The following is a 144179-nucleotide window of genomic DNA, read 5'->3' on the forward strand; positions in this document are numbered from 1 at the left end:
TGGGTACCGATCCAACTCCTGAATCTTGCACTAGTAACAGAGCGTTAAAGGAATAAACTATACCAGACGGTTTATACCTCTCCGATGCTAGAGTAAGATACTAATATACAAATGGATTGAGTAACAGTGTAAGGAAAGAAGTTATTACCCTAGAAAAGGTGGTTGTGTTGATCTTTAATACTTGAGCATGGGGAAAGTGTTTCCCCTTCATTCGATGTGGGACGCAGGTTGTCCCTTTGTAGTTATTAGCTTTCTGGTATGTTCTTAGGCGGACTATGCTGGCCAAGTCTGGGGTTATTGGCGTCCGAGGTGTTGCCTCCGATGAGCATCATCATGGTGGGTTGTGGACTCGGCCCATGGCATGGTACTTGGGTCTTCCTACGGGCCCTAGCTAATAGTGCCAAACCTTAGTGGTATTTATCCATCAGTATGTATGAGTCCCCCAAGTTCCCATTCAAGATGTTTCTTGGGTGGGGACTTGACAATTTAAGGTGCAAGGTTTGGCACTATTGTGCCCGTAGGCAGTCCCCCAAGTTCTCGATCAAGAGATGTCTTGATCGGGTTGCTTTGTAGGTAGCTACTCTACAGCGCACCCAACATAACCCGGTGGGGTTGGATGAGGGCTTGAGCCTCTAGTACCCGTTGGGGTCCATGAGAGGGCTTGAGCCTTTAGTACCGTTTGGGGTTGGATGAGGGCTTGAGCCTCTGGTACCCGTTGGGGTTGGATGAGGGCTTGAGCCTCTGGTACCCGTTGGGGTACCTGGCGTGCCAATGTTTCTGGTGGCTTTCTTCAGGTACCCCACGCAGAATGTTATACTGCTCTTGGTACTGATCCAACTCCTGAATCCTGTACTAGTAACACAGTGTTAGAGGAATAAACCGTACCAGACGATTTATACCTCTCCGATGCTAGAGTAAGATACTAATATACAAATGGATTGAGTAACAGTGTAAGGAAAGGAGTTATTACCCTAGAAAAGGTGGTTATGTTGATCTTTAATACTCGAGCATGGGGAAAGTGTTTCCCCTCTATTTGATGTGGGACGCAGGTTATCCCTTTGTAGTTATCAGCTTTCTGGTGTGTACTTGGGCTGACTGTGCTGGCCAAGTCCGGGGTTATTGGGGTTCGAGGTGTTGCCTCCGATGAGCACCATCATGGTGGGTTGTGGACCCGGCCTATGGCATGGTACTTGGGTCTTCCTACAGGCCCTAGCTGATAGTGCCAAACCTTAGTGGTATTTATCCATTAGTATGTACAAGTCCCCAAGTTCCCGTTCAACATGTTTCTTGGGGGGGGGGGGGGGGGGGGGGGGACTTGATAATTTAAGGCACAAGGTTTGGCACTATTGTGCCCGTAGGCAGTCCCCCAAGTTCGCAGTCAAGAGATGTCTTGATCGGGTTGCTTTGTAGGTAGCTACTCTACAGCGCACCCAACATAACCCGGTGGGGTTGGATGAGGGCTTAAGTCTCTGGTACTCGTTGGGGTCCATGAGAGGGCTTGAGCCTCTAGTACCATTTGGGGTTGGATGAGGGCTTGAGCCTCTGGTACCCGTTGGGGTTGGATGAGGGCTTGAGCCTTTGGTACCCGTTGGGGTACAATTTCCCCTACCTAGCGCTCCAATGTTTCTGGTGGCTTTCTTCGAGTACCCCATGCAGAATGCTATACCGCTTTGGGTACCGATCCAACTCTTGAATCATGTACTAGTAACACAGCGTTAGAGGAATAAACTGTACCAGACGGGTTATACATCTTCGATGCTAGAGTAAGATACTAATATACAAATGGATTGAGTAACAGTGAATGAGTTATTGCCCTAGAAAAGGTGGTTATGTTGATCTTTAATACTCGAGCATAGGGAAAGTGTTTCCCCTCTATTCGATGTGGGACGCAAGTTGTCCCTTTGTAGTTATCAGTTTTCTGGTGTGTACTTGGGCGGACTGTGCTGGCCAAGTCCGGGGTTATTGGCGTCCAAGGTGTTGCCTCCGATGAGCTTCATCATGGTGGGTTGTGGACCCGGCCCATGGCATGGTACTTGGGTCTTCCTACGACCTCTAGCTGATAGTGCCAAACCTTAGTGGTATTTATCCTTCAGTATGTACAGACTTCGTCCCAATCTAAAGTCACACATCATCGTTCCAGAAAAGCCCTAGACCACCTGCTTGCCAAACATTAAGGACTGCCTCAGCATGCACAAACCCTAACGATGGACGAAGGTTCTCAAACTGCCCTTCCCTACTAATCTTTGTCTCATAAAGAAACACAATATGTGGACGATTTTGGGAACACAGATCCTTCAAGGCTCTAAGGATTGCATCATTACCAATCCCCCTGCAATTCCAGCTAAGCAGATCTACATCCATGGTTGCTGAGTTTTGCTTTCTAACCCTAGAAAGTACTCATAGCGCAAGAGTGACTAGGTTTGTTTTTTATTCTTTTTCCTTTTAGTTTGGTCTACCCATGTTACTAGCCTAGCCTCTTGAGCTAATCTACAATTGTACGAAGCTGGTTTACTATTATAAAAAGTTAATCTACATTAATATATCCATACATTAATATACTCTATAAATTTCGAGTTTTCGACTAAATAGTCTCCATTGGCAATATGGCCGCCCCATGTTTTCCACTCCTATAGCTTAAAGGAAAGGCAACCCAATACAACAATGACGTCAATATTAGGGAATTGGAATTTTCCTTCGGAATACTATGTAAACAATTTTGAAAAACTGAAAAGAAAAAGAAAAAATAGCAACGGTTGAAGGTTTTTCCTTTACTGTAACACAAGCACACGGGTGATCGGGTCATCGGCTTTGAATCATGCAGAGACCTCAAAACCCTCTCTTCCCCTAAAGACTTCACCTGTGTTTACCCAAATTTGGGTACAGCAATTATCCATTTGATTCCCCGTTTTAGGTTATTTAGGCAGCTTTTTGTAGCAAAATGAAACATTTTGTTTTGCAAAACGACGTCGTCCTGGTTTCTGATTCTAACCCTCTTTAATTTCTTCCGGGCTTCAGGCTCTTCTTCCCATCACTCTGAACCCTAACAAGTCTTTCAAAAAGCCTAGTGAGGCATTTACCGCACACACAGTTCGTTCCTTTTCCAAGGTTAAAGGACTCGTTTTGCTCCGCACTTTTCGGAGGAGAAGTTTCGTTTTAGAAGAAAGAGTAAACCGCTTCAGTTTCCAGGTTCTGTCCGGCGACATGTCTTCAGGACGTCGTCGTCGGACGGGTAGGTAGTTTCTCGCAGTCCACCGGTGAAGGACCACTGTGGAGTTTAGGCCTAGACAAGCACGAGCGTTGGTGGAGATATCTCAGTCTGCCACCGAGGAACAATCTGCAATCGCTGGTGTCAAGGAGCCTGGGGATGGCCGGAACTGTCAATCGAGGAGGCACTCCGGCGGTATCCAGAAATCCACCGCGGTACAACAACAGTTGATGATGGTTCGTGGATCTAGCAATGGTGCTCTGGCTATGGTGGCGGTTCGGTGGCTTGGTTCTTGCCTCGATCTGGCAATACTTCTTGCCTTGATCTGGCCGGGCCGACGACGATCGGTGGATTGCTCCATCGACATCAATGGCGATCTGGTGGGTTGGTTCGGTGATGTGCTGGTTACTGTGCGGCCATTCCGACCGGGTAAGGTTGTCAGTCATGGACAACTTGGTTCTTGGGCCTGGCGTTATGATTTGGCGGCCGACATATTCCACGCAGGTGTGGTCCGGCTACTGGTGCTCAATGTGGATCGCAGGCATGGTTGGTCGACGATGGTGGTGGTACGTGTCCGACAGCATGCAGGGAAGGATGGAAGGGCAGTTGTGTCGTGGGCCTTTGCTCTGTTGATGGGCTTTTCCTGGTGGGCTTGTGATACGTTATTATTATTAGTAGTTTGTTTAAAGTTTAAGTGTATCTTCTGTACAATAAATCCCTACCACCTATTGGTAGGGACATGTGGGCGATGTCCAGGTTTGCATACTCTGTATGCCTTGTCTGCCCTAGTGAGGCGGCGGATCATGCATAGGTTGCAACCTCCTGGTGGCTGGATGAAACGACGTGTCGTCGGTTTTATTCCCGATCGGCAGCATATTGGGAAAGCTACTACTTTATTGGTACTATGGCACTGTTTTAACTTTCCGATATGCCACTGTTATTGTAAAGAAAATAGAGTAGTCGGTATGACACTCTTTGCTATTAGATGCATGTTTGAATACATTATTGTTGTAGAGACTCCTGTTATTATTCGGGAGGTTCTCTTGAGTTATATTGTAATCAGGGGTTTAGGCTTCTTGTCCCCCTCATATATTCATCCGTTTCATTAGTAAAGGCCTGAGGGCAGCAACATAGCCCTTATTTCAAAAAAAAAAAAAAAAAAACAAGTCTTTCGCAACCACAGTACTTTCACCACTTCATTTCAACCTTCGCGCTGATTTTCACCTAAATGGATTTCTAGGCTTCTTTCATTCTCGTTTAATTAAGGATTAGATTCAGTTTACCCCCCTGAGGTTTGGGGGTAATTTCATGTTAGTCCCTGTCCTTTCAATTTAATCAGTTTACCCCTCAAGCTTGTCAATTCTCCTTAACCGTGTCCATTACATCCAATCTGACTTTTGAGGGCTAAAATGGTCATTTCAAGACAAAAAAAAACCTAAAAAAAAAAGGAATTTTTTTATTTGTTATTTTTTTAATATTTTTTTCTTCTGTTTTTATTTTTTTTATTTTTATTTTTTCTGTTTTATCTTTTTTTTAATTTTTTTCTTCTGTTTTTCATTTTTTATTTATTTATTTATTTTTTATTTAATTTTTCTTGTTCATTATATTAACAAAATGTAATGTAATGTAAAGCAACTAAAAAAATGAAAATAAATTAATAAAAGTGTAACCAAATAAATGGGAATGTCAAGTGTTAGGGAGGTTCCTTCACCCAAATTCTATGTATCGGAAGCTAATCTAATGTAGATGTAAATCCCTACTTTAGCGGTAGTTGTATCCAAGGTGGTTCAAGGCTCAAGGACCTAAATTCCCTTTCATGGTATTCCTACTCCGGTTCAAGGGCCGTAGGAACTCACTTGGCATGAATTAGAGCCGGTTCAAGGGTCTCTAATTCACATCAAGAGGCGTAGAGATTGAGGAATTAGACTACTAAGCGACCCGCCCGCGCAATCACGCAACGAGTGTAAATCACCATGCTTATAACCCCTCGAATACAAAATTGAAGGTTTCTAGCTTAGAAATTAAAGGGGGTCAAGCCTCTAACTCCGTCCTAGACATGCTCAAAATACACACCGTAGAGTTGACTAGGCTCCTAGACATGTATTTTAACCCAACAAAAATATATATAAGCATCCATCATATGAAAATTGCATCATTACATTAAATTAAAGAATTAAATTCAGTTTACCCCCCCTGAGGTTCAGGGGTAACTTCATGTTAGTCCTTGTCCTTTCAATTTAATCAGTTTACCCCCCGAGCTGTTCAATTTTCTTCAACCGTGTCCAATGTCTCATTCTCCGTCCAATTCTTCTGTTAAGTGATGACGTGGCAGGATACAAAATTGTGAAATTTCTATAATACCCCTTGTCAAACCTAAATGAAAAAAAGAAAAAACTAATATTTATTTTCAATTTTCTCAATATAAAGTAGGCCTGGGCACGGGACGAGCCCGTTTGGTATTTCACTGGGCCCGGGACCGAGACCGAACAGTTCGGGCCGGGCCCATATTGAGTTTTCAACATCCAGGGACCGGAAAGGCCCGGACCGTTAACAAACGGGCCGGTTCTTCAGGCTTTTCGGGCCCAACTATGAATTTCTGGAAAAACTATGAATTTCTGCTAACTTTCTGGAAAAACTATGAATTTCTACTAACAATCACATTCAACTTAAGCCATCACACTTTTGCTAACAAATCACACTTCTACTAACAATCACATTCAACTTAAGCCATCACAATCACATTCAACTTAACAAATCACACTGCCAACCAACTTAACAATTGATAACAAATCACAAATCCTTGGTATCAACAGCACACTGCCAACCAACAAATAACAATTGATAACAAATCACAAATCACACTGCCTTGGTATCAACAACACACTGCCAACCAACAAATCACAATCACATTCAACTTAACAAATCACACTACCAACCAACATCAGAACCAAACAAACTCCAAACATAACAAATGTTCCATTGTTTCGATTTTTACTTCTTTTCGTTCTGAAAAATGGATGTCCGTGTGAAGTTTTTAATATACGGATCATCATATCACGACCTGGGTGTCCCAAACGGTCATGCCAAAGCCTATATGTGTCAGAATCCCATAAATCATCTCTCATAACATGATTGGATTCAATTATTTGAATAGTGATTGCATACAACCCACTAGATCGACACATAAGTTCCTCTAATACTCGTATATGTCCGTAGTCATTAGAGGTGATGCAAAGGAACTCTTGTCCATTCTCACAATGTGTTTCCACATGAAAACCATTGGCTCTTATATCTTTGAAGCTCAATAGGGTTCTTCCTGCCCTAGGAGCGTAGAGAGCTTCAGTGACATTAATGATTGTGCCATGTGGCAACCACATGAAAACCATTGGCTCTTATATCTTTGAAGCTCAATAGGGTTCTTCCTGCCCTAGGAGCATAGAGAGCTTCAGTGACATTAATGATTATGTCATGTGGCAACAAGAATTGAGCTGGTCCTTGACCATGAATCAATTTAGATGACCCTGCCATCGTAGTCACTGAAGATCGAGTATGCGTCATCTAAAGAAATAACTGCCTATTTTGAAGTATGGTGTGCGTAGTAGCACTATCCACTAGGCATTCTAGCTCTCTGAGAAACATACTTGAATGAATAAAGTTAAAATCAAAATCGACACTTTATTTCAATGAAAGCCAATGATTACGTCAAAGTTTCTAAATTTAATCCAAAAAGGATAATCAAGCTTAGACAAGTAGTAGTTACTCAATTCATTTGGTAATTCCAATCTAGTTGTGACCAGGTAAGGTAAGGCGAGATTTTGGTAGAGCGTTGCTCACTTTTAAAACCGTTCTCTCAGTTCAAACCTTTCCTAGACATCACAATTACTCTTGAGTACGCCTTGTGAGAAAGAGTTATAACCACTATCATTGTTGATAGTTTCCAAATTTTTGGATTTGGATTGAAACCAATGACGTTTATATGGTCAAATTTTTATGCTTACGAACGCTCTTAGTCGTAGCCTACGAACTCTCTTAGTTCGTAAAAATCGATGCTCACGGACGCTCTTTGTCCGAAGATCACGAACGCTCTTAGTTCGTATATAGCATGAATCCCCACGATTCCGCTTTTAGTAAATCGAACCCACGTTACTGAAAGGTGGGATGTAGAAGAAGGGATTTTGTAAGTCCCCGAAGAAAAATAAAAATAAATTTAAATTTCAACAATGGGAACAACTTACTAGTGGAAACTAACTCATGAATTTCAGAATTTGAAATTCTCAATACACGTGCGTGTTGATGCAGGCGTGTAGAGTTGCAGGCGTGCTATCGATCCTGGGTTGGGATTGCAGATGCTGCTTCAATCCTAAGCTACGATTGAAGTGGATGTTCGATCCTAACCTGGGATTGTAACTTGTTTACAATCATGGTCGTGGCTAATGGCTCGGCGGTGCTAGGCTTGTGCACTAATGGGATGAGGCCGAAGGTGTGGCCGGTAGGTTGCTTTGCAGGCCGATGGAGCTATAAAGGAAGCTGGGATGCAGACGCTGCAAGGGCAGCAATGCAGAGCTGCAAGCGCACTGGCGCACAGGCTGTCAGGAAGCGCAAGAGGGCGTAGCGCTGGGCCCGCAGGTGCTGCAGGAGCAGCAGGGTAACGAAATGGGGCTGCAGGCGCACGAGCGCGCAGGCAAGTAGCACGAAGCGCAGGAAAGTGTAGAGCTGGGCGCGCGAGGAGCAGGCTGCAGCGAAGGCTTGGCTAGCTCGTGCTAGGGGCTGCTGGGGCAGAAGGCACGCAGGTACGCAGAAAATTGCAGGCAAGTAATTGCAGCAGATTTCGGTGAAAAGAACTTTTGGGTTTTTGGTTTTTGTTTTTGTGGTTAGAACTCGTGCTGATAATGTGTTTAAGGAAGAGAGAATTTGAGAGAGATTGATGAGAGAATTGTGTCTACATTATTGATAATAGGAGCCCTATATATAGGGATTACAAAGTATATGTTCTAATGTTACAAGGAAAACTAATCCGAGTAGGACTAGGAATTCTAGAACCTTTACTCCTATTATAACCATGAAACTATTCCTAGTTTGATAAGCCACACTAAGTCAATTTTCCTTCAATACAAATAAGCCAAGACTATTTGACTGAGATTAACGTGGTGCTAAGACTAGGACCCACAAATCAAATTAACGCAATACTTTGCCAAACCCATAAGCTAATGTATTGCGGCCTGTAATTCCTCTTCCTCGCGTAATAGTCTTCGTCCAAAAGAATCTCCAACTCTTGCCTCGAAACCTCTATCACGTCTACCTCATTCCACGCCCTCTTGATGAACTCCCTAGTCTCATCACGCGACTTCCACAATAGCAATTTCAAATTCAGATCGAAAAACACAAGACCCCCAAGGAGCAACGAATCCTCGGCGAACTCTTTCATCGTCTCCTTCCATGTTTCTCCCTCCGAAACTCTGGTCTCTAAGGAGCTGCGGCGTCACCGGAGGTTCAGGACTCTGGATCTAGAACGATTCGTGTTACGAGCCGGTAGATCGGTGGAGATAGAGCTTGCCGAACACGTGGAGAGTGGTGACGAAGCCGATGAAGCAGATGGCTCATGACAAGGATGACGGTGAGCGTGATCTTCAAGCCTGGAGAGTCATCGATGTAGAACCTCAGCATGTTTTTTCCAACATCAAAGCCGTCGCCGCCGTCCATGCCTCAGGAGTTGGAGCCACCTCCACGAAGACGACGTCACTGGGGATCTCAGAGCCATTGTTGAATGACTTGAATCATATACTCTCGCAAGCGTACGAATCGTGTCAAGATAGGGAAGTATTAAGCCCAAAATTATCGTACCACGAGGATTAGTGGCTAACCCACAATCCTTGGGTAGTCGGAACTAAAGTCACTAAGCAAATAAAGGAAAATAAAACAAAATAAAAAATGCTAATCTAAGGCTCCAAGCCTTAATTAGAAATGTTTGGCTTTAGCTTGCACCAAAAGCCTAATTCAGGGCCTAGTGGTGAATATACACCACTAAGCGACCCGCCCGCGCAATCATGCAACGGGTGTAAATCACTATGCTTATAACCCCTCGAATACGAAATTGAAGGTTTCTAGCTTAGGAATTAGAGGGTGTCCGTCCTAGACATACTCAAAATACACATCCTATAGTTGACTAGGCTCGTAGACATGCATTTCAACCCAACAATAATTGATATAAGCATCCATCATATGAAAATTGCATCATTGCATTAAATTAAACATCTTTTACACAAAATTTGAATTAGGGCACCCTAACCCCCAACAAAGAAATTACTCACAACCCATAATCATAGACATCAAAGTTACAAAATTCAAATAGAAAAGAGTAGAGAAGTGTAGGAGAAAACAAGGATAGTCACAAATAGCTAAAAAAAACTAGCATGACTAGCCTTGAATTATAACTCCCACAATTACCCAAATATTGAATCTTGTAGAGGTTGAGCCCCTTGATGGATCTTTGAAGTTTTGTGTGAGTAGTCCTTCAAATCTCAAAATAAAATAGAAAGAAAAGAGGAAAAATGGAGGGGGAGAATAGGAGAGTGAGAGTGAGAGCCCCTTGATGGATCTTTGAAGTTTTGTGTGAGTAGTCCTTCAAATCTCAAAATAAAATAGAAAGAAAAGAGGAAAAATGGAGGGGAAGAATAGGAGAGTGAGAGTGAGAGTGAGAGCAGCCCAAAGGCTGCCCCCAAAATGAATGCGATGCTGTTACTTGAGAGAGCAGAATAGGGTCGTGGTCTCTGCTTTTAAATAGAGAAGAAGGAATAACTCTATCCAAACTGTGTCATTTTGGTCGAAGAGAAAAAGGACAAGGATTGTGATCAGCGTGGAAACGTGGTCTAGGTTAATTAGAAAACAATTGTATGTGCAGCACCACATGATGGATAATTGCATATGCCGTGTGTCAAGGTTGGATTGGTAACAAACCTATTAAATCAATCTGCACGTGCATACTTGCACTAATTAACCTAAGGTTAGGTTAATTAAGCTAGGCAATTAAATCAATGTTGACCAGAGTTGACTGTCGACAATTTCGTCTCCTTGTCGAAAACTCCAATTTGCTCCACTTTCGCACGATTTCTTCCAAAATCCACAACTCCTCTTATTTACTACAAAATAAATAAAAATGAATTAATTACATAATAATTGACTTGAGGCTTAACTTATTTTCAGTATTTTAGATACAATTACATGCATAGAAATGCGTCGAATCATTGAACAATACGAACAGAGAGAGAGAGTCTGTGAAAGTTGGAGAGAGAGAATGGCATGCTTTGTAATTTTGTAATTAAACTGAGCCTAAAAATGATATTTTGTCTTTAAATGGGTTAGTGAGAATAAAAATTTATTGCTGGGGTAAGTGAGTTGATTTTGGCTCATTTTGGTGCTTTGGTTCAAAACTCCAAAATAATAATTTGAACTTGTACGTGATGTCAATATAATCATGTATGGGAGGGTTTATATTGGCCAAGTTACGCTCCCCGTGGGTATTCTTTCACCTTCAATTATAAGAATTTCAGTCCCTATGTTTGCTAATCTTTTGGTTGTGGCCCAAACCACTAACCTAGTCAAAAGGCATACATAAATCCAATGTTGGTGACAGGGCACCAACATTCTCCATGTTAGGAACAAAACTATAAATTTAACATATTAGGGAAACTAATGAGTACACATTACAATATCTGCTCCCATCGTGGCCTCAGGGCCGGCCCTGTGAGTTTAGAGGCTCAAGGCAGGAAAAAATTTGAGGCCCCAAAATAAATGCTCAAACATTACAAAAGAAAATAATATCCCAATTTCAAAGTATCACTGAAATATGACTCGTCTTGCATTTTTAGATGCAAAGGTACTAATCAAATTTACATAATCAAGTTTTCCAACAATATCTTTTTCAATAGATATCATAGCCAAACCACTCAATCTCTCTTGTGACATAGTAGACCGAAGGTAAGATTTGATCAATTTCAACTTTGAAAAACTTCTTTCTGCAGAGGCAACTGTGACTGGTATAGTTAGCAAAATCCTATAAGCAATCCAAGCATTTGGATAACAGCCATCAACTTCTTTTATGTAATTCAACACATCAATAGCTCTTTTTGTTTCATTGGGTAAATCTTCACTCAACATTCGTAAGTCATGATATAGATCATCTTCATTAAGATCAGAAATCTCGCCATGCTTCAATAAATTTGTTAGGTTAGCACAAAAACTCTTCAAACTATCTCTATCTGCAGACCTTAACTTGTCCAAATCAAACAAAAGCCCAAAATTCTCTTCAAAAGTCTTAAATTGCTCAAACCTGGTTTAGAAAAAGAAGAAGAAGATGAAGTTCAATAAACTATATAAACATGTCTCACCCAAAACAACGGCTTCTCTGCTTGGATTCTCTTTGCTATAATCTGCTTAGATATCATTAAGTTGGATAAATCAAGTGGTAGGTACAGAGTTGTTCAATTTGAAGAAACTCACAGCTATGATCTTGTAATACAAGAGTGTGCTCACAGTTACTTGGTCAGTGACATGGTCAGTTACGTGACCAGTTACATGACCAGTTACAGTTACTTGGTCAGTGACATGGTCAGTTACTTGACCAGTTACATGACCAGTTACAGTTACTTGGTCAGTGACATGGTCAGTTACATGGTCAGTTACGTGACCAGTTACATGACCAGTTACTTGGTCAGTGACATGGTCAGTTACATGACCAGTTACTTGGTCAGTTACTTGGTCAGTGACATGGTCAGTTACGTGACCAGTTACATGACCAGTTACTTGGTCAGTGACATGGTCAATTACGTGACCAGTTACATGACCAGTTACTTGGTCAGTGACATGGTCAGTTACATGGTCAGTTACGTGACCAATTACATGACCAGTTACAGTTACATGGTCAGTTACGTGACCAATTACATGATCATCAGCTTGCTCAAAACATCATGCTCATTAACTGATTATATTAAATTTGAATGAAATTGTGCTAACCTGGTTTTGAATGAGGAAATAGCTTGATCAACTATGTAGAGGAAATAATTGACTTTAAAGGATTCTGCAGCTGATTGTGTCACCGCTTCGCTAGAGCTTTCACCAAATTGTCTCTTTTTGTGAATTGTCCGTTTTTCCATGAATACCGGTTCAATCCCCATCTCACTTGCAATCTCTTTAGCTTCAATCAAGGACTCCTCAAATCCAGTTTCTCTAAACTTTTGAAGAAATGAAAGAAGACGTTCCAATTCTTTGATGGCAGTATCAACATGCATATCTTCAGTTTGCAGAACTTTGCTGACATTGTTAATAGCATGTAACAATTCATACCATATAATCATACCGAACAAGAACTTAAAATTCTGAAGATTATATGTTGCTAAAGTCTCAGCATCACTTTTTGTCTTGACATCTTCTTTACCATTCACCAAGTGAATCAAAGCTTCTCTTATTTCAACAATTGAATGATTTGAACCCCTAAAGAATATCATATAGAAAGCCTCAGGCATATAGCAAATTTTCAACAGAGAATAAATGAAACAGAGACGAAAGTTGAAACATGCATAACTGATAACTCTAAAATCCCTAAAAACAAAGATGAAACAAAATCATTGTTCATTGTTCTGCAATATATTAAATAGTTCACAAGTCTTAAATTTTCAATAAATGTTATAAATCATGATTTCATAATTACATGTTTCAAACCAAAATTGAAAAGGAATGGAATACAAGAGGCCAAGAGCATCAAAAACACAAATAGAGAACGAAAAAACCAAAATTTCTTCAAAATCGAAAATAAAAACCTTCAAAGATCTTACCTTTTTGCGTTTTTGGAAGATAAAACCAACTCTTCAGTCTCTTGAATTTACTTTTTCATCTGATCCTCTCAATCACAATTGGATTTTCGATAGCCACCGAGGAAACCTTCTGAGATGTTCAATCATAATTGGATTTTTGTCTTGGATTGAGAAAGAGCTTCAAAAACTTGAACTTAGAAAGAGGAAAATCATCTCCTCTCTACTGCTTTGCGTCTCAATCTGATGGAACTATGGAAGTATTGAAAACATAGGGTCATGTTGCGTGTACGAAGACACAAAGTGGTTTAGATTGATTCTTTTTTTTTTTTTTTTTTTTCTGCAGGCCTACATAATAAAATTTTTTGAGGCCCCTAAAATATGAGGCCCTAGGCTTGGGCCTGCTTCGCCTAGCCTCAGGGCCGGCACTGCGTGGCCTACACCAGTTCTTAGACTCCCACAGCATCACCATAGAAGAAAAGGAAATAAGATCACCCTCATTTAGAGAACGCTCAGTTCTAGTTCCCAACTAGTGCGTCCGCCTGCATGATGCTGCAGGTTTCTTTTTTTCCTGTATTTTATTGTATTGAGCACATAATTGAACCGTGTTATTATTTTAGAAAGATCTTTCTTCACAAACACCCACTGAATTGTACAGAAAGGTTTGAAGATGATCAAATAACAAAACATTTACTCAGAAGCTTGAGCACTATACAAAACATTTACTTCTCCAAAGCGTGAGCACTCTACAAAACATTCAACAAAGAACGGAAGATCAAGCACAGAGCTCTTTACTGGAATTCAGAGATAGCAATAAGAGTAATAACCATCTACGCATTTTATTATTCTATCTGTTTAAGAATAAAGGATTTGAGAGAAATTATGTGTTCCTATTATTGATAGGAGCCCTATATATAGGGATTACAAAGTACATTCCGAATGGGACTAGGAATTCTAGAACCTTCTCTCCTATTACAATTATAGAACGAAACCTAGTTTGACAAGGCACACTAAACGTCAACATCCCTCAACACTCCCCCTTGTGCCGGTCAAACTTGTTGATGACGCTTCAATTGTTGCCTCGTTAAAAACCTTGCTCAAGTAATAAAAACCCTGAGGGACAAAAACAACCTCGAGGAGGAGAAAAAGAGTACAACACGTCCTTCACTCTTCGAGATCAACATGTAGACATCATTCCCCCCTGATGTCGACATCTCCCCTTGATTGCTACAATCATGGGAGTTCGGATAACTTTCTCAATCCGATGCTCTTCACATGCTTCTCGATGGTGGGTTTAGGTAACAACTTAGTAAATAAGTCCGCTACATTATCCTCTGATCGGATTTGATTCACCTCAATCTTTAGAAGTGATTATTGTTGCTGATTATAAAAGAACTTATGTGATATATGCTTGGTGTTGTCGCCCTTGATGAAACCTACTTTCATTTGTTCAATACAAGCTGCATTGTCTTCATAAATGCATGTAGGTTCATCTGTGGTAGACTTCAAACCACAAGTTCCTCGAATATTTCTAATTATGGATCTTAGTCATTTGCATTCACGCACAGCTTCATGTAGAGCAATAATCTCTGCATGATTCGAGGAAGTAGCAACAAAAGGTCTACGTTGTAGACCTTTAAGATATCACAGTGCTTCCCATGGTAAAGACATAATCCATTTGGGAGCGACCTTTGTGAGGGTCAGAGAGATACCTTGCATCAACAAAACCCATCAAAACATTACTGTCATTTTGATGGAGGAGGGTAGGAGAACGCCGGCCACCATGAGCGGGGGGCGGCAGTGACATGGTTGGCGGCTATATCATGGACGGCGGCGTTTTTCCTTATAGAGTCTGATCCCTAACTTTCGTCTTTTCTTTTCTCTCTATAGGGATAAAACAAACCCATATCAATCATACTTTTTAAGTATCGAAAGATTGTCTTACCTTTTAAGTATCGAAAGATTGTCTTTACACCAATCAAATGGCGGTGTGTTGGCGCAGAGCTATGTCTAGCTAACAAGTTCACTTCAAATGAGATGTTCGGTCTTATGCATTGAGCTAAGTACAATAATGCACCTATTGCACTTAGGTACGGCACTTCGGCCTCTAACAAGTCTTCGTCTTGATCCTTTGGATGAAATGGATCTTTTCCAGGCTCAAGACTATGGCCAATCATGTAAGTACTCACTGGCTTTGCTTTATCTTCATTAAAGTGGCTTAGTAATTTCTGAGTATATGCTGACTGATGGATCATAATCCCATCACTACGGTGCTCGAGTTCTAATCCGAGATAAAATCATGCTTTTCCAAGATCTTTCATCTCAAATTCGGATTTCAAATACTTAGCAGTTTCCTTTAACACATCTAGAGTTCCAATCATGTTCATGTCATCAACATAAACCGTTACAATTGCAAATCCGGAACTTGTCCTTATAATGAACACGCATGCATGGGTATATTTATTGTTGACATATCCCTTCCCAATCAAATAGTCACTTAGACGGTCATACCACATCCATCTGGATTGTTTCAATTCATATAGTGAGTGTTTGAATCTTATCGAAAACGTGCTCTGTGGTTTAGAGTCACTTGATTTGGATAATTGAATTCCATCCGGAATCTTCATATATATCTTTGAATGTAGATCCCCATAGAGATATGCTGTAACCACATCTATAAGCTGCATGTCAAGTTTTTTGGAAACTATCAAACTGACAAGGTAGCGGAACGTTATTACGTCCATTACGGGAGAATATGTCTCCTTGTACGTAGTCGATTCCACGGCGTTGTGAGAAACCTCACACCACAAGGCGGGATTTATATCTAACAACCTCATTTTTCTCATTACACTTTCTAACAAAGACTCATTTATGGTGAACAGGCTTTATACTTGGGGGTGTCAGCATTATAGGCCCAAATACCTGTCTCTTTGTTAGTGAATCCAATTCAGCCGGGATCACATCTTTCCATTTAGGCCAATCCACTCTTCGTTGACATTCTTCAACATAGCGAGGTTCGATATCATCATGTTCTATAATTCCTTGAGTAATAGAATATGCGAAGACATCATCAAGGATAATAGAATCTCTATTCAACGTCTCATGCACACTAGTGTAATTCATGGAGATCTCTCTATTCTTTGGAATTGGTTTTGACACTGGAGTGTCCCCTATTGATGTCTCTTGGACATAACCATAATCTGGAATATTTTCATGAGACGGATTATTTATATCGATGATTAATGGATCTTTTTGTGCTAAACTCGCTTTTTTTCTCCGGCCAGAATCCATCAAACCTTTGGGCCTCCAACGCTCCTTGTAGGGAGCCCGACCTAAGCCACAACACCACCATCATTGTGGGCGGTGGCGCCGTGCCCAATGGCTCTAGGGATTTTAGGGACATCAATCCTTACAGGTACGTTTTCAGCAGGTATGTGTGATCTCATCACTTTAGCGATATCAGTAAATGCATCAGGCATCGAATCTGCTACGTTATGAAGATCGAGTATTCTCCACATTTCAATTTCAGATTGTGTGGTTTGGGGATCAAGATGAGACAAAGTGGGGACAGACCACAACAATCTGATCACAGCAAGGAGTTCTCACCATCTTTCTCTATTTTTCTTAATTTCTCAGTGTCTCTCTTGCTCTCTCAGCTCTGAGCTTTGAGTTGTACTTGTAGAGGTACTCCTCGCTGAAGTTGAACCCCTTGGTTAATGTATCATTCCCCAAAACACGTTTCACGAACATAAATTATTAAGATATTACACTACATGGATTATTTTTCTTTTGGGATCACTATCGGATTACTGTACTTGCACTGAAATAAAACCAAGAAGACCTATAATATGCTTCAAGATGCATGGGTCCCTTCTCCACGAATAAAACTAAGAAGATTCAATGAGAGTCACCAAGGTTTTATGTGAACTCTTTTGGATGCAAGCAGCTACAAGGAAACCTCCATCCATTGATCCAGTGCTAGCAGTTTCCACGTACTTGGCGGCTCATGACACACAGCATCATTACCATGTGATTGTTGTAAAATGAGAAAATACATAATTCTTCATTGATAATAAGACCCTTTATATAGAGACAAGAGTACAAAGATTATAAGAAATCTAAATCTAATATTATAAGAAATTCTATTCAAAATATGGGTAGGAAATCTTTAACTAAATATACTTTCCCATTTACATAAAGATTTTCATTCCTGTTTGGACCAGTCATACCAAAACTAGATTAACTGCAACACTCTTCGTGACGTCCAATAGTGACGTCATGTAATGCCGATGGTGTTATTTACGTTGCCCCGTTAAAAACCTTACCGAGTAACAAATTAAAGTCTTTTGAGATAAAAATAACCTCAGTCAAAGGGAAAAAAAGTACAACAGGCCTCACATTTCAAGAATACCATTTGTATGAATCATTTTGTTTACGATTGAAATGCAGCAATTTGAAGCATAGTAGGAGGAATATTTGATTTTCTATTTTTGTAATAGTCACCTCTTAGAACTTGACACGTGTTCATTGCCAGCTTGCAGCTTGTTGCACCTGGTATTTAAAGTCAATGACTTGGTAAGTGACATTTGATTAACAGTGACTTAGCTATTGACTTGTGATCAACATCGGACATGACCAGTGACAACAAATTTGACATCTAGTTCTACAATTAGCACATGTCTCATAGAACAACAACATACCTTCAACTTTTCCAAGCTATTGTAATTAAGCCATTTCTGGTTCAGGTTCTTCAACTTCCATTTTCTCATGCCATGTTCTTCTTGCCCCATTCCAGTTATTGACATGCACGGGACATTGTGAGACCAAAGTTGTTGTGCAGTGTAGACCAAAGGCTAAAACTGTAGAGGACACTGTGAGGATCATAACATGATATGATTAACATGATGCTAATCACCAACTTTGCAGCTTCACTAGGATACAACACAAAATTATTCAACAGAATTTGACGACTACCACATTACATGATCGAGTTGATCTATGTCCTACCACTAAATTCTACAAAATTATCATTATATAACATGAGGGGACATTTGTTCATTAAATTTGATCCATCATAAGCTTCTATAAGAAATACAAAACTCCTTGCACATTTAATAGATATGTAAGATATACCAAGATGCTTTACCAAATATTGAAACAACAATTTAGAAGGTAAGATGTCATCCCCTTCTGCATAGTCAAAATGAGTAGCACATGAAGACTGACATACCGCCACCATTTGCTTCCTTGCTTTAGTGTTAGCAGTGTCAAACCTCCTTGCATTCAAATTGTTCAAATTGGCATTTGGCATTTATTGTAAAACCCCAAACCCGGATTAAATGAAAGAATCAATAAAATAAAAAAATAAAAATAAAAATCAATCCAAATCAAATTCTTCCATTGAGTTTCTTCTTAATATTATCTTTATTTATTAAACGTCAATTGAAAATGAAACAAAAGCACATGATTTACAAGATCGATAGCTAATCGTCATTCGCTCTTACCGCTATCTTCAATTGATCGCTGTCGGTGGTTGCAAGGACAAGAAAGGACTTGAAGCAGAGAATCACTTCACAAATCTAGCCGAATCCATCATCAAGCCACCAAAATCTTTGGTCTGGTGATATTGAGATGTCATGTGCCAACGAGCCGAGAAGAAGAGTGTTCTCCGGAAAGATCCAGAGTACCTTCTCCCCCCTCCTCCCAATCTGGTATTTACTAATGAAATCAAATGAAGGATCAGATCAAGCGGTGTAAGAATGAAGGGCCCTCATTGCGACATCTCAAATTTCTTTTAACAATATTTTTTTTTCTTTTTCTTTCAACCCCCAAATTATATCTCATAAATATTAATTTGGGTATCTGAAAAATTATAAGATGTAAAAGTAAAATGGAATTGGAATTGGTCTACTCATTTTATTTCATAGTCCCTTTATATAGGGAGAGAATTACAACGGAAATATCAATTACAATGATGACATTAAATGCTGATTGATCCTTAATCTTTGCTGATTGATGGTAATCAATAATTCCTTGATTCCCTCTCCGTCAGTCACTTTGACGAAGACACATAATGTGTTTTTCCTTTAACACGCCCCTTATGCCAAGTCAAAGATGAAATGGTGCATGAGTTGTTGCCTCACTAAAAACCTTGCCAAGTAACAATAAAAATCTTGTGGGACAAAAAAAAAAAACATCTTGGTAGAAGGAAAAGAGCGCAATGCACGTTTTACATTTGAGGATGACATGTGTGTGTTAAACTCCCCCTGACGTCTACACCTCCCCCTGATCCTTACATTAATCAAGGGAGCTTGGAAAGTCTTCACATTCCTATGCTTTTCACATGTTTCTCAAATATGGCCTTAGGCAATGATTTGGTGAACAAATCTGCCACATTCTCCTCAGACCTTGCTTGATTCACTTGAATCTTGAAGAGGGCCTGTTGTTGCTGATTGTAGAAAAACTTTGGCAATATGTGTTTTGTAATATCACCCTTGATATATCCTAGCTTCATCTGTTCGATGCAAGCTGCATTATCTTCATAAATGGAAGTAGGCTCGTCAGTGGTAGAACTCAAACCACTAATCCCTTGAATATGTGTAATGATAGCTCTTAACCATACACACTCACGAACAGTCTCATATAGAGCAATGATCTCTAAGTGGTTCGAGGAGGTAGCCACAAGGGTTTGCTTGGTTGATCTCCAAGATATCGCCGTGTTCCCAATGGTCAATACATAACCAGTTTGGGAACGACCTTTATGTAGGTCAGAGAGGTACCTAGCATCAGCAAAACCAACCAAAACTTCAATTGGCATTTTGGTGTAGTGAGTAGCGCTTTCGCCATCAACATTTCCTTTAGGGATTGCAGTTCCATCTGCAGTCCCTCTTGTCTCTCTATAGGGAAAGAACAGTCCCAAGTCAATGGTTCCTTTTAGGTATCGGAAGATGTTCTTGATACTATTCTAGTGACACTGAGCTAAATTTAGCTAACAAGTTCACTGAGAATGCAATGTCTCGTCGAGTACATTGGGCTAAGTACAATAATGTGTCTATTGCACTTGGATAGGGAATTTCAGCTCCCAACACCTCTTCATCATCTTCCTTTGGACGAAATGGATCTTTCCTTGCATCCAAACTTTGACCGATCATGGGAGTGCTAGCAGGATGCACTTTGTCCATGTTAAATCGCCTGAGCATCTTTTGGACTACGCAGACTGGTGGATTAGTATTCCACAAACTCGGTGTTCTAGTTCAAGGCCTAGACATAATCAAGTTTTCCCAAGATCCTTCATCCCAAATTCGAATTTCAAGTAGCTCGCGGTTTCTTTTATTTCATCAAGAGTACCTATTACGTTCATATCATCGACATATACTGCTACAATTGCAAATCCGGAACTTGTTTTCTTTATGAATACGCAGGGGCATAATTCATCATTTTTATGTCCCTTCCCAATCAAGTAGTCACTTAGATAGGTATACCATATCCACTCGGATTGTTTCAATCCTTAAAGTGAGCGTTTCAACCTAATTGCAAACGCACTCCGTGGTTTAGAGTCACTTGACTTGGGTAATGTAAGGCCATGAGGCACTTTCATATATATCTCTGAATCAAGATCCCCATAGAGATATGCAGTAACCACATCCATGAGCTGCATTTCCAGTCCTTTGGAAACTACCAAGCTAACTAAGTAGCAGAACGTTATAACATCCATTACGGGAGAGTATGTCTCCTCGTAGTCAATTCCAGGGCGTTATGAGAAACCTTGCGCCACAAGGCGAGCCTTGTTCCTCAAAACTTCATTCTTCTCATTACGCTTTCTGACAAAACCCATTTATGTCCTACAGGCTTCACACTTGGTGGGGTTAGCACTACCTGACCAAATACCTATCTCTTTGTCAGAGAATCTAGTTCTGCCTGGATTGCTTCTTTCCATTTAGGCCAATCTGCTTTTTGTTGACATTTTGCAACAGAGCGTGGTTAGATATCATCGTGCTTTATAATTTCTTGAGCAATAGTGTATGCAAATTCATCATCAATGTGTATGGAAGATCTTTCTATCAACTCATACGCACTCTCATAATCCATTGAGATTTCTTTGTTTTCTGGAATCATTTCAAACATCGGAGAGTCCTCTAGTATTGATTCATGGACATAACTATAATCAGAGACAATCTCATGAGAGGGATTCTCTACATTGATGATTAATGGGTCGGTTTGTGCCTTACTCTCCCTTTTCGTCCTTGGGTGATTGTCAATCGAACCAAGTTGCCTCCCCCTCTTCCTTTGGGGAGCCACGGCCTCAACCACACCTCCACTAAGTGTGGTTGCAGTGCCTCTATCTGCAGTACCGTGCTCCTTGTTGGGGACTTCTAACCTTGCATGCACATTTGCAGCTGGTATATGTGATCTCGTCACTTTTGTGATATCATTAAACATATCAGGCATCGAATCTGCTACGTTATGAAGATCGATTATTCTTTTTACTTCACTTTCACATTGTGAAGTGCGGGGATCAAAATGAGACAGAGTGGGGACAAACCACGACAATTCCTGTCGTTCCCTTGGAAAATCTTTTTTCCGATCTCCCCCTAACGACGGGAAGACTGTCTCATCAAAGTGACAGTTTGCAAATCTAGCGGTAAAGAGATCGCCTGTCAAGGGTTCCAAGTAGTAGATAATTGTTGGGGATTCGTATCCAACATAAATACTTAATCGTCTCTGAGGACCCATTTTAGTGCGCTGTGGGGGCGCAATAGGCACATATACTGCGCAACCAAATATGTGTAAGTGTGAAATGTCAGGCTCATATCCGGTTACCAACTGGTACGCAGAAAATTGTTGGCCAGTAGTAGGTCTGAAACTAATAAGTAAAACTGCGTGCAATATTGCATAACCCCAGGTAGATATAGGCAGGTTGGTGTGCATAACCAGTGCCCTAGCCACCATCTGTAGCCTTTGGATGGTGGCTTCTGTGACACCATTTTGTGTATGCACATGGAGTACAGGATGTTTTACATTGATCCCCATAGACATGCAATAATCATCAAATGCTTTTAATGTAAACTCTCCAGCGTTATCAAGCCTTATAGACTTGATAGGGTGATCAGGGTGGTGAGCCCTTAAACGTATAATCTGTGCTAGGAGTTTTGCATATGCAGCATTTCTTGTGGACAATAAAGCGACATGTGACTAGCGTGTCGAAGCATCCACCAGAACCATAAAGTACTTGAATGGTCCGCATTTTGGATGGATAGGTCCAAAAATATCTCTTGTATTCTTTGTAAGAATGGAATGTTCTGTTTTGTGTCTTTAGCATAGGAAGGTCTCGATCCTATTTTGCTAAAGAGCAGGCTTTATAAAATGAGTGATGTGTCTTTGAAATAGTCAATGAGGCATAATGGGAGGCAGGTAGTGCTTCTAGTACTTAAGAAGGCAGTGGCTGCATTTGAGCAGTACTAGGACCGACACCTTGCAGTGTGGCGGATTTTTCTCCCATTTTATTTTTCACTTGAAAGAAGTGATGTCCGTGTGAGTTCTTTAAAATACAGATCATCAAGTCACGACCAGGGTGCCCTAGGCAGTCATGCCAAAGCTTGTATGAGTCAATGTCCCACATTTCATTGTTGGTGACAGCATATGATTCAATGATCCGAATCGTAGTGAGGTACAGTCCACTAGATTGACTCACAAGTTTCTCTAAAATGTGTTTCCTTCCACATTCATTAGAGGTAAGATAAAGGTATTCAGTTCCATTCTCACAGTGTGTTTCTACATGATAACCGTTGGCACAAATATCTTTGAAACTTAACAAGGTTCGATTAGCTCTTGGTTCATATAGAGCGTCTGTGACTTTAAATGTTGTGCCATTAGGCAGCAAAAATTTGGCAGTTCCTTGCCCTTTTATTACTTGTGGTGATCCAATCATCATAGTCACAGAAGAGTTATAGGCTATTAATTCAATGAATAATTGCCTATTCCTTAATATGATGTGGGTAGTCCCACTATCAACTAAGCACTCAAGTTCTCCTTGATTCATTCCTACAAATAAATGGGAGGTATTGTTAATTAATTTGAAAATATATCTCATATTTTTTAGAGTATTTCTATTTGCGTAGAATGGTATTCTTTTCATTCTAATAATTTTTTTCTAGATGTATTGCTTTACATCTTTATAGTGCTATTTCGAACCATGTAAATCTGTGTAGTAAATAAAAGTCGAACGAATTCATTGCTTCAGAATAAAATATGAAATTTATTAATAAGCCTACGATAATCAAATCAAGGTCTTGTTCAGAAATCTAATTTATCAACTCTTTCTTGTTTGACTGAAGGGTTCTTCGGTGCCCTTTGCACCTTGTTTCCATGACCACTAGGGTCAGAACCACCATCTCTGCGCCATACATTGGGAGGGCCTCCACGGCCCATACCACAACCCCCACGTCCCTTGCCACGTGGTGCATTGTTGCCACGTGGGTAGGGATCAGCACGTCCAACCCCTTTTGCATTGGGGTTCTTTCCACCTTTCACTTTGCCATAATTAGCCTCGGAAATTTTCTTTGTCCCAACAGGCCTGGCATAGTTTTTCAAAAGAACCTCATTATGCCTCTTAGCCACTTCCAGTAGGTTGATCAGCTTATTGAAGATTGTGATTCTTTTGTTGTCATACTCCAACCTATACTGGTTCACTAGTATAAGTGCTGAAGTAAGTGGAAAGAGTCTTCTGGATCATATCATCTTCTGTGAGTTCTTTTCAATAGAAATTTAGACGTGCCTTTAGGTGCAACATGTCCTTGTTGAAGTCATTGACCCTTTTGTAGTCAAGTAAGTGGATTTCATTCCACTGAACGGTCAGTTCTGGGAGTAAGGTGTCATGAATGTTCCCAAAATGTCCCTTAAGGGCATCCCATAGTTCTTTGGGTGTCTTCAACTAAATTTACTCCCAGCGTAGGCTAGGATCAATATGTCGCCTCAAAAACATTAAGGCATTTGCTTTCACCTTGTCAGACGGTCCATCGTCTTTGGGGTCAGTGAGAGTTTTAATGGTGGCAGTGTAGTCTTTTCCACAAAGGCAGTTTCTATATCGGAAACCCAACGATGGTACTCAAGTCCTTCTGAGTCCAAAATGTCAAATTCAGGTCGAGTTGGATCAGCCATCTACATAAACAAGAGGGAAGAAATAAATTACGCAGTCATAAAGACATCCACGTGAATTATTTTCCGAAAATATGAATTAGATTTCAAGACCAAGATTCGTAATCGTCACATTTTTTTATCGATGCTATGTGAAAATGTTTTATCACTGTAAGTGTGTATGTATAATGCGCATGAATTTTCATTATCATGGCAAAACGGAATTTATATGTTGCATTCTAAAAATAACCATAGCACATGTAATAATAAATAAAACATAGCATATATATAAATAAAGTACACAGCATGCTCAAAATTCACAAATATACACCAAAATATATGTTACTCATAATAATAGAAATAATATATCATGCGTAAAAAATATAAACAATAGCATAATATAAAGGCATGCTTAGGAATAATTATATAAACGTAAAATAAAAATCACAAAATATGCTCAAAATTTCATAACTAATATATAAAAATATATAAACAATATATATTTAAGCATGCTTAAAGATAATCATATAAAGCATAAATAACCTGGCATGCTTTAAAAGGATCAAAATTATCTAACTAAACATGCTCAAAAGTTCTAATTATAAACAATTAAATATAGAATATGCTTTTATTCAAAAAATATAGAATATGCTTAAAAAAATATAAACATAAATAAAATTCACATGCTTTAAAATCATAAAATAAAGTAAATAAATAAAACATACTTGGTTTTGAGAAAATAAAACAATCCTAGCGCACGCACGTGTTGATGCAGGCATGCGTAGCGATGTTTTTGGACTTGAGAAAAACTAGGCCGCTTCCTCTCTCTTTTCAGCAATGGGCCACAGGGCCTGTTTCCTTTTTTTTTTCGTTTTTTTTTCTTTCTGGGAAGCAGGGCCTTTTTTTTTTTTTTTTTGAATTGGGCCGGGTTAGCTCACTGGGCCGCTTCCTCTCTCTTTTTAGCAATGGGCCACAGGGCCTTGTTGTTTTTTTTTTTTTTTTTTTCTAGGCCGCAGGGCCTGTTTCCTTTTTTTTTCTTTTGGGCCGCAGGGCTTGTTTTTTTTTTTTTTTTTTTTTTTTTCTGAATTGGGATGGCTCTTTTCTTTGGGCCGGGTCAGCTCTTTTTTCTTTTGCCTCTTTTTTTCTTTTCTTTCCTCTCTGCTTCTTCTTTTCTCTCTTCTTCTTCGCATCTTCTCCTTCTGGTTTTCTGGTTTTTTTTTTTTTTTTTATACAGATGGTGGCTACGAGGCTAGGCAGCCACTAGGATCTGCAGCAGGTGAAGGGTAGGGGCCGTGTGTGCTACTGCAGGGCTGTTGGGCAGAGTAGACGCGAGAGGGATCGAGGCAGCAGTTAGGCGGGATCTGCCCAGCGCTGGGTTGCTGCTGCAGATCGGGTTAGGCTGAGGCGCGCTGGGCTGAGGAGAGGGGGCTGAGGCGCTGGGATGGCAGGCTGCAGGTGGGGAGCCGCGAAGTATAGTTGTTTTGGAGGCCCGTGTGGGCTGGCGGCAGAAGGACGAAGAAATATGTTTTTTTTTTTTAGGGTAAGAAGAAAGAAACTTAGAAAACTAAGATTTCTTGGCTATTGGCTCTGAAGTAAAATGGAATTGGAATTGGTCTACTCATTTCATTTCATAATCCCTTTATATAGGGAGAGAATTACAACGGAAATATCAATTACAATGATGACATTAAATACTGATTGATCCGTAATATTTGCTGATTGATGGTAATCGCTAATTACTTGATTCCCTCTCCGTCAGTCATTTTGACGAAGGCACATAATGTGTTTTTCCTTTAACATAAGACAATTTACACAGATTTATTGTGAAAAAAAAAAATCTCATCACAATCACTTTTAAAAGCTCTCTCTCTCTCTCTCTCTCAAACCTTGCGACAGAAAACCATAAAACAAATTTCACCCCGTCTGGCAGAGCGTTGCTGTAGTGGTGTTGTCGTCGGACGGGTTCCTTTTTTCTTGGCCTTCTGGTGGCGCAGTTGTGCTAGGGGTATAGGTTTCAGTCTGGCAATGCAAGGATCCAAATCGGATTGATTTGGTTGGGATTTCCTCAACAAGGAAGATGGAGGCATGGCTGATCAAGGATCGACTTCTGTTGATTGGAGGGCTGTTTGGCGGCGGGGAGGTGTGACCATCAGTGGCTTGGTTCTGATGGTGATGGTTCGAGCTTGGCGAGAGAATTGGGTATCAGGTTGGGCTCAATTGTTATGGTTGTAGGAGTTTCTTTCTGGGTTTGTTGGGTAGTGGCTGCAAGTAGTAGGTTGGTGGTGGTTGACTGTGATCTAGTCAGGTCGTGGTCACAAGATAGTGAGTGGAGCGTCAAACCTTCCTTGAAATCGTTGTTGGGGAGGCAGCGGCGGATACTCATAGTGGTGAATAGGTCGACTATGAAGTGGCTTCATGACGGTGGGGTGGTGGCATTGGTGAGTCTACCATTGTGGGGCCCACCGTTCTGCCGGATTGGCAAAGAATAGGGATGCATACCACTACGCTAGAGGACTGAGCTATTATTTCTGGCTTTGTTGCGCTTTTGCTTGGTGTTTTTGGTGTTTAATCTTTTTTCTTTGCGTTTAGTGTTTGGATCTGTTTGTCAGATCTCAAATAAGTCCATACTCTCTCGAGTTAAGGTTGTCGTCATGGATTTCGACGAATGGTTGAATTTGGGTAGTTGGGTTGTTGCTAATAGTACCCAGTCTTCTACCAGCTTAGGGCGGTGCATTTCATTATCAACCTGTGTTGAGGTTTCTGGGAGATCCTAGGATGTCCCACCTAATAGTTTTCTATTGTGGTCAGATCCTGTCCTAGTCATTGCTACTTATTTTGGTCAATTTAGCTTGACCAGCTTCTTAATTTGGCATTCGTCGTTGGATCCATTGACATGTCAGTCTCTCCTCTTTAGAGTGAGGATATGTAGTGTGAGGCTAGATTTATTTGTCTTTAGTTATAATCACTTGTTGGGTGCTGTGATGGTGATGTAATTGCAATTTATTTGAATGAAGTTTCTATTGATAAAAAAAACTAATCGAAGTTGTAACTAAACGTTCCCTTCTCTCTCTCGACCTTTGCGATTGACAGCTAGGGTTTAGCCTAGTTGAAGTAGTGTTGGTGTCCTGAAGACGACGGTTTGATCTGTATGTTTTGGTTTCCCTTACTATTGTTAGTGTGGGATTTATTAGTACAAGGACTGTTATCAATAGAGCAAGTGATCAACGGGTTTGGAAGAAAACTCACTCTCACAGAGTTGGAGTCGGCGGAGGTCGTCCTCCCTTAGAAATAGCAGAAGCAAATGCCGAAACGATTCTTCCTTGTGGGGGAATTGATGACTGTCAAGCAATATAGGGTTGACTCTCTAATTAACACCCTGAGGGGATTATGGATCTCAAATGCGTCGACTCCCTTAGACCAATCTTGAATGGTTGTCTGTCAACTAGAAAGGAGTTGGAGGTTGTTGTTCTCCTTTTCTTCTGAATCAGATATCAAATGGGTTGTCACAAGGGAGCTGTGGTCCTTTGAACAAGCTCTCTTTGCGGTGGCGGTGATGGACAGTATCGTGGATCCCTTGAAAGTATCTTTGAAAACACAATACTTTTAACTCAGGATAAAGGGAATTCCTCCCCTTTACATGGATGAGGACACTGATCAGGGTATAGGAGAAGCTGTTGGCTCCTATGTACGAACTGGTAAGGATAAGTATGGTAGCTGTTTGGGGAGATTTCTGAGTGTCCGAGCCGAAATTAACATTGAACAATCGCTGAGCAAGGGAGTCATTGTCCCTCGTGCGGCTTGGTCGAGTAATAATCTTTTTAAGCCGGAGTATGAACGACTTCCACATTTCTGTCTCTACTGTGGCCTTCTCTCGCATACTAGGTTCAGCTGCCCACGTAGGGCTTTTGGTGAAATTACTGAGCCACGATATGATGTCCTTCTCAATGCTAAAAAGAAGGAGGCCTGGTTAGCAAGACAGAAGCGTGAACTAGAGGAGGTAGCCTCCATGTCTCAAGGTGGTTGGACTAGAATTGGTCTCCATCCGACGAAGGTCTCTGGTTGGAGAATGACTGCTTCCCAGAGCTTCCTACTAGTACGTTCAAGAGGTGAGTGGGAGGAAGATTTGGGTCATCCAGGTATTGCCTCTGAAAATGATATGGATATTGAGGTAGAAGGTATGGCTCCCTATGGCTTCGGTGGTCTAGAATTCAAACGGAGGAGGCTGATGAAGCGATGGGAGAAAGCGGCGGCCAGTGATGGTGGTTTGATAGAGGTACCCATTATGGAATGTTCGATGTTAAGGGAAGCATTTATTCCTGACACGTTGATTACGCAGTCTGCATGCTAAACCCGCCCCAGATTGATTGGACCACTAATTCTGGATAGTAATTTATTGGATGCTAAGTCAACGGAGTCTCAAGCCAAGACCACGGCTATTGATAACCAGCAAGCTGTTGATGGGCCCGGGGAAGCATCAAGGGATGAGCTGTTGGGCTTTGTGGGAAGTGTGGCCTAGAATAAGAAGGCTAAGTTGGGCTCCGCTGGAGTCAAAAAGGGGCCACTTTGTCTCCTAAAGTGATTAGGCCAACTGATAAGAAAAAGAAGAAGTCATGTGTGCAGGTCGGTAAGAAGGGTTTGTTGTGCGTACAAGAAGTCTAGCTCTTCTGGTCGTAAACTATATGTGACTCCTAGACGTACTCTACAATGTTCTTCTGTGATGGGTCTGGATTCGACCAATCACGAGCAATGAATGCTCTCTGTTGAAATTGCTAAGGGCTTGGGAAACCTTGGACAGTTGAAGGACTAAAAGGGCTGGTATCCCTAATTCCTTCCAGTTTAATTTTCTTGTCTGAAACTCGGTGTACTGTTGATGAGATGGTTGAGATTAGTATTAAAATTGGCTGACATAATGCTTTTATGGTACCTTGTAGAGGAAAGGTAAGGGTGTATCTAGGTTTCGGGGTCTGTGCCTCATGTGGAATGAGGAGCTTCCGGTTTCGTTAACTATGTGGATATACTTGTTGGGGCTGCTACTGACCTGAAAAATGGAGGTTTACGGGCATTTACGGTCAACCTTAATTGGAAGATACACATAAAACTTGGGTGCTACTCAATACCCTACGGCTCCAATGTACCATGTCTTGGGTCGGGGGTGAGGGGGGACGAGATTTTAATGAGATATTATTGCAGCAAGAGAATGAGGGTGGTCCTTTAAGGCCTAGCAGACAACTGGGTGGCTTCTGAGATGTGGTAGAGTTGTTCTTCTTAAAGGATATTGTTTTTACTAGTTCTAGATTTACGTGGAGAGGTAAACGCGGTGGAGAAGAGATAAAGTTGTACCGGTTCTTGGCGGTTCAGATTCGAGGAACTCTAGTTGCGTGAAGAAGAGTGTGGTAGGATGGTTGAGCTAGGCTGGAGACAAAATATAGGCTCTGATCCTTTCGCTGTGGTCTGCAATAAAATCAAGAAGACCAGACAGGTGCTTTTTCAATTTAGTGAGGTGCGTTTTGAGTCGTTGAGGAAGGATATTGTGACTATTAGAAAGCGATTGGCTTTATTGTATGCAGTAGCGGATCCAGGATGAAATTGGGTGGACTGATACGAGTCATGCTTATAAGATTTTTTTTTTTTTTTGTCAATAATGATTCCAAGAAGGGATTAAATTTTAGAAGCAATACTAAATGGAGAATGTTGTAACTAAAAAAATGGAAGAACAAAATGACGAAAAAGTAAAAAAAAAAAAAAAAAAAAAAAAAAAAGGGGGGCAAGATCTACTTTTAAGAGAAGTGTTCAAGTAAATCTTTATTTTGTGTCTATCCCAAACTCTAGGTTACTTGACCTAGTGGTAATAGGGTTTAATTAGAAGGATCTAGATATTCCTATTCAATGTATGATTATCTTTCCTTATATGATTCAGATTCTATGCATTGTAATCCTCTATATAAAGATGCCTCTATTATTAATGAGAATACATAGCAATTTTCTCTCAATTTCTGATTCCGTAAAACAAGAAGTTTTGAATAAAATAAGAGGGAGCCTCTAGTTTTTAAGAGAATGTTGTCACAAAAGAAGTAAAAAAAAAAAAAAAGAGCTTTTTACCAATAACTACAAATAATCACATATATTTACCAAGAGTAGGCTCCGTTTTCTGGAATTCCGTGTGGTCAAAAATACTAACGGGCTGTTAGTCCATGTAAACCTGATGAGTGAAAGAGTGCTCAAAGTTTAAACAAATTACCCGACATGCCATTAACACCAATATTAGCCATTTCTCCCAAATCAAAACAGTCCCAAAATCAAAATCCTCTCTAGATAGATAAATCTAGGGCTCCGACGAAGCTAGGCGGTGAAGCAACCGGAGAAGCTACAAGACGAAGCTAGGGGGAGAAGCGAGGTGGCGAAGCTAAGGGGAGAAGCGAGGTGGCGAAGCTAGCTGGAGAAGCGAGGCGACGAAGCGATCGAAGAAGCTAGGCGGTGAAGCTAGGAGGCAAAGCGATTGGAGAAGTGAGGCAGAGAAGCGATGCAGTGAAGCTAGGTAGAGAAGCAAGGCAGTAAAGAGATCAAAGAAGCGAGACGGTGAAGATAGGCGGCGAAGCTAGATGGAGAAGCTATTTTGTGGTCTTGGTCTATAAAACTACCGGCAAGGAACGCGGCGAAGCTAGGGTTTGTTCTCAGCCTGCAAATCCACCGAAGACCTAGTTCATTATCAATTAAGATGAGTTGCTAGGCAGCAAAACTTGATGTTATGTGACCGATGATGAATTGTATGGGCTTACTGAGAGTCAATACCATTAAAATGCATGCAATATGTACAATCTATGATTATTGAGAGTCAGTAGAATTAAAATACTGCAATATGTGAGATCTATGATTATATGGACCCTATAAAGATCATTAACTTTAGTTTCTGAGGGTCAGTAGCTTTAGTTTCTGAGATTTGCTTGTTCTGATAGAAAATGATGAGTTTTCTGACTCAATAGTACAAAATAAATTGTATAAGCTTTAGTTTCTGAGGGTCAGTAGCCTTAGCTTCATGATTTCACTACACTATGTTTATTGTCCTCAAACTTGTGTTAGAAGAATAGCTATTGGTTCTGGTTTTCATAATTGAGTGTTTCAAATTGGTATGATGATGTTGTTAGAGCTTTGTAAAATAGAGAGGCTGATTCATTCTATTTTTTTGTGATCTTCATAATTGACATGCTCTGTTGGAGGATGTTGTTGTAAGTCAGTATGGTGTTACTTAGATAGGTCTTAAAATGTTTGGATACATAATGGTGCCGAATTGTATTGAATTTATGTTCCATAATGATTACTTTATTAACATGTCAAGATCATTCTTTGAGTGACATCTTTAAGTTTCTGATATGCAATGATGACATATGTGCATTTCTATATGTGATGGTTTATTTAAGATGTTTGATATTGTGAATGGTGTAACTGAAGTTAGAGAACCATGTGTATTGCTATTGAGGGTCAGTCACCCTATGTGTATTGCAACCTCATTTGATGTTTATTTATGAGGATCAATAGCTTTAGCTTCATGAGGTATTCAACTCAATTCTATTATCGATTCAATTGAGCATGCATTTTTAAACAGGTTTCTTAGCTTTACTTTATGGGAAGGTCATTGCAATTGTGTCTACCTATAGGCTCTATGGATATTTGATCTTATTATTACTATTAGTATTGCTCTGTGAATATTTTCCTAATCAAACTAAGGGTCAATACACTACTGAGGGTTAGTAAACTACTGAGGGCCAGTACCCATATATTTGCATTTCTCATAATATACAGATTAATCGCAATGGCAAAGAGGAAGGTTGCTGCAATAGACCAAGAGGATGTACCGACTGGAACATAGAAGATAAGAGCATAGAGACTGGATTACATACAGTATAAATGTAATCTACAAGCATTCTGGAGTTCTTGTTTTCTACTAAGTTTATTGAGGGTCCGTGGCTTTATACTATGAGATGTGCTTGTTAATTTCTTCTAATGGAACTTGATGAATGGTCAGTAACTTTATCATTTATGGAAATTGATGAGACTTGATTTCCAATTTCTTTATTTTTGTGGATGTGAGATACTTATCTTATACTATTTGGATCAGTAGCTGTTTTTTAAGATTAATCCGTGCTATTAGTGTGCTATTATCATTTAATAATGACATGATTCTTGTTTAATCCAGGAATTGAGGCTATGAAATTGACAAAAGGAACAAAACACAGCCTGACAAAATTGAGGCCCATTTATCTTGAACTAAGAAGAGACAAAAGGATACTGAAAAAAGTGTTTGGCTACAATTACAAGTGTATTTTTGTAAAATACTATTTGACAAACTAACTTGAAGAGAAACGGAGATAGCTAGCTTGCAACGTTTAATTGATTGACCACATGGATAAAAACAAAACACGGCCTGCGCAAGGCAATTTTTTTCAAAAACAAAACGCAGCCTGCGAAAGGCAATTTTGTTCAAAATATGTATCGAATGGTAATTTGCTAAAAAAAAAAAGGAAGGATAAAATGGGAAAAGGACCAAAAAAGAAAGGAAAAAAAAAACAGGAACAGAAGAAGGAAAAGGGAGAAGAATTGGAGAAACATCAAAGAAAACAAGAATGGGGTTGAGGGGACTCGAACCTAGGTTGGTGCTTGAGAAAGAGCAAAACAACCCAAGAGCCACAAGTTTGCCAACTGAACCAAAGCCAAAATCCTGAAGCTCTAGTGCACTTACATTATCTAAAATATTCCAAGAATTTTGGGTTGGGCTGTAGCCCAAGTAGCCCTTCATTTGGTTACGCCACTGATTCTATGATGCCTCACTCTCATCACCTCCTGACAATGTTCGTGTGGAGTTAAAGGCACAACTTGATGAGATGCTAAAGAAGGAACATGATATTTGGAGGCAAAGAGCGAAGATTTTCTGGTTTAAAGACGGGGATTTGAATACGTGCTTCTTTCAACGAGCACATATCTACAACTAGTATTTCCATTTTTGTTACAAGTTATACCAAATTCATCAGCTTTGCCGTTCGGCTAGCTCATCTCACTGAAATAACTTCAGATGAAGTGGTTTCACTGGTTTGGCAGATAAATTTGTCAAACAATGAGTTCAATTTGGAAGGTGGTGACTGTTGACGCTGAAGTTGTAATTGCTTCTGGTTTCACTATGAAGTTTACAGGGGTCAGTCTAGTATGGGATCCCAAACTTATCGACGAAAATAAAATAGAGTGCGAGTCATCACTTAGTCCTGCCTCGTCATTTGATAATGACTTATTTGATGATGACTCATTTGATGAGGACCGATCTTCAGAAAGATTGAGGTTTACGATGCAGGAGCAACGGCCCATCCATGGAAGGTAAATTTGTCAAACAATGAGTTCAATTTGGAAGGTGGTGACCCTATTGAGGTTGAAGTTGTAATATTCACCATGAAGAATACAGGGATAGGTCTAGTATGAGATCCCAAACTTCTCAATGAAAATGAGATAGTGTGAGTCTATCCCATTTGAATTTCAGTCATCACTTGGTTCTGCCTCTCATTTGATCATGACTTATCTGATGAGGATCGACCTTCAGAAAGGTTGAGGTTTGTGATGCTGGAGCAATAGCCCATGAGTCTGCAAATACACCAGCTCAGGAGAGGCTCAAGCTCACAAGCAAAACCCAAAGTCAAATGTCCCAATCTTTGCAGTTGTTAGTGGTAGTTTTCTAGGGTTCTTCCTTAAGATACAGAATACAAGATGATTAGCTGATTGGTACATGCTCTTGTATTAATGGAGCCACATTTTGATGAAATTCACATCCTCCCCAACCAAAAGGCCCATGTCATAGTTTGGAGGGTTTGGAAGACCAGAAAAATTAGCATGTCCGATAATGAATTGTTATGATGCTGTGATTGAAATGGCCAGTTACGCATTGGTTTTACTTCTCTATCATGTGGAAATTTCAAGATAAACAATCTATGCATAAATTTTTTCCTGCAATTTGAGATAGCTAGAAACTCATTCCTTGTGGGCATTCTGTTCAGATAGAAGTGTAATTAAGTGTAGGAAACTTTGTTTCTATGCACTAAATTCCAATGAGTTTCAAGTTCCTTTTGTAATCTACCACTGGATGTTGTTACGGTTCTTTAGAATTGAGCAGACTTCATAAAAAAAAGAAGAAAATATCATAATTGGGCAGAAGTTAATTATTTTTGATCTCATTCTTAGAAAAGTGGTAAACTTGGTCCGGTAAGATTAAATTGAGGATTCACCAAGCTGAACTGTAAAATGATGTCCATGATGTCTATGAAGCTTAGTTGATTTCTCTTGGTGTCACTACAATTATACTCCCATTGGCTTTGCTTAAAGAAGTGGCTACATTCTAAGTTCTGTGCTTTTGGTTATTAGGAACAAAAAGCCGCCATTTACCATTCTAATTGCAATTACCATTCCAAGCTTATATTTTGTTTCATGATCATTAAATCTTCAAATGGATCAAATATTTGAAAGTCAAGCTCTGAGTTAGACTTCCATTAAGGGAAGTCTAAACCCTAGAGTACTTCTAGTAAAGTTGGGAGACAGACAAAGGATGACAGCTGGAGTGTAACAGTTTACGTGAGGATATGAGAATATATTATAGCTCAAATCATCTATGCCAATTTTTATTTTGTTATTCACGCTGAATCCATTGTCAGTAAATATGGTGCGGTTAAAATAGCATCACAATTTAACCCTGCAAAATGTAGTTGTCAGTATAGGATAAGGATCGTTCAGTCTGGGGATTGTAGGGTACACCTAAACAAAAAAGTCAATTTAAATTAGTAATTAATAAAACAAGTATTAACAAGTATTTATCTACAAATTTACACAAGAAACAACCATAAAGAGGGGGGTTTTAACTTTTGGTTTCTAAGTTCCTACGAAATAAAACAAAAAGATAAATATATACATGTGATCGACTTCTTCACACTCAAATCAGAATTTCAAACCATATCAACATGCATTGAATTATTTCAACCTAAACAACCTAAAATCGTGCCAACACTAAATATCAGAAATGAATTCGAAGTACAAGTCTGAAGAGATCGAGTACCACTTTAATTCTTCTTTAATCTCCTAAGTTAGGAAAAGTCCATGACTTAAAATATTTCATATAAAACATCACGTTAATACTGAAGAGCATCCGTCAACATTAAATATGAATCGTTAACTGCAATTAGAATTATGAATCCAAACATGTATGCATCCATAAGAAGTTACAAACGCACAAACATGTAGCATATAATCTCGACCATTGTACATAGCCTTTACCAATTCAATTTAGGCCCTAAAACGATTAGGTGAATCAGAACACAAATTTGGCTTTATTAACCTGCAGATTAACATAGTTATTCAACCAAAATCATATGCTTAAAGATATAAAGGATGGCACAAAATCAGATTATAAAGATATCATAAAAAACTCAAGAACATAAAGAAACAAATCTGAAAATTACTAACATAAACTCATTCTCAACAAAAATCCAATTCCAATAATAAAGCTCATAAACGAAATCTGAAATTCAATACTAAAGAGTACGAAAACAGAAATAAGGGCCATGGATTACACTTTTTGATCTTCAAGGAAGCTTGGAGAACGTCAAGAGAACACAAGGCTTGGCCTTCAAGAACACGAAAAGCCTTGGAGAAGTCCTAAAGCTCTTCACGATGAAAGGCTTTTTCTGAATATTTGGAGAGGGTTTTGGAGAGAAGAGAGCTAAGCTAATGAACAAAATTTTGTATGAAGAAGTGATGATTTTGGAGTAGAGAATGGCTGCTATTTATAGTGGAATTCTCATCTCTTGTGATGCAATCATGGCCAATCATCTTGAGGTGATTTCTCCTCCAAATTTGCTTGATTTTCTCATGACAAAGTCTTGATTTTTCTGATCTATTTTCCCCTTAATGACTCATTGTATATTCTTTGAATAGTGACCAGATACATCCCTTATTCCTCTCCTTTAAATTGCACTAATATCTTCTTCCAATTGTGCACATAATGAACTCCTACAATCAAGAAAAATCAGATTTTAATTGGTGTCTATAATCAATAGGAAATAAGATAATCAAGAATAAATATTGATTATAAACACTCTCTTTTATCTCCTTGAATTCTTCCTGATTTTTCCTTTAAGTTTTCCTTGAATACATCACTCAAGAGTTCTTAATGGGATGGACTCTTTTTAAAATAAGAAAATCAGAAATTAGAAAGTTTAAAAGAAGAAAGTTTCCTAAAACAAAATAGGAAATATTTCCTAAAATGAAAGAGGAAAGTTTCTAAAATAACTCATCCTTCATTTACTCTCATTTATGCTCTTTTTCGCTTGTTTTCTCCATTTCAGTCCTTGAAGTACCTAAAAACATAAACTATGTTATAATTATTAATTTTAAGAGAATAACTAAGCAAAATGAGGGAAAATACATAATTAAAATGTCACACTTTGTGCTCTTATCAAAATATTGTAGAAATCCAATGTGAGTATGGGTTTGAAATCTCTCCCCCACCCCCAACAAATGTGATCATCATTCTTTTTTTCATGAAAATTCAGTAGTTAAGGGCTTGGGGGATCGAGACATTTTTTTTTTGGCAATGGCTTGGAAGAGACTTTGGTGGGTGCATATAAATCCTGGATGTGCCATGAGCTTCATTACCCAAAAGTCCAATCTGAACTCTCCTGCAGTAAGGGAAACTTTTAATATATCAGATGACAATATTTGCTTCATTCATGAATCGGCATCTCAAGCATGACTGTGGCTCTCAAATTAATTGTTATCCAAGCAAGCCAATAGGATTGTATAGCAAGTAGGTGCTGGACGCCTGGACTCGTTTGTCCTAAACTTGAATTTTTTTTTTTATATGAATGAAGCAAATTACAAACAAAGAATTTTCATCTTTCACTCCCGGACTGTGACGAGTCATAATCAAAAAATTACATATTGTTAGCGTGAGTCAATGTATCCTATTTAGAATATTCTTATTCTATTAGGAATGTACTTATTGTATGCAATTAGGAATGTAATTATCCCTTTAATTGTAATTAGCACTTACCTAGTTAGTATATGTAACCTTAGTATATAAATACCTCCTTGTGAGAAGAATAAAATTATCTCATCATTCTCTCAAATACATTCTCATTCTCAAGTTGGTATTAGAGCAAAGATCCATATTGGACTTTGTCTCTTTGTTCTCTCATTGCTCTCAATTTAATTTCTCTTAAATTTTCTTCTATCCAGTAATTAGGATTCGTTTGTCTGTGTTCTTGTGATTGAGAGTATTCAAACCTTTAAACCTAGAATTTGGGTTTTAGGGTTTTTTTTTCCTTCAAGCCTCTACTGTTCGTTTTTTCGGCCTACCCAATTTCATCTTTTTATTCCGCTGTGCTCTGTTACTGCAATGGGAGGACAAGGGTCAGGCAAGGATAATGATGTCGCTATTCAAAAGGTGGAAGTATCTCTGAATCAAGACTCCTCTGGGGGTTTTGGTGGTGCTTAGTTGAATGGCACCAATTGCCGTACTTGGAGGAAGATGATGACTGCCCATCTGTGTGGGCTTGACAAGATGAGATATGTGAATGGCACAATTGAAGTACCAGATGAGAAGGACCTAGGGTTCGGAAAGTGGAGAACTCAAATGGGTCTGTGATGTCCATCTTCTACAAATCAATGACCGATGAGGTAGTTCAATTGATCATTGGATGTGAGACAGCTGCTGAGATATGGAAGACTTTGAAAGAGTTGTATCTCAATGATTCTGACTTTGCTCAGATTCATGAACTCCACACCAAGGCATTCAAGAAGACTCAAAATGGACAACGTGTATCCCTTTATTTTGCTGCTTTGAAGAACATCTGGTTGGAGATTGATCAGAGGCGCCCCAATAAGATGAAGAATGCTGATGATATCAAGCTGCACAATGAGGAGAAAGATTTGTTGCGGGTGCATATATTTTTGAATGGACTTGATTCCAAGCATGCTAGTGCCAAAGGTGAGTTGTTAAGGCTTGCTACTCCTCCTTCCCTTGATGGAGCCTTTGCTTATATTCGCAAGGATGAGGCTCAACTAGAGAGTGCTAAGGCAATTCATTCTGAATTGTCTAGTCTCACAGTTCAGACTAATCCTACACCACCTAAATATGTGCCACCACATACTCAACAGTTGCATCCTTAGTCTAGCTTTACATCACCTACTGGCAATCGTCCTTTCTGCAACTACTGCAAACAGGTAGGGCACATTAAAGCTAAATGTCGCAAGCTAAATGGATATCCTGCATCTTGGGGAAAACCAGCACCTAATCATTAAGGACGTACTCATTTAGTCCAAAATCCTGATTACTATGGTGTGGAGGAGCGAGATCACACAACTGTTGCTGGTAATCCTTCTGTATCCATGGTTGGACGTGGTAAGATTGGTGTTGCACATATTTCTGATTTTGTTGGGGAAGATACCTGGATCATTGATTCTGGAGCATCGGACCATATGACTTATGATAAATCCTATTTTACTCACTTGTCACCACCACCTGTGTCTAAAGTTACCAATGCAAATGGTGAAGCCTTTCCTGTGTTGGGAACTGGTTCAGTTAGACTTATAGCTACATTAGAGCTCCACAATCTCTTATATGTTCCTGCTTTATCTCACCACTTGATATCTGTACCACAATTAAATGCTGAAGCTAAGTGCTCTGTGACCCTTTTTCCTATGTATGTTGTGTTTCAGGATTTTCTTACCAGGGAGACTATTGGTCGGGGAGATCTGAGGGGGAGGTTGTTCCATCTGGACCAGATGTATGCAGGGGAGAAACCAGGGAAGATGGCCCCAGTCGTTTTGATTTCGAGTTCTGAGCAGTTGAGTGAGCTGTGGTTATGGCATCGTCGCTTAGAACATCCTTCATTTAGTAACATGAAAAAGTCTATGCTTTCTTTGTTTTTGGGCATTAATGATTCTTCTCTTAGATGTGAAACTTGTGTCTTGGCCAAGAGCCATCGTGTCAGTTATCCTTTAAGTATTTCCATTAAAAGTACTACCCCTTTTGAGTTGATTCATTCAGATGTTTGGGGACCTTCCCGTGATCTTACTCCTACTGGCATGTGTTGGTTTGTTTTATTTATTGATGATTGTACTCGAGTTTCCTAGGTGGTTTTACTTAAGTCTAAATCTGCTGTCTTCTCAGCTTTCCAAGCCTTTCAAGCCATGATTCAAACTCAATATAATGGTCAAATTAAGGTCTTTCATTCAGATTATAGGGGGGAGTACATGAGTCATGAGTTTCAAGATTATCTCTAGGCACAAGGCATTGTCCACCAAACAACTTGCCCACAAACACCTGAGCAAAATGGCGTGTCTGAGCGTAAAAACTGTCATCTCCTGGATGTTGCCCGCTCCATCCTCTTTAGTGCCCATATGCCCAAGTACTTGTGGGGAGAAGCTATTCTAACTGCTTCTCATCTTATCAATCGTATGCCTTCTAGTGTCCTTCAGGGCCAAATCCCATTTGAGGTACTCTCCACACATGTCTCCTTTCCTTCTTTTCATAATCTATCTGCTAGAGTCTTTGGGTGTGCAACCTTTGTTCATGTTCCCAAGAACCAACGATCTAAGTTGGAGGCTCGTGCCTTAAAATGTGTCTTTGTCGGGTATGGGACTCATCAGAAAAGGTATAAGTGTTTTCATCCTCCCACAAAAAAGCTTTATGTTACTATGGATGTTACTTTCTTCGAGGATGCCTGCTATTTTTCTCCCACCGACACTTCTCTTCAGGGGGTGAAGTTTAGCTATTTTGAAGAGATGGTCAGTGGAAGCCAAGATGATGAAAAAGATGAAGAACATGATGAAAAAGTTGAAGAACGATCGGTCATTCCAATTGTTCCTGAAGAACGGTTGGTAGTTCCTGAAGAACAGTTAAGCGTTCCTCTCATTCCTGAAGAACGTTCGAACGTTCCTATCATTCCTAAAGAACGGTCGAGCATTCCTCTCGTTCCTGAAGCCATTCCTATACCTCCTGAAGAACGGTCAAGTGTTCCTGTCGTTCCTAAAGAACGAGTTAACGTTCCTTTCGTTCCTTTTGATCAATCGAATGAAGAGGTTTCTATAGCAACTCCCCTTTCTCCATTACCCCACTCCGACCAAGGTTCCCAAGGTTTTGAAGATCATTCTGAGGTAAATCTTGAACATGTGTCTAATCCTCTTAATGTTGTTAATCAAGATGAAGGGTCTGAACCTACCAAATACACTTTGCCTAATCGAGTCAATCGTGGTAAACCTTCAAAAAGATATGAACCTACCATTAGTGCCAAGCCAAAGTATCCCGTTGCCAACTATGTGTCAACCCATAGGTTATCTAAGTCATATGAATCTTTTGTGCACCAGATATCTGCTGTATCTATTCCTAACAAAGTGCTGGATGCTTTGAGAGATCCCAAGTGGTCTAAGGCAATGGAGGAAGAGATGGAAGCATTGCAGAAGAATAATGCATGGGAGTTAGTACCACTTCCAAGTGGAAAGAAGACTGTGGGGTGTAGATAGATTTATACAGTGAAACACAATACAGATGGTTCAATTAATAGATGCAAGGCAAGATTGGTGGCCAAGGGGTTCACACAGACTTATGGTGTGGACTATGATGAGATGTTTGCCCCTATACAATACCATTAGGGTGCTATTGTCTTTGGCTGCAAATCTAGATTGGCCACTTTGGCAGTTTGATGTGAAGAATCCATTCCTTCATGGGGATTTAGCTGAAGAAGTTTACATGAGCCTTCCTCCTAGATATGAAACTACTGCAAATATTGATGTGGTTTGCATATTGAAAAAGTCCTTGTATGGTTTGAAGCAATCACCTCGTGCATGGTTTGAGAGGTTTACTCAATCAATGCGCCGCTTTGGTTATAAACAAAGCAACTCAGATCACACTCTTTTTCTCAAGCGTCAGAAGGGTAAGATAATTGTGTTAATAATCTATGTGGATGATATGGTGATTACAGGTGATGATAGTGATGCGATTGGAAGACTACAACACCAATTGGCTTCTGAGTTTGAGATGAAAGATCTTGGAGACCTAAAGTATTTTCTGGGCATTGAGGTAGCAAGGGGGAGGAGTGGAATCTTCTTATGCCAATGGAAGTATGTTCTGGACCTTCTGACTGAAATAGGTTTGTTAGATTGCAGACCGATTGACACACCTATTGAGCAAAATCACAAGTTTCTACAGATAGGGCTAGATATCAAAGATTGGTTGGAAAATTAATTTACTTGTCTCATACCAGACCAGATGTAGCATATGAAGTCAGTGTAGTGAGTCAGTTCATGCACAATCCAAGTGAGCCTCATATGGATGCCGTTGTGAGAATTTTAAGGTACTTAAAGACTGCACCAGGGAAAGGTCTGATGTTTTCTAAACATAATCACCTGGAGGTGAGTGGCTTTACTGATGCAGATTGGGCTGGCTGTATTACTGACCGGAGATCTACTTTAGGGTACTTTACATTTGTAGGAGGAAAGTTGGTTACTTGGAGAAGTAAGAAGCAAAATGTGGTAGCAAGGTCTAGTGCTGAAGCAGAGTATAGAGGGATGGCGCATGGAGTTTGTGAGCTACTATGGCTGCGTAATTTATTGCGTGACTTAGGGTTCAAACCTAAGCAAGTCATGAAGTTATACTGTGATAATAAGGCAGCAATCGATATATCACAGAATCCGGTACAACGTGATCGTACCAAGCATGTGGAAATTGATAGGCACTTTATTAAGGAGAAGCTAGACGCGAAGTTGATTGACTTTCTATTTGTTCCAACTGAAGAGCAATTAGCAGATGTGTTGACTAAAGGAGTTTCCACCAAGGTGCTCCATGACTCACTTGACAAGTTGGGCATCCGTGACTTGTATGCTCCAACTTGAGGGGGAGTGTTAGCGTGAGTCAATGTATCCTATTTAGAATATTCTTATTCTATTAGGAATGTACTTATTGTATGCAATTAGGAATGTAATTATCCCCTTAATTGTAATTAGCACTTACCTAGTTAGTATATGTAACCTTAGTATATAAATACCTCCTTGTGAGAAGAATAAAATTATCTCATCATTCTCTCAAATACATTCTTATTCTCAAGTAACCTTAGAAAATTACACACATATATATATAGATATATAGAGTCCGGTTCTGAAGAGGACGCCCGCACTTCGCTAAAGTGCGGACGTCGACGCAGCTGAGGCGTTCCAGGCGGCGACGGCGGAGCGCGGCTTGCAGGAGAGAGGCCGGAGGCATCCAGAATGGTTCTGGGCAGCGTTTGAGGTCGGAGGAGGTCGCGGTTGCAGGTTTTCTGCAGCGAGCTGCAACCCCGTCACCGACGACTCCACCAACTGCAGACCTCTCAATTCGACCCCTGCCGTCCGTCCACCAAGTCCAGCCGCTCAGTCGAACCCCGAGCCGAGCTGCAACAGCAACGTCCGCACTTTACCAACAGTGCAGACGTCCTCTTCAGAATATTTTCATATATATATATATATATATATATATATATATATATATACAGATCCAATCCAGAGCGGAGCTCCGCTTTGAAATTAACGTGTGAAGTTCGAGTTTTCAGTCACTTTTCGGTCGCATAACCACATCTCAACCGTTCAGTTTTTAGGTACTACTGTATAGATCATCTCTGCAAATTTTCAGCCAAATTGATGATCATTAAGGCATCTAACTCGTTTAAACCAATGGAAGGACTGAATCTGTCAACCTGAACCGTACTAGCTTTAAGGCACTTATCAATGCCTTAACGATCATCATTTTGGCTGAAAATTTTCAGAGACGATCTATACACTAGTACCTAAAAACTAAACAGTCAAGGTGTGGATATGCGACCGAAAAGTGACTGAAAACTCGAACTTCACACGTTAATTTTCAAAGCGGAGCTCCGCTCTGGATAAGATCTGTGTATATATATATATATATATATATATATATATATATATTCGATGATTACATATCTATATCTATATCTATATTATTATTAAGAAAAGAGAGTTTGTTAGCCAAAATCTAAAATTTTGACAGAACTGATTCTAGAAGATTAATAAACTTTAAGAATTAATTAAATCACAAGGATAATTAAGACATTTACAAAATATATTTTTATTAAAAATTAAAAAAAAAAACACACAACCCACTTTTCTCTCTCCCATTTTCTTTTCTCTACAATACCAACTCTTTTCTTTTTGGGAGCTTCTATTCATACCTCTAAATTTGGCATTTGGACCTCCCTACTTAATAGACCTCCAACTTACTTTTACAAATAACCAATTTGCTATCTACATCTCTGTAATTTTCCTATAATGCCCATCATCCAATATCAAAATCAATAAAAAAATCTCTCTTTTTTTTTAGATTCTATTCATACTTTCAAAAATCAGTAGTTGGATCTCCTTCAGTTTTTGAAGATTTGGAATTGTAGCAAATTTTTTATTTTTTTTGGAAGTTCATCCTCCATATATGAGTAACAGAGGTTCTAGCATTTTTTTTCAATGAATTGTCGACTCTTGGTTAGCGTAGGCAATAATACCATGCATGTTTGCTCATCATCTCGTATAAATATGTTTTTCAAGTATTATTTTCATTGCATATAGGTGTCGTTGTCCCTAAACTGATTCTCTCCTACTTGTTTCCATAGCAGCTTTAAATGAACATGCATGGTTCTTTTGTTTTAGATATGTATGAGATAGTGAAGGAAATTACAATAATCAACCATGAGTCTAGTGCATTCTCCATAGATTTATATCAAATGATCGAATTTTTCATCATATCTATACAATAGTTCCACATAAAATTGCTTTACACTGATGATGTGCAGGAAGATCTTGTGGACAACTACCCATTGCTGCATTTGTCATATAAACGTGCTGGAGTACTGCTTTTTGACACCGCTCATTCACATATTTGATTGCATTCAGAATGAGTAGGGCTTCATCAACTGAGGTGTCTTTGTATTTTCCATTCTCTCCTTTTATTTAATTTTTTTTATAGCATAGTGATAGATCTTGTAAATTGTTAGCTATGTGAGCAAGGAAGTCTATCACGTTACGAAGACAAAGTCAAATTCAGAAAATATTGACTTCAACATTGAATAACATTTGGCAATATATATTTTAGGGTTTACATTGGAGGAGAAAATTTTTCCCAAGTTGAAGACTATTACTGTTCATAGAGATAAGAAGAGATTTTTTTTTTTTCCTTATTTGTGTCTTTATTGGTAATTTGACATAAGTTGACAAAGTCAACTATTACTTGGAAAAAGTGAGAGGTCTAAATAACAATTTTGGAGGTATGAATAGAAGCTCCCTTTCTTTTTTATTTTCTGAAAAAAAAAAAAATAATAACTTGCACATGCAGAGCATGTGTGGAGAAATGCTAGTTATTATTAAGAAAAGAGAGCATGCTCTCCAAAACTGAAATTTTTTTACCAATTTAACTTTTATATATTAAAAAAACTATGAAATATAATTAATTAATAGAGTTATTTTTTCAAATTGTAAAATAGAAAACAAAATAAGCTAACTGGGTTTCTCAACCACCTTACATAGATACTTTGTGAGGATGCTCTTTCTGAACCACCTCGGATTTGGTGGTTCATTGTTTTTTCTTTGTTTGCTTTTCCTGTTTGTACTTCATTAAATGAATTACCTTTGTTAAAAAAAAAAAAAAAAGGTTTTAGGGAATGCAATTTCTGAATCTCTTCTTGCATTTTGGATGAGATTATACTATATACTAAAGGAGTGTTTTCCTTATGAATAGTGGATTGGCAATTTTGCCCTTTCATGTTTAACATAATTACACAGTCCACCTGTTGATCTGCTGAGCCGCCACCTAATTACGGACTTCTCGCGTCTTCGTTTATTTGCAGCGCAGAAACAAATAGAGGCTGTGCATGTAGAAACAGCCAGAGATTGATAGAGAAAGAGAGATTATTTGCTTCGGGGAGAGAGAGAGAGAGAGAGAGAGAGAGAGAGAGAGAGAGATGTGTTGGTTTCGGTTGTTTGCTTGATTTGTGCAGAAAGAGTAGATATTTCTGTAGCTTTTCATAATTGAAGGAGGACGCACACAGTATTAAAACAAATTGATTGAGGTATGAGTTTTAGAACTGGGTATTTGGTGCATGATAGCCAATAGCCATCGTGTTTCTCATTCCTCTTTTTGGCCATCGTGTATTTCTCATTCCTCTGTCTGGTTTTGGAGGTACATTGTTGCTTTTGATCGGTGGTGTACATATCATTTGGGTTACCTCTAGAGAAGCTACATAGGTTCGTCAGTACTTCGTTTTTGAGTTTAAGCTTGGCTTCAATGATTGTTAAGCTCTTTTGGGTGACATTTGATTTGCATGAAATGCTTATGGTTTAGAAGGGCTCGATTTTATAGAGTGATCTAAGTTTTGAGAATTTGTATTTGACTTGATTCTTGGTATTAACCAGTATTACCCTTAAAGCAATGAAAGGGAGCTTGATTGAATAATCAAAAGAATTAGAGGATTAAATGTAGAATCAGTTAAAGAGTTTCTAAAACTTAATGAATTGTCAAATTATTAAAATGGAATATGCAATAGTTTAGATGAATGGTATACGAAGGTGTATCTGACTGACAATGTTATTTGATTTTAGATTGTGGGAAAAAAAATTTTGAGGCACCAGAAAGTGTTCCATCCTCTTCTTCGTGTTCTTTGGTTTGTATATTCTGCTGCTTTCTGCACTTAGTCATTTTACTTATTATTTACATGATTACATCCCTTTAGCTTTAGAGTATTCAATCATGGGTAAGAAGTTCGAATTGAATTTCTATTTTCTGAGAGCACTGTATACAACTCTTTAGCAAGAAAGTAAATATATGTTGGTTTGACTGAGAGCTTTAGTTTTCTAAAAGTCTGCTGCTTAATAGATTAACCGTTTAAACTTAGGCATTTGGGATCATTCCACGAAAGTAAATGCAGCTTTACATGAAGAACATGACTTACATTGCTTCCATATTGGTCTGAAAGTCAATAGCTATTAGGGTAGTGTTTACAATGTCAGTTTGATATCTTACAGTATGGAGAGAACAATTTTGCTTTGTAATAGACTAGAGATTGAAGATTTCTCAGGGTTATTTCTTTTTTAAGTTAATGATACTTCCTTAATTTGATTGCAGCTTATCAATTTACAAGCATAAGCTAGAAACTTTGCAGAACCCTTTAAATGGCTTTCATGTTGTTTTGCAAGTTTGTGGTAGTTTTAGCTGGTTCTTTTAATTGGTTATGCTTAATTAACCCAACTGTTTGTCATTTGGGTTCATTAACCCAACTGTTTGTCATTTGGGTTCATTAATCCAGATTCTGCATCATTTGCTTGAGTTTGCTTAAATTGTTTTGTTGTAAAGCCTATTTAAACATCCTATCTGCATTCTGAGTCTAATGCTTTTCTGTTCCATTTAATTTGCTCTCTAAATGAAATCACAGGAACTGGGAAGTTTGGTTTCTCTAAAATGGCATTGGCTGAATCATACACTGAACAAATGGTTTTACTAGAGTTAGGTTATGAATATTGAGCCATCGTTGGGATACCTTCAGAGAAGTTTAAACATCTTATCATACATCTGCATTACTTTGGCGATCTGGTACTTATCATCTGCACTGCATTTGTTTTGAAGTTTATAATATTTCCAGGCAAGTTTTTCAAAGTAAAGAGACCAAGGTTAAAACACTACTGCAGATGATGCTTTACACTTGATCTCTGAACTTCAGGCAAGTTCAATGTTGACAAGCTATTAATTGATGCAATTTTCTTTGTATATCTTTTCACACTTTCCTCTTTATTGGTAGAAGAGAGCAAAACTATGAATTTTTCGAAGTTTTGTGACATTGTTAAAACACAATTGCATCCTTTCAAAAAAAAAAAAAAAAAAAGGACCACACTTGCATATGATGGTTTTTACACTTGATCTCTGAACTGCAGGTAAGTTCAATGTTGACATTGATTATACGCATTTATATGCGTGTAATTATATCTAAAACACTATAAATAAGCAATCTCCGTGTCAATTATTATGTAATTAATCTATTTTTATTCATTTTGGAGTAAATAATCGGAGTTGTGGAAACCGGACAAGAGGGTGCGAAAATGTGCAAATTGGAGTATTCTGACAAAATGATGAAAGTGTGGATGCAGTCAACCATAAGTCAAGGCGGTCAAGAAACGCAGAAGTGATTTGGAGAAAAGAAATAAAGAAAAAATATATAATAATAACAATTAGTTTTAATTAACCATTGGTTTTAATTAACCAATGATTAAGCAAAGCTAATGACCTGCACGTTGGCTTCATTGAAAGAGGTTGAAGATCAAATGTTTTTGGTGACAAATGGCAGCACTACAATTAAACATGCATGGTGGTTTAATTATGCAAGGATGGGTACTTGGGCAGCCAACGTCATAGCAAAAACCCATTTCTCTTTCATTTCTTTTTCTCCCCGCACTGCAGCCCACTTTTTGGATTTCTCCTCTCCTCTTGTTGCACGTGCAACATTCCCCAGCTCTTGTTATCCACCCATTTTCCCTCTCATATATAACAACCCGACGATGACCTAATAGAGATATATATATTCCTACAGTAGTGGCCGCACACCCAGACGCCCAAGATCCCCTTCCTCTCAACGGACAGCAGCCGCACACCACCATAATTCCATCTCTTTCTCCACCATTTTTTTAAATCTCTTACCATTTTCACTCACCCATCATCTCACACTCTCTCCTCTTCCCTTCTTCATTTTTTTTAATTTCATCTTTTGGGATTGGACACTCAAGGCCTCAAGGGAATTATCATCAAGAGTACCACACTTTAATTTGGGTAGTTGGGTGAAGAAATTGCTTGATTCATACTAGCTCATAGCTAGAAGTGACAAAGCTAACTCTCCCCTCTCTTCCTTATTATCTATTTCATAATTTTTATATACTTTTGTTGATGAATTCTTGTATGGGTTGTGAGTAGTTTAATTTTGGGAGTTAGGGTTGTGAAGCCCTAACTCATCTTGTATAAATATTGATGCTTTAATTTTAATAAATGCAATTTTCATTGTGTATGCTTTAAATCCGAATTTATTGGTCCTTAGAAGCATGTTTCTAGGCTTTGTCACCCTTTGAAATTATGTTATGGGCAATTGTGATGAATAGATTGATAAATTGACAACTTATTGGTCTTGTTGCATCTAGGATTTAAGTGTGGTAACCATTAGCTAGCTTAATTGTAGCTAAGCTTGCTTGGGTCTCTATTATCTTGCACTCTAAGCCTCTAATTTTAGATATTGCGGCCTTAACCGGCGTAATGCCTAAGTTAGAGAGTTGATTGTGGCCCTAACCGGCATAATCGATACACCGAAAGGATAATTGGTTTAGTAGCCTTGACCGGTACTAAATACGGGACTTAACACATTTAGGAAATGCATGCATTTGTGAAATTGACATCGATATTTGCAAGAGAGTTAGTGTGAATCACCCGACACTCCCATGTTCCCATTAATTTGAAATCCGAATTTTAATTTCTTACTTGATAATTAGTCGTTTGCTTTTATTTTAGTTTGCATTTAATTTAGTTAATTCCCAATTCAAAACTTCCAAACAAAATTCTACCTTCCATTGTGCATAACTCATTTGGGCTACAAGTTAGTGGCTTTGATTAGGCTTAGTGTGAGCTAAGCCGAGCATTGTCGAGGCTTGGTGCCTTGTGAATATTTTATTTTACTTTATTTTATTTTTATTTTTACTTTTTCATTGTATGCTTTTGAGTCATTCTAGCGCCAATTACCTCGGTTAGGTCCAACACCTAATCCCCGAGGTACGATAATCAAGGTTTTAATACTTCCCTTACTTGACAACGATTCGTACGCTTGCGAAGAGTTTATGAACCAAGTCAGACATGCTTTTAACTGATGCAATTTTCTTTATATATATATATATATTGATTCTATTCAAAACTTTGCTCTTTGTGTGTTGATTACTGTATGTCCCTGTCCTGGAAATATACTAGCAGAAGCAAGGATTTTTGGGGGGTAAGGTTGGGTTTATATCTAGCCCAGTACATTTTTCATTCAGGGAAAAACCTATTTCAGAAACACATGAATTGTGGCATTTACTTAAAATGTCAATGATCATACAAGTCTTCCCTTCAGACAAAATTGTTGTGACATGTACATTTACAGATTAGATTTCAGAATATGAACTTTTGCTATGTTAGTTTTGAAGAGAACATGTTCATTTTCATTGTATTACTATCATTTATGGTAGCAAGAAGAAAACCAGAATAGGGGTTACTGTAATTTATGAATAGTAACTCCCTAAGGAATAGTGTGCTTCTAATCTCCAAACCGGTAAGAATAGCTTATGAACAATACTCCTCTTCGGAATAGTGTGCTTCTAATTCTAGACTTCTACTCTGACTGCTGTTTTTCTTCTTACCGTAGAAAGAAAGTTTCTTTTGAGTCTAATCTCCAAACCTGAGTAGCATGTTACAATCAATGAATCCACGGATCTTTTATTCGATAGTAAAGAGATCCAAATCTGTTTGTTGCAATATAAGGTCTGTAACTTTAGTGAGGATATGGTTATGTAAAGCTTTATCCATTTTATTTTTTGTAGGTTTTGGGATTTGCTTTGTTCATACCTAAGAAGATAAACAAACTGTAATTAACTACTTCTAGATTGTTTGTATATTTCCTTCTTTTTTATTTATTTTACATTTCTTGCTTCTTCTGCATAATCAACTTAACTGGGATTCTACATGTACAGTCTATGGATCTGCAGATGAGTCCACTTCCGTTGAAGATGCATTTGAGTCAGCCAGTGAATTAGATTAGTGCTAAACCCCCATTGTAGAAACTTGATATCACCTTCGTTAAAATACCATTCTTTCTCTTTACGAGCTTGATTAAAATAACAGTTGTTGTAATATGTAAAATTATTATTGTATTATATTATGTAGATCATGATTTGATGAAAAAAAAAAAATTAAACCCGCGGCATCGCGCGGGAGAATTTTCTAGTATGTTAGTAGATTGTGAGAGAAAAGGGAACTTTCACAGAATCTACACCCAACAGCTTCCAACTTGTCACCCAAGTGGGGAAAAAAGAAAAGAAAATTAAAAATAAAAGGCTTAATGGCCGAATTACCTCCTGACATTTTCTTCTATTGTCAATTTACACACTAACTTATCAATTTTGCCCAATAACACACTAAATTTTCCAAAATTTGCCGATTTCCACATTTCCGTTAACTTCTATCAAGTTCCACCGTTAAGTGTCATCATGTGCGAAACATGTGAGGGTATTTTGGTCATTTTTCTTTTTCATTTTATTTTTTGGTTTTTGTTTATCTAACCTAAATGTTGTTAATCTTTTATGTGGAAGAAGAAAAGACCTTCTCACCGTTTGCGTCAAAATACCTTCTCATATCCAACAACATTGCAATTCTCTCAAGATCCTCGTGCTTGACATAATCAAAGTTCAGCCAAAGTGAGTATTTGAGACAACCCACTACACATAAAATTCAAACCGCAAAGATATTGCGCGCACTGTGAATTTGAAATGGATATTACGAAAATGTCGTGTTAGTGGTGACATGATCACGTTGACTGCTATTTCTATTCATCTAATTTGTAATTTTGTTTCTTAGGTCAATTGTGGATGTCATGCAAACAAATGTAGGATTGAACAAGCATCTCAAAGTGATTTTGGAGTTACAAATGGTTCAACTAGAGTGCAAAATACTGTTGTTACCGGTAACATGAATTGGAAACCATAGGTTGGGAGATTAACTTGATTTTGTTTACTAGTTTGGTGGTCTAATTGTTATGGCGTTAATGACCAGTGTTTTAAGTTTTTGTTTAGACTAACTCAACTTGATTTATCAGATGCATTGGAATTTTTTGTTTTTTGTTTTGAGTTACAATGTATTGGATATTTTGAATGGAATGAAATGGAATTTAATAATGATTCAAAACGTTGGATGTAATACATATATATATATATGATGTGAGGTTAACGTGGGTAGACTTGTTTTATTAATATCTAGGTTTCTTTTTTAGCATTTAGGTATGCTTTTTCAATAATCATTCGACATAAAACGACTGTATGAGCTTATCAAATTGAATCATGCATGTATAAATCATTTTTTCCCATAACGAATAAAGATTCATGGATAGTGGATTTTTTTATTTTATTTTTTATATTTTTTTATTAGAAAGGAGAGTGGAATTTTGATCCCAAAAGAAAAACAGAAAAGAAAAAGAAAAAATAAAAATAAAAATGACCAAAATATCCTCATGTGTTTCGTGCATGATGACATTTAACGGTGAAACTTGACGGAAGTAAACAGAAATGTGAAAATTGGTAAACTTTGGAAAAGTTAGTGTGTTATTGAGTAAAATTAATAAGTTAATGTGTAAATTGACAATAGTAGAAAATGTCATGGGGTATTTCAGCCATTAAGTCAAAATAAAAAACGGAACTTTCGAAGAATATATGCTACCCAACAACTTCCAAATTATCTGTATCCAAAACGTGTCCAAATTGTCCCATTAAAAAAAAAAAAAGGGGCAGTTTTGCATTAATGAGGGTGAGGATTGTGAAGCAAGTCGTCATTTTTCAGTTCTCACTCACTCTGAAACACTAGAAATGGCTTCATCCTCCTCCTCTTCCACAAAGACATGGTGGATGTACGACGCGTTCTTGAGTTTCCGAGGCGGAGACACACGCAACAACTTCACGGACCTTTAGGGACCTTTAGGGATTCAGGACCTTTAGGGATTCCGAGGAACTAAGAAAAGGGGAGGATATATCACCCACATTGATCGGGGCAATCCAAGGGTCTAGGATCTCTCTCGTCGTCTTCTCAGAGAACTATGCGGGTTCGAGTTGGTGTCTTGACGAGCTGCTGCACATCATGGAGTGTCAAAAAACACTGGAGCAAAAGGTACTCCCAATATTCTATCACGTTGAGGCTTCTGATGTCAGGCATCAGAAGGGTAGTTTTGGCAAGGCATTTGAGAAACATGAAGCTCTAAATAGACGAACACAAGATGAGATATCCGGCTGGAGATCTGCTCTTCTACAAGCTGCAAATTTGTCTGGCTGGGAGGTCAAGACCGATCAGTATGTAATGTAGAATTACTTCTTTGCATCTTTTGGTTCATCTCTTTAGTCAATTTAGTTCGTGTATTTTCGATGTTAGGTAGTCAGTTTCCAGCAAGTTGAATTTTAGTCAAGGCTCATGCTAATTTTGAGACTCAAAAATTTACTCAACATTTCTTATAAGCGACACATAAACATGTAGAACTGGAAATGCCTTCCATGGCGCCAGGAAGTTAAAATGCTTTCTTTCGTTTGTTTAATACGTTTTCAGACTTGTATCAAATAAATAAGATAGTTTCTTAAAATGTAAATTCAGAATGGAAAGGTTGTAAGAAAACTGGTGTGCTGACCGTCTACACTAGGTTGTAAGAAAACTGCTTTACCCTTATTCTAATCTTGTTTTCTTTGGAAATCTACAATCACTATGAATAATCTATTAGTTCAGTTTGATTTTTCATGTTAGTTTATCTTCTGCATCTCCTCAACAGGCCTGAAGCAGAGTTTATCAAACGCATTGCTCATGAGATCAGTACACTGCTGAACAACACCTACTTACATGTAGCTATATACCCCGTTGGAATAGATTCTCGCATTGAAGATATCAGTAACTCTTTATGTGAAGGAGTAGATGATGATGTTCGCATGATTGGAATTTGGGGTATGGGTGGAAGTGGGAAAACTTCAGTTGCAAAAGCTATCTATAACAAATTTTATAGTAGCTTTGAAAGTAAAAGTTTCATTGGAAGTGTTAGGGAAACTGCAAAGGAGTCAAACGGTAAGATTACTTTACAAGAAAAACTTCTTTCTGATATCTTAAAACCAACCAAGGTGGAGGTAGGTGATGCTGATAGAGGGATCATTGTGATAAAAGAAAGACTAGGAAGCAAAAAGGTAGTTGTCATTGTTGATGATGTAGATGATCTGGACCAATTAACTGCATTAGCTATAAGGAGTGATTCATTTGGTCCAGGAAGTAGAATTATTATAACAACAAGAGATCGACATTTGCTAGAGCTACTTGAAGTGGATACAATACATCCGACTAGAGAAATGAATGAAGCAGAAGCTGTTGAGCTCTTTAGTTGGCATGCCTTCACAATCCATGTCTTGATTCAGGATTTTTGAAACTCACAAGGAGAGTGGTTACTTATTGTGGAGGCTTACCACTGGCTCTTGAAGTTTTAGGAGTTTTTTCTCTTTAAAGGGAGCATAAGCCATTGGGAAAGCACATTGACGAAGTTGGAAAAGTTTCCTGATGACAAAATTCATAAAATCCTCAAAATAAGCTTTGATGCACTTGCTGAGAACCAGAGGGACATATTCCTCCACATATCTTGTTTCTTCATAGAATGGACAAGTGCCATGTCATACAAATACTTGATGGCTGCGATCTTTTTGCAGATAACGGAATCAGTGTCCTCATTCAACGTTGCCTAGTAACTGTTAGTGAAAAAAACAAGCTCATGATGCATGACTTGCTTCGAGACATGGGCAGAGAAGTTGTCCGGGCAGAATCCCTTAAAGACCCTGAAGAACGTAGTAGACTGTGGTGTCAGGAAGATGTAATAAACGTATTGACAGAAAAATCTGTAAGTACTTTCCAACCAATACTTGTCTTTGCATCCTACATCATTATGGTGGTCGTATGAGTATAAATGCATTCATGACTTCCCATGCGCATTAGCGCATATATCAGTTTTCACATCCAAAGAAGCTTTGTCTTACTCAGTGCCTTTCTTAGCAGGGAACTAAAAAGATTCAAGGACTCGACCTAAATTTGCAAAGATCTGACAAAAAGAGGTTCAAAACAATAGCATTTAGAAAGATGAAGAGACTGAAATTGCTCCAACTTAACTATGTACAGCTTGATGGAGACTACAAATATCTTTCCAAACAGTTAACATGGCTCTGCTGGCGTGGATTCCCTGAAGTCATCATAAAGAAAGAATTTCTTAATAATCGAAACCTGGTGTCTATCGACCTGCAATCTTGTAAAACTTTGGGAGCATCCCAGGGTATGCTATAGCTCAACCAAACTCTTCAACATTCTCATTCTGGTATAATTAACATAACGTTCTACTTTTATTCTTTTTAAATTTTGATTTTTGTTTTCTTTTGTTCTTGTCTAACAGTTGCTTGAGAAGTTGAAGATTCTTAATCTGAGTCATTCGCATTATCTGACGCAATCACCAGACTTTTCAAATCTCCCAAATCTTGAGTATTTGATCGTCAAAGACTGTGTTAGTTTGCCAGAGATCGACAAATCTATTGGAAGTCTTCAAAAACTTGTCGTGGTAAATCTTAAAGACTGCATAATGCTTCAGGATCTTCCAGAGAGTTTTTATGAGTTGAAATCTATCTAAACTCTTGTTCTTTCTGGCTGTTCAGGATTTAAGAATTTGGGTGAGCACATTGGGGAGATGATATCACTGACAACTCTTGTTGTAAGTGCAACAGCCCTAAGTGAAATACCTGAAAGTATCTCTCAGCTCCCAAAGCTTGAGAAACTCAACGTCAGCAATTGTAGACAGCTTCAATTGTTGCCCAAAAGGCTGCCATTAAGTCTTCGATCCCTGTTTGCAGTAGGTTGTAGTGTATCAATTGACATGACATTTAATTGTGTTAAGAGAACAGATGAGCGTACAGAGTGGGAACAAGTTGATCATATAGTACCTATCTTGCCCCATATGGTATAGGGATAGACTGCACTGGAGACGATGACATTTGTATGCCTAGATATGATATTCCATAGTGTTTTGCGTATGTCAGAGAGAGTGATCAAGTCTTTTTTCAAGTGCCTCAACTTATTTGTAGCAATTTAAAAGCTTAGAGTGCAATGTTTTAAAACACGCGCGTCAGGCGCGCCTTAATGCCTATAAAGCGTGCGGCGCTGCTTAAGTTGCGTTTGTTTTGCAGATGAGGCGCAGAGGCGCCGAAGGTGGAGGAAGCGCGCGTCAAGGCGTTTTGGGCGCACGCCTGGAGAATTTTTTTCTTTTTTCCCCCTCACACGAAAACGACGTCGTTTTTTGTGTGTTGAGTGTTTAGATTCATTTAGGTCGCGTTTTGAACACCAGCCAAGCCCCAAATCACACTCAGCAGCCTCCTCCCCGACTCTGCACTCTCAAGAGCAGCCAATCCCAATCCCTTACTAGAAAAATTGATAACATCATGAAGAGCCCATAAGGTATGATCATTCTAACATCAACGTTACTTGTTTTCTGTAGATTGTAACTGTAAAACCACTCTTCTTTGCGAGCACAATGGCTAACTACCTCTACCACTAGCTCTCAGTTATTTGAGCACGGGGAAATAGCCTACCCGAAAGGTAATCAAATTCTTGTTCTTCATGTGCTCGGTGATCTCTTATCATAGCTCGTTTTGATGATTGATTGGTTTGGAAAAGTTTGTAAGCAATATTATGGAACTGATTGTAATATATATATATATATATATATATATATATATATATATATATGATTGTAATAAGAATGGGAAATTGATCCCTATTCCATAATTAGCCAGGTTATCTCTTACATTGGAACTGATTCTAAATGTCTTCTATGGATCAGTGGCCATGTGCTCGGTGATTTTCCTAAAACAGAACATGTTATGTGTATGGTATTTCTCTATCTTCTCGGGACTGGAGAGTAGTTTTTGTTTCTGGATCAACATCCGTATTTGCATTTGACATTATAGGAGGTTTTTTTTTTTCTTTGGCAAAGATTGTAGGATTTTCCTCCTATTTTTTCGATTGAGACCTTACTGTTAATGATTCCTTTTGTTTTATTCATGATTGGCATTGTCCTGCTCCCACTGTAAATTGATAATTTGATATAAGTTTTGAAATTCTGTAGGCACAATGAGTTCTACTACTAGTGGGACAAGTACAACAAAGAAAGATCATGCTTGGCGATGGACTAAATCAATTCTCGAGGACTTGAAGTACTTTTTGTGTGCATATGGTTTTAGTACTTGATTATTATGAATGGATGACAATTTACAATTTTTTTTTGTTACAATACATGTTCTATGTATAAGACTAGTTCTATACATAAATATAGTAAATTTATACGTAAGGCTTACGCCTTACGCCTCAAGGAAAGTGCCTTGCTAAGGCTCTCCCGGCTACGCCTCAGCCTTTTAAAGCATTGGCTTTGACCGTGTGGGTTTTTTGTTCTCCTTGTTTCGGCCGAGAACATGTACCGCCGAGTCGTAAGTCCATTTTTGTTACAACTTACTACTCATAGTAAGTTCTTTCGTTTTGTTGTCCGGACAGCTTATCCCACCGAATCAACTTCACGTGAAGTTATTTGGCAGGGAAATTTATCAAATAAGGAGCTCAGTTTGGAAGTTAGCGACTTTGTTGAGGTTCAATAATTGTGACTGGATTTGGTTTCAGGGTGATGAAAACAGGGGTCAATCTAGTGTGGGATCCTAAATTTGGCAATGAAAATACCATCCACTGTGAGCCTATTCCATATGATCATTTACTCAGTAATGCTAAATTGCTAAAGAAGCAGGATCAAGCCATGACTCATCTGATGAATACCAACCTGTTAAATTGGTAGTGAAGTGAACTACTGATACATCTAACATAGGCTATTGCTGAGAAAGAAGATTAGAGAAGCCCAAGGCTGTAGTTATTGCGAAAGTTCTAGGTCCAATAATACCCAATAATAATAATATTGTTTAAAGAAAACCAAAATTAGGAGAGAATTGAGTCGTACTTTCATTGATAATAGGGGCCTCTTTATATAAAGGATTATAAGACATAGAATCAGAGTTGTACAAGGAAAGATAATCGTACAATTAATCGGATATCTATGAATATCTTCGAGAATATCTCTAATTCGAAACTCTATTACAACTATGTTAAGTAACCTAGAGTTTGGGCCAGACACACATTCTGGATTTACTTGAGCATTCTCCCTTGTGTCGCCCAAACGTGGTGCTCCTGTTGTTGCCTCATTAAAAATCTTGCCAAGTAACAAAAACCCTGTGAGACAAAAATAATCTCGGTCTAAGGGGAAAAAGAGCACAACACACCCTTCACGTTTCGAGACCATACATGTCGACACCTCCCCCTGATGTCTGCATCTCTCCTTGATGACTACGGTCATTGGAGTTCGGATAACTTTCGCAAATGATGCTACCAACATGTTTCTTGAAAGTGGAATTTAGGCAATGACTTAGTGGGCAAGCCTGCCACACTGTCCTCAGATTGAACCTAGTTCACTTTGATCTTGAGGAGAGTCCGTTGTTGCTGATTATGCTTGGTGTTGTCACTTTTAATGTAGTCTTGCTTCATTTGTTCAAAACAAGCAGCATTATCCTAAATGCTCATAGGCTCATCTGTGGTAGACTTCAAACCACAATTGTTCGAACATGTGAAACTATGGATCCAATACATATACATTCATAAATTGCATTTTTCGAAGATATAGCGACTACGGTCTGTTCTGTAGACCTCCAAGGTATCACGGTCTTACCCATGGTGAACACTTAACCAGTTTGGGAACGACCTTTGTGTGGGTCAGAGAGATACCCAATATAAGCAAAACCTTCCAAAACACATGTCGTTTTGGAATGGGGATAGAGGACGCAGGCCAGTGTTGGCGGCGTTCCTGGTGTGTGATGGGTCTGAATCCATCATCTCTCTGTAGAGATAGAACAAGCCTATATCAATCGTACATCTCAAGTACCGAAGGATATCTTTTACACCAATCCAATGGCGTTGCGTTGGCACAAATCTATATCAAGCTAACAAGTTCACAACATATGAGATGTCCGGCTTTGCATTGAGCTAAGTACAATAATGCGCCTATTGTACTTAAGTAAGGTATTTTTGCCTCTAGCACATCTTCGTCATCATCCTTTGGACGGAGAGAAACTTTTTCAGGATCAAGATTACTGACGATCATGGGGGTGCTTGAAGGCTTGACCTTGTCAAAATGCCTAAGCATCTATCAACACAATGCTCAAGTTCCAAACCGAGACATAATCGTGTTCTCCCAAAATCTTTCATCTCAAAATCGGATTTTAAGTGTTCATCAGTTTCCCTTAACTCTTTAAGGGCTTCCAATGAAGATCATGTCCAACATGAACCGCGATAGAACCAGAAACTTGTTATGAAAACACATAGGCATATCCCTTCCCAATCAAGTAGTCACTTTAGTGAGCGTTTCAACCTCTTTGTAAGATGCGCTTCGTGGTCTAGAGCCATTTGACTTGGGTAAATGAAGTTCACCATGAACCTTCATGTATATTCCGTATCTAGATCCCCATAGAGATATGTAGTGACCACATTTGTAAGCTGCATGTTCAGTTATTTGGAAACTACCAAACTGACAGGGTAGTGAAGTGCAATGACATCCATTACGAGAAAATATGTCTCATCGTAGTCGATTCCAGGGCATTTTGTGAGAAGCTTTGAGCCATAAGGTGAGATTTCCATTTCTTTTTCTCATCATGCTTTCTAACGAAGACCCATTAGTCAATAGGTTTTATGTCAGGAAGTGTTGACATCATTGGCTCAAATACCTTCCTCTTCGTTAGAGAATCCAACTTAACCTAGATCGCATCTTTCCATCTAGGCCAAATTTCTCTACGTTGGCATTCATTTATCAACGGAGCGTGGTTCGATATCATCAGACTCAACAACTCATGCATGACTACATCATCAATTATGATGGAGTTTCTATCCTAGGTCTCATGTACAGTACTAGTGTAATTTTCATAGAGCTCTATATTCTTAGGAATGGGTTCTGATGTTGAGGCGTCCCCCAATGATAACCATAATCCAGAAGATTCTCATGAGATGGATTTTGAGTCTTGATGATCTAAGGATTGGGTTGTGCCAAAGTATCATTCGAACCCACGAGCCTCCCACGCATCCTAGCTGGGGTCATGGCCTATGACGCCAGAGTGCCACTCTCTTTAGCATTGGCGCCATGCCTACCTCTGTGTAGGGTGGCGCTACGTCCTCTCATAAGGACCTCCTTCCTTGCAGGCATGTTTGCAGCATATATGTGTGATCTCATCACTTTAACAGGGATCGAGATGAGACATAGTGGGGACAGACCACGACAATTCATGTCGTTCCTGCTGAACATCTGTGTTCTTATCTTCCCCTAACGATGGGAAGACTGTCTCATCAAAGTGACAACCTGCAAATCTAGCGGTAAGGAGATCGCCTAGCAAGGGCATTAAGTGGCGGACGATTTTTGGATTCTCGAATCCAACGTAGTTGCCCATTCGTCTGTAAGGACCTATCATAATGCTCTATGGCGGCGCAATTGGCACATAAATGGCACTCTCAAATATGCGTAAGTACAATACTTGTACCCAGTCACTAGATGTAACGCAGAGGTAGATTGAGTGGCAGTGGATCGTAGACGAATTAGCATAGCTGCATGCGAAATTGCATCACCCCAAGTGGATATAAGGAGATTGGTGCACTTTACCAATGTCCTGACGACCATCGTTGTCATTTCCGCTAGACCATTTGGGTGTGTACATGGGAATATGATGTCCAACATCAATCCCATTGCAATAACCATTGAAAGTCTTCGATGTAAACTCTCTAGCATTGCAAGTCCAATTGACTGAATATGATGATCCAGGGAGTGAGCCCGTTGTTATATGGTATGTGCTAGGAGTGTAGTATAAGCAGCATTTACAAGTGAACAATGGCACAACACGTGACCAGCGTGTTTGCTTGTCAACCAACATCATGAGATATTTAAACGTCCGCAAGTTGGTTGAACTAGTCTGCAGAATCCCTATGGATTCTATGTAAGAACAGAATGAGTATTTTCATATCTTTTGCATAGGACGGTCTTAGTCCTAATTTTCCTAAGGAACGGACTTTGTAAAACGAACGAGATGCCTTAGAATCAATGAATAAGGATTTTGGTTGGGCCTGTACGTTTGAAACACTATTTGAAGCAAAGTTGGTGATTGCAACATCACCTGGGGCATCATCACCATGATGTACACTAAGGACTATGCCAGCCCTAGGCTGGTGGTGGACGACGGCGGCTTCGGAGGCAGTGGTGGCGGTCACACTTTGTCCAGAAATCAACTTTTGATTCATGCTTCGTTTCGCTCGAAAGAAAGGATGTCCTTGTGAAGTCTTTAGTAGACGGATCATCATATCATGACCAGGATGACCTATCCTGTCGTGACAAAGCCGATATGTGTCTAAATCTAAGAGATCTTCTGTTATAACTTTATTGGATTTAATAGCTCGAATAGTGGCATAGAGTCTAATAGAGAGACACATAAACTTCTCTAAGATGCGCCTTTGTTCACAATCGTTAGAGGTATTGCAAAGGAACTCATTTTCGTTCTCTACATGTGTATTTGCATGAAATCCATTGGCTATTCGTAGGTGCAATTTGCCTTAGGAGCGTAGAGAGTTTCTGTGACAGTAATCAAGGTGTCATTTGGGAACTTGGGCTATTTCATGTCCTTGAATTAATACTGATGACCCAACCATCATAGTCACAAACTAATATGCTTAGAATCAAAATTGAGTCATAATGAAAAGAACTCAAACTTTTATTCATAAGCCAACAGAGTACATCATTGTCCTTAACCATTAGGAGAATCTAATCCAAATGCTAGCTAATGCAAAACAAAGGTAGTCATTTGACTTCTTTCAGTAACTCCAAAATAAATATGACCAGGTGAGTAGAGAGATGTCGGTGGAGCAAAGCTCGCTTAAGTACCACTTATCTCAAAACTTTCCTAGACATCACACTCATTTTGGAAGAGCCTATGTGAAGAAAAACTAAACCAATGGCATTTACTACAAAGTATGTGGCAATTGCCTATTATATCTCTTGAAAAAATAAAGACTTAAACAGAATTGGCGATCGATTGATCCCAGCCAAATTTGTAGTCTTCAACCCTTCACTCTAGATCATCTTCTTGATCTACTTGTTCCACATAGTGAGCTTCTCTTGCTTCATAATATGCTTTGTAGGCGGTGATAATTTCTTCATGAGCTCTACAAATGTGTGCCCAATGACTGGATACTCCACATCGAGAACATACATCTCTTTGCTCAGACTCCGTTGATTGAGGCGCTTTGAAAGCGTCATTTAGATGGCTCTTAGTGTTGGTGGCACCACCAACATGACCAGAGGCGTTGCCTCCCTCTCTCTTTCCACGTTGACCTCTTCGGTTCCGTGTTCGCATATTTTGGCGATTACCTTCTCAAGTAGAGCAATTATATGGACCAGAACGTCCAGATGTATCCCTAAGATTAGGGTTTCACTCTTGGCGCCCTCTCTTAGGGGTGCGACTATAATTGGATTCTGGAATATGCTCTGTTTCCACGGATCTCGAATTATAGTTCCTCACAAGAATGTTATCACGCTTTTCAGCGACATTCATAGCTCCAATGATCTCTTGTGATCCGTCCTGTAGTAACATCGATTCGATAGTTCTTACCAACCATCAATGCAGAGACAAGAAAGGTAGAGAGAGTCTTCTCAATCAACATCGCATCTGTGATCTCTTTACCATAGAATTCCATAAAGAATTCAATGCGAATTGCTTCCGAGTTGTAGTCAAGAACTGACTTGAAATCATAGAAGCGGAGGCTATGCCATCTCACTTCTAGGTCAGGAAGCAAGGAGTCACGGACTTTGTCAAATCTTTCTTTGAGTGAGACCCACAGCCTTCTGTGGTCTTCTTCATCCATACACTCATACTGGAGTGAATCATTCATATGACGAGTCATTAGGATGATAGTTTTCGCCTTATTTGCCTCTAAGGCTGCTTTATTTGCTTCCAAAGCTTAAGCTTGCTCAACAGTTAGCACGTCCTGGCTAGGCTCGAGAATCGTGTCCAAGATTCCATCGGCCTTGAGATGCTGGCGGACATCACGAATCCATCTGTGATATTCAGAGCCAATTGTTCCCAATGGAGCAAAGTCCAATTTGTTCAGGTTACTCATCCTGAAAGAGAACAAGAAAAAGGGTTAGTTTCGGAGCGGAAAAAGTTGCCATGAAAGCATATAAAATTTCTGAGCGTAGTCGCTTCCAAGAAATTCAATTCCAAAGGTATTGGATTAGATCGAAACAATGACATAAGTGGTCGATCATAAATTCTATACAAACTCTAAGTTTGGAGATATCAACAAGCTCGAAGCCTAGAATGAGCACGAACCCTCACAGTTCGGCTTAATTAGGTCTCCCCTATGATGAAGAAAGGGGGGTAGAGGAAGGGAGTTTGCAAGTCCCTGAGAAAAGGAAGAAAAACAATAAAAACGAGAACTTTTAGTAAAAAAATACCTCGAAATAGTGATCGAAAAGTCGCCGGAAAATCTCGCCGGAAAAGTTCTCGGAAATTTGGTCTAAAAAGTCTCCGGAAGTGGCAGGAAATCTGGGCGGAGGTCGCCGGAAAAGTCGTCGGCAGTGGCTGACCGGAGAGTTGACCAGAGGTGGACCTGAGGTTGACCTTTGGGCTGGGCTGCGTCAGTGCACTGCCGCCCTTTTTTTTTTTTTTTCTTTTTCTTATCTTTCTCCACCCAGGCCTGCTTCCTTTTTTGTTTTTTTTTTTTTTTGTTTTTTCTTCTTTCTCTTCTGGGCCGCAGGCCTGCATCCCTTTATTTCCTTTTTCTTTTCTTTTCTGCTAGGCCCGCCTCTCCCCTCTTTTCTTCTCTGGGCCTCTCCCTTTTTCTTTATGGGCCGCACACTTGCGCTGGGCTTGGTGCCGTGGCAGGGCAGGGAGGATGGAAGGCTGGCAGTTCACCAACTTGCAGTGGTTTTGCAGGCCGGTTCAGGAAGTTTCAGCCTGGTTTTGGCAGTAATTTCACCGGTTCCTAGCTTCTGGGTCTTGGATGCCTCTGGTAGTAGAAATTCATGGTAGAAGGCTGACTGGAAGATTGTGAACAGGTCAGGAGACCATAGTTATCTTCTTGTGGCAGGTTCGGGCATTTTCCGGCCGGTTCTGGAGGTGGCGCCGCCGGTTCCGGACTCCTAGGATTGAAGGCTTCAATATATGCTGCAGCGGTTGCTAGGGTTTGAAGGCTACGATTTTAGGTTTCAGGGTTAGGACTTCGTGCTGATAACGTGTCTAAGGAAAACCAAAATTGGGAGAGAATTAAGTCGTGCTTTCATTGATAATAGGGGTCTCTTTATATAGAGGATTACAAGACATAGAATCAGAGTTGTACAAGGAAAGATAATCGTACAATTAATCGGATATCTATGAATATCTCCGATAATATCTCTAATTCGAAACCCTATTACAACTAGGTTAAGTAACCTAGAGTTTGGGCCAAACACACATTCTGGATTTACTTGAACAAATATCTTATTAAAAAAAAAAACATTAATAATAGGGTGCGGTTATTTCCACCCTACCAACTACTTTGCTCACCCTACATTCTCTTTTCATCCTATATATATTTTTCTAATTATAAGTTTACTTTATTCATCCATTTGCAGTATCCAAAATACCCTTGTGTCTATTGTCACCCACTAACTATTTTGTTCACCCTACATTCTCTTCTCATCCTATATATATATATATATATATATATATATATATATATATATATATATATATATATATATACATACACGACCGCGTTCTGAAGAGGACGTCCGCACTTTCGTTAAAGTGCGGACGGCGCTGCTGCAGCGCGGCTCGGGGTGCGATGGAGCGGCGGAGCTTGCCGGACGGACACCACGGGTCAGACGGACGGGTCTGCAGTCGGTGGAGTTGCCGGCGACGTGGTTGCAGCCTTGCCCAGAAACCTGCAGTTGCAGGTGAGCTCGCTGCCCAAAAACCTGCAACTCCGACCTCCTCCGACCTCGAACGCTGCCCAGAACCGTCCGCCAAGCCTCCGGCCTCCGTCCGCCAAGCCCCTAGCCGCCGGCCAAGCCTGGAACTCCACCGCTGCGTCGCCGTCCGCACTTTAGCCAAGTGCGGACGTCCGCTTCAGAACCCGCCCGTGTATATATATATATATATATATATATATATTCTTTTTTTTAATTACGTGTTGAACAGAAAACATTAGGGTTTAATGATGAATGAACAGAGAATGAAGTTTAAGTACGTGTTGTTCTTGTAGGGGGTATTAAGAAAAACAATTGTGATTTTTAATAAAATATTGTCCTTTATTGTAATTTTATATTAGGATATTTTAGTCTTTCAATAAATCAACAACTTATAGGTAGGGCTGTCAATGGGTTGTGTTGGGTTGGATTCGTGTCGGGTCAAGATATTTGTCGTGTCGCAATATACAAACCCAAACCCAACCTATTTATTAAACGGGTTATCCGTTTCCAACCCGCTTAATCTATTTAACAAATAGGTCGCGTCGTGTTAGACAAAATGACTCATTTAAGGGTTAACTAACCCATTTAACTAAAAAAATGCATAAATTGATTAAATTCTCTAAAAACTCCACAAGACTAAGAATATAAATAATTATATACAGGGGCGGATCTAAAAATGTTTCTCAAGTAAGGCAAGACTCAAAGTAAATAGTAAGGATATATTCAGTAGGTCAATATATCCTACGAATCTTGCCTATTTTGCCCGTTTCTGCCATATTTCTGCCATTTTCACATATATAGCTTGCCTATGCCAAACCTATTAAGGATATATTCAGTTTCAAGCTTGCCTATTTTACCATATTCCTGCTCTATTTGTGCCATATTTTTGCCATGTTCGTCCTATTTTTGCCATTTTCACATAGCTTGCGGCTTGCCTATACCAAATCTATGTAAACTCAAAAATTCAGTCTAGGCAAGTGCCTAAGCTGGGCTCTATGTGCATCCACCCTTGATTATATATATTCATAAATAATTAAATCCAATAATTATAAAGAAAAATATTTCAAATTATCTAATCCTATGATCAAATACTCCCAACGTCTAAAATTTCAAGAAGAAGTATAGCATAATCAGGTTATTCGGGTTCAATTCATGTTGGCGGGTTGACATGTGGCCGACCCATTTATTAAATGGGTCATGGCATGTTAATGTCTAAGATTCAACGGTAGCTAAATCTTGGGTAACGCTGGTTCGAGGGGCGAACCTCTACTTGCGATATTCTTGTCGCTCCCGCTATCTGTCAAATGAAATACAAAGGGCGTCAGAGGGAGACCGCGGTTGGCGGTCTTCTCTTCTCCGATGCCTAAGTTAGTCAATGTATTTATGTTGACAGTATAACGTTAGGTAAGTAGTAAATGCGTAATTAATGAGGAGAGAGGAGTGGACCTTTTATAGGTGGGGAAGAGGCTGACCTCTTCCTTGTTTTCGATGTGGGACTAATATGCTTCAGTTCCCAGCTTCTGATGCTTCAGCGAGGTGATCTTGGGGCGGCGCGTGGCGGTGCGTCAGCTGTGATCTGGGGGTGAGCCGGGGCTCAGGTGATAGCCTGTTTGGCTGTGTTTCCGTATGTCACACCCTTAATGGTTGTTGGTACCCCTGGCGGTAGTATGAGCGTCGCTCATTATAACTAATTATGCTTGGAAAATGCTCATGTAAGTACAAGTCCCCCAAGTCCCCAATCAAGGAGGACAATCTTGGTTGGGGAGTTGCCTAGCGGTTTGAAGCATTACTTCTACTTGATCTCCATTTCGGTGGGATTAAGTTTAGTGTCTGTAAAGGACCAATTGGGTGTTCTAGTTCTGAAGTTTCGCTCATCTGGACAATACATTTTAAGGAAACAAATCATGGCTACTGCTACTGCTACTGCTCCTGCTCCTGCTACTGCTACTATTACTGCTCCTGCTTCTGCTACTGTAAATGAAGCTGCTACTGAACCAAAGACACGTTTAGCAATAAAGAAGAAAAAGAAGTTTGACGAAGAGTTTTGAGATTATCTCTCTTAGCAACGTGTAAAAGGAAGAGATTTTTTTTTTTTGCTTTTGAGGAGTAACATAAAGGGATTATTCTCAAAAAAAAAAAAAAAAAGTAACATAAAGGGATTAGAAGTCAAAAGAAGTAGTTAATGGTAAAAAGTAAATTAACTTATGACATGTGGCAAGTGGAGAGCAGATTGTCCTTATTTGTAAGATTTAGTCTTTATAAAGGGATTAAAAGTCAAAAGAAATAGTTGAGGGTAAAAAGTAAATTAACTCATGACATGTGGCAAGTTGAGAGCAAATTGTCCTTATTTGTAAGATTTAGTCCTTATATGTTTAATTCAATCTTTAAATGATGTATTTGTTAAGTCATATTTTATCAATAACTTATATGTAATTTGTTATAAACTTTATCCCACCTAAACAAGCAACAAAACCTGTAACTCGCAACTAACAAAGAAAGCTAAAAGAAACGAAAGTTGGGGCTCCAACCAATCACTATTACAAAATGAGAGAACAGAATCCGATAGCAAGTCCAACCATGTAAGAACGTTCATGGTTATTTCTTTTAGCAAGTCCCACCTGCAACCGCTTTACCAGAATGGCAGAATCAGTTTCAATTTCCACATTATTTATCTGACAATCAACAGCAAGTTTAAGACCACAGAACAATCCCCAAGCTTCTGCATTCAAGATGTCTCCATGCAAAGATTAATTTGGAATCCTTTGATCCAATCACCTATAAAATTTCTTATAATACCGCCAGCACCAATCTTCCCAGAAATACCACTTCTTGTGCCATCAACATTTAACTTGTAAACATCATGAGGAGGTTTACTCCAATTGAGCATGTTAAGACAATAATCTTTGTTCTTCAAATTATTTATCTGGACTCTACCCCATTCTTTCACAACAGACCAAATAATCACCTGAGGCATACTAAGATAGTTGAAATTTGGTTCAAAGATGTGTTTGTTTCTCCATTTCCAGATGAACCAGCAAATGAAAGTAAAAAGAGTAGACCACTGAGTACTGGATTCCACATAACTAGAACAATGAAAGTGAGCAAAAAGCCACTCCTTCTAGTTCATAGCAAAGGTATTCGCAACGGAAACAGGAATAGAGAAAGCATTCCAAATATATTTCACACCAGGACTGTACTTACATGAGCATTTGCCAAGCATAATTAGCTACAATGAGCCATGCTCATACTGCCACCAGCGGCACCAACAACTATCGAGGGTATGACCTACAGAAGCACAGCCAAACAGGTTACCACTTGAGCTTCGAATCATCCCAAGATCACCGCTGACGCGCCGCCCCAAGATCACCTCGCTAAAGCATCAGAAACTGGGAACTGAAGCATATTAGTCCTACATTGAAAATAAGGAAGAGATCAGTCTCTTCCCTACCTATAAAAGGTCCACTCCTCTATCCTCATTAATTACGCATTCTACTACTTACCTAACGTTATTCTGTCAACATAAATACATTGACTAACTTAGGCATTAGAGAAGAGAAGACCGCCCACCGCGGTCTCCCTTTGATGCCCTGTGTATTTTATTTGACAGGTAGCGGAAGTATCGAAAATATCTCAAGTAGCGGTTCACTCCTCGAACCTGCATTAATCAAGGCTCTGCTACCGCTGAATCTCAAACATTAACATTAGCGCCGTCTGTGGGAATCCTTGAGCAAAAGGTCATCCTACCACAACAATTACCATGACTAACGATAGCGGGGAAATCGCCGAAAAGCAAGCGGACCAGTCCATCGAACCCCAGCCCACCAACCCCGCGACTAACGTTCACCCAGCGGCTAACGTGAACCGCATACTATTCAACACTCCAGTCAACCCCGACATGGAACACGAGGACACTCCTTAGGTCCCACAAACCTGAACGACAGCGGAGGCTCATCCAAGCAGCCCATCAGGCCAGGACCTAGTCGTTATGTATGAGCTGGCATTGGCGGACCTCCATAAAGAAAACATGGAGTGCGAGCAAGAGTGCAAGGAGAAGGCCGAGGCCTAGAAGCAGGTGGCCACGCTGATGTCAAGGTTCGATGAGCTAAAGAAGGCGCAGGAGGCAAACACTAACCCAGCGCATTTTTAGCAGTCACAAAGCACTAGGCGTAGTCAACCTGCCGGCGGAAGACTAATGCCCGCACCAGTCATACATATGCAAATCCCGCTGAACCCGTCCGAGCTGTTTCATATGGGTCCCCCACCCCCACCGCGGTTGATGCTAGAATAGGAGGCGGAATCACAACAGCGCACCAACCGTTCCGCAGCCAGCAAGAACCGAGGGCAACCCCCTGCTCCCAGGCGGGAGTTAGCTCAGCCGAACCTCTAGGAGGGACCGGCTGGCTACGTAACCGCCCTAATTTTGGTAAGGATGCAGCAGCTAGAGCAAAGGCTAATCAGGACTGAAATAGGCGCCCCAGCACCATTTCAAAATCCTCTCTTCTCGTCAAGACCGGGGTCGTTCACCACCAAGATCCTGCAGGCCGTTAGGCCAGCACATGCAAAAACACCAAAGATGCCACAGTACAGTGGCCTGATCGACCCTTCGTCCATATGGACACCTTCAATAAAGTCAATAACAACAAGGGATTCGATGACGCCACCCTCTGCCACCTATTTAGTGATGAGACAATGAGCTGGATCTTCGAGTGCCCATAGGGATCAATCGACTCATTTCATGCACTATCAAATGCTTTCCTGTCATGATTCAACCTGTTGGCCGAAGGACATCACAACACAAGCCAATTGTTCAACGTCAAGCAGGGCACAGAGGAAACACTGAAGTCATTTGTCACACGGTGGAGAGCAGCGGCATCTCGGTGCTGCGATCTTGATAAAACAATGGCGCTGGCAGCCTTTAAGCAAGGACTCCTAAAGGGACCATTTCTCTATCATCTCAACTACAATCATCCACATGCCGCCTATGACCACGTCATGGGTAAGGTCGTCCTCCATGCGCAGGCAGAGTTCATCATATATGGAAAAACCCCACCACCTCCGCCGATGCCAACAAGAAACCGCTAACAAAGCCTCTGATACACCGCCAAGGCTGACTCCGTGGCAAGATTGGCAACCGCTCAACCACACCAAAGTCCAGCAGACACAAGGGTGGAGTACTTGGACAAACCGAGCATCACCAAGGCCTTAGCGGAAATATTCAACATTGAGGTCAATCCTATCTGGATGGATGAGATAATCGAATACAAGAGCAATGGAACGCTGCCAACCGACAAAGTCGAGGGATGGCAACTCAAGCGGATAGCAACCCTCTATAACATACATAATGGCAAGCTTTACTGCCAAGGGTTCACCCATCCCAACCTCTGATGTCTGACCCCAGAGGAGGGAAAGGTCGTTCTGGTAATGATACACGTCGAGGAATGCGAAAATCACTCAAGTGCCATGTCTCTGGCAAATCGCACCATGCGGCAAGTGTAATTTTGGCCCATGCTCGGCGATGATGCCAGAGAAGTCTCCAAATCCTGCCACAAGTGTCAACAATATGCTGACCTCCTTCATCCCCCGCAGAATCCCTCTCGATAATCATCGACCCATGGATTCACTCCACTTGGGGCCTTGACCTAGTTGGCATATTGCCAACTGCCAGGGGTTAGTTCAAATACATCATCGTCGCTATTGACTACAACAGCAAGTGGATAGAGGCAGAGTCGCTAACGGTAATCACTACCTCCAAGGTAACCCACTTCTTCTGGAGGAACATCTATTGCCGATACGGCGTCCCCCATACCATCATCACCGACAACGGAGCATAGTTCAACAATGAGGAGATCATATCTTTCACCGCCAATCTGGGCACCAAGATGAGCTTTGCATCTGTGGCTCACCCCCAAACCAATGGACAGGTTGAAGCGGCAAACAAGATAATCAAGAAATTGCTAAAAAAGAAACTCGATGATGCCAAGGGATTATGGGCGGAAAAACTCCCAGAAGTTATGTGGGCCATCAAGACAACCCTAACATCCATTAATGGTGAAACACCATTTTGCATGATGTTCAGAACTGAAGCTGTCTTACCCATCGAAGTCACCCAACCTACCGCTAGGATCGAGGGCTACTGCTCCGAGACCAATGGAGAATGCATCAACCTCGAGGAGAAACGCAACAAGGCATATTTGTAAACTTGCAAAACATGCAACAGGTTTCGGGTTTCTACAAAGCTAGAGTCAAAGCCCGGAACCTCCAACTTGGGGACTGGATAATGAAGGAAGACATTCCACCACCAATGGCACTCCATCCTACTTGGGAAGGACCATACAGAATAGTAGAAGTCGTCACCCCGACACTTTATACTTAATGGACAAGGATGGCGTCACAACGACCCACCATTGGAATACCGAACACCTCCAGTATTACTACAAATAGTCATACCACTGACCCACGAGCATCTTGACTTAGCTAAATTTTTGTACAATATTTAGCTAAGGGAAGCTACCCAATAGGTATTCTCCTTCTTTTGTAAACGTTGATCTCTTAGCTATCAATGAAATGAGGAATTAGTCAAACCATTATTCTCCGCTGCACACAGTTAACTGGCCACGCCAACAACATCAGCGGACCACGTCCGCTACTTCGTGCACTTAGAACAATTTTAATTCCTTTAATGTTTCATTGATAAACAAAAGTAGAAGACAAACTCTAGCGGCATACTAATACAAACAACACAAGTATTATCAGTGGCAATCCCACACTTAGACAAAATTCAAGAAAGAAATAACATCACTTCATTGAAAGCTCGTTGTCCATTACAAGTAATGAAATGTCTCAGTGGCGATACAAAGCAAAAACCTAAGTTTCCTAAGACTTTCCATGCGGGGCTGCAACGAGGGCATCGTCCACCTGTGTCAGTTGTGCAATCGAGTGGCTCGTCTGATCGGAGCCAGGGGCGGTAGGACTCAGGGTTATCATTGTCCCGCCGTCACGGGTGTTGGCCACCATGAGATGAACGTGGGAAGCGTCGGAGGCAGTCAGCACCGACGACTGCTGGGATCCTTCACTAGTCCGCTGGATGGACTCATCACTCCCAGACTGGACAACTTCGGGCTGCGACTCGCTAGGTCCACCTTCGACTCTCCGTGGCTCATCCTCCTCCGCCTGCATCTGGGCAACCTTCTCCTAGTCGATCACCCCCTTGGAATTAAGCTTCTTGAAGTTGGCATTGGCACCGGCTGTAGCAGCCTTCGTCAGGTCCTCCTTCTACTCTTGCAACTCCTTGAAGGCTTCGACGGTAGCAGCAGCCAATTTTTCTTTCTCCGCCTCCCAGCCCTCAACTAGCCTCTGAAGGCGCTTTACATCTTCCGAGCGAGCGGCGGCCTCCCGCTGAACATTATCCAGCCTCTTCGCCTTGGCTGACAGTTGTTCCTGGACACAGGTGAATTCTTCTTGCAGCTTATCCACCTCAGCATTATGCTGCATGTCCCGGCCAACGACAACGTCCAGCTTTTCTCAGGCGTCCACCAGGTCCACCTTCACCTTGGAGAGTTGCTGCTCACTATCCTGGAGTCCCTTCTTCACTCCCGCCAACTCCTTCTTTAGATTGTCAACCACGGAGCGCAGCACTGCCTCAGCGGCGGATGGTTTGGAGACCGCCAGGAATAACTCGTTTAGCCCAACAGAAAGATGGCCAAAGGCCGAGCTGAATGGTGATTGTTGCAGCGGAGTATCCCGCATGGTACCATCCACACTGCTGAACCCCAGCCGCTCACAGATGCTGAAGAGCAGCTCCCGCTCACTGCTAGTGAGGAACTCGGCGTAGGAGGTGAAGGAGTCAAGGTCATCGGACGTCACCTCCCCGCCGGCGTTGACAACAACATCCTTCCCATCCTTCCTTGCCCTCTTCTGCTCCTGGCGAAAAGACAGCGGCATATTGTCCACCACATCCTCTGCCTCCTCACCGTCATCATTTTGCCACCTCTTACTCTGCAGCTGGACAATAGGGATGGCGATAGCGGTGGTTGGTCCCACCAAGGTGTGCGGCTCCAGACCCGCTATAGTAATGGCCTCACCATTGCCAAGACCCTTCCGCGGTGCAGCCTTTTCCTTTTACGCTACACGGTGCGCCCCTACAGGCTTCTTCGCGACCTTCTCCTGTAGCCAAACTTCGGCTAAGGGGCGCCACGCTTGAGCGACGGTGGGAAGAGCAACTGTCTCCCCAGTGGGCAGGAGATGAGAGTGGAGAGGCATCTCCAGGATGACCTCTTGGTCGGACGGGCGGACCTCTTTCATCTTAGGGTCGACTGTGGTTTTCTTAGCTTTCAGGGCCGCAGCAAACATACCCTCAAGATAGTTGTTCAGGCCAGCATTATCCATAGATTTCTTGAAGGCCGCTCGACTCAACTTGTTGCCAGGAATAGGATCTAGAGGCCTAGTGTCAGGTTAGACTAGTAGGTAGTGACAACACTTAGATAAATAAACAAAGGTAAAAAGACAAAGGCGTGTTCGGCGGTGGATACCTGGAATGCGGGTCAGGTTCAGCTCCTCTAGCAACTCCGAGCCAGTTAATAGCCGCAGATCAAGGAGGTTGCGATTCTTCCAGCAACTGGTGACTCTAGCCACGCGGCACTCTTCCTCCGACGTTAACACAAAGTGCAACCCCGCTACACACAACAAGGAAAAGAGAAACATTAGCATTGGTTGTTAAAAAAAAAAAAAACGGAGGTCAATGGCAACCTCGGATAGGTTGAAACACCAACTTAATCCTATGAGTCGGCGCCTTTTTGTTCAGGCCCGCGTCGACCCATCGGTCGCAATGCAATAGGTTGCCCGCTAGAAGGACATGGAGTCTGGGGGGTTGTCGATTAACCTAGGCGCCCCAGTACGCCAACTCATATTCACTTAACCGCTGTACCTCTTCCGCTTCACATACACCAACTCGTAGAAGTTCAGAACCTCGGCCATGGTCCGACTTCCACAGCTGGACATATTCCACAGCACATTCAACCCCATGAGAAGCTTCCACATGTTAGGACATATTTGTCCAAAGGCGAGGTCGAATTCGCATATCAAAATTTAAAGGTTCAGCAACAGTGGGAACCGAACCCCCTGGAAGAACACCACCTCATGTACTGCCGCGTACCCCACCTGCAGAGACGACGCCGGTTCATTCCTCAGCGGTGACCTCATCTTCGCAACCCCGAGAAGTTTGAACACTCGCTTAACCCTATTGATCTTCACCTATGACATAGGGCCAACCGCCTCGTCAACCGATGTCCCATCTGATAATCTCAACGTTGACACAACAGCGCTATCATCAACAGGATTACCATCCTCCTCATGTGAACCGCTAGCGGCGTCGTGACTGGCCAACCGCTCCTCTCGCCATTGGCTGGCAGCGGTATCTTCCCCAGAGGATCCAACAGGTTCCAATCGCCCCCCACCTCTTTTCGCATCTCCAGCCATGGTTGGATAAATGGTACGCAGCTGTTTGATAATTAACGGATCGGATAGTGAGGTTCCTACAAGGGTAGACAGACGCAACGAGTCAATAAAAATCCTATCCGAACCGCTGAGCGACACTTCAGACTCGGAATCCTCACTGCTCAAGATCTCTATGACGTTAGCTATCACAAACACCCTAAAACCCAAATAAGTTAGTTCCAAATAGATCTAAACTACCCCTATGTCAAATTCTATTCAAGAACACCACGAACACAAGTTCAAAGAAAACCCATAAAATACCAAACCTAGAAACAACACATATCCCTCCAAACCCAGATTCAACCATCTAGTCAATTCCCAACCTTCAACCCTCTGCAAAAAATGCCAAAACCAACCCAGAACACCTTTCTAGACCCTCAAACACGTTGTCATGAAAGCGTACAAGAATTCATGCAAGGATAGAAGCATCAAAAGGCACAAACAACAAACAATGGAATACGAAGACCAGATCACCAACCTAAAATAGATGTGAAGTGTAGACGATTGCAGATGTTTGCTTCTACCTCTGGGATGGCCTTTTCCCTCAAAACATTGACACCCTCGTTGCTGATTTGTAGAACTCACGACTCCAGAATCTCACAGAGCAAAGCTTGAAGACGACGACTCTAGTTTGAAGTTTAGGCGAAGTGTCGAATCAAACAAATGCGGGCCGTTTGCTAAAAAATGATATCGCACTAGATCCATAAATGTGCCCCATGACCTCACCCACTATCCAGAATAACCCCGGCATCGCCTCAGTTACAAAAAAGTATTTACTCACATTATTGGCGAAAAGACGGGCATGCTGAGAAGACGTGCACCCACACGCCAACCTAATAGATGGCAGCCATGTGTTGGGCATTATCAGACGAAACGTCTATCCAAGGTAACCGTCAAAAGCAGGTATACCAATCGACAAGCGAGAGTCTCCGCTAAGCACAGGACCGCTAGCAGAATTCCTCCCTTTCATCTTGCAAGAGAGAGTCTCTGCTAAACGCAGCACCGCTAGCGGAACTCCTCCCTTTCATGTTGCAAGCGAGAGTCTCCGCTAAGCGCAGCACCGCTAGGGGAACTTCTCCCTTTCATCTTGTAAGCGAGAGTCTCTGCTAGGCGCAGCACCGCTAGGGGAACTGCTCCCTTTCATCTTGCAAGCGAGATTCTCTGCTAAGCGCAGCACCACTAGTGGAACTCCTCCCTTTCATGTTGCAAGCGAGAGTCTCCACTAAGCGTAGCACCGCTAGCGGAACTTCTCCCTTTCATCTTGCAAGCGAGAGTCTCTGCTAGGCGCAACTCTGCTAGCGGAACTCCTCCCTTTCATCTTGCAAGCGAGGCAGTTTCCACTAGGGCAACGCCACTAGCGGAACTCTTCACCTTCATCTTACAAGCTAGGCAGTCTCCGTCAAACGCCATGCCGCATGCGAAACTCACCATCTTACAAGAGAAGGTCCCAACAATGCCACATTGCACTAGCGGCACTTCTTGCTGCTACCACTAAGCAGAGGGACTCCCGCTAGCTGCGGCTCTCGACGCAACGCCTCATAATGAAAACATAATGGCCCACGCGGCGTTGCAGTAAGGATTTTCTCCTCCAGGAAAGAGTAAAGGGACAGGTCAACAACATCAAACGATGGCCCTGATCAGGAAATTGACCCCCGACGCTTGGGTATCAAAGATTAGGCTCGCTACCTAACACCCCACTGCTCAACGCAGCTCCCTTATCAAACAATCATCCTGCCAGACGGAGGCCTATCTTAGCCAGGGAGTGGGGGGCCTAGTAGGGGCCCACCCGAAAGGGTATAAAGCTTTTTCTCAGAATAAATCCATTATTGATAACGCACTGACGCTAATTATGCATTTGCAAGACTAGAAGAAGTAACGCTTCAAACCGCTAGGCAACTCCCCAACCAAGATTGCCCTCCTTGACTGGGGACTTGGGGGACTTGTACTTACATGAGCATTTGTCAAACATAATTAGCTACAATGAGCCACACTCATACTGCCGCCAGCGGCACCAACAGCTATCGAGGGTATGCCTACTGAAGCACAGCCAAATAGGCTACCACTTGAGCTCTGACTCATCCCGAGATCACCGGTGATGCGCCGCCACACGCCGCGCCAAGATCACCTCGCTGAAGCATCCCAAACTGGGAACTGAAGCATATCAGTCCCACATAGAAAACAAGGAAGAGATCAGTCTCTTCCACACCTATAAAAGGTCCACTCCTCTCTCCTCATTAATTACGCATTCTACTACTTACCTAACGTTATTCTGTCAACATAAATACATTGATTAACTTGGGCATCTGAGAAGAGAAGACCGCCCACCGCAGTCTCTCTTTGACGCCCTGTGTATTTTATTTGACAGGTAGAGGAAGTATCAGAAATATCTCATGTAGCGGTTCGCTCCTTGATCCCGCGTTAATCAAGGCTCGGCTACCGCTGAATCTCAAACATTAACAAGGACAATCTCTAAAGAGATGAGTTAAAGATTCCCTACCTCGCTGGCAGATTTGACATGAATCATCTTGTGTGATGCCTCTACGCATCCGATGAACAGTAGTTAGCAGTTTTCCATGACTGAGCCCTCAATGGAAAGTTTTCAATTTAGGAGGGATTTGAACCTTCCAAATATGCCTCCAAGGAGAATTATTTATACAGTAAGAGTCAAAAAAGATGCTATAACCAGATTTGACAGTGAACAATCCATTAGAAGTTTGCCTCCAAATTTGAATATCATTATCACAATCATTAAAGCCAGGGGGAACATTCATAATTTGATCAGTAATATTTTGGGGCAACCAAGTAAGTAATAGATCAACATTCCAACCATGAGTATCCCAGAAATCACATCCCAAAGCATTAGTGTCCACAGGAAACATGAGAAGTAACATGTGTAATAAGGGGAACATGAGGCAGCCACACATCAGTCCAAAATTTGATTGTTCTCCCATTACCAACTCTCCATATCAGACCTTATTTTAGCAGATTCGCTCCATGAACAACACTTCTCCAGGAACTCGAACAATCTTTAGGGGTTTGATACTCCAAATTAGTCAAATTTTCACATCAGTCCAAAATTTGATTGTTCTCCCATTACCAACTCTCCATATCAGACCTTATTTTAGCAGATTCGCTCCATGAACAACACTTCTCCAGGAACTCGAACAATCTTTAGGGGTTTGATACTCCAAATTAGTCAAATTTTCATGTCGTAGATACTCTTCCCTTTTCCCTTTTGCATTCCCTTTTCCCTTTTGCATTCCCTTTTCCCTTTTGCATTCCCTTTCCCTTTCCCTTTCCCTTTACCCTTTACCCATTACCCTTTTTCCTTCTCCCTTTCCCCCTCCTTCTCCCTTTTTCCTTCTCCTTTGCTTTTCCTTGTCTTTTCCCTTTTCCCTTTTCCCTTTTCCCTTTTCTCTTTTTCCTTCTCCTTTGCTTTTCCTTGTCTTTTCTCTTTTCCCTTTTCCTTTTATTTTTCCTTTGCCTTGCTCTCGATTTGTAATGCATAAATTAGCACTTCAGCATGAACATGCAGCTGAAAAACTTCATGTCCGGCTTTTGTACCAAAAAAAGGTTACTACAAGGATTAATTACAAAAGGCCTTCATTTTCAATATTATACCCAACTATTAAAATTGTACTTAACGGCAAGATATGGATTTGCTAATGCAATAAAAAATTGGAAACACAAAAATTTGATAGTTGGGTTTTATATTCAAAATGACTGAACTATATGATATTGAAAATGATATCATAATTCAGTGAATCTTTGGTAATTAATTCTTTTTTTTTTGTTTGGTAATTAATTCACAGTAGTCAATGCATAGGTTTACTGTTTTCAGCTAATGACGAGCCACTAAATTGAGCACATAGAAGTGACATATATCAATAACAAAGCTATGGAAGTAAGGGCATCTCCCATGGTAGGCTAAAAACCTATTTATGGCCTTCACCCCCTCCCACCGTAGGCTATATCCCAAATGCTAAGAAAAAATTTGGCCTTCTCAAATATGCCAGGCCAAATTTGGGCTGAGAATTGGTAAGCCAAATGTGGGACCCGCTGCCTTTTTTTTTTTTGTTTCATTAATAACATGAATTTTACATTTAAAAAAATTCATTTTTCCTATATACATGGGTTGTTTATAATGTTACTAAATATTAAAATTACATCATTGTAAATATCTTGTTGAGATCTTCAATATGAGCCCAATATTTGATATGTTTAGAATTTTTAAAATAAATGTGTAACCATTAATTTTTATGATATACTTATTTTCATTTAACTAAATCGACTAGTTTTATTGATAGCCTCGTCAAAACCATACTCGGAAATATATTCTGAGCTCGGAAATTAAATTATAGCCGTTAGATGTGATGATATTTGATTTTGGCCTACAGAATTTGGCCTACGGTGGCAACACTTTTTTTTGTTGGTAGGCTAAAAAAGCATATTAGAGGGAATATTCTGTTTTTGGTAGGCTAAAACCATTTGGCTTTTAGCCTACCATGGGAGATGCTCTAAGGACGTGCATGCTACCTTTCCTGAACCTCACTCAACATGGTATCCCTATCTTGATTGAGCATAGCTTTCAGTAACATAGTAAATAAACTCCTGCGTTTGTAACTTTGTATGCTCTGCTTCTAGATTATTTGTTTACTTGAACAAGAAGTACTCCCACGTTACCAAGATCGTGATCTGTTTTTTTTTTTTTTCTTTTCCGGTGAAAAACGAGTATAACAGACAAGGGCGGAACTAGGATTTGAAACTTGATGGGAGGGGGGTCGAGACATAAAGCATGGGGTTATTAAAGAAGCTTTCTTTAATATACTAAAATTTAAATTAAAAAAAAACTCATTTTCCATATTAATCAACTCAAACAGAAGCTTCTTCACTGACCAAGTACTTATGGTCTTCGCATGCATTTACCTTGCTTCTTGCTTTTTTCTTTATTTGTGTCCTCAGATTTATATATCGGTTTGTTGTTATTTACTTATTTATTTTATTTTAATATTAGAAGAAGAAGAGAAAGAAAAAAAGGTGACTACTAAATCAGTCTGAAGTTTCTTCTGTTGAGAGTATAGATTTCACATGGGAAAAATGAGACCTTGTATATGAGTTTATAAAAATATTCGAGCCACTTCATCAGTTGTCAATTGGTTTTGAATTTGAAACTCAGATTACTTTATTAAGATATCATATTGGGTTACTCCAACGTGCGAAGGCCTTGTGGCAACACAGGCTCCACATCACCCAATATTAATGTACATGTGCGAGACATTCACATGTGGAATCCTCATTTCCCCATGTATGATCCATACTCTCAACGTATTTGTTGGACCATCAACTCATGAAGTGAACAAGTGGACAACACCATTTGTTGTTTGAAATTTCTCATGAGAGAAAAATCTTCATTTAATTCGATCTCGGCCATATATATGCTCATAGCTTAGTCAATTACGGCGACTTGGAATCAGTAGGTTCTTCCCTTTTCTTTGATCGATTGAAGCACGAAGGTGCTAAGAAACATCTCAATTTAATTTAATTGAATCGTACGTATTGTTGAATTGAAAATTCTCCTAATTTATTTTTTATAAAGTTCGCCAATGATCGTCAATTTGCTTTACAGCTTCTATCATGCTTTTCGAGAGTACATCTTCAATCAGACAAATTAGTGATGATGGAAATTCTAGTTCATCAAATGATATTCATGTTGCTGTTATCCATATGCCGCGCAAGTACTGCTGCACCAAAGATGGCAAAGCCTAGTTGCCCAACGGAGTGTGGAAATGTTACCATCCCGTACCCTTTCGGGATTGGACCCAATCCAAGTTGTTACTATGACGAATGGTTTCAAATTGACTGCAACGAATCTACCCAGCTGAAGCCTTTCTTGAGGCGTATCAATTTGGAGGTGCTGAGTATATTTACCGAAGGAAGGCTTCAGGTGAACAGCCCCGTTACATTCTTCTGCGAGGGAAATAATAGTAGAAACCAAGTGGCGGATTTAAGGGACAGCCCTTTCGTCTACTCTCAGAGCGACAACATATTCACTGCAGTGAGTTGCGATTACTTTGCTTTGTTGAGTTCCGCATACTCTATTGTTGGCGGATGCACGTCATTTTGTGGTACAGGTTCTGAAGACCTGGATTGCGATAGCGGTATAAACTGTTGTCAGACTAGTATTCCTCCAGGCTTGCTGGCAGCCGTACCGTTTCTCTTTCAAAGAGAAAAAAGTACTTCTCCAGTCCTCACTGCTATTGAAAAAACTACAGATTGCCGTAAGTTTGCCTTCCTGGTTGACAAAGATTGGTTTAGCAACACTGCTTCATCATTATCAATTTCTGGCTTTACAGCTGACATGAAGAGAGGGCCCAAGGTTCCTGTGGTACTGCTCTGGAGCATAAACAACCAAACTAGGCCATTTGATTTATTTAACAAGTTCATTGTTGATCCTGATCAGCATCGACTTAATGTGCATACTTACTACGGTGATTTCTCAAGGGTCAATTTGTCAGCGCTTAGGGACCCGTCCTGCATAATTAACCCCGCAGTCAATTGGTCAAAAATTGTTTGTTCCTGCCGTTATGGGTTCGAAGGGAATCCGTATCTCGGGGAAAAATCTTGTGATGGTAATTAAAAATTTTACCCTTTTTTTTTTATCAAATGCATTTTTCAGTCCTCTTGTTTTAATATTGCAATTTTGTTCATGTGTTTGCATATTTTTTATTTTTTATTTTTGTCTGACATGTGTCTGCGTATTTAAAACTTGGTACTGTGTTTTTAAAGTTTGAAAACAAAATTTTTTCTCATAAGCAAGTTAGATCGTTATTGATCTCAAAGTGAAACAGGTAACAAGAAAATGATGAATCCAACAATTTTCAAAGTAACCAAAGTATCAAATTAATAATTATATAGGTTTAATAATCAATACATTTTCATTCTAACAAAACGTTGTATTTTTTATTTTGATAAAATAAAATAAAATTGCACCACCAAAATTAAGTGTTTGTGGAAAACATGATTTTTTTTTTTTGTCAGAATGAACTAATTATTGTTTTATTTGTGAGTTAAGTTGCCGAAAAAGTCTCATCCTATAAATTATCTGTGATTGTTTTCTTTTTTGTCCCCTTCATTATTTCAGACATTGATGAATGCCAGGATCCTGACCGTTACCGATGCTTTGGCCCCAACAAGTGCGTGAACGTTATTGGTTCGTACCTATGTGTGGACAACCAGAGAAAGGACAACCGGAGAAAGGCTAAATGGATCCTTGTCGCAGGTAGAGAATATAATTCATAAATATATTACAAATTGTTAATGCAAATGGTAGTCTTGCGTTTGTAGTTTTGGTGGTCATGCAAATTCATTTGTCCATGCACTTCATGTCCTCCATTTTGAATCTTCACCTCCAACATATATAGTAAACATCTCAAAACGTAAAAAGAAGATTAATTGAAGAATTACGGGGGTATATTCATTTAAGAGTCTACAAGATTTTTTTGTATTTTGAAAGTTTATGGGTATTCAATTGAGATTTTAAACAATCCTTTAAAATCTTGATGTATTTAATTAAGATTTAAAATTATCCATTCAAATATGCAGATATTCAAAAGTATTCGGATTTTTAAGGATTTCATTAAATGATGGATTTTAGAGGATTTTATAGTGCTTTTTATACATATCAAAACTTAAAAACAATCCAACCACTTCCCAAGAGATTTTGATGGATTCTTTCTCACTCAAAAAATGAAGAAACTCTTCACCAAAAAAAAAAAGAAAAGAAGAAGTAGCAGCTCTCAATAGGTGACACTCATCCATTTTGTCTTAGACCTATCTTCCCACTATCCTCCTCAGCCTCTGCCTCTGCTGTCATCTAATAATTTTTTTATTTTTATCACTATAGCTCTGGAAGCCTTAATCCTTCTAGCTAATTAAGCTCACTTACAATGGTTTTGTTAAGATGATACATACACACATGTTTCTTTTTTTTAATCAAACCCGAAGCTGGGTGCTGATATATATACATATATTCATTTAAAGCCAGAATAGGCCGTTATATATACACATGTTTCTTTTGTAAATTAGATATGAAATAAATTATGTCATTAGTTTAATACTTTATTTTTTGTGTAACATTTTGGTTGATTAGTTTTCTCTTATTATTCATATATCATTATACGCAACATAGAGAATGGTAGATTGCCACACACACACACACACACACATATATACACACTTTTTTGTCACTAATATAGCATTATAGTTGGATCCATACATTCATTGCTTTTAAAGAAGAAGAGAAAAAAAAAATTAACCTACCACAAATATCATAAGAACTTGTAAAATCTAAACAAATACCAGTGAATCAATCCATTAAAATCAATCAGAGTCCATATAGAATTTAAACAATCTGTGGATTAAGTAAATCCATGTATTATAAAAAGTCAAACAAAATCTTTTAAACTCTGAATTGAATACACCCCCCTTAAATTATGTTTAGTCCATGTACTCCGATCATTTTTTCATTTCAGTCTCTGACATTCTCATTTAATCTGAGTCCCTGAGGTCATAATTTCGGTCTAATAGGTCCTCGTCGTTAACATTCCTTCAAGTTGGGCCTTTAAGTTGCTGATGTGGCACTCCAAGCCACGCTACCTCAGCAGTTTGCATTCCATGTAACCTTTAAATTGTCTAATATAGCCCTATGTTATTTCTCCATTCCTTTTCTCCTATTTAATTTCTTTTATTCCCTTTTTCTTTTCTTACTACCTTCTTCTTCTTCACACCCAAACCACCAATCCCATTACAATCAACACCAAGCCTCAATTACTATTGGACCCATCTTCTTCAAAGAAGATTTAAACATCGATTGCATTTATTTCCTACAAAACACATCAACCCCTCGCAAGCATATTTGAACTTCTAAAATATGAACATAGAATAGAGAAATCCAAGTAAAAGAGATACCATCATAGGTAGTGCCACACTGCAAGCAAACTTTGCCCCCCTCCCTGACATCATCTTCGAAACAAGCTTTGCAGAAGTTTAAAGGGACCCAAGTGAGCAATCTCTCTGAATTCAGAGACCCAAAAACACCAAAATGGCCCAAGTGAGCAAAATCTGTAGCAAAGGGAGCTCAAAGCATCAATCTTTTGCCCAATGTCTCCAAACCAGTCGTTGATTTGGATCAAACTCCAGCAATCTGCAATTCCGATGATGGAGATTGTGACAGACCAGGCGACAGAGTTTGTCTTCATTGAGTGCCGATACCCATACCAGATCGAATACAGTACTCAGAGCTGTACCAGATCAGTCGCCGAGCTACAGACCCGACACTCAAAGACCACCACGACGTCTTCTCCTGCTGTCGTTCCTCGATCCAGACCACTAGCGCTTTGACCATCGATGTTCGACCCAGATTCCAACCATACAGGATCGGACCCTCTTCTCCAAATCGGACCCGGCTTCTCCTGCGCCTGTGCTGACCAGCCAGATCAAATCTTCCGACATCGGCAACTGCTGACAGTGTTTTAGTCACCGTTTCAGAGACCCGGTTTCAGTCGCCATCTCTACCTTCGATCATACCACCATGACCTACCTCCGATCATACCAGCATTACTCCGGCTTCTCCTACGTTCCCATAAACTTTCGACGACGACCTCAATTCGATTTTTTTGGTGCCTTGTTGTGCGGAAATGATGTTGGCATCTTGGCGAGTCTGCAATTTTGGTTTCAGTTTCAGTTTCATTATGGTTCCAAGTTGGGCATTGTGGTTCCAACTTGATTCTCAGAAATTTGGAGCTAAAATTAGGGATTTGATCGATTAAGGATGATGTAAAAAGGGTAGTTGTTGTTATGTAGGACAAGGTATGGGTAAAAAGAATAGTCAGGGCTATTCTTGACATTTTACTATTTACCACACTTACATCGCCCTGAGTTGGCGTCTAACTTTGTGCCATGTCAGCCTGTTAACGGAATAATTGGACGGCGAGGACCTATTAGATGGAAATTGTGACCTTAGGGACTTTTTAGATTAAATTAGAATGTCAGGGACTGAAACAATGATAGAGTCATAGTACAAGGACTAAACAAATTTTAATCCTTGAAAGAGTAGTCCAGTCTTGTTAATTATACGTTGATGCAAAAGATGTGTAACTTAACACTAATCAGTATCTATTAATCATATAACAATTAATTAAGATTAATTATCAATAATTTAACCTTAATTAAGAAACAACAAATATTATGTTAATTGGGAGAAGGTAATCTGTCCTATTTAGTTAAGCCATGGAGTTTAGTCTAGCCTAGTTGAAGATCTCCTATGAAACTTCTTAGAAATATTATTTATTTTTTGTACCACAATTGCTGCTCGGCGAGAGGTAGATAGCAGCCCATATGTTCCTTTGAAGGCGAATGTTCTTCTGTTAGTTACACTTTGTGTTTTAATGAAGTAGTATGTGGAACATTTTAGGCATAAGCCTATCTCTAGGTCTATTTTGGTGGATGTACTATTTTGACAGTTGTGGTTGATTCATTAATATGACTAAGTCATTCTCCTTTTCAAAAAAGGAAAAAAAAAAAACAAATATTATGTCAATTAAGAAAAAAAATAGTAACTATAATAAAAAAAATTATTCAAAAAAAAAAAAACATAAAATTAGTAAAGAAAAAAACCCAACTAAATAGCAAGAAAAGGAAATTAAACAGTAGGCCCAAAAGCCCATAGCCCAACCCTTCCTTCCTATTTCAATTGGGCCAGACAAAGGAGCCTGCCCTAGGGTTGAATTGGACCTGGTCCAAAAGCTCAGCCCAACACCCCCTACCTCCCTGTCACTACAAAGGGCACTACCAGCTACCGCGCTCCCGGTTTTAGAAGAGAGAATATGTATAAATAATGAAACAAAATTTTTTTCTATATTAATGACAAAATATTTTGTAAAGTCTCATTCAAGATTTTCGTACCAAGTCTTTTGGTTTTATGGTCCAGAAAAATGTTTTCTTGATTTCAACTCATTTTTTTTATTGAATAGAAACGTTTTTCATATTATTAAATAAAAATTAACTTCTGTAAAAAAAACATAAAATTTAATCAATTCTTGCTAAATATGAACTAATATTAAATAAAGTTTATATTTATACTCTATGCTACCCAAAAAATGATAAATACTCGAAAGAGTTATAATAGCTGGTCGATTGTCTGAAATTTTTTAAAAAATTTTATTTTTCTTCTTCTTCTGATAATAAGGTCGAAATGACAATCATGCCCTTACTTGTAAAGATAAAAAAATGGATGTGAAGAACCAAATCATCTAACCAAGAATATATCCAAGTACCAAATGGTTTGCTTTCATTGACTAGGTACCAAATTGTTTAAGTAGCAATATGTCAGGTACCATAGAAGAATTCTACCTTCTTCTTTTTTTTTCTATTTGAAAGGTCCTTTTATTTTTTTTTTTTTGTGGCAAACACTCGAGTGTCTTGTCAAGATGATATATTTTTGGAGTTTCAATCGAAAATATGTCTTTGGATCTGACTTTGCACGTTTTGGTGGCCGAGTTTTGCAGGTTTGAGCTCGAGCCTTGGACTCTTATTGTTGCTTATTGGTATATGGTTTGGATACAAACTCCTGAAGAAAAAGAACGAGATAAAATGAAAAAAGATGTTCTTCAAGCGAAATGGTGGTTTATTATTAGAACAACAATTATCGTCAGGTGAAGTTAATGTCGAGAAAATTAAATTGTTCAAATCACAAGAGTTAGAGAAGTCTACTAATAATTTTAATGTGGATAGAATTCTTGGCCAAGGAGGTCAAGGTACTGTATACAAAGGCATGTTGGAGGACGGGAGAATTGTTGCTGTGAAGAAGTCTAAAATAGTTGATGAAAGCCAACTTTCAGAATTCATCAATGAGGTTGTCATTCTTTCCCAAATTAACCATAGAAATGTGGTTCAACTATTGGGTTGTTGTTTAGAGACGGAAGTTCCTCTTTTGGTTTATGAATTTATACCAAATGGAACTCTTTCCAAGTATATCACAGAGCAGGTTGAAGACTTTCCACTCACATGGAAAATGCGCTTAAGAATTGCCACAGAAATTGCAGGAGCTCTCTCGTACTTACACCATACAGCTTCCTTTCCAATTTATCATAGAGATATCAAGTCTACAAATATACTCTTAGATGATAAATATAGAGCAAAAGTTGCTGACTTTGGAACTTCGAGATCAATTGCTATTGACCAAACTCACCTAACCACATCACTTGTACATGGCACATTCGGTTACTTGGACCCTGAATACTTTCAGTCAAGTCAATTTACAGAGAAAAGTGATGTGTATAGCTTTGGGGTTGTTCTTGTTGAGCTCTTAACAGGACAAAAACCAATTTCTTTTCTAAGGTCAGAGAATGAAGGCAGAAGTCTTGCCACATATTTCATTAATTTCATGCACATAGATCGTCTATTTGAAATTGTTGATGCTCAAGTTTTGAAGGAAGGATCGAAATCAGATATCATAATAGTGGCAAACCTTGCACGAAGATGTCTGAATTTGAATGGAAGGAAGCGCCCTACAATGAGAGAGGTCACAACTGAGCTAGAAGTGATTCAAATGACAGAAAAGACTTCAAATGGTGAACAAAACTATGAAGAGGTTGAATTTGTCAGAACTGAATCAATCGAGCCATGGGATATTGCTTCAAGTTCAACGGGAGCAGGATCAGTTTTGGATGTTGGTCGGGTTTCATCATTCCATGAAATCCCCCTATTATCTTTCAAGTCAAGGTGAGCAAAATTTTTCTTTGTTTTTGCCAAAACAAGAAAATATGTTTCTAGTTGCAATAATATTCTAATTGTGTTCTGTATGTTGTAGACATCAAATAGAAATAATCTTTTAAACTACAGGACTTCATGCTACTGCTAGAGTTTGGGGAAATTCTCTACCTTTATCTGCTTGTAATGCTCTTTTATTTGACAATTTGGGAATAGATTGTACTAGGGATAGTTCCTTGTAATTTTTCTTTTTTGTATCAAAAAAATAGAAATAACCTTTTGTTTGCTACTTAATATATTGCTGTAATGTGGGAGTAGTTTTTGTGTGCCTAACATTGCAACTTATAATTTAGGCACCTAAGCTAAATGTATTAGATTTTAATTTGTAGCGGTACCTAAATGGGATTCATCATACCTGAAGGCTTGAAGAGATTGAAATCAAACATTTTATTACAATGTGGTAAGATTTCCTGAAAAAAAAATGACAGCAATACAGTAAATACAAAAAATAAAAATTCAATCCCAAGTAAAAGCAAGTGTTCCAGTGGCGAAAAAAGAAAAGAAAGAATATCATAAAATGGAGTTATAACTAGTCACTATTTTTGAAATTTTGTGTAGAAATTAGAGCTTAATCCAAAAACACTTGGTATTTTGATAAAAAGTGGAGAGACGCAACATCTTGTAATTAAGATTTCATGCTATCAAAATTAAAAATGATGTTTTGCATTTAGCGTAGGCGATGACTGTCCAGTTCTTGTTCTCTCTTCATCACCGTTTCATAGTTGTTGATGAATGGAAATTTTATGACACAATAACTATAATAAATCCTACATACATAATTGAAAATTTACAAGAGACATTTTAAAAAGATCATGAGGGGCAAGTGGATCTTAGAAATGTTATTCTACCTTACGGTTGATAGTTTGGCCAATTGGTAAAACCCCCTATCTTAGGGGTGTAAAGTGCAATTTACGTCTTTCTAAATCCCTTCAAACATGTGGCAGTTCCCCATTTTGCAGGGTAAATAAGTCATTCTAACCTCTCAAATGCTGTCGTTTTCCTCATGTGACCCGCCATTGCGCATCAATTTAGGGATTTAGCAGAAACTTTGCTTTTATCAAAATCCCTAAATTGGTTTTTATGACCAATCTTGGGTTCAAAAATGGAAGCAATTAGGGCTCACCCCAACCAAGACCTCACCGTCGAAGTGAAAATAGAGCTCCACTATGTTGGGACTCCTTGTGGATCAGACTCAGAAGGGCCTGAGCTTCAAAAAGAGGGTTGCTTTAGATGTTTGTACATTTGTGCTGCACTTCGTGGGGCATTGGGTGGACCTCAATTACATGCTATAAAGGCTATTTCTCTAGGTGCATGTTTGCTTGCTGGTTTGAAGTTGATTAAATTTGCTTTATCTTTTTTCTTTTTTTTGAAACTAAAGCGTCTCAAAGACATATCATTAATAATAAAAGGTAAGGCCAGAATGACCAATACATATCCTTCTGCTACCATCTACAAATAGACAAGAAGTTGTTATGTAGAAGCACCATGGTGATACATAGGATATGACCATTCATATGACAATCATGCTCACTTATTTAAAGCAAGTCTATTCAACTATGACTGAATCACGCATAGTAATAGGCTAGTAAAGAAAACTAACTAAAAAATGGATATAGAAACCCAAAGTTTTCTAGGGTCTAGAAATTTGCTTTATCTTATGTTGATATATATATATATATATATATATATATTTTCCCAACATCGTCTCTGTTTTCTTCTTTGTGCAGCAGGATTTTGGTTCACATTGACACTCGAGGAGCGGTGTCACAAAGCTAGGATTACAGGTTGCTGGAGGAACTGCAACCTTCTTGACCTTCGCTTGCTCACCGGCTGGGAGTTGCTGGTCGACTTGAACTTGACTCGTTCCCCTAGTAAGTGTCTCCGTCCAAACATGTGCCTTCGCAACCCTGCCATACGCTAACTTGTTTTGTTTGCTTGTTTGTTCAGATCCTGTTCCTTGTAACAAAGCCAGGTGCTATGCGTTTGACAAAGCCATGGATCACACGAAATTGCAGAACTTTCTTGAGGGCATGTATGCCGCTGGGCTGAGTGCTTGGAAAACCATCGTTGATCATCAAACTCAGGCGCTAAGCCAATCGGAGGTTGAAGTGGTGATGCTGATGCCCCACCATTCCGATCTTGCCACCGCTGGTCAGACCATGGTATAGTTCGAGTCTCGAGCCAAGTGTGGGGCTACTTGCTGGAACAAGGCCAATGCTGCTCCAGAGAAGACCAAGGAGAAAGTGGCCCCCAGCAGCGTGGTCCCTAGAGGGAGAGGGCGGTGGAGCCTCAGGATCCGCCGAGGGCTACTACTGTGGGCGCTACTCAGGGTCCTCTCCAGAAGAAACGGCGGCAAAACGACCCCGATAAAGGTGATGAGGTGGAGGATTCGATGCCAATTAGGGTCTACCAACAAAAGAGGGCTAAGCAAGGTGCTCAGTCGATGACGGTGGTCGCTGGAGGGGAGGTGCAGACCAGTGGGTTGGACTCATTTGCCTCGTACACCGAGTTCCTGACCAATCCCGAGCGGGAATTTCTCTTCCATTTGTGTGAGCGACTCGGGTACAGAGGGATGGACAGGAATGTTCGTCCGATGGCTCTTTAACAATCGCCATTTAGCTTGACCTTTGGGCACTTATCGATGGGGCTGCACGAGTTATTTCTGGCGGCGTCGAGGTCGTTGCCTGTTGAGCGGCAGCTGAGTGAGGAAGTTGAAAGTCTCCAGAGGGAGTTGGGGGGGACATCCAAGAAGCTAGAGGACACCGAGCGTCTCCTGTCCAAGGCAGAGTATGACTTGGTAGATGTTCGGGGCAAGTTGAATGTCACCATCAACAGGGATGTGTAGCGGACAACCATGTGGTGTAGCTAAAGTAGGATATGGCGCTGCTACAGGAGCAGGTGGGGGCCAAGGGCCTGGGTGTTGAGATTCTTCAGCGCGACGTAGGCTCCAAAATAGCGGAGTTGAAGAAGTTGGAGGGCGAGGTTGCCCGATTGGGAGCTGAGAGGGGCCGTGCAGATGCCGCTACCGTAGAGGCCTACAAGCAGTCTCCAACGTTCAAGCATACCCTGACGGAGGCGGCGAAGGCTGGTACCGCTGCCAACTTTGATATGTTGGATAAGAAGGGCATCATTGACTGGAGTAAAGCATCTCGGCCAACTGGGTCGTCGGGCCAACAGGAACTGCCTGTAAGTGAGCCAGCCCCTAATCAACCTGAGGGTGCCCGTTCTGGCAGTGGTGAGAGCGGTAAGCGTCCGATCGATGGCCCTCCACGGACTTCGATTGCTACTCCCTCTGATGTGTCTTGTGCCAATTTTCTGGCTGCTCACACACAGGCGGATGACACCATTGTGACGCTGAGCCCTACTGCTCCTGGTTCCGATCAGACAAGCCGCCTGGTCTTCCAGCCCTCATAGGTCAGCGATGAGAATGTTAGCACTACTACAAGCAACCCATGAATATGTTGCCTTAGTCCCCCTTCTTTTTGTTATTGCCGCTGAGGCATTTTTGTATAAGTAATTGGATGGAATTTTTGGTTGAGGAGTCCTAACCTAGATTTATAATGAATGCCATTTCCTTATAAATTTTCCAAGTGTACGTGACTTCTGTTGATAATATGTTGGCGTTGTTTGAATGTTAGTATACCACTAGAACTTTGACTTATGCTTTTGTTAATCAATGAAACATTGAAGGAATTAAAATTGTTCCAAGTGCACGATGTAGCAGACGTGGTCCGCTGAATGTTGTTGGCGTTGCCAGTTAGCTTGTGCTATGGAGAATAATGGTTTGAATAATTCGTCGTTTCATTATTAGCTGAGAGATCAGCGTTTACAAAAGAGGGAGAGTACAAGCTGGGTAGCTTCCCTTGGCTAAATATGGTACAAAAATTTAGCTAAGTCAAGATGCTCTTGGGTAGCGGCACAAAAATTACTTGTAGTAATATCGAAGGTGTTCGGTATTCCAAGGGTGGGTCGTTGTGATGCCATCCTTTTCCATTAAGTAGAAAGTGCCGGGGTTGACGACTTTTACTATTTTGTATGGTCCTTCCCAAGTGGGACGGAGTGACGTTGGCAGTGGAATGACTTTCTTCATTACCCAGTCCTCAAGTTGGATGTTTCGGGCTTTGACTCTGGCATTATAGAAACGCGATACCCGTTGCTTGTTTTGTAAATTGTGCAAATGGGCTTTGTGGTGCTTTTCCTCAAGGAGATCCTTATCGAGGTTGATGCCTTCACTGTTAGTCTCGGAGCAGTAACCCTTGACCCTAGCAGTAGGTTGGGAGACTTCTATGGGTAGGACGGCCTCAGTCCCGAACATCATACAAAATGGTGTTTCACAGTTAGCGGAACTTCCGGTAGCTTCTCCGCCTATAAACCCTTGGCGTCGTCGAGTTTCTTTTTGAGCAGCTTCTTGATTATCTTGTTTGCTGCCTCAACTTACCCATTGGTTTGGGGGTGAGCCACAGATGCAAAGCTCATCTAGGTACCCAGATTAGTAGTGAAAGATATGATCACCTTGTTGTTGAACTATGCTCCATTGTCTGTGATGATGGTATGGGGGACGCCGTAGAGCAATATATGTTCTTCTAGAGGAAGTGAGTTACCTTGGCGGAAGTTATTGATGTCAGCGGTTCCGCTTCTATCCACTTGCTGTTGTAATCGATGGCAACAATGATGTACTTTAATTGCCCTTTAGCGGTTGGTAATTTGCCAACTAGGTTGAGGTCACAAGTGGAGTGAATCCATGGACCGATGATTATTGAGAGGGGCTCTACCGGGGCATGAGGGAGGTCAGCATATTGTTGACATTTGTGGCAAGACTTGGAGACTTCTCTGGTGTCGTTGCCAAGCGTGGGCCAAAAGTACCCCTGCCACATGGTGCGATTTGCCAGAGACCTGGCGCCTGAATGATTTCCACAATCCTTGGCGTGTATCATTGCCAGAACGACCTTTCCCTCCTCTAAGGTCAAACACTGGAGTTTGGGATGGGTGAACCCTTGGCGGTAATGCTTGCCATTTTGTATGTTATAGCGGGTTGCTCTCAGCTTGAGTTGCCGCGCTTCGACCTTGTCTGTTGGCAATGTTCCATTGCGCTTGTATTCGATTATTTCATCCATCCAGGTGGGGTTGACTTCAATGTTGAAAATTTCCACTAGGGTTTTGGTGATGCTTGGCTTATCAAGGCATTCCACCCTTGTGTCCGCTGGACTTTGGTATTGTTGAGCGGTTGCTAATCTTGCCAGGGAGTCAACCTTGGCATTCTTTTCCCTGGGGATTTGTGTGATAGTGTGGAATTTGAATTTCCTGAGGAGAGTCTTGAGGTATCCCAAGTATGCCGCCAGCTGTTTGTCGTTGGCTTGGAAATTTCCGTTGACCTGGTTGACGACTAGTTGGGAGTCGCTGAATATGTTAACGTTGTCAGCACCTAAGTCGATGGCGAGGAGCAAGCTTGCAATGAGTGCTTCATACTCCACCATGTTGTTTGAGACTGTGAAACTGAACTTCAATGCGTACTCCGCGTTCAGTCCCCGTGGCCCTATCAAGATAATATCAGTGCCATATGCCTTGGCGCAGGTGGAGCCGTCTACATAGAGGTTCCAGTCTGACTGGTGCTTGGGTACTGGTTCCTCAGCTATTGCATGTCACATCCATGGTGCCTTCTTTTTCCCTTAAGTGAGGTTCATCTTGACGTTCAGTGAGCTCAGCGATGAAGTCAGCTACCGCCTGGCCTTTCATGGCAGTTCGTGGCTTGTACTTAATGTCGAACTCGCTAAGCTCAATGGCCCATTTTTTGAGGCGTCCTGAGTGCTCAGGGTTCTGTATAACTTGCTTCAGTGGTTGATTTGTCAAGACATGGATTGTGTGGGCTTAGAAGTATTGGCAGAGGCACCCAGCAGCCACGATGAGTGCGAGGGCGAGCTGTTCTAGGGGGATGTATCTGGTTTCAGCGCCGTTCATACCTCTGCAGGCATAGAATACCAAGAGCTCATCCGATCCCTCTCTTCGTACTATGGCGCAGCTTACCGCTGACGGAGATATCGCCAGATATATGTAGAGTATCTCACCTTGTACATGAATGGAAAGCAGTGGGACTGCAGTTAAGTACTCCTTCAAACTTTGGAATGCCACTTCACAATCTGGGGTCCAGTCAATTTCCTTCTTGTGGGTCCTCTTCATGGCTTTGAAGTATGGGAGACATCTATCTGTGAGTTTAGAGATGAACCGAGAAAGGGCGATTAACTTGCCCTGGAGGCTTTGAACATGCACCTTCCACACCGGGGACTTCATGTTAAGGATGACTTGCACCTTGTCAGGGTTAGCCTCTATGCCTCGTTCGCTGACGGTGTAACCCAGAAATTTGCTAGTGGTGATGCTAAAAAAACATTTTTCCTGGTTAAGGTGCATACCTTAGGCTAAGAGAATGGCGAATATGATGTCGAGGTTTGCCACGTGTCTGCTAACCTTGATGCTCTTGACTAGCATGTCACCCACGTAGACTTCTATTATTTTGTTGAGATGCCCAGCGAACATGGCGTTCTTCAACCGCTGGTATGTTGCCCCAACGTTCTTCAATCTGAAAGGCATGACATTGTAACAATTTAGGCCCTTATCGGTTGTGAAGGTGGTGCATTCTTGGTCGCCGGGTGCATCTTGATTTGATTATATCTGGAGAAGGCATCCATCATGCTGAGCAGCTCATGCCCCGCTGTTGCATCGACCAGCTGATCAATGCGGGGTAGCGGGAAACTATCATTTGGGCATGCCTTGTTAAGACCCTTGAAGTATACACACATTCGCCACTCTCCATTAGGTTTCTTCACCATGACCAAGTTGGAAATCCATTGGGGATAATTGACTTGGCAGATGGATCCAATGCCTTGTAGCTTTGTGACCTCCTCCCTTATTGCACGATATCTTTCTTCGTCAAAGGCCCTTCTCTTCTGCTTTATTGGATAGAAAGATAGTTTGATGCTTAACTTGCACTACTAGAATTATGTCCCCAGACATCGGCCAAAAACCGATGAGAAACAAAAACCCAACCGATGTCTTTGTGGGTGATGAGAAAGATCCGGAAAATCCAGACATCGGTTTTTAGCTGATGTCTAGTATTCGTTTAGACATCGGTTCCTCATTATAAATCGATGTAAATAGGTTTTAACTTACATGTTTTACTATTGTTAAACCCACATTTTATTGTATTTAATGCTTAAAGAAATATAGATTATAAAACACAAGTTTGCGTTTTAACATCATTATTGATTTAAGAACCGATGACTGATACTGTTACAGACATCAGTTCCCATAAACATTTCTTGTTCTTCATGATTTTGAAGCGTAATTTGCCACATATACCACAATTTTAGATTCAATATACAAAGTCTAGTATTGTAGGAACCGATATATTTACTTACATTAACATCGGTGTGTAAGTAAAAAACGATGTCTGGTACTCAGTAATATATCGTTATTGACAAACAATCGATGTCTGTATAGTTTAGTAACATCGATTTTGATTTTGGAACTAATGTCTGGTACTCAGTAATATATCGTTTTTGACAAAAAATCGATGTCTGTATATTTTAGTAACATCGATTTTCATTTTAGAACTGATGTCTGGTACTTAGTAATATATCGTTTTTAAGAACAAATCGATGTCTGTATATTTTAGTAACATCGATTTTCATTTTGGAACTGATGTGTCTCTATTATTGGACATCAGTTTTTATGGTTAAAATTGATTTCAACTTTATATCTAGACATCAGATTCTATAAAGAGGATGATGTCCACAAAATATGTAGCTGCTGCTATAAATTGCAATTTCAACAGTTGACAAGAGTGATTTGAATATTAAGGTATTTTATCTGAAATCATCATCCTTAATAGTTTACAAAATGGACAAAATAAAACTCCAATTCACCTACTACAAAATAATTTGGCTACAAAATGGAATGGATCAATTATTCATAATGATCCAATAAACATGGCCGTGAGAAACAAATAAGGCAAAGCTTCTTTCTTGTCTTCTTCAAGCTTCATTTTGACAAGAGTAGGAGCTCATCACAATTCCATGACAAGCAGCACTTGATCTTCTTATGTTGGGGGATATGGAACTTTGGGTATAGTTGGATGCTTCATTGACCTAAAACATAATCAAACACGAAAGCATAAGAAACCTTCACCGCACCAAGTTATTACAATAAACTGACATGCTCTCAGTATATCAATGTTATTGTCTTAGTTATTGATAGGATATGCAGCATATATTATAGATACATTGTGTGCTATATATGGAGGAATGGACAGCCATATAGGAACTAGGGTTCGTCGCCTATAAAACAAATGGTATATATATGTATGGACTTTACTAATAAGACACAAAAAAGAAAAAAAGGCTCAGAAGATCAGGACTGGATGAGTTGGACAGTTGCAATATGTGCGAAAACAAGATTGCTAGTCCCTTGAGGAAACTACACAACTCAACATGAAAAAGAAACTTAAAAAAAATAGGTAGAAGAAACTACACAACTCAGCCCTTGCTCCAAAATAGATAGGAAACCTTTGTGTCACAGTTCAACTGGAAGATAGCAACTGCATATAATCTTTTCACATCAAATAGCCACATTATTATACCTGCATAGTTGCTGCTGAAGCCAGCAATGCTTCACATTAGTCAAGCATGTGTGAGCCCCCAAAAAAATTTTGTTTAATTTTAAAAGCTAATTTTTCGGCAATCAGATTTTCGTAAGGTGATACAAGTGAAGGAATGGACTTTCGAAAATTGTTTTGGTGTCGAGACCACCTATTGGGCCTTATAATTTAAGTTTGGGCCAGAGTCCTTTGTTTTGGGCCTCGAAGGTTACGAAAGTTTAGTGAAGGATTGTTTATTGGAGTTTCAAAGACAACAACTTGAGTCGTAATAAAGTTTTAGATTTTTAATTTTTACGAAATCAAATTTTGGGCCTAGGATGAAGTTGAGGATTAACTTGGGAAGTTTCCGACTAAAAACGAGTAAAAGAAAAGCTACGAGCCCAAAACCGAAAACAATTGGCTAGAAGAGTTTGAAAATTCGTCGCAAGGGCGAAATGGGCGTTTCACGAACATGTGTATAAATAGAAAAATTGGAAACCCTAGTTTCATTTTTCTCTTCCTCTCTCCCTTGCAGCCGCGTCCACCCTCTCCCCGACCTCTCACTCTCTCGTCCTCCCTCTCTGCCATTGCAGAAAACACAGTTTCCGGCGTCCATCTCACAAAACCACCACCACCAATCGATCCAGCACCCAAATTCGACCCAAGCCCGACCTCTCTTTCTCATCTTCGCTCTCTGCCATCACCGGAGACTCCAGCTCCGGCCACCACCTCACCACATCGCCTCCACCAGTCGACGCCGCACCAAAACTGGAGCCTCACCGTCGACATGCATCGCCTCCAGCCTCCGCGTAGGTTCCTCAAAGCAGCGACGCCACTGCTCGTTGGCTTTCCTTGATTTCCGGCCATCAGCTCGCCACACCGCCATCACTTCTCTACTCAGAACTCGCCGGACGTCTAAACCTTGAACCCCTGTTGACTGCCGATGCCGGAAAGTGCCGTACACGTCTTATGCCGGAGTCATGCCGGAGTCTTAGCTTCTGCTAAGATCGATTTGTCTCCTCCGATCAAAATTGAGCTACAACGCCTCCAAGGATGGAATCAGGGCTTCACGATCTATCAAAGCCCTAGACCCCCGACCTCCAGCTCCGACTAGAGCCACCGCACGCACCTCACGCGCCACCACAGGCGCGTGGACCACCGTAACTCCGTCGCTCACGGTTGCCGGAATCGTCAGGACTTCTTGATTAGGTAATTTTGTGGTTTCTCTTTAGCTGCAGCTACTGGTTTGGTCTAGATTGAAAACCCTAACCCGATTGCTTAATTTGAAGTCTGTGAGGATTATGGAATATGTGTTCTGGAGATTTTGGAGGAAATGAGGTCTGCAAAATAGTAAGCTTTTGGAGAAGAAGAAGTTGCTGGGTCAGTTTCGATTTGAATCGGATAAGGTAAGGATTATGTGCAGATTCTCTGTGAAATATGAAATTGATTGAAGGTTGATTTTGATCCTATTTTTCGTAATAGGGAATCTGAAGGATTAATGGTGGTAGAATGCAACTTCAACGATTTGGCTACTAAATTTGGAAAAGAAGAATGGTAAGGGTCTGGGTATTTTAATTCTCTATTTGCAGTGGCTTGTCTGTACCGATTGAAGTGTGGTCTTGTGGGTATTACTTGAAGGGAAGTTTGGTATTTGTTGCTCAAGTGATAGGTGGTGTTGTTGAGACAAGTCTGGTTTGGTCAGAAGTATAGAGGATTGGTCTTGTGAATTTTAATGATAAGTTTGTTTCCAATATTGAAATATGACATAGGAATGAAAGCGGTGAGTTGGTCAAATGCAAGAGAAAAGTGGAAAATAAGAATGTATCAGTTTTGACAAGTAAGACTGTAAAATAGAGTGGTGATTGACAATGTTGTGAATGAGCTGGTGCGAATGAGATTATGAATGTGTAAATGGTTACGTTGACATAGAAGGAAATTGATAAATGAGTTCATGTCGATAATAATGCTAAAGGATAAAGAAAGTGATGGATCTTATTTACTCATTTAAGGTTCATCATGAAACAAGGTTCTAAGGCTAGAAAATCAAAATATTCTAATGTTACCATATCTTGGATTACTATGGGTATGTTACCATTCGGGAATGGTAATTATTATTTATCTATTAGCTTAAGGTTTAAAGATTAAGTAAAAAAAAAAAAAAAAGGGGGTTAAATCGGTTAACCCGAATTACATTATAGCAAGAAGCATAATGACCATATCCTAAATGATTCATATGCTAAATCATTTGAATTATTCAGGAATGGATAATAGGTTTTAACGACTAACGGAAAAATTCGGTGGACTTCAAGGAAGTTAAATAAATGTTTTGATTACTTGGTTAATTGAGTTATAGTGTAGTCAATGTACTCATTGATCTAATTTTATTACAAAGGATTCGAACATGTGCACTTGGATTGGGACGAAAGATCGATAGTCGAGGACAAACCCAAAAGTGGACGAGCACTCCGTATCCAGGTAGGGTGAGCTGTCCCTTCCTTGTTAGAGGCTTTTCAGTATATGTAGAATGCTATACTAAGATAGTATGTTGCCTGCAAGAACGTTTTTGGTTGTTCATTAGTCGATGCCTCGTGATACATGTGTTTTCAGAACTGATAACTGCTAATTGCGAAAACCAAGGCTAAACTTGTATGTTGAGATACTGTACCCTTGTATGTTTATACTTGTGACCTGAAAGTGAATGGGACCTAGACGCTTAGATTCCTAGGGATCCCACGGTGTCGATAACCGTGAACCTCCGGAGGGGGCTGTGCTCCTATGTTTGTCGAGGAAAAGTAAGTACAGACAGTGAACCAGTCATAGGAGACTCAGAGCCAGGAAATGGACACTTTCGCTACTTGTAGTCACACGGACTACAGAGTAGTTGGCCGGTTCTTGAAGGATGATGAACCGAGTCGGTCACCGTTGTGTTTGAGTTTAGCCGGCAGGTAAGTATCTCGGAGCTCCAAATTGTGTGAAGCATACTGCATGTGCTTTATAAAAGAAATAAATGTTTGTGGTTGCCTCTTATTAAAAGTATTTTTCGAGAAACGTGCACAATATTATGTAGTAAATATTTTCAAGTATATTATTATTTTCAAACCTAGCATGGTTGGGTCGGCCCCTATTGGGCATGCGAGGACGAAAGCTCACCCCTACTATAGTGTGCAGGTTTCGAGCATGTGGTCGGGAAGCGTACAGGGGAGGCACATGGCCCGGCTTGGCGCATTTCTCTTTAGTTTTATCAAAAGGAAGGTTTTGGTCCCTTATCGGATTTTGAAGTAACTTGGTTATTTATTTCCTCACTAATTTATTTGTTTATTTGTTTTTTATTCGCTCATTTACAAAATTTCGAGAGACCCGTAACCCTGGGGCGCGTCTCTCATACTTGTTTTCACTTTGTGGTTTGTTATTTTCCAAATTGGACTCCTATTGTAAGCCCAAATCTTTTAGCTCACTTTAAAATTCCACTTGTGAAAATATGTTGTTCGGTTGCTAGAATGTTTTGTGACTTTTGTCCAAGAAAGTGTTTTGTAAACCAACAACCTAGACTCAAAAGGCCTTGCGATTTCAGGTTGATGAGCTATCGAGATGTCATTCGTGACATGTCGATTCCTCATTGGCTCGGAGTCGCGGCACTGTGGGACCCCCCTCTCGGGTCACCACAGCATGGCTTTCTCTTACACTGCTTCAACATGTTCAGAAAGCAAACCAATCAGCCCGTCCACCTGCTCATATAAATATAAAGTTTCAAACCATTAGGTAATTCTTTTGTGTAACTTAAAGCTCACACAAACTTAGCCTACAAACAATGAATTAGTTGCTTGTAGATAGGGAAGCAGGGGTCATTACCCACAGAAGATTGAATAACTAGACTAATGAACACAAAACAGATTAACTACTCTGACCAGAAACCAAAACGAAAATAAAAACCTAACCTAAACTGCTCATATATCAACAAAATTTTATAGACATTAAGCTAACATCCTAAACTGGATACTGGTAGATTTTTAAGGATTTTGGAGATCATTTGATATGGTAATTAATTAAAAGAAAATAGAGGACAGAAACCTGCAAAAACATAAACTAAAGAAATAAACAACAAGATGATTTTTGGGCTTTTGGTTTTGAGACAACAATCAAAATAAACAAGTTAGAGACAACCTATCCACTCCAAAACAATCAAGCAACAAAGCTTTACAACTTGGTGAATTCTTTTTGATGTCCTACTTCCCCTACCAGTACCCTACCCAAATCTTGACTTCTCCCTACTGTGAGAATCTCACCCATAATTGGAACGGTAAATGATCAACTTAAGAAGATAACTAAGCCAATCTCATTGTAAAATGAAGCTCTAGACTACAAATCAAGTTTCTTACTTTTTCTATAGACCTATAAGACTGAATTATAATTCTAACAGCAAACACTGTAAAAATATATACCAAATCAACTTCCATATGATGATGTTAGCCCAGGAAATAATAGATGATGATACCATATATATATATACCAATCATTACAATCATAGCCAGACAACTATACTACAGCAGTGAAACAAAAAGCAGATACAATTTTCCAAATGCAAACTTTACAAATAAAGATGGACCATCTACCACTTAAATCATATCATGTACTTTAAGCTCACTTGACTCATCGTAAGCCACTGTGTCCATCCATAATTCCATTACACAATGTAAACATTCGAATTCATGCTTCAGAACCAAAAATCAAAGTAGTTCCACATAATATACATTCGTGAATCAAATCAAAGAAAATCAAAAAGTTGAATTGAATTTAAACCTTGAAGGACTTGTTGGGATTCGTGTTCTGATTCAAAAGAAACCCAAACTGATTCATCCTCCTCTCTCTCACTGCAAAAGGGAAGTAGTTACATCGGGCACTATTCATCAGATAGATTAAAAAAAATCCTTCCAAATTCTAGTCATTCTTAAACACTTAAAACAAAAGATATAGAAGAAAATGATCCATGAAACTTACCCTTAAGCACCCACTCTCCCTCCTGTAGCTGCAAATACATTAGCAAATCAATCCAAAACAAACACAAAATGAAAAACAAAAATCAATTCCACAATCAATTCAAATGGAGATCTAAATTAATTGGCTGCTCAATGTACAACCAAACCAAAAACTGAAAGCTCAATCACAGCAATGGAAATATGCAAATAAAAACATGGTAAAATGTAATGCTATTTATCACAACCTAACGAAAAAGTAAATACTTTCTTATTTAACAAAATTGGTGTGTACCCTTGATTTCTCTGTAAAATCTCTACCTTAGCTTTGAGCTTTGCATGTTCCAGAGTCTAGTTTCCCTATACAACATTAAAATGACGGGATATAAACCAACGTATTACAAAATGCCAAGAATAGAATGGATGAAAGTAGTAGCAAATTTACAGATACTGACGTTGACATGGTTATAGATATTTTAAAGACAAAATTTGTAATTGAATCACAACAATAATGGTTCAATGCTCATAGAAGGGGAGGCAGCAAATGGAGAGAAAACCTTTTGCTAGAAGCTACTTTGGACTTTGGAGGAACCTTGGAGTATGCGTTAAGAATCCTGCAAAAAAAATAAAACAGTTAGTATGTGTAATAGAGCACATATTTGCATGTGTATAAATGCATGGACCTATGATACTCTAGTCATTTCAACATCACCATTTCCTGCTTTAAATCTCATCCTATGCTTTGTGTGCACATCCACCATCTTTGTGCATGGACATGAGGGACACTTTTATTAATAAGTTCAAAAGATTTTGTTGTTGTTGTTGTTGTTGTACTTCACATCATATATTGTTCTTTTATAATATCAACTCTAAAGTTTAAGCAAGTATGCATCTATAACTTATAACCTTTACTAATCTCAAACTCTTCCAAGTGCAAATCATATATGCACCTATTAACCATGCCAAAAAAAGAAGTCCTTCATGTCTCACATTGTTCAATACTGAAAGTTTGCCATGTTGAACTTGATGTTCACTTAGAAACTAATGACGGAATTTATAAAAACATTCACATTCATGTGAAGTACAAAACCAATTAAAGATAAATACTGTACCTAGTGAAGAGATTTGCAACTTCCTCACATTCACGTGAATTATAAAACGAAATGCCATTAACTTCCTGAGCTGCATTCCTATACGACAAATATGGAACTTGAACTTCATACTCAAAATCTCCCAAGAGATTCTCCACTAGGTTATCTGTATAATATAAAGACATAATTATAAAATAAAATAAAAAAACTGTAACAACTATAGGGTAATATACATTAGACATATGCAGGTATGTTAAAATAATATTTAACCACAGAAAAAAGATATGTTAAAATAACGCAAACTTTCAAATACGAATATGCTATAAGCAATAGAAAATAACCGTGTTTACAAACTAGAAGAACAAATAAAAACCACTAGTATATCATAGGTTGGACAAGATGCTAAAAAGAAATTTCTTGATACAGGCAACCAGTCACCCATGGATTTGAACACTCAAATCATGTTTCCCTCATTTTCAGTTTTTGTCATACCAACAAAATGAGTTATTATTTCACCGACTTTATTATACTTTTATCTCTCAAGTTCGCATGTCACTTTAGCGATCTGTGACGTTCGTGAACCACAAGTTAAGATCTTTTTTTGTATGTAAGCACACTTTTTAAATACGAGAGGACACAAATGTTACTGGAATTGGCAATGCAGATTGATAGCAAACAGCGAAAAGTCAGATAAAATGGAATGTAGTCAAGTAGCTACAATCTTGAACGAAAAACCAGATATCATAAGCAGGTTAGTGAGATTACCTGTGTTACGCTGATTCATAACAATGAACCGGAAGCGAGGCTGAGTATTCCTAACAATAGGTAAGCCAACTATCAAAAACACATAATTCCGAAAGACCTCACAGTGTACCGAGCTGAACACAACCACAACCACAACCCACCCACAGTCAAAACCCACCAACACATAAACCCTAAAACAAAAATGAACAGAGAAACCCTAAAAATCTCACCTTTGGAGAAAACAGGGGTCTGCCCGCTGAGTTGCTCCAAGACCTTGGCGGCCTTGGTGAGACGATCGCAGCTCTCGCCGACGGAGATGTTGAGGATGAGCTTCTAGACCTTGATTTCCCTCATGGGGTTCTCTGACGCCTGCAATTAGAGTTTTACATAAGAAACAGATTGTTAGATTACGAAATCAACAGAGGCTTGCGATTCAGATTCGGAACAAGAGAAAACAGAAAGAGAGAGAGAGAGAGAGAGAGAGAGAGAGAGAGAGAGAGAGAGAGAGAGAGAGAGAGAGAGAGAGAAGGACCAGTGCTGAAGGGTTGTGGTGTTGAGGAGGCACAGCAGCCGAAGCTCAGAGACTAGGTTATAAGGGTTGCGAGTGATAAGGGTAAGTTGCTGCAATCATAGGTGGAGGAGGAAGACGAGGAGGTCGGGTGAAAATGAGTTAGGGTTAGGGAATGACTCAAGTCAATGCAAGTGGTTTGGGAAAAATAACTAAGTGTGGGGGGAATGAAATTTTTAGTCCCCGCGTTTCTTAAATTTTTCAACTTAATCCCTCCGCATTTTTGTAAATTTTCGGAACGAAACTTTTCTCATCGTTTAAGTTGGTGACTGATGTCCATAATAACAATAGAAATCGGTTTTTTCACAAACTGATGTTAACACGGTTTTTAACATCAGGTGCAATTCTGATCGATTTAATAGTGGTAATGTCTAATGACATTATTCTAGTAGTGTTGTGCGTGATAATCTCAGGGGAGATGCCTGGCATGTCAGCGTAAGACCATGCAAAGACGGCGGCAAAATCCCGCAGAAATTGTGTGAGTTTCGCCGCTATCTCTGGGGCTAGTGGAGCGCCGATGTGGACCGTCCACTTAGGGTGATCGTCAGAGATGTTGATTGTAACGCCCCAAGCTGCACCTCACCAGCTTAAGCACGTCACAGTGCCGCGAGCCTCTAAAACATAAACCGAACGCTCGATTTACATTCTAGAGAACCGCTAGGCATTTTGTTTGAAAACTTTTCGTAGAAACACAGCGGAAGCTACAAATATTTTGAGGTGAAAAATCCTTGAGTTGCTAAAATTTATTTCATTCGTCGAGAACTTGAAATGAATTCTCACACACAAGGAACGAACTTCAAGGAAACGAAAACTCAACCAAAATTGACACAAGGCTAACTATCAACAAGTCTCGAAATACGAAGTTCGAGAAATAGAATTTAGAACAAGGTCTAAACGACAAAATTTACCGAACTTGTTCCGCACACCCAATATTTAGAACAAGCTCTGTCCGCTATTGTCCCGTCACCAGTGCACAGTACCTGCATCCACACTGTTGTAGGGGTGAGCTTTCGTCCTCGCTGCTCTTACAGGAACTCTACCACGACTAGGTTTGAAACCACTAAATATATATTTGGGATCCCAGTATGAAAATAAGCTTAAACCAAATATTTTAAAGGAATGACAAACTTTAATGTTTTTCAACATGAAACTGATGCATGATGCTTAAATAAATACCGCGCCAAATCCAAGTTTTACCTGATGGCCGGTCCCATAGACCCACTACACGACCTTACCTCAAATTAATTTATCACCAGGTAAGCGTAAGCGTAGCGAGAGCGTCCGCTACCTAGCTACACACACGGATCGGGTCGTCATTGCGATCGCTCACAGTCCGACCAGTGTAACTAACCCTCCGGAGGTTTTGGGGATCGAACCCAAGGAAGTCAGAGCCACCCTTCGCTCTCAAGCCATCACATTTCTCACATGGTTTGGTTAGTATGCATTGCATTTGAACATGACCAAACCATACCCACTAATGTGCATCATTTAATAACAATATAAGAAAATCGCTAACCGAGGAGAGTCCTGAATCCCCTACCTGATTCCGATGCTTTCTGTCACGTACTCCGAGAGTCGCGAACCTTCCGTTCCTTGGGTAACTGGAGTCCTAGATTCCGACATTTCGATGGTTAATATCTTTTGAACAATTACATCGAAGTAAATCACGCAATGACTTAATTTCAAATATATTAGGTATACCGTAATTTACTAAGGCCACCCAATATATTATTTCCTTTTCTTTAATTAACAATGTCGTCACATAGTAATTCAACGGAATTTACTATGGACACCCAAAACATATTCCAACCGTTTCTACACATCCACAATTATTTTCTTCACAACCCTTTTACATTACAAAATGTCCTAGCAAATCTTAACCCAACATCAACTTGCAGAACCTGAAACAAACTCAAACTACCAAGTACTACTACACTTAACGATCAACATACGAACTCCAACAAGCAACTCCAATTCATAATTAACCCCATCTTACTAACAAGAACAACGTAGCAAGCCCAACTTGAATTCACAGTAACCATACGAGCAGTATTTCAATTCAAGAGTAAGAATTTACCCTCAAGCTTATGATTAGTAACTGTCGACTTAACTATCAGCCACCATCCTCATGTGTATGCCCAAACTCCGACGAACGAGCTGAGGGATTCGACGTACTTCCAACTGGTACCTCTCGAATTTAGCTCCAGTCTAAGCCAACCCACAACAATAGACGGTGACAAGGTAGAAAGCGAACCAGAAAAGGCCAGAAGGGTGGGTCGCTGGCGGCAATATCAACGGTGAACCTGAAACGAACCCAGAAACCAAAATCGTCAAAACGTGATCCAATTTAAAAACTAGTTACATAAACGTGTAGGGTAAGGTGAGAGGAGGAACTTCCATACAGAAGGCGGCCCAAGCGGTGGCCGGAAATTGCAGAAACTAGCCAGAGCAGTCGCTGCTTCTCACCGTCGAGTCTCCCTCCTCGTCCGGTGCATGGGATATCAAAGGCCACAGGCGTGACGGCGACGACGAGACGAAGCTATTGGTGGCCGCGCACCGTCGTGGGGTGGCCGGACGTGGAAGTTCCGGTCGGGTCGCTGCGTCAGGGTCAGAGCTCCCAGCTCTCTCTCTCTCTCTCGTGTTTTCTGATTGAATCTCTGTCCTTGATCTGATCAAGGGCTTTATATACCTGAACCAAAATCGAAATCAAGGACCAGGATGAAGCGGTGGATAGATCAACGGCCAGGATTGCACCGCAGAAAATCCTATTTCTTTAATTTATTTTCTAAAATTCCACAACTTCGGAAAATAGCTATAAATAGCTCGGGTGTCCAGAAAATTCTCCGAAAATTTCCACGAACTCGTCGTGATGTGTACTTTATTATCCAACTCTTAAATTGAGGATTTCATTTTATGAAAATTTCTGAAAATTTCCTCGAGCATCTTAACATTTATCGAGATCGTTGAATAATTTCACGTACAATCTCCATTAAGCTCAATATATTTTTCCGGGGCTCACATTGATAACTTGCAAGGATGTCTCTAGATTAATAGGTTCCTTTTTTACATGCTTCTCCTCGTCGTCTTTAGGGTCCTCAATCGCATTAGTCAAAGGCACATGGTTTCCCACTATTAGGATCTCATGGCAGCGGGTTGACCATGCTACAGTTGTTAAGTAACATTCTCGTGCTAGCTGTTGGCTTCCCTTCACACAGCCCATGCCATTGGGTGTGGGAAACTTCATGAGAAGCATATATCCGGCAGTGATGCACTTTAGCTTGTTGAGCGCTGGTCGACCGATGATGACATTATATGAACTGAAGCAGTCGACGACAATAAACTCTGTATGTATCTTCACTGTGCATGGGCTAGCTCCGATGGCTAGGCACATGTAGTCAGAACCTAGTGGCTATGTGATGTCGTAGGAGAAGCTAAGCAGGGGCTCGTGATCTTGGAGTAATTTTCTGTTCTGCTGGAGTTGGTTGTAGCAGCCATTAAAGATGACATTGACAGGGAATCCGTTATCGACAAGGACTCTTCCCATTGACCATTTATTGTGCATGGTGTCAATCAAGAATGGATTTTCGTGAGGGAGATGCACTCTACGCTCTTCTTCCTCAGATAAGGTAATAGGTTCCCTACCAGATCTTGGTAGTTTAGCGAATCTCTCATAGCGGATGTTGCAAACTTCTTTGAGGTGGTTAGTGGGTGCATAGTGCTTTCTTGCCCTATGAGACATATTGGTGATAGGAGCACCACCATTGATGGTGTTAATGCGGCGCATTGGCTCGATGTTGGCGATCACTGGTGGCGGCTGATGCACCTTGAACTATTCCAACTTGTTGTCACGATACAAAGTCTCAATTGCCGTTTTGAGTGCATTGCAGTTGTTGGTGTTGTGACCGCTGTCCTCGTGGTACTTGCACCACTTGGAGATATTCCTCGGTTTACCCACTCTTGGGTATTTTCTTGGTGGCGGCGGTGGGATTTGATCCTTGCACTGATTGTATATTTCTTCATACGAGGCCGTGAGGACTATGAACACTGTGTACCGTTGGGAGGACTCCATCTGTTTATTACGATTATCCCCCTGGGACGAGTGGTTTCCCTTATGGTAATGTTGGTCCTTTTATCGCTTGCTCTGGTAGTTGCCTTGTTGCCACTCTCTCTTTTTATCAGTTGACAGTGTAGCAGAGGTTTTGTTAGCGGTTTTTTGCTGGTTGGAGGAAGGCTGACTGGGCTTTGCTGGCACTAGCGAAGGTGGCGGGGTTTCTCCATATGTGATGAATTTTGCTTGTGCATGGAGGACGGTCTCGCCCATAACGTGGTCATATGCAGCACTTGGATGATTGTAGTTGAGATGGTAGAGAAATGGTCCCTTTAGAAGTCCTTTCTTAAAGGCTGCCAACGCCATTGTTTTGTCAAGGTCACGGCACTGAGATGCCGCTTCTCTCCACCTAGTGACAAATGCCTTAAATGTTTCCTCTACACCATGTTTGACGCTGAACAACTAGCTTGTGTTGTGATGTCTGGTGGCCAACAAGATGAATTGTGACAAGAAGGCGTTTGATAGTGCATGGAATGAGTCTATGGATCCTGGCGGGCATTCGAAGAACCAGCTCATCGCCTCACTATCTAACATCTTGCTAAACAAGTGGCAGAGGGTGGCGCCATTGAATCCCTTATTATTGGTGACTTTCTTGAAGGTGTCCATATAGATAAAGGGGCCAGTCAGGCCAATGTACTGTGGCATTTTTGGTCCTGGCCTGGAAGCGAAGAGCGAATTTTGAATTGATGCTGGGGCGCCTGCCTCTGCTCGAATTAACCTTTACTCCAATTGTTGTGTCCGTTCTAAGATTAGGGTGGTTACGTCGGCAGTGGGCCCTGCATGGAGTTCCCGCTGAGCCAATTCCCTCCTAGGGGCAGGCGGGTTGCCCTCAGTTCTTGCTCTGGTCACAGAGCGGTTGGTGTGCGGTTGTGATTCCACTTCCTGTTCTATCATCAATCGTGGTGGGGGTGGAGGACCCATTCCCAACAGCTCGAATGGGTTCAACAGGACTTGCATTTGGATGATTGGTGCATGTACCAATCTTTCACTGCTGGGTCGACTTCGCTGGGTCGGCTTCGCTGGGTACTCTGCAATTGCTCGCTCTATACTGGGTTAGCGTTTGTTTTCAGCGCCCTCTTTAGCTCGTCGAACCTAGACATCAACGTGGCCACTTGTTTCTGGGCCTCAACCTTTTCCTTGCACTCTTGTTCACGCTCCCTGTTTTCCTTGTGGAGATCCGCCAATGCCATCTCATACATAGCGGCGAGGTCCTGGCCAGGAAGGCTGCGACTACTGCCTGAGTGGGCCACCGCTACAGTTTCGGTTCGTGGGATTTGGGGTTCCACTCTGGGATTGACTGGAGTGTTGAATAGTGTGCGGTTAATGTTAGCCGTTGGGTTAGTGGGTTGGCGGATTGGTCCGCCTGCTCTTTGGTGTTTCCCTCGCTACCGTTAGTCATGGGGATTGCTGTAGTGGGATGGCCTTTTGCTCAAGGATTCCCACAGACGGCGCCAATGTTAATGTCTAAGATTTAGTGGTAGCTAAATCTTGGGTAACGCTTGTTCGAGGGGCGAACTACTACTTGCGATATTCTTGTTGCTCTCGCTATCTGTCAAATGAAATACCAAGGGTGTCAAAGGGAGACAGCAGTTGGCGGTCTTCTCTTCTCTGATGCCTAAGTTAGTCAATTTATTTATGTTGACAGAATAACGTTAGGTAAGTAGTAAATACGTAATTAATGAGGAGAGAGGAGTTGACCTTTTATAGGTGGGGAAGAGGCTGACCTCTTCCTTGTTTTCGATGTGGGACTGATATGCTTCAGTTCCCAGCTTATGATGCTTCAGCTAGGTGATCTTGGCACGGAGCGTGGAGGCGCGTCATTGGTGATCTGGGGGTGAGCCGGGGTTCAGGTGATAGCCTGTTTGGCTATGTTTCCGTAGGTCACACCTTTAATGGTTGTTGGTACCACTGGCGATAGTATGAGTCTGGCTTATTATAGCTAATTATGCTTGGCAAATGCTCATGTAAGTACATGGCGGGTTGACCCACGACTAACCCGCTTTTTAATCGTGCATGTTCAACCCGCTTTATTTCATGCGGATTTCGAGTTGTGTTATTGGATCGTGTTAGAATTGGCAGCCCTACTTGTAGGCACTGTTCTAAAAATCTGCCGCTCAGGGCGCCTAGGCGCTGGGTGGTGGGTCTCCGCCGCGATTAATGTCAAATTGGTGGAGCTGGGTGGTTAGGGTTTCGTCGGCCGCCTAGGTGGCCTAAACGGGCAACTGGGCACCTGGGCGTTTGGGCGGATTGGCCTGGGCGGTTTTGCCATCAGATTTGGTTTTGATTTGGATTCTTTTTGGCAACAACGAAGGTCCGATCCTTAACTGCGATAGAACTTTCTTGTGTTTCTGAGTTTTGGTGAGGTGGGTCGATCTGATTTTGGGGTGTGAATTGGTGAGATTAATCGGTTTTGCTGATTGGATTCAGTGGAACAAAAAGTTATCTGGGTTGGATCTGAAATAGTATACCTGACCTGATTGACCTGAGTCTCTCTATTTCTCTCTTCTCCTCAGAGTCCTTGTGTCGTAGATGGATACTCCCTCTTCTTCGATAAGGTAGGCAGTTACAGAATATGTTGATAACTTGATACCAATCATATATGTTAGGTGTTTTTTAAATAATGATGGACTTGGCATTAAGATCCATGAAATTTCAACTAAAATTGGTTTCTTGCAGTTCATGTCTAGGGAGGAATCTGGGAAATGGTTTGGAGAGAAGGTCCTTGTATTAGCACTACTACAAAAAGTGCATCACACAACACCCATCAGACAAGAGAATAAAAGTTTACCGTCGTCTGATAACGTGAAGTTCATTGTACAACGCTATTAATTAAGTTCTGTTGTGGGAATGCTACGAAATTTAGAACTTTTTCTTCAGAGTTCTATCACACAACACAATTAAGATAGTTCTGTTGTATAAATGACACAAAACTTTGTGGCAGATATCCCGCCATCATTGAGCTCAAAATTCCCTCCGAAGGCAAGTTCACCAATTTTATCACACAACAGAATTATGTATGTTCTGTTGTGAGAATGTTGCAAGCTACAACAGTCTAGTTACTTCCGTTGTATGACAATTTGACAATTTCTATTAGGTGTACCTAGTGCAAGATGCAAAATCTTGTACAACAGGTATTGTCATTCGGTTTTCTGAATGAGGAACATAGGCGGCAACAATGTTTTCATTTTGGCTCAAATCGATTTGAATTCCTCCCATCAAACCTAAGCAGGCGGTAAACTTCCCTCCCTCCTCTGGCACATATCTTTTGATATATACTTTCCTACAACAGTTTTTTAATTATCTGTTGTGGGAGACATGCCACTAAGTGACCAAACCATACATCCGAAAGAAAAAAAAGAAGAGAGACCTAAGCTATTCTCAGTCCCAGACTCCCAACTCCTTTGTTTCTCCCCCGAAATCCAAGTTGTCTTCATCACTGTCCTTTGTTGCTTCTGTTCTTTCTCCCCTGAAATCCAAATCCACTTCGGCGACGGAGGAGATAAAGTGCCCCAGATCTACTTTCTCTCTCCTTCTCGTCTTCAAACTAGAGTTAATTGAAGAGATGCAGAAGACGAAGGTGCGCGAGACAGTGAAGGTGAACGTATTATGCTGCGTCGAAGAGGCGGCGCTGTGCTGGGCTGCATCGCCATCGCCTTCACTGACAAGCTCTCTCTCTTCTCTCTCTTCTCTCGCTGTGCTGTGATTCGCCCAAATGGCCTCCTTTATCTCCCTCATCATCCGCTGCGAACCGGGGCGACTCCTCACCTGAGGACGTTGCCGTTTTGTCCTCCACTAGGGCTTTTGCGCAGGATGCCTAGCCAAGGTATTTAAATAAATAAATAAATATTACAAATGGTATCCGAGCGGTGGTTAGAGTATGTTGAATTTCATGATCTCAGATTCATAGTAATAGTTGTTATTGAATTTGATGAACCTGTGATGTTTCTTAAGTTCATATTTGGCATTTGTCAATGGTATGATTGTTTGTATGGATTGATAAACATGTTGTCTGTTTAAATTCGTAATCTACACGAGGGATTTGAGTTGCATGATTATTATAAATGTCGACATAATTGAATAAGCTCAGTTTGACATGATAGAAACTCTTGTTGATTATGAATTCAGTTTTATTTTTAGTTCATTATTGTCTCCATAATACAATAGAGTTCTTCTTTAGTTGTATAGTTCCTTAAGTGAGTTCTACCTAGCTCCTTGAATTTACTGATGAAAATATCTAATCAGTTTCTGGGTAGGGAATTTGCTGTACCATTGGTTCTCTTAATCAGTCTTTTATTTTGGCTGTAATTTTAATTTTCTTGATTTAATTATACGTGGACTGGCATTCCAAGGTAAAGAGTTGTTTGGTTTTAGAGTTTCATCACATGTATTATATATATACTGCAAACAATCAGTCCCTTGATTGTTTAATCATGAAGAATGTATGCTACTGGTCTTGTGACTCCAATGAATATTTATAGGATTTCAGGTTAACTTCCTTGTTCTCTTTTAGCAAGCAAATAGCATTTAGAGTTTAGCAACTACCTCATACAGATGATTCTTTAGTGATGATCTATATTTTCTTTTCTCTGATATTTACAGTGTCTAGGTTTACTGACTGAATATTAAGTATAAGTATGTTCAACTTCAAATATTGGTGACAGCACAATTGCCATTTATTCTGATATTTTGATAATAATTTTGTGGTTTCTAAATTTTGAGTTGACAGCAAAGGGCCAAAGATATATAGGAACTTTTTTGGGAGCTTTATGACTTGGAGAGTACATTTCAGGTATTAACTAGGTTTATGTGGGTTACCTTGTCATCCTGTTGAGATTATATTTATCATTCAAGTTATTTGTTTATACTTCAGTCTTGAAGCTGCTTTTAGTGCTTTGTCCTCAATCATTTGTGTACTCTTCAGTTTGATGGTAATGTTGTTAGTTATCATTATAATTGATATACTTTGATTTATTAATTAGCCTCTGTAATACAAGGATGATAACAGGCAAGATACACTTGAGACAAAAGGTCTTGCAAGCCTTATTAAGTTTTATAGTGGTTGGTATGATTGGGATCATTGGATTTCTGCACAAGACATTTTTTTAGCTGGGTACTGAACACTTTTACTTTCATACATGGCCGGATAATTTTATTTGGTAACTAATCCTTTTTGGTTCAGTGGGATGCAGCATACATTCCTCATCTTATTGAATATATTGGTTTAGTTTCCTATGTTTTTGCTTTAATATTAGTATTTATGAAGAGATGAGTTTTATTTTTGCACGTTTAAAGATTGAAAAAAGTACCCTAAAACATCTAGTTCATAGAAATTGGCGCAAAAAAGGAGAGTAATGAATTGCAACCTACAACATTTGATTCCGTAGACCCTAAGATGAGTCTAATAATGAATTGCAGCTTATGACAACTAATGCATTCATTTGTTTCACAGGGAATTCGCACTATAGCAATGGTGGCCTGGAAAGAGAGTCCAACAATCCATACCATCGGCAAGCAGTAACTGTAATCACTCTCTACTCGATGATTTCCTTTCCTTTTAGCAAATTGCTAAGAACTATGTTTCTGGTAGCGTTAAGCTACTCACTGCACATTGTTCGTATATTATTTTCTATGTGGGCTTTGACGGTGATGTGTGTATGCATTTGAAAATATCTTTGAACTACAAATTTTATACAGCTTTTAGATGAGAATCATGAGTTAGCCTGCACTTGGAATCATCTAAAATCTAGATTGAATGGTTCATGGTTCTTGATGGAATATTGTCCTAATTATTCACTATGTCTGTGCATATTCAATCTTCTGTTTATACTGGAATTGCAGTTGAATCCATGAATTTCTTTGTGCTTTTAGCAAATTTTACTCGACTGAAACTGACTTTTTACTGCTTGAAATTGCAGGACATAAATTCGAACAAAAATGTGAATGAGAAACAAAGACTCTCAACAGAGTCATCACGGGCCTCTTTCTCGTCGACTTGTTCATCTTCCTTATCATCACTGGAGTGTAACAGAACAGCACAACCAGGAACCTCTTCCTTTGACAGAATCATTTTTCCTGAAACTCCGCCAAGGGATCCAGTAACTAACCACTCAAGTACCTCCCCTAGATTTGGAAGGCAGTCCCTTGATCTCCGGGATGTGGTAAAGGACTCTATGCATAGGGAAGCAAAAAGTATCTTCGTTGTTACTGATTTAATATGCTTATTAAGGTTAGAGTTTCCTTTATCTCTGAATTTGAAAGTTGGGGTTGAAATTGGATTCTATTTCGTTAATTTTTCGTATATTTTGTTTGTGTTGAATTGAACTAGTTTATTCCACATGTTGTTTTCTTATGCACTCTCCAGGGATGCATGAGACATGGCTGCTGAGATATGCCTTTCTTAGCTTCCATTGTTGGTTGAGGATGCTAATGCTGACTTTCAGGTGTGCTTCATGTCATGTGCAAGTTTCATATTCTTTGATCATGTATGAGAATGGCTATATGCAGACTGATCCATTTCAATAGTGCCATAATTTGTATTTGCGTGATATGCCTATCAATTTGCCTATGGATTTCTTGATCAGTGGTGTTTATCCTATTGACTTGACTTCTATTATTATTTTTCGCTCTATGCCAGCCAAGTCCATTTTTCACTGAGCAGTTGATTGCTTTTGAGGTATGGCCTGACCACGGGTCTGAACACAAGAAATCACCAGAGCAGTTGCCTATTGTTCTTCAGGTCCGATGCTCTACTTTTTCATTCAAACTAGTTTGGGTTGACTAAAAGCTTTTGGGATTAACATTTAAAAACACTGTAATTAGTCATGTTATTAGTTTTGAGGTTCGGTTGTTATAGTGGGTTGACTAGAATCATAAAATGTTACTATACCAGTTGCCTAGTTGGTATTTGGCTTAAGCTACTGGTAGGGAAGGAAGGGAATTTGGCTTAAGCTACTGGTAGAACGAGCTGAGCTTGTTCCAGTTGCTGTTGAGGTAACTTCTCTATGTATACTTCAGGCTATGAAACTATTCTTTCTTGAGATGACAATCAGTAGATGCATTCGTTGGGTTTTACTAATTAAACTAGATCTGAATTGAGTGTTTTTATTTTCAATTTTGTTAAATACGATGCCAAGTTGCAAGAGTGTAGAGGGGTTAAGTGGAATGATTCTTTGTTTGTTGTCAGTGCTCTCTCTTTATTTCTTGCCTGTCGAAGTATGATATATTTGGAAGAATAGGATGCTTGTAAGTATTTTTAGGCATTCTTTTTCTATAAGCATCAATTACCTTGAGTATTAGATATAAGTATTCTGATATTTAGTTTGATATAAGTTTATGATTTCTAAATGTTTTAGTTGCCTGCAGGGAGGTTGCAGGGAGAGACAGCGGTAGCAGCTATGGGTTGCAGGGAGAGACAGTGATGGTGCAGCTGCATTAGTGCTAGCGAGTGGGAAGAAGGCATTTGAATGCAATAGTGTCAGCATGTGTATTTTTTGGAATAATGATATTGTATCAGCTTTTGCTATCTTTCATTGTAATTAGCTAGGATGCAGCAGCCATCAAGCTAGCTAGAATGTCTTCTTTTTGGTTTTATGGTATGGATGGATACATGAATGCTACCTTTTTTGGTACATTGGATGGTTGAATTAGAGTATTTCAATGCCTAAATCTTATATTGTGCATTATTTTTGAGTAAATATTTCAGGTAAAGAACAAAAAATAATCAAATAACAATCAATTATATTACGTAGTATGAATATGCATACATGGTATCACACAACAAATCAATTTTAATCACACAACGGTACCGGTAAAATTTTGTCGTCTCATTAATACTCACACAACAGAACAAATAGATATCAGTTGTCCAATGTTAAATCACACAACGGTTCCTATAAAATTTTGTTGTCTCATTAGTACTCACACAACATGTTCATATTTTTCTGTTGTATGATAAGTTAACCAACAACAGTATGATATTACTTTCGTTGTCTGAGTGTTATTTTTCTGTTGTGTGAGAAGTTAACCAACAACGGTCCCTACTTACTTCTGTTGTCTGACCACATCGACACAACAATTGAATGCGCCGCATCCAATTTCTGGCATTGGCATGCGCAGAATTGGTGCAACGGTTTTAAGCATTGCGTTGTGTCTATGATATTCACACAACGGTGAAACACCGTTGTGTGAGTGTGCTCATCACACAACATCGAGATAGACGACAGACATGGTCCATATCACACAACAGATTTCCACCGTTGTGTGATGCAATTTTTGTAGTAGTGTAGCAAATTGTTTTTGCAATTGCCGTTTTTGTATAATGGAGTCAAAAATGGTCTTCGTCTGCCTTTTTTTTTTTTTTTTTTTTTTTTATGACTAGTCTTCATCTGCTTGATTCTTATCAATGGAATTGGGTTTTCTATAGTATAAGCTTTTTTGCTATTCTATATTTTTATTATTGATTTGAGACCATGGATTGGCCTTGGTTGCTGTGAAATTGATCTAAAATTGGTAAGTAATATTGAAAAAAAATTAATTTTATATAAATATATGCTATAAAATAAAATAAAAGTTAAAAAGATACAAATCCGCCAGGGCGTTAGTCCCTTGGTTACCGCCCGACTAGCGCCTAGAGATTTTTCGAACCTTGCTTGTAGGATGAACAAAGTAGTTGGTAGGGTGGAAATAGTCGCACCTTTAATAATATATTACATATTCTTTTGGGTAATGGTTCCATTTAAGTCAAGTAACTTCGGGCCCTTTGGGCTTTTTTTTCTTTTACTTTTAAGGCCCGGGCCCGGACCGTTAGATATTATTTTCGAGCCTGGATTTGTAAAAAAGCGAATTTTTTTTAAAGCCCAGACAGTCAGAGTAGGTCCTGGGCCTGGCCCGGGTTTGGTTTTGGGTTTTTTGGCTAAATGCCCAGCCTGTAATACCCTGAAAATTTGTCATTAATTCCTAATGGTTTTCGGGAATTAATAAAGTGTTCGTTGGTGCGATTTAGTGGTTCGAGGGTGGAGCGGAAATTGTTCGAACGATAATTCGCTCGAAATGTTTCGATTCAAGGGTTGAATTTTTATATGTTTAGATTCTATGAAAACTTCATTCACGAAAGTCGTAGAGTGCGTCGATGCGAGTTCGTGGATATACGAAACGCGGAAATCGGAGTTCATATGAAGAAGTTATGGCCGTCGGAAAAAGTTTCCATTTTGTTATATATGAGATTTTTATGGAAATACCAACTTTCCATTTTGGGAAACTTGGACTCTCTCTCCTTCCGTCCATTTCTTCCAACTCCGGCCTCCGGTCATTTCTTGGGATAGCCTCGCCTCTACCTTGCGCACCTCCCAGTGGCCGCCTTGCAACCTATATTGGCCTGTAGCCACCGCAGCAACGAAAACCCGATCCGACCTCAGTTTTAGGTCAACGCGATTTTCTCTCTTCTCTGGCCACCATGGCTCAAGTTGTTGGACACCCTGGAATAGCTTGAGGACGATGATGATGCTGTTAGAAGGATCAGACCTGAAGTGAAGCTTTGACCAGAAATCTCAAGCTCGCCGGAAACTGGGAAAATTCCAAGTTCACCGATTTTCGGGGTACGTTTTCGACCCTTTTTACTTCGATTCAAGCTTTATGATAGTTATGAAAGTTGTTAGGCTTGATGAGACGAAGAAGTGCATATAGGTTTCGCCGCCATTAGCTGTGGTTAACGGCGGCTCTGCCTCCTTCTCCTATGGCGGTTTTCGGCGGCTTCCGGCCACTCCAGGAACAGTTTCTGTTCCTCTTGTTAATCTACACATCGATACAATTGTATCGATGTACAATACATAATTTTTGAAGATCGTTTGATTTAGTTATGAATTTTACGATTTTGATCGTTCGGTTTATGATCCTTGAGGATGGGCCGTCCGATTAACTTGTAGTTTTGATATAATGATAGTAGGATTGTCCTGATGACTTTGTGTGGTCATGGATGAAGATCCGACCGCTGGATCTTTGTGTAAGTGTGTTTTATGAATTGTGCGCTAAGTTAAATATCGTATTTGGTTAGGTGATTGACGGTTTGAGTTGGCGGACGATTGGAAATCGTATTTTGTGCTGTTAAGAAGACGCAGCGAGAATTTAGAGGTGGGTAAATCTCACGAGGTTCATTTATGAACGGAGTTACTTTATTTTTCGAATTAATGGTTAAATTGTGAAATCATTTTTTATAAATAAATATTTGTTTTAAAATTATATGAACTTGATAGTCAACGGTTCATATGTAAGTAAAATGAAGTTTTATTATAAAAATGAATTTCTTAATTTTAACGCGTATGAACTATAGTTGGTATTAGTGGTCATTCCTGTGTGAATGACTACGTGTGTATATATATATATATATATATATATATATTTACGTGGAATATATATATGGATGGTCTGACATTGTGATGTGCGTATGAACTGTGAATTATTCAGAATGTGGTTTTGTGCATTTACTCTTTGTGGAAATACGTTATATCATGGGATTGTTGATTTGTCGTGTTGAAAGAGTAATCGAATTGGGGTAACATTTTGAGTCATGTGGGATTTTTTGTAAATGTTTTCTGATCTTCGGATCTGGTGTCACAATGGTGACAGTTTTCTGATCTTCGGATCTGGTGTTTATTGGGAGTTGATGGGTGATCATCTACTTTAGTCGAAGTTGAAGGGTGATCATCGACTATCGACTTTAGTTTGGAGTTGATGGGTGATGATTGACTTTAGTGTGAGTTGTTTGACTTCTTCATTGATTTTTCTTTTCCTTCTAATTGTTGAATTTTAAATAATCTCCTGAACTAAACTATATGTAGGAGTTGCTATAATTTGAATTGTGTGACTTTGGTGATCTCTTGAACTAAGTTATATGCAGGGATTACTGCATTTTGGATTGTTTGCTTTAATGTAATTTCCTGAACTAAACTATATGCAGGAATTGTTATGATTTGAATTGTGTGATTTTAGGTGATCTCCTGAACTAATTCTCTATGCAGGGATTACTAATTCTTACCGAGTGTGATTGTATATTTGGTTGTGTTTTGTGGAGTTAAATGTTGTTGCTTTAATTTATCTCACGAGTTGAGAAATTATAAGCATGCATGAATGACGTGAGTCATTTTAATTGAGTTTACTCATACGAGCTTAAAAAGTTTACCGGGTTTGTTGTTTGCAATCGCGGTGCACTATTCCATGGTGTAGCGGTTATTCCTGCAGGTGAGGACCACCAGGGTTGAGTACGAGGGCGTGGTTGCAGCAGTGTAGGTTCAAAACCTATTTTTGTTAGTGTACTGCTGTTTTTGGTGTGCTCCCAGCGAACGTTTACATTTGTATATCAGTTCTCTCGAGTTTTGTAAACACTTGTTGATGTGATATTTGACTTAAGTGATCGAGTCTTTATTAACGTTTTGTTGTTGCTTAGGAGTCTTTATTGACGTTTGTTGTTGCTCAGATTTATTTGAAAAAGTTTCTAAGTATTTTGGGCATTTGGTTAAGTTTTCGCGTTCGGATTTGAATTTGTTTATTCAAAATTTGGGGCGTGACACAACCAAATCCCAAGAATCAACCTTCCAGAATCGAGTCAACTTGCCTGGTTGTTGAGTCAACTGTGTTGTTTCTGCCTTTAACTGCTCTATAAAGGGTCGAGCCAAGCATTTCTCAATCTCTTAAACATTGCAGTCCGTACCACAAATGACTTCCTCCTCCTACTCAACAAGTTCTCTTCACACGCAATCACTATACGGACCACCTCTACATACATGGCATTAACTCGTGCCGGTGTAAGGACGTTTAAGGATTTCGAGGACTTGAGAAAAGGGGAGGATATATCGGGGGCATTGATAGGGCCCATCCAAGAGTCTGAGATCTTTCTCATCGTCTTCTCGAAGAACTATGCAGGTTCAAGCTAGTGTCTTAACGAGCTGGCGCACATCATGGAGTGTGGAAAAACACGGGGGGAAATAGTTGTCCCAATATTCTATCATATTGATCCTTCTGATCTCAGAAAACAGACTGGTAGTGTTGGTGAGGAGTTTCAGAAATATGAAGCTAGACGACATGTAAGTGCAGATAGGTTATGTAGACGGAGGGCTGCTCTTGAAGATGCTGCAAATTTGTCTGGCTGGAATGTCTGGACAACTCAGTAATATTTCTTTTCATTTTTTTTGTTTTTGTTTTTTTTTTTTAGTTATTCTCCTCCTCATCCTCGTTTGTCTCATTTTTTGCAATTAGTCCTAATTTTTTTTTGGGTCCTTGACCAAAAGCACAAAAATGAGCAAAAGTTATCCCACTTACCCCAGCAACAGATTTTTATTCCCACTAACCCAATTTAAAGAGAAATTACTATTCTACCCTCAGCTTAATTAATGAATTACACAGTGCCACTGACTAATCCTTTCTAATCTCGATCTCTCTCTCCCCACCCGACTGACCTCCGACTCCGGCAACATTCCAGGCCCTCCGGCATTCCACCCAGGCCCTGCCACGTTCTCCTAGCCCCTTCAGCGCTAGACCCAGCCCTTCTGGCGTCCTGTGTCCCACATTCGACATTTGGCGTTCGACCCAGGCTCGCTGGATCCAGCCCCTCCGACGTTCGATGCTCGACCCAGGGCCTCCAGCGCTCTATCCAGTCCCTCCGGTGCTCGACCAACTCTCTCCGAAACTGGACCAACATTCTCTAGCGCTGGTGGCGGAGGAGAACGATGATTAGGTGCCCAGATCAATTTCGTTCTTTCGTTGTTTTTTTTTTTTTTTTTATGTAATGGGACAGAAGGAAAGGAAAAAAAAAAGTTTTGAATGTTTATTGGGGGGCAATAGATGTCTTTAAATTGATATAATCTCTTTGTTTTTTTTTCTTTAATCAAAGTTTTATTTGTCTAATTTTAGGAATATTAGTTTTCATTCCGGCTACCGAAAGTTCTATTGGGGGGCAATAGAGGTTTATTCCCCCTCTATTGGGGAAATAAAACTTTCCAGCGACCTCTTTGAGGAGCTCCGGCGAGGTTTTCGGAAAATTCCGGAGAGCGGCGACCGGTGACGGGACTTCGGTAAAAGTTAGTCAGAATCCGACGGCCAGTGACCTGATTCAGGTGACCTGTGACCTGATTCCGGTGATCGGTGACCGAAATTCTGCTGCTGGTGACTGGCTCCGACAAAGTCTCCTATGGTTTCTCTCTCTCCCATTCTCTCTCTCTCTCTCTCTCTCTCTCTAAGTAACAAAAGGGTGAGGGTAAAATGGTATTTAAAAAAAAAAAAAAAAAAAAAAAAAAAAACTTAATGGAGTATTAAGGAAAACTTAACAGGGTAAGAAGGAATTAAAAAAACTTAACGGGGTAAGTGGGAAAAAAATCTCTAAAAATAGGGTAAATGGACAAAAACTCATTTTTTTTCTTTATCAAATTTCTCAATATCTTTTGAAACCCAAGAATTTACTCCAGAAGTCCACCAATCTTTATGTTAAATGACACAAATAATTGGAAATGCCTTCCATGGGATAAGTAAAATGCTTTCAATTTTTTTTTTCAAATACATTCTAATTGTATAGCAAATATGATACTTCTTAATTTATTAAAAGAAAAATTTTGAACTGAGAGGTTATAGGACAATTGGGGATTTAGAGAGCTTCACCCCTCTATTCAAATATTGTTCTTACTGCCAATCTGATACGATGAATAAGATGATAGTTCAATTTCATATTGTAGTTTCATATTGAATCTTCTGCTTCTTGATTTAACTTATAGGAGTGAAGCACAGCATATCATAACACAGTTGTTGATGACATCAGTAGAAGGCTGAAGAACACCTACTTACAAGTAGCCGTCTACCCAGTTGGAATAGTTTCTCGTGTTGAAGATATCAGTAATTCTTATGTGTTGGAGTAGATGATGATGTGCGCATGGTTGGAATTTGGGGTATGGGTGGATGTGGGAAAACATCAGTTGCAAAAGCTGTCAATAACAAATTTTATCATACCTTTGAAAGTAAAAGTTTCCTTGGAACTGTTAGGGAAACTGCAAAGGAGTCAAATAGTATTATAACTTTGCAAGAGAGACTTCTTTCTGATATCTTAAACCCAACTAAGATTGAGGTAGGTAATGTTCCTAGAGGGATCAATGTGATTAAACAAATTAAGGCTTGGAAGCAAAAAGGTACTTGACATTGTTGATGATGTAGATGATAAAGACCAACTAACTGTATTAAGCATAAGGCATGATTCATTTGGTTGGGGAAGTAGAATTATTAGAACGACAACAGATCTACATTTGCTAGAGCTACTTAAAGTGGATACAGTACATCTGACTCGAGAAATGAAGGAAGAAGAAGCTCTTCAGCTCTTTAGTTGGCATGCGTTTTGAAATCCTTGTCCTCATTTAGAATTTTTGGAACTCACAAGGAGAGTGGTTACTTACTGTGGAGGTTTACCACTGGCTCTTGAAGTTTAAAGGTCTTTTCTCTTTAAAAGGAGGTTAAGACATTGGGAAAGCACATTGAAGAAATTGGAAAATTTCCTGATGACAAAATTCATAAGATACTCAAAACAAGCTTTGATCAACTTGATGAGAACCAGAGGGACATATTCCTCCATATATCTTATTTCTTCGTTGGAATGGACAAGAAATATGTCACACAAATGCTGCATGGCTGTTGAGTTAAAAGTGTAAAATGTCACCCAACGTAATTTTACTCGTATTCATTAACAGAATAGAATTTTAATTATTTCGGGTTCGACCCATTCAAGACAGAATGTGTCTCTTAATTACAATCCCTTGTTACAAGGAAACACCCTTTGATTCCATTTATAAAGAAACCAATGTGTGGTTGTTTGTTTTTGCAACTGCACCCGAATTTTAAAATGGGTTGCCTATGTACCCGGAAGGGGATCAAGACACTCGTAGTTCAAGAGTTCCAATGAGTGAATTACTCATTGGAGAGCTTGGATTTTTGGAAGAAGAATAGTGTTTAGGATGCGATTGCATCTAGATTATTTGATTCTAGATTGCCTACATACCCTTGAGGGATTAAACCACATGTAGTTCCAGGCACTTTGAGAATTAAATGGGTAGATGACCCATTTATTTTTTGATTTGTGTTTGGGTTATTTGTCAGGGTTTAGAGCCCTTGCATTTACTTTTGGGTAATTTGGGAATGACTTGATTTTTCTGGTGTTTGGGTGAATTTGACTGGTGGAGTCAGGGATTGGTTGAATTTGACTGGTGGAGTCAGGGATTCAATTTGAATTTGTGGTTGCATCTAGTGGATCGCTAGATTACCTACATACCTTGTAAAGGGATCAAACCTTTGTAGTTCTGACATTTGGGTATTTAGGATTTTTCTTGGTTTTATACCAAAAGGGATATTTTTCATGCTCCGAAGTATTTTAACAAACCAAAGCTCGGGTATTTGGGAATGGAAACCCGTAGCATCATGCTTTGCCGAATTCTTCCAATGGGTCCAAATTTAGACATGGGCTTGTTTTGTATCCTCGTGAATCATGTTCCTCGATCTATAAAGCTTTCTTGGCCCCAAATTTAATACGGGGACTCTCGATGCACCGAGTGAACTCCGAGTCTCGATTTTAGAATCCGGAGACATGCATAAACCTTTATTTTGGGCATCAAATTTTGCTATGGACACCCATAAACTTCTCAGAAACCCAAAGCGTCTCACAGGCCCAATTGCTGTTTTTTCACTTAGTTTGCTATTTATTTTTCTTTTCTCACAGCTGCTTTACTTCAGTCTCCAGACTCTCCACTATCCCTAAACCTAGGTGAACACGAACTTGGTACGTCATTCTTGTCAAGCCAAACCAGAGATGGATTTGGAGATAGAAATCCATTTGGTGATGGAGTTGAAGATGGGCTGCGACTATATTCTTGTCCCAAAAGGAATTCAGAGCCTGCAATTGAGATTTTTGCATCAGTGACTCTGGGCTTTGAATTTCGTTTTCTGGTGTTGAAATTTAACCGGGTGAGTTCGAACAAGGCAAAAGTGCACTGTTTACTTTGGGTTGCCAGCGAATTGAAAGCAAGGCTCTTAGCCTTGACTCCAGGTGCGTGTGTGAGCCAGAGAGATTCTTTGCTTCCACCAACGAGCTTCAATCAATTTTCTTTCATTTTCTTATGTTTCCTCCTTTCGCAGATGCTATAAGGAGGTTATACATAGACTATTGTTGACATCGATGTTAATAACCATATACATGCTCACAATATATGCACACAATCATAAAAGGGATTAAGGCTTACCTTCAGCAATCACTGGCATGGATTCCATCTTATGCTACAAACACGAACACTGAATATGGCCTTCTGTTACTTACCAACTTGCTTCTCAATGGACAGAACAATATGCAAAACGTCGGTAGTAATCAGGAACCAATTCATCTTATTTATATAGGTGACTTAACCCTCAAGAAGCTTCCCATTAAAGCATTACTTATCGGATTAGGTTTCTTAGTTAGATTCTTAATGTATCACAACTTGTAGCCTTCCTTGTAGACTAAGCAATAGATTACTATCCTTAATGAATTGATACACTATTCATTAAGTCACTAGTATTGATTTACTGTTTGTATCCATGTTAAACTAGGATTGATATTAAGCTAATCATCAATTACTTTATGATGATATGTGTTATGTCCATATTTGATCTTACAATCTCCCCCTTGGACTCACACATATCATGCTCGATGATTTGCACCAGAGAACATCAAAACCTACTTAACTTACTGAAGTGCGCGCCAGATAACAAACTCAAATCGAAAATCCATTCCAACATGGTCAGATCACAGTTACTTATGCAGAGCAAGAAACAGTATACATTTTAACAAAAATGCAGAGTTTCAAAACCACAAACATAAGCTCCTGCAATCCACATATGTCAAACCAGAAGTGATACAATATATGTTAATGTGTATCAACAAGTAAACATATATTAGGTCCTACTTTATGTTTCTAAAACCAAAAACTCAAGCAAATTTACTGAACACTGATGGCTTAAAGATATTGCTTGAACCTTAACATCATGCTTCACATGATTTAAGCCATCTGATAGCAAGTATAACTTTAAACACAAAATCGATAATTTTCAGAACATTCAACAAAAACTGCAGTAATAACCAAAATCTGAAAATACCTCAAAATTTATTAATAATAAATTCTGTCATTACAAACAAGTTGTGATAAACAAAATAAAAGATCACAACTAAAACACAAGAACTCAAAAAACCTTAGAATTTTAAATGCTCCAACTGGACTAACTCTCTACTGAACCTAAGCATCTAAATTAGCTAAAATTCCAATGCTTGCTGTATGTTTCTGGAATGCTGCTACTGACAATGCCTTGGTGAAAGGATCTGCTAGCTGTGAATTTGTGTCAATACTCAAAACAGCTATTTCACCATGCTTTACTCTTTCTCTAACACTGTAATACTTTAGATCAATATGCTTGGAATTATTTAACCTTTTACTGTTCTTGCTAAAGAAAACTGTAGCCTCATTGTCACAATAAATCACAAGTGTACCAGCCACAATGTGACTCAATACTTTGGTCTGCATGAGAAAATTCCTAATCCAAAGTCCTTCACACACAGTTTCATATACTGCAATAAATTCGGCTTGCATAGTAGAAGTTGAAACAAGTGTTTGTTTCATGGTTTTCCAAGCAATAGCACCTCCTGCAAGCATGAATACATATCCACAAGTCGACTTCTTGGAGTCTGGATAATTCCCTGCAAAATCCGAGTCTGAGAATCCAATGAGTTTCAGATCCTCCACTTGCTTATAAACTAGCATGTGGCTTTTAGTTCTCTGCAGGTATCTCAATACTTTCTTCCCAGCTACCCAATGTTCATGACCTAGATTAGATTGGAATCTTGACAAAATCTCTACTGCAAAAGACAAGTCTGGCCTAGTGCAGACTTGTGCATACATGAGACTTCCTACTAGTCTGGCATAAGGCTTTGACTCCATATTTTCTTTCTCAACATCACTATTGGGACTTTGCTTCTTGGTTAACTTATCTCCTTTGGACATGGGAACTTCTCCAGCTGCACACTTCTCCATACCAAATCTCTTTAAAATTTTGGTAACATAATTCTGTTGAGACAAACCAAGTAGTCTCTGTGCTCTATCTCTTTTAATTTCTATGCCTAGTACATAGGATGCTTCTCCTAAGTCTTTCATGTCAAAATTCTTTGACAGAAAACTCTTGGTATCTTTAAGCAGTTTAATGTTACTGCTAGCCAAAAGTATATCATCCACATAGAGTACCAGAAAAATAAAATTGTTCCCAACTGTCTTCAAATAAACACACTCATCAACAAGATTTTCTGTAAATCCAAAAGTAGAAATCACAGAATCAAATTTCTTGTACCACTGTCTAGAAGCTTGTTTTAGGCCATAAATTGATTTTCTTAACTTACACACTAAGTTTTCACTTCCAGCTTGTACAAACCCTTCTGGCTGCCTCATATAAATCACTTCATCTAGTTCACCATTCAAGAAAGCTGTTTTAACATCCATCTGGTGCAGCTCCATATCAAAATGAGCCACTAAAGCCATGATTATCCTAAACGAGTCTTTTGTAGAAACTGGAGAAAAAGTCTCAGTAAAATCAATACCCTCCTTCTGTGTAAAACCCTTGGCAACTAACCTTGCTTTATGTCTCTCTACATTGCCATTTGCATCTCTTTTGGTTTTGAAAACCCATTTACAACCTATAGGCTTCTGGTTGGGGTCAGGTTCAACTAATTCCCAAACTGCATTTTGACTCATGGAATTAATTTCTGCTTCCATTGCTAGCTGCCATTGATGAGATTCACTACTTTCAATGGCCTGATTAAATGTAGTTGGATCATTGTCCTCTGCACAGTCCATTTCAATTTCTGCTTCTTGCAGATAAACAATGTAGTCACTCTCTTCCCCCCATAAGTTGGTTTTCTTGCTCTCTGTGATCTTCTAGGCAGAGCCACTGGAGGATTTTGAGGTTCAGTTACATGGCCAGTTACTTGACTAGGTACAGTTACATGGTCAGTGACATGGGCAGTGACTTGACCAGGCACAGTTACTTGGTCAGTGACATGGTCAGTGACATGGTCAGTGACTTGGTCAGTGACATGGTCAGTTACTTGGCCAGTTACTCGACCAGGTACAGTTACTTGGTCAGTGACATGGTCAGTTACGTGACCAGTGACATGATCAGTTACATCTTGTTCTAAAGGCAATGCTACACTTATATTCTCATCTGACACAATTTCCTCAAAATCTGAGGTTAAATCCTCAAGGTTTGTATTGTGAACTTTTTCACTTAGAAACTTTACTTGATGTGTTTCAAAAATTCTAGGTGAATGATGAGCAGAATATAATTTATAGCCTTTAGATTTATCTGGATAACCTATAAAATAGCAACTAACAGTTTTGGGGTCAAGTTTATTCAAGCTTGGATTATAAATCCTAGCTTCTGCATGACATCCCCAAACATGACAGTGATGAAGACTAGGTTTCCTGCCACACCAAAGCTCAAAAGCAGTATTTTGTATGGCTTTGCTAGGTGTCCTATTGCAAATATAATTTGTAGTTTTTAAAGCCTCACCCCACAGAAATTTAGGCAAACCAGTTGTACACATCATACATCTAACCATGTTCAAAAGAGTCCTATTCTTTCTCTCTGCAACACCATTCTGTTGTGGATTATAGGGTGTTGTGTATTGAGCTTTAATTCCATTGTCTTGCAAAAACAAGGCAAATGGACCCTTTTGTTGGCCGGATTCAGTGTACTTTCCATAGAACTCTCCCCCTCTATCTGACCTTACTGTTTTGATTTTCTTTTCTAGTTGATTTTCTACCTCAGACTTAAAGATTTGAAAGGCTTTCAATGCTTGTGCCTTTTCTGAAAGTAGATAAATATAACTGTATCTAGAAAAGTCATCAATGAATGTGATAAAATACACATTCCCACAGATAGTTTGAGGCCTAAATGGTCCACATATATCAGTGTGTATGAGTTCTAATAAATTTTGGCTTCTATATGCAGTCTTCTTTCTAGTATTAGTTATTTTTCCCTTAAAGCATTCAACACAGTCTGTTAGATCAGAAAAATCAAGTTCATTTAGGATGTTGTTTTTCACCAAAATTTTCAGTCTCTCTTTTGAAACATGGACGAGTCTTCTATGCCATAAAAATGCAGACTTTTCATTTAGTTTGGTTCTTTTAACACCTGTTAAAGTGTTAGTACTGTTTGTGTTATTTTCAACAAGTAAAATTTCTTGTTGAGCCATTGAACAATTTAACTGTAAATAATCATTCATAATAACACCAGAACCAATTTGAACAGAATTTTTAGAAATAAGAATTCCATTACTATCCATAACAAGTCTACAACCAGATTTCACTAAAAGAGAAACCGAAACCAAATTCCTTCTCATGGAAGGTACATAAAAAACATTGTCCAAAACTAACAATTTTCCTAATCCTAAATCGAGCTTTAAGGTTCCAATAGCCTTGACTGCCACTCTCATGCCATTGCCTACACACAGGTTCACTTCATCACTTTTTGGGATTCTCCTCCTTATGAATCCCTGCAAAGAATTAGTAATATGAATAGGTGAGCCTGAATCTATCCACCAAGACTGTGGTTCAACATTTATAAGATTAATTTCTAAAGAAAAAACTGTATTAGAAAAAATCTTACCCTTTTTGGCTAACCAATTTTTATAGCCAGTGCAGTCCTTTTTCATGTGTCCTACTCTTTTGCAAAAGTAGCACTTGAACCTAAATGGCCTATTTTCCTTGGCCACTGCAGCTATTGAACTCTTAGTTATGGTTTTGATAGGCTTGAGCTTATTTTGGGGCTTTTTCCTTTTAGGCTTCTCAATGAGGTTAATGGTTGTAGCAGGTTCCTTTTCTTCCTTGATCCTAGATTCTTCATCCACACAGATGGATATAAGTTCATCTAGAGTCCAGTTTCCCTTTTGAGAGTTGTAACTGGTCCTAAGATGACTAAAACTGTTAGGCAAGGAATGTAGTGCATAATGCACTACCTGCTCATCCCTCACCCCCATCAAGAGCTCCCTGAGTCTGCCATTTATATTGATCATCTTCATAATATGCTCTCTAACTCCCCTGAACCCATGTACTTCAAATCATGAAACTCCTTGGTTAGCCTAGCAGCTTCTGCCTTTCACTTTCTTTAAACTTAGCACCTATGAGTTCCAAAAAATCTGATGCTAGCTCAGGTTCTTCTATACTTCCTCTGACAGTCTTGGACATAGAGGTACGAATGAGGTTCTTAGCCATTCTATTGGATCTATGCCACTTCTTGTAAAGATCAGTTTCCTTCTTAGTGCTCTTTTCAGTTAACTCTTCAGGTTTGTCCTCAGTGAAGCAATAGTCTATGTTCTCATGCATTCCCATATAGTTCTCTACAGAATCTAGCCAAGCTCTATAGTTGGTTCCAGTTAGCATCAAGACACTGTTCAAGTTCATGTAAGAGTTACCTAAGCAGCAAAACAAAAATTCGTGTGAGTTCTCAATTTGTAAAGAAAATAACTTTAAGTTTTCTGTGTTTTATTTAGCTTTAAGCAACCAAAACAAGAACATACAGAAAACCTAAACAATCCATACTTGCATTCATATCAGTCCATAACCAAAAATAATGTTAAGCAACACTTTTGAGCAGAAGCATAACATCCTGGAGTTCTTTATCAATATACCATGTTCAATGAAAACAAGTTATCCAAAGAAATTTATCCACATCTTTAGACAGAAGAAAAATTTCTAAGTATCCGTATTTATTTTCATCAAGCACGCATATTGCTGTTTTGTATTCTAAAACCATACTTGACCACTTCTTTGGAAGATAAAACTGAAGCATAGTTTTAAAACACAAAACACAATTTCAGTTTTGTTACTCGATCAGTTACATGGTCAGTGACCTGACCAGTTACGTGGTCAGTGACCTGACCAGTTACGTGGTCAGTGACCTGACCAGTTACGTGGTCAGTGACCTGACCAGTTACATGGTCAGTGACCTGATCATTGTTTTCTGCCAACATCAATGAAGAATGCTTTGTGCATCATAATCACTTATGCCAACAGAAAACCACAAAACTCATGAGCTTTTAACTTTATATTCTACCCAGATTCATCCTTGTAAGAAAATTAAGCTCTCGTATCTGTCAATTTTAATTGTGTAAACAAATTCTGGGAGATTTTTGTTCTTCATGCAATTTTACACAATCACAGATACAATACCATATCATCAATCAATTCATCATGCATATTCAAGCACAATCAAAATTGTTTTGATTCCAAGAAACCACAGAACAATCAAGAAATTGTAAATTTCATCCGGTCACCATCTACTCTAACCTAACGCACGCCGGGAATGCAACTAGTGTTCTTGAGCACAATCAAAATTCAATTATCATGCTATGAATCGAAATCAATTTCCATAGAAAAACCTGTTTTTGCTTTTTCCCCAATTTGCTGCTAAAAATCACAGCGGAAGCGTGAATTTGATAATTAACCAGATGCAGCAATCGACTTAAGTAACTTACTTTGATCAGTTACATGACCCGTAAAGCAAAAACCTTTTTTTTTTTTTTTTTGTATTTGTTTTGCAAAACCCTAAAACGATTTTGATATATGTGAGCCTATGCTCTGATACCAATTGTTAATAACCATATACATGCTCACAATATATGCACACAATCATAAAAGGGATTAAGGCTTACCTTCAGCAATCACTGGCATGGATTCCATCTTATGCTACAAACACGAACACTGAATATGGCCTTCTGTTACTTACCAACTTGCTTCTCAATGGACAGAACAATATGCAAAACGTCGGTAGTAATCAGGGACCAATTCATCTTATTTATATAGGTGACTTAACCCTCAAGAAGCTTCCCATTAAAGGATTACTTATCGGATTAGGTTTCTTAGTTAGATTCTTAATGTATCACAACTTGTAGCCTTCCTTGTAGACTAAGCAATAGATTACTATCCTTAATGAATTGATACACTATTCATTAAGTCACTAGTATTGATTTACTGTTTGTATCCATATTAAACTAGGATTGATATTAAGCTAATCATCAATTACTTTATGATGATATGTGTTATGTCCATATTTGATCTTACAATCGAGAGTAAGTTTTGTTATCAGAACATTCACTTTCTTCTCTTTCTTTTTGCTTTGTGCGTTTGTCAATTCCTACAATTGTCTTACTCACATTGATTTCAATTAATTGAAACCCTCATGTTCAAACCTGGAGCCACCACCAAAAGATTCTTGCATAGCTTTGATAATTATTTCAAAGCTTTTAGTATTACTGCACCTTGCCATTTTGTCTTATACCCCCTAATTGAACTTTCAATTTTGATCAGGGAGCATGCCACCGCCAAGCTTTTATTAACTCTTTAGACTTGATTATAAAATCAATGCCAGACCTTTCTTCATTTTTTTCCTATGGCAACACCTCATCAAGCTTGTAACTTGTGCAATTGTTAATTAAGCATTTTGTTTTGTTCTCAGCTTAATGAAGCTTTCTCACATGGCCTGCAACATTGCCAGAGCTTTCATTTTATTTTTATATTGCTTTGTGCATTTGTGAGTGTCTGGAATTGCTTTGTTGACATTGACCAAGACTTGGGTTAAAGCTTCATCTTTACACAAGGAATGTCACCGCCAGAGACTTTTGTTCTTTAGCTTCTTTTTTTTTTATATCAGCACCGCTTCGATTTCTTGCAGCAATATTGGCTTAAAACTTGCTGCAGCCTTTGAATAATCTTGATTTTTTTCCAAAGGACAAATGGTCTTGATGTGATTGCATTCTATCATCCAAGTGTAATAATTCACCATAATCAAGCTTTGAAGTTTGTTTTGCTATTCCACCTCATGGCTTCTACTTTGTTTCTTCTGTTTACACTTGTTTGCACCTCGACATATCGTACCCCAGAACTCATGCTTGTCATTTTGCTTGTCATGTGCAATTTGATGGAACTCTCTCCTCTGCAAATGCCACCAGACATCATTCTTGCTTCCTTTTCTTTTGTATTTTTTGCTTTGTACTTTGGTAACCTCTGTAATCGACATTTGATCATTTGATCTCATTTGTTCAATGAAGACGTTGCCTTTCATTTGTATAACCAACTGCTGCAATTTCAAGGCTTTTGTTATCTTGACAAAACCTTATTATTATTATTTTTATGCAAGTACAAAACAAGTACAGGAACTGGGGTGTCATAAATTCCGAAGTTCCAGACTTTTGATTTCAACGGTGAGTCTTCTGTCCTTTTCTCTTAGTTTCTTTGCACCGAAAACAATTTCTTTGTGCTTTGTCAACTCCCATTGCTACAACCTTAAGGCTTTTAAATTTGATAAACCCTTTTGTGCAGGCATAAAAGGCGAGGACAACAACTACAGTCAAGACTCCAGAGTTTCAATTTGAGGGTGAGTCTGACTATTCAGACTTTGTTTATTCTTTCTTTTTTTCGTGTGTTATTTGAGTTGGTGCTTTTGGGAAGAAAGCATGGAATTTGGGGACAGGCTATATGGTTGGTTGACACAAAGCAACATGGATAGTCATGGTTTTGTTGTTATTTGACAGCAGATTCGGCGAAACTTGTAGTTATGATAGCTTTGGGAGACGGGGCTCCGACATGTTCATCGGGACGTTGCCCGGCATAAGGTCATCGGGACGCTGCCCCGGCATGGTATTTTCTGTTCTTTTGTTTTTACTTTGGTATGGCATCGTTGAGAGGCCTATGAACATCCAAAGAGGAGGTGGAGCCTGTGAACATTCAAAGAGAAGGTGGAGCATGGAAGGGAGGAAATCTCAACCTTTGTGGTGTCTTGAATATCTCCTCTGAACTTTGTCTTCCAAGCTGTTTTCTTGCCTTCACGCTGCTGTGCTCCTGACGTTGTTGTCCTCCTCCTCCTTTTTTTTTTTGGCCGTAGAGTCTCTCTTTATATATAGGCAACTTGGGTTTGCCAAGATGACGTGATAGTGATGGAGTTGGACTCAAACATATCAAGGCAGAGAGTTTGTGATTAATTTGGCATCAATAACCATACCTTTATCTGCTGAACGTGTACCCTCCAGCTTCATTAATTGTTGTATTGTTCTACTTTCTCTCCTTTGTATAATTATACATACATCTAAAGCAGAAAGTCCTGTTCATAAGGCCTGTTCATTTTAGTGAACAGCTAACTGACGCTTTTGCCCCTATGTTTCTCCTTAATTACAGTTTGCCATTGCTTTTTGCACTCTGATTTAGGGGTGGGTTCGCGAAACAGAAAACCGAAAAAAACCGAGCCGAAAGCCAAACCGAAGCCGAAAAAAACCGCACCGAAGAAAAACCGCACCGAAATGGAAAAAACCGAATTGAACCGAACCGATTCGGTTCGGTTTTCGGTTTTTAGGGGTCAAAAACTGTTCAAAACCGAACCGAACCGAAGTAAGCAAAAACGACGTCGTTTTGGTTATAATTCTGAAACCCTAATGGCCGTCGTATAAATACTCACTCAATCCCTCATTCCCTCGGTCAAGTCTTCAGTCTCTCTCTCCCGAGAACTTCTCTTTAGCTCGGGTCTCTTCACTTCTTCAGCCTCTTTCTTTCTCACATGGCTCGCACACCGATCAGATCTCTCGCACACCGATCAACATCTCATTCTTGTCGTTCTCTCTTCCATCGTTCTCTTTACCGTTCTAAGCAGCCATGGCGACCGCTGCGTTGCTCCGATCTCTACGACGTCATGACCTCGCTTCAGCCCCTCTGTTCCTACTGCTTGCCGAAGTACCGATCTGTACGTCTTACTCCTTATCTCAGATTCTTTCCATCTTTTCATCTTTTCAATCTCGATTCTGATCATTCAATGTTTAGATCTGCTTTGGGTTTATTCGTCACTGATTGTTTTTGTATGTTTGATGTGATTAGAGGAAATGAAATCGATGGGTGATGTCATGGTATTTGAGTTACGAAGCCTGGGACCTTGCACAATGTTCAGTGGCTCTGCAGGTTTGATTTTATTTTCTGTGATGAGTGTTCATTTATGTTGATTAACATATCCACAGTCTAGTATATATACTGAATCTGATAATTTTGGGGTTTTTCTTCTTTTGAGCTTATGTTCAAAATGATTCATTTTCTTTTGTTTTATATTTAGGTCTTGATGCCCAGTACTCCAGTAGAATATATCTACTGTTAAGAACACAGTAATAGATTGCAAACACACAGTTTTGAGAGAATGCTTTCTTATTCAATTCAACGCAGACTTTTGGCTAATATAGCCTTACAAGAAGATCAAATCAAATCACTAACAACCCACGTTTTACAAGCCCTAGAACGTGGAAACTTAATTGAAAAGAAACAGTCAAAAACCCTATCTGCTAGTCCCTAATAAATAGGGTTTACTAACAAACTATTAGGTGAAACTTAAATAACAAGAAACAGCAAACTCTAACGACTTTTAACAAACCAACATTCCCTCCCTTAAACTGTATGCAGAAAGCATTCAGTTTATCTTTGGAAATTCACGGATTCCCAGCAAGCTACGAAGCTTCAAAAATAACTCCAATCTGAGGGGCTTCGTCATTATATCAGCTATCTGTTCTTGAGTGTTGCAATAACTCAGTTCCACAACTCCATCTCTTGCCAAATCACGAAGAAAGTGAAAGCGTATATCAATGTGTTTGCTTCGACCGTGCAAGACAGGATTCTTGGAGAGCTTTCTAGTAGAGCTGTTATCACACAAAACCAGAGTGCATTTTTCTTGCTCATGACCAAGCTTCCCTAGCACTCTCCTTAACCACACACACTGACAAGCACAGGAGGCAGCGGCAATGTATTCAGCCTCAGTGGTGGACAAAGTCACCACAGGTTGTTTCTTGGACGACCACGACACTGCCCCAGAACCAAGCATAAATACGTACCCTGAGGTACTTTTCCGATCATCCAAGTCTCCGGCAAAATCGCTATCAGTGTAGGCTATGAGATCCTTGCATCCTCCTTTCTTGTAAAAGATCCCCAACTCAGTTGTACCTTTCAAGTACCTGAGTATCCTCTTTGCTGCAAGCCAATGAAGCTCAGTAGGACAAGACATAAATCTGCTAATAAGACTTACCCCATACATCAAATCGGGTCTGGTTGCAGTCAAGTACATGAGACTGCCAACCACTTGCTTAAACAAAGTTGCATCAACTTTAGTCCCTGCCTCATCCTTCGACAACTTGGTTCCTGGAACTATTGGATTCATGACTGAATTACTCTTGTCCATACCAAATCTTGCCAAAACTTCACGAGCATATTTCCTTTGACACACAAAAATTCCATCTGAACTTTGTACCACTTCAACCCCGAGAAAATATCTCATCCTCCCTAAGTCTGACATATCAAACTCCAACATCATTGACTTCTTAAATTCATCACACATACTCCTATCATTGCCAGTATAAATTAAATCATCAACATAAAGACTGACAATTAAGAGCTTACCTCCCTCCTTCGATTTTGTGAACAATGTGTGTTCACAGTAGCACCTTTCGAAGCCTTCTCTAACAAAGTAAGCTTCAATCTTGCTATACCACGCTCGGGGCGCTTGTTTAAGCCCATATAATGCCTTTCTCAGCTTGTATACTTTGTCTTCTTCACCCTTCTTCTTGAATCCTTGAGGCTGTTGCACAAAAACTTCTTCATTGAGCTCACCATGAAGGTAAGCGCTTTTTACATCCAGCTGAAAGACATCCCAGCTTTGTTGAGCTGCTAGAGCAAGTATCAATCGAATGGTGTCAAGCCTTGCAACTGGAGCAAAAACTTCGGTGTAATCAACCCCGTACTGCTGTGCATACCCCTTAGCCACAAGCCTCGCCTTGTACTTGTCTATTTCTCCACTCTCATTAAGCTTAGTTTTAAAAACCCATTTAACTCCAATAGACTTCACTCCATCTGGTAGAGTAGTTAGCTCCCAAGTCTTGTTTTTCTCAATCGACTCAATCTCTGCATTCATTGCATCCCTCCACTTCTTGCTCTTGACAGCATCATCAAATGTGATTGGATCATCCTCGGTGAGCATCATCATAGCATTCAGACCTTCATCTTCTGACAAGCCTTCACCGGTCTCATAGTCTTGCATCCAGAGAGGAGCTCTTCTTACCCTCCCTTCATCTGGACTCGGTAGAACTTCTCCATGTACCTCACTAGAAGGTGAACCTGTTGCACTTGAGCTTGAGCTCGAGTTGATGCCATTTGAATCACTTGCATTTGAACCAGTACCATGTTCTTCATTTTCGTCAACTGCTGCTTCTTCTTCATTCTCATTCCCACCTCCATTTCCTTCATCTTCATTATCTCCCCACTCTAACACATCTAAACTCACTTCTTCTTTGCTTCTGCCCCAGTTCCAACATTCATTTTCTTCAAAAACCACATCCCTGCTAACAATAATCTTCCCTGAAACCGGATCAAACAGTCTATAAGCTTTTGATTCATCGCTTACTCCCAACAATACACACTTAAGGCTTTTATCATCCAATTTACTCCTCTTCTGGTCTGGTACATGTACGTGAGCCAAGCAACCAAAAACTCTGAAATAGTCCACCGTAGGCTTCACACCACTCCAAGCTTCCTCTGGAGTTACATCTTTTACCACTAAAGTAGGACATCGATTAAGAACATGCACACTCCATCTCACTGCTTCAGGCCAGAAAACTTTAGGCACTTGCTTTTCAGAAAGCATGCAACGTACCATATTCATCACTGTCCTATTTTTCCTCTCAGCAACTCCGTTTTGCTGAGGGGTGTAGGCTGCAGTTAATTGCCTACTTATGCCATTTGCTTTACAATAATCACCAAACTCATTCGAGGTGAACTCTCCACCCCTATCAGTTCTCAAACATGTAATATATGCACCAACTTCCTTCTCCACACAAGCTTTATAATATTTAAACATAGCAAATGCCTCTGACTTTTCATGCAAAAAGTAAATCCAAGTTTTACGACTGAAATCATCGATAAAACTTAACAAGTACCTCTTCTTGCTGTTTGATGCAGGCTTAATTGGACCGCATATGTCTGCGTGCACGAGCTGTAGCTTGTGTGATGCTCTCCATAAGCTTTTCTTTGGCATGGAGTCTCTATGTTGCTTACCGGTTAAGCAATCTGAGCACAGCTTTGCCGGAGTTTTGAGTGAAGGCAATCCATTAACCATCTTCTTATACGAAAGCGTTCTCAGGCCTTTGAAGCTCAAGTGACCAAATCGGCAGTGCCATAGTTGAGATTCATTCTCTGTAACAGTCTGGAAACATGTAGGAGCCTTTGGGACCATGGCAGCTAGTAGAACAAACATTCTATTTGAACTCATTTCTGTTTGCATAATTAATCCCTTTCTAGGATGAAAAACTCGACACTTCCCATGCTGAATTAAAATAGCTACACCCTTTTCTTGAAGTTGTCCTACGCTCAACAAATTATTCCTAAGCTCAAGAATATAATAGACATCTGAGATTACCTGAGTAAGGCCATTTACTTGCAAACGAACTTTGCCTCTCCCCACAACTGCCATTCTAGAATTATTACCAAGTTTCACAGTCTGTCTAAAGCCTTCATCCAACTCGGAGAACCACTCCTTATTCCCACTCATATGATTGCTACAACCGGAATCGAGAAACCATACCTCTTCCCTCTTGGCTTGATTAAGCTCCACATAGGACATTAGCAGTAGTTCTTCTTCTTCATCTAATTCAGCGTAGTTAGCCCCTTTCTCCCAATTAGGGCACTCATATTGAAAGTGCCCTAACTTGTGACATTTGAAACACTCGATAATGGCTTTATTAAAAGGTTGTCTTCCCCTTCCTCTTCCTCTACCTCTGACCATTCCTCGTTCCCTTCCTCTTCCTGCTCTCTCTTCATGCGTGACCTTTAGAGCTTGTTCCTCCTCTATGTGACCATTCATCCTTTGCTCATGAACAAGCAAGCTACTTTGCAACTCATCTATGATCAGTGTATCCATGTCATTGGATTCTTCGATGGAACAAACCACATAGTCAAATTTTGAAGTCATAGACCTCAAAATTTTCTCATTGATGATAGTTTGACTCATCATCTCACCATGAGCCTTCATTTTGTTGGCTATAGTGAGAGTACGAGCAAAATAGCCATCAACACTTTCTCCTTCCTTCATGTGGAGTGTTTCGAAGTCCCTTCTAAGGGCCTGCAGCTGTGCACGCTTCACCTTGGTTGACCCTTGATATTTGAGCTTCATCGAATCCCAAATCGCCTTTGCAGTATCCCTAATAAGGATAGTCTCCATGATACTGCGATCAATTGCTTGAAAAAGGTAGTTTTTCACCTTTAAGTCTTTCAGTTTCTGCTCCTCGATCACTTTGCACTGTGCTTCTGTAGATTCTGCTCCATGTGCTACTGCTGAGATCCCATTCTCCACAAGACCCCAATATTCTTTAGATCGGAGGAAGTTCTCCATCAACATCGCCCAGTGGTCATAGTGACCATCAAATTTGGGGATAGCAGGCTGCACGAAACTGCTCTCTGCCATTGTTCTTGACTCCCTTACTTCGAAAGAAACTGCGGTTTCTTTCCACACACACACTCACTGGTTCTCTCTCACACACACAGTCAGGCCCCTGTGATGGGGCTCTGATACCAAATGTTAAGAACACAGTAACAGATTGCAAACACACAGTTTTGAGAGAATGCTTTCTTATTCAATTCAACGCAGACTTTTGGCTAATATAGCCTTACAAGAAGATCAAATCAAATCACTAACAACCCACGTTTTACAAGCCCTAGAACGTGGAAACTTAATTGAAAAAAACAGTCAAAAACCCTATCTGCTAGTCCCTAATAAATAGGGTTTACTAACAAACTATTAGATGAAACTTAAATAACAAGAAACAGCAAACTCTAACGACTTTTAACAAACCAACATCTACTCCATGCAAACCAATGAATCTAGATATTGTACATGTTTGTTTGGTTTTGAGGAGGAGGTTAAGAGCTCATACTGCAGTGGGTTTTTTCTAAAACAATCGAACTTCAAGGTAATATTTTCACTCACTTGCTCACTTGAAGGTCAGCTCTATTGTGGTATAGGATTAATCGACTATTTGTTTTATTATTCTTGTTCAGATTGAGAATTCATTTATGATGCTTTTCAGCCTGTGGAGTTCATGTGCAAAGGGGATCAATTTCTGTACCCAGCAAGAGAATGAGATTGTTGTACCGTATTATCAAAACTTTTAAGGCATTCTTCACGAGCTCTGATCTCATGTTGCTTGTCTTTGACCACATGTAAGTAAGTTAAACACACTGGTTTTTGTGGGGGCAGAGTGAAGTTTTTCAGATATTTTACATTGTTTTGGCTTTCTTGTATATATTTGGAATTGGCGTGTAGTTCTGCTATTTGATTGTGCATACTCGTCTTTTTGCCATCACCATAAGTTCATTGCCAACCCCTATGTCCTAGACATCTTGATCCACATTAAGTAATAATATGAGTGGTTTGCTTCTGCAATTACTTCATGATGCGGGAGCATACTTCATATTATATTAATAAATTTGTCTAATTACTAATTGCTAGTATGTAAAATGCAATCACACATTTTTTTTTCCATGTTATTGTCTTTTAAACCTGAGTTAGTAAATGTATTTATGATTGCTATCATTTAGTAAGTATTCCTAGTTCCGGTACTTTTTCTTTTCTTAAACTCAAGCCTTGTGTTTTTTGATCATGCAAAGAAAAACTAGTAGAGGAGCAGAGCTGCATAGGAGTTTTGATGCTGTGTTTGCTTTAGAGGTATGTTCTTGCATGTTCACACAATTAATAAAAAAATAAAACTGACCTTGTGGGGAGCAGATTTGTGTTCATATTGTTGGGTTTGAGTTGTTTTTGTGACTGAGAGGAGCATTAGTCAGAGTAACTGTTGACAATGTGCATCTGGTCTGCCATTAAAGTTGCTACCTTGACTTTGCTTCACCTTATTTTATTTTATTTTTGAAAAGTAAGTTCTGGGTTTTGATGAGATTGCTCGAGCATTTTCATGTAATCCATGCTTCAGTAAAAATAGTCGATTGATTCTTTTGCTTTAGTCAAGTGATAATTATCTGTCCCTTTACAATCCATACAGCCATTTCACTATTTTATAGAAACGTAGAAAGAGTTGCCCTTTTTGTTTAATCTTCATAAGCCATCTTGTATGAAACTCTTATAGCTCTTAAAGCATGTCAGTATCTTCTTTTTCGTCTAATGTATTTGGGCTGAAGCATTTTCGTTTCACTTTGCAGGCAACAAGAACCAATTATCAAAACTTTCCAGCTGTTTAGAGGATATATTTCTAGATAATGTTTTTAGCTTTTTTTTCTTTTTTCTTTCCATATTGAAGTGGCTCCAATGGCCTTGATTTGTTCCATATTGAAAAGGCTCCAATGGCCTTGATTTCTAATTTCCTAGTTTCCAATGTAATTTTTGTAAGTATATTGGTGAACACGGATCCTAAAATGCTAGCTAAAATAGAAAGGGAAGGGAACATCATACAGGCCTTAAAAAAACAAATTTTTGATTAGATAGTTTTTATTAAAAAAAAAACCGAACCGGACGGTTTGATTAAATAATTTTTTATTTAAAAAAAAAAATTGAACTGGGCCGGACCGAACCGAACCGAACAGTCCGGTTCGGTTTTCGGTGTTGAAGTTTGAAAAATATAAAACCGAACCGAAATCTAGTTCGGTTCGGTTCTCGGTTTTGGCCTAAAACCGAACCGAATCAAACCGAACCCACCCCTACTCTGATTTGGTTTGGTTGGTTTCCACGTGGCTCTGTTTGCTTGCTGCACGAAGAGAGAGATCAAGAAGGATCGAGAGAGCCAGACAGGTCAAGAAGGATCGAGAGCGTGCAGGTGCGTTTCTTTGCTTTCCGGAGAGAGAGAGAGAGGAGTTTTTTAGGATCGAGAGAGTGCAGGTTTGTTTCTAGAGAAAGCACAGTCGAAACACAGAGAAAGAGAGAGCGCGCGCGAAAGAGAGTGGTGATTCCGTTTTGCTGTGAGGAGGAAGAAGATCTGCGTCTTGGATAGGTCTGCCGTTTACCTTTTGGGTTAGTTCTTGATTGCTGTCTTTGGTTTATAGTTTTGATTGGTCTGTTTTTTCCCGTGGTTGGTTTTTAATTGAATTGGGTTTCGATTTTGTAGGGGTATTGTTCGGTTTTGCTGTGAGAAGGAGGAGGATCTGCGTTTTGGATAACTCTGTCGGGTACCATTTGGGTTGGGTTTTTGATTTGTTACGTTGGTTTGTCATTTTGATTGGGTTTTTTTGCTGTGATTGGTTTTCAATTGACTTCCGTTTCGATTTTGTAGGGGTATTGTTTGTGCTTCAGTTTCTTTCAGTGATTGATTGGAGGAGGTTCAAGGTGAGGCCTTTCTTTCTCTTTTTTGTTTTTTGGGTAAATTGTGAAGAGTTTTTGTTCTAAATTCAGTATTGTCTGTCTACTTCTTCTATTTTCAATAAATACTGAAGTAAATAAATGAAAAGAGGAGGAGGTTAGGGATAGCTGCCAGAGAACGAATGATTGTTATAGATATGGGTTTCGTTGGGGGAGTAAGGATGGGAGGTTTCGAAATGTGGGTTTTGAAGTACGATTCGAGTTGTCTGATTCGAAATTGAAAAACCCAATCAAAAATTCAATTGGTGGGTATTTGAAATTTGGATTGCGAATGCTCTGTTTTTTTTGTTCAGATTCATGGCAGCTAATTATTAGCTGTTAGAGATGAATTTTAGCCCTGGATAAAGGCTTGATAGAGCTTGGCTTTATGTTTGATGAGAGCTCATAAAACCTTTTTTCGTTTGGGATTTTGTTAAAACAGAAGAAAAGAAAAGAAGAAGAACAAGAGGAAGAAGAAAAGGAAGAAGAAGAGGGAAATCGAGTAAATTGATCATCCCAGGTACTTTTTCTGTGAATTGTTGCCCAGTATATGTCAGTTAAAACAAGTTGCCAGCTTTTGCTTATTTGAAATACTATTTACCATATCTGAAAGGCACTTCTGAAAGGCATAGTTAATCTCATGCATATCGGTAGGATAATTTTTTGCATATACTATACAACGATGCATAATTCTGATTTGAGCTAAACTGGAGCATAATTTTTTGCATAGTTAATCAACGATGCATAATTTTTGCATAGTTAATCAACGTAAGATAATTCTTCAGTTAATCTCATGCATAATTCTGTTGCATATCTGTAGGATAATTTTTTGTTATATCTCATGCATAGTTAATCTTCAGTTATTCCAATCATACGTAATTGCCTAATTCCAATCATATGTTGCATAACAAATTGGTTTGTTATGTTGCATATCTCTATCTGTATGTAGCTGTTTATGTACCATAAGATAATTCTATCCTACAGTTGTTGTAACATAAGTCGGAAAAGACGGTTCTGCCCTTTGAGATTTTTTTGTTTTTCTGTGTATCGATCTTTATCTTCTTCTGTCTTCATCTAAATTGGGAGTGTGATCTGGATTTCTATAATCAGTGGATTGCTTCTTTTCTCTGCGGTCGTTTAAGGAGGATTGAGAGGTCAATTTTTTTGTTTTGATTTGTGAATTTGGATTTGGTTCATTCTTTTGTGCTTACGATCTTCTGTGATTTAGATTTTGTGATTGGCTTCTGGTGCAGGTTACATTGGTTGGGTTATAGTTTGAAAAAGGGTGAGCGTATTTGTCAGTTTTTGATTATCTGTGGAGGAATTTTGGTTTGTGGTTTTGTATAGATTTGATTTGTAGAGGGAGCTAGATTCGTCAGTTTTGTTCTGCTGGGGAAGAAGACGAATTACTAATTCTGTTCTTTTCTTTTGTCGGTCTTGATCACATCTGGGTGCTTTTGATCTCATCTCAATCGCTCCAACCACTACCAACTTCCCGATGAGTGCATATATGATATATTCTGGTGTGGTTTAATTATTGTTATTATGTTCACGCGATAATGAGATGTATATATCTCAAGTGGAGATCGAATATATAATTTGTATATGTATATAATATACCTGTAATACTATATCCAGATCAGTAGCTATGAGAACAAGATTGATGAAATGAAGCCCATGAGTCCATGACAAGACAGGAGTATGTTGCATCTTTGAGGAGGTATGTATACTAATTCCATTCGAATTCCATAATTCTGATCATTGTAGAAGACAACGTGGTTCAATAATACTTTCTGCCCCTATACTTTTAGCTGGTACCTATAAGAGTAATACTGGCTGTAATTCTGTGCAGAAAGGAAACCCCTCATCATTCTTATAATTTGGACAATCATATGCATCAGTTCAAGGGAAGTAGCGCAAGGTAAACATTTCAACCTCATATGGTTTATTCAAAAAGAATCTGTCAGTATATTTTGTATTCACTTTTAAGAGAACAAGATTTATCTCACAATTCCTTTTGCCACTTTGTGCAGCATCAGAACCAAAAAGGTGAAAGCTGAATGCCAACAGTTCAGGGAATATTGTAGGGCAGGAAATGGAGAATGGTACGTAATCACATAGATACGTATCTTCCAGTATAAAGAATCACAGCTGTGGCTTCATATATATTTTAAAGGAAACGTTAGCTAAATGCTTTTCAGATTCATTATCAGCTTCTCCTATATTTTTTTAATTTTTAATTTTTAATTTTTTTAATGTTAGTAGGTTATTGTTTGGAACAGCACACGAGAGGATCAGAGGATGATTGTTACTGATATTCGAATTAGAACAAATCTCCTGAACAGAAAATGAACAAGTATGATGGTAGAGTTCCTATGAGTTCAGATTCGATGAGTAAAATAGAGGCAGAACTTGAAGCTGAACTTGGGAGGTTGGGGCTAAACAGGAATACTTCTACTTTGGAGAGAAGATTAACTTATCTTGATGAGGTACAAAGTCTATGCTTATCGTTGCAATTTTAAGTTTAAGCAGCACAAATGTATCTTTTAGTAATTACACATCTGGCTCTTTTCCTACTGCTGAATTAAGTATATCATTTACTTCAGTCTCCAAGATAAAACTGCACACTTAATAGTTTAATCCATGGCTTTGTGTAGATTTTCCATTTTCATACCTGGCTCACACTTAATTTCACTATTTCCTTCCATTTTTGTTTGCAGGTGATGGTGTGAGTGTGTGACAGAGTAAAAGCAGGATCTCCTTCAATATATCTGACAGCTGTTAAGGTAAATGATCTATATCCTTATTTCCTCCATATGTATATATATCTCAATTATCTTGATCAATTACATTGTATTGTCTCTCTCTGTAGAGTGTCACTGATCAAATTTCAAAAAGAGAGATCGCAAAAGCTCTTTCTATATCCAATAATTAATAGAAATTGAAGATGGTAAAACTTTCCTGAACTTATGGCCTATATGTGGAGAATTGGGTGTGCCATGTCTCAGCCAATGTCTGGCAATGAATAAAGCAAGAATTTATAAACATTCCCCTGTTTAATTAATGACATATATGCATAAGATTTTTAGATACTCATCCTCTGATCGAATGACAAAATGTTGTCGTAGCATTCAATTGTACAGAAAATAGGTGTATAGTTTCAATGTATTTACTATAGTTTCTCAACTCAATCGAGTATAATTTATGATTTGGTCCTTGCATCTTTTCTATTTCTTTTAGTGTTGGAGCATCTTTTCTATCAAGGATACTTTTAGCTGCTTTAGTAATTGTAGATACTCAATGACGTATTTATCTTAGTATTTTAATTCTCATTTCTAAAACCTAGCAATTTCCTTGATAGTGTGCTGTGCTAACTAGAGAATCTGAGTTTAGATAGTTTTTTTTTAAAAATTATTTTTTTTATTCCTTAGTAAATTTTCAATTCGATTGTGATTTTTGAATTCTGATACAAGCTTTGTGTTTTTTTTTGTTCCCTCATGTCTTCAGGTATTTTGATCGATTTTCCGGGTTTGAGCCTTCATGCGGCTGTAATGTTTTGTTGCTTTTTTTTTTTTCCTTGGTTGAATCAGACTTCAAACTTAATTTTTTGTTATAATGTTGAAACCAGCTGTAATGGATTTTGGTATTGAGGAAGGGTGTAATGGATTCAGTACCTGTATGTTTTGGCTTTGCCTTTTGTGAATTCTTATATACTCATTGTGTTTTTCTTTTTTAAGAAATAATGAAAATTGTAATGCAGATGTGATGGGATTATGAACGAAAGTGATCAGAAAAGATTACATCCTCCAGGTCGTTCCAAAACATTCAATCTTGAAACTACCTGTGTTGCAAAAATTCCTATGAATTGAGCATTTTCTTTTTTCATATTTCTGATATTTTCAGCACCTTTCTTATTTAAAATACCATTCTCTCTTTACAAGCTTGATTAAAATAACAGTTGTTGTAACATGTAAAATTATAATTGTATTATATTATATAGATCATGATTTGAGGAAAAAAAGAAAAAAATTAGACCCGCAGCATCGCGCGGGAGAATTTTCTAGTTTGAATAAAGCTAGAGTAACCCAACTGTCCCAACAGTAGATAAAGTTAAAATAAACTTCTAGAAGCAACGTGCCTCTTTTACACTTTCCTTTACGGAAAATATTTTTCTATATGGGCTTTTGAATTTTTTTCGGTTTCAACAAAGGATGTGA

The 144179-nt window shown here is 39.6% G+C and overlaps 5 protein-coding genes, 3 long non-coding RNA genes, 2 other non-coding genes and 2 pseudogenes across 25 annotated transcripts; 11 read left to right on the forward strand and 1 right to left on the reverse strand.

The window, feature by feature from the left end:
- Positions 1-11038: 11038 nt before the first annotated feature.
- LOC112175963 (zinc finger MYM-type protein 1) lies at positions 11039-13050 on the reverse strand. The gene is made up of 3 exons (XM_040511533.1): positions 13033-13050; positions 12215-12511; positions 11039-11531 (listed from the first exon to the last, which is right to left on the reverse strand). Exons 2-3 carry the CDS (start codon positions 12487-12489, stop codon positions 11039-11041), a joined length of 768 nt encoding a protein of 255 aa, XP_040367467.1. The 5' UTR covers positions 12490-12511; positions 13033-13050.
- Positions 13051-45392: 32342 nt separating this feature from the next.
- LOC121050306 lies at positions 45393-46770 on the forward strand. Its single transcript, XR_005802622.1, has 3 exons — positions 45393-45450; positions 45805-45866; positions 46635-46770. It is a non-coding gene; the product is annotated as an uncharacterized LOC121050306 (long non-coding RNA).
- A 122-nt stretch (positions 46771-46892) lies between these two features.
- LOC112181044 lies at positions 46893-46954 on the forward strand. The gene has a single exon (XR_002928656.1). It is a non-coding gene; the product is annotated as a small nucleolar RNA snoR101 (small nucleolar RNA).
- A 149-nt stretch (positions 46955-47103) lies between these two features.
- Positions 47104-47171, forward strand: LOC112181049. The gene has a single exon (XR_002928659.1). It is a non-coding gene; the product is annotated as a small nucleolar RNA snoR101 (small nucleolar RNA).
- A 4684-nt stretch (positions 47172-51855) lies between these two features.
- LOC112178265 lies at positions 51856-56606 on the forward strand (annotated as a pseudogene).
- A 22310-nt stretch (positions 56607-78916) lies between these two features.
- LOC112175614 (wall-associated receptor kinase-like 8) lies at positions 78917-86658 on the forward strand. Its single transcript, XM_040510158.1, is given in 5 exon segments — positions 78917-79864; positions 79940-80215; positions 80728-80865; positions 85151-86366; positions 86455-86658. Coding segments are annotated over 5 exon segments (2259 nt in total). The 5' UTR covers positions 78917-79260; the 3' UTR covers positions 86480-86658.
- Positions 86659-95543: 8885 nt separating this feature from the next.
- Positions 95544-98559, forward strand: LOC112175134. 2 transcript variants are annotated; one of them, XR_002926317.2, is made up of 5 exons: positions 95544-96249; positions 96330-96446; positions 96523-96594; positions 97433-97515; positions 98202-98559. It is a non-coding gene; the product is annotated as an uncharacterized LOC112175134 (long non-coding RNA). The 2 variants fall into 2 exon arrangements; XR_005804125.1 differs by lacking the exon at positions 98202-98559 and having other exon boundaries at positions 97433-97812.
- Positions 98560-107174: 8615 nt separating this feature from the next.
- Positions 107175-114193, forward strand: LOC112176169. 10 transcript variants are annotated; one of them, XR_005802725.1, is made up of 9 exons: positions 108276-110344; positions 111248-111310; positions 111971-112041; positions 112437-112747; positions 112883-112961; positions 113156-113257; positions 113411-113511; positions 113705-113763; positions 113884-114193. XR_005802725.1 is itself a non-coding variant. In XM_040510019.1 (5 exons), exons 1-4 carry the CDS (start codon positions 110128-110130, stop codon positions 112890-112892), a joined length of 609 nt encoding a protein of 202 aa, XP_040365953.1. In that variant the 5' UTR covers positions 108308-110127; the 3' UTR covers positions 112893-112961; positions 113156-113861. The 10 variants fall into 10 exon arrangements, 1 of the variants encoding a protein (XP_040365953.1); XR_002926838.2 differs by lacking the exon at positions 113705-113763 and having other exon boundaries at positions 108286-110344; XR_005802721.1 differs by having other exon boundaries at positions 107175-110344; positions 113156-113763.
- Positions 114194-118295: 4102 nt separating this feature from the next.
- Positions 118296-120977, forward strand: LOC112178266 (annotated as a pseudogene).
- An 11477-nt stretch (positions 120978-132454) lies between these two features.
- On the forward strand, positions 132455-139045 carry LOC112179197. The gene is made up of 4 exons (XM_040509889.1): positions 132455-132554; positions 132703-132732; positions 137477-137590; positions 137679-139045. Exons 1-4 carry the CDS (start codon positions 132495-132497, stop codon positions 137790-137792), a joined length of 318 nt encoding a protein of 105 aa, XP_040365823.1. The 5' UTR covers positions 132455-132494; the 3' UTR covers positions 137793-139045.
- Positions 139046-139338: 293 nt separating this feature from the next.
- LOC112179196 lies at positions 139339-143485 on the forward strand. Of its 4 annotated transcripts, none has more exons than XR_005802639.1 (4): positions 139339-139638; positions 139733-139793; positions 139898-139950; positions 143470-143485. It is a non-coding gene; the product is annotated as an uncharacterized LOC112179196 (long non-coding RNA). The 4 variants fall into 4 exon arrangements; XR_005802637.1 differs by having other exon boundaries at positions 139339-139618; XR_005802638.1 differs by lacking the exon at positions 143470-143485 and adding an exon at positions 140405-140564.
- LOC112179195 (histidine-containing phosphotransfer protein 4-like) lies at positions 141102-143116 on the forward strand. 3 transcript variants are annotated; one of them, XR_002927677.2, is made up of 6 exons: positions 141102-141116; positions 141216-141682; positions 141815-141883; positions 141996-142067; positions 142228-142451; positions 142683-143116. XR_002927677.2 is itself a non-coding variant. In XM_040509891.1 (5 exons), exons 2-5 carry the CDS (start codon positions 141648-141650, stop codon positions 142312-142314), a joined length of 246 nt encoding a protein of 81 aa, XP_040365825.1. In that variant the 5' UTR covers positions 141334-141485; positions 141601-141647; the 3' UTR covers positions 142315-142400. The 3 variants fall into 3 exon arrangements, 2 of the variants coding, with proteins under 2 accessions (XP_040365825.1, XP_040365824.1); XM_040509891.1 differs by lacking the exons at positions 141102-141116; positions 142683-143116 and having other exon boundaries at positions 141334-141485; positions 141601-141682; positions 142245-142400; XM_040509890.1 differs by lacking the exons at positions 141102-141116; positions 142683-143116 and having other exon boundaries at positions 141379-141682; positions 142245-142400.
- Positions 143486-144179: the final 694 nt, after the last annotated feature.

This window comes from Rosa chinensis, chromosome 7 (genome assembly GCF_002994745.2).
Source record: "Rosa chinensis cultivar Old Blush chromosome 7, RchiOBHm-V2, whole genome shotgun sequence".
NCBI classification, from domain to species: Eukaryota; Viridiplantae; Streptophyta; class Magnoliopsida; order Rosales; family Rosaceae; genus Rosa; species Rosa chinensis.

Coding starts and splice junctions, on each gene's coding strand:
- LOC112175963 (XM_040511533.1), bottom strand. CDS start 12,489: ATGCATGTTGATACTGCCATCAAAGAATTGGAACGTCTTCTTTCATTT. Junction 11,532..12,214: donor ATTTCCTCATTCAAAACCAG/GTTAGCACAATT, acceptor TTTCTAAACCAG/GTTTGAGCAATTTAAGACTT.
- LOC112179197 (XM_040509889.1), top strand. CDS start 132,495: ATGTCATGGTATTTGAGTTACGAAGCCTGGGACCTTGCACAATGTTCA. Junction 132,555..132,702: donor AATGTTCAGTGGCTCTGCAG/GTTTGATTTTAT, acceptor TTTTATATTTAG/GTCTTGATGCCCAGTACTCC. Junction 137,591..137,678: donor TAAAACAATCGAACTTCAAG/GTAATATTTTCA, acceptor ATTCTTGTTCAG/ATTGAGAATTCATTTATGAT.
- LOC112176169 (XM_040510019.1), top strand. CDS start 110,128: ATGCTGCGTCGAAGAGGCGGCGCTGTGCTGGGCTGCATCGCCATCGCC. Junction 110,345..111,970: donor GCGCAGGATGCCTAGCCAAG/GTATTTAAATAA, acceptor TTTGTTTCACAG/GGAATTCGCACTATAGCAAT. Junction 112,042..112,436: donor ACCATCGGCAAGCAGTAACT/GTAATCACTCTC, acceptor TTGAAATTGCAG/GACATAAATTCGAACAAAAA.
- LOC112179195 (XM_040509891.1), top strand. CDS start 141,648: ATGACAAGACAGGAGTATGTTGCATCTTTGAGGAG. Junction 141,683..141,814: donor TATGTTGCATCTTTGAGGAG/GTATGTATACTA, acceptor AATTCTGTGCAG/AAAGGAAACCCCTCATCATT. Junction 141,884..141,995: donor TTCAAGGGAAGTAGCGCAAG/GTAAACATTTCA, acceptor CACTTTGTGCAG/CATCAGAACCAAAAAGGTGA.